The sequence below is a fragment of the Myotis myotis genome, unplaced genomic scaffold, assembly GCF_014108235.1.
Source record: "Myotis myotis isolate mMyoMyo1 unplaced genomic scaffold, mMyoMyo1.p scaffold_m19_p_11, whole genome shotgun sequence".
Taxonomy (NCBI): domain Eukaryota; kingdom Metazoa; phylum Chordata; class Mammalia; order Chiroptera; family Vespertilionidae; genus Myotis; species Myotis myotis.
The window spans coordinates 24,333,157-24,457,531 of NW_023416315.1; the positions used below are offsets into that span (position 1 = coordinate 24,333,157).

The 124,375-nt window shown below is 39.5% G+C and overlaps 1 protein-coding gene, 1 long non-coding RNA gene, 2 other non-coding genes and 1 pseudogene across 9 annotated transcripts; 1 reads left to right on the plus strand and 4 right to left on the minus strand.

Annotated features, from left to right (window-relative positions):
* Window positions 1-14,749: 14,749 nt before the first annotated feature.
* Window positions 14,750-15,294, minus strand: LOC118665690 (annotated as a pseudogene).
* Window positions 15,295-20,180: 4,886 nt separating this feature from the next.
* FAM126A (family with sequence similarity 126 member A) lies at window positions 20,181-80,324 on the plus strand. Of its 6 annotated transcripts, XM_036327919.1 has the most exons (12): window positions 20,184-20,392; window positions 36,440-36,518; window positions 45,183-45,284; window positions 50,510-50,689; window positions 51,843-51,923; window positions 52,635-52,750; window positions 53,133-53,228; window positions 59,458-59,574; window positions 61,141-61,228; window positions 61,737-61,896; window positions 74,575-74,870; window positions 75,671-75,808. In XM_036327919.1, exons 2-11 carry the CDS (start codon window positions 36,468-36,470, stop codon window positions 74,841-74,843), a joined length of 1,260 nt encoding a protein of 419 aa, XP_036183812.1. In that variant the 5' UTR covers window positions 20,184-20,392; window positions 36,440-36,467; the 3' UTR covers window positions 74,844-74,870; window positions 75,671-75,808. The 6 variants fall into 6 exon arrangements, with proteins under 6 accessions (XP_036183810.1, XP_036183811.1, XP_036183806.1 ...); XM_036327913.1 differs by lacking the exon at window positions 74,575-74,870 and having other exon boundaries at window positions 20,182-20,392; window positions 75,671-80,324; XM_036327914.1 differs by lacking the exons at window positions 20,184-20,392; window positions 74,575-74,870 and adding an exon at window positions 30,233-30,393 and having other exon boundaries at window positions 75,671-80,324.
* Window positions 80,325-103,760: 23,436 nt separating this feature from the next.
* LOC118666132 lies at window positions 103,761-109,257 on the minus strand. Its single transcript, XR_004970857.1, has 2 exons — window positions 108,853-109,257; window positions 103,761-108,735 (listed from the first exon to the last, which is right to left on the minus strand). It is a non-coding gene; the product is annotated as an uncharacterized LOC118666132 (long non-coding RNA).
* Window positions 105,173-105,279, minus strand: LOC118666739. The gene has a single exon (XR_004971066.1). It is a non-coding gene; the product is annotated as a U6 spliceosomal RNA (small nuclear RNA).
* Window positions 109,258-117,622: 8,365 nt separating the features above from the next.
* LOC118666698 lies at window positions 117,623-117,696 on the minus strand. The gene has a single exon (XR_004971041.1). It is a non-coding gene; the product is annotated as a small nucleolar RNA SNORD93 (small nucleolar RNA).
* Window positions 117,697-124,375: the final 6,679 nt, after the last annotated feature.

The following is a 124,375-nucleotide window of genomic DNA, read 5'->3' on the forward strand; positions in this document are numbered from 1 at the left end:
TGACATTGAAAGTCTAGATTAAGGGGCACTTTCAAAAGATATGTGAGAGTGAAGCTGATGAACTTGGGAATTAATTGAAAGTATATAGGGAGAGAAGAGGTTAGAGGGAAAAGAGAATTGAGTATGTATGTCAGAGTTCTGGTTTGAGTAAGTGAATGGTAAAGCCATTAATTGGCTAATTTATTATAGAAGAAAGAGCAAATTTTAAACACAATTGTCTAGTAATCCATTTTCACATAAAAGTACAAATTTAAGTTAGAGAAAAATGTCAATAAAAGAATTCTGGATCCTATTTTTCTCTTCCCCAAGTCAAGGACATTTCTTTGCTCCTTCTCATTCAAATACTGAAACGGAATGGAATCTGAGACCTTGAAAACCATGTCCAATTTATGCCTGAGCTATTTCACTAGTGATACAATGGTTACCTTAGAGATGAGATAAACAAAACTTGTTCCCTTTTGTGTTCCAAATAATTGTCTTGTTGCCTAGGAAGATAAGTTCTAACCTCAGGCTCTCTGGGATAGGGTACCACCTCTTCCTCTTTGGTAGTTCATTTCATTCCGCTTTGAGATTTATTTCCATTGAAATCTCCAAACATGTTATTCCAAGTTCCTTTGAAATGCCTACTTCTTCAATAAACAATATGTAATTATAACAATAGCTACTGAGTGTCTACCATGTATCAGGCTTTGCACTACATGCTTTGGTGATATTATTTCTTAAATCTTAATATACCTATAAGGTATATTAAGTTAGTCTCACCACTTTAAATATGAAGAAGAAGCTCTGTGAGTTTAAGAATCTTGCCCAGTTTCAACTGGTTGGTGAAAAGAATCAGTACCTGTACTCAGGTCTACCTGACTCCAAAGCCCTTGACATTTCCATTATGTCACACTGATTAGATCTATATACAGAAAAACAAAACTTTAAATAAAAAATTTAAACATAAACAAAAAAAGAGGGAATAATATAATGAAACTCCATGCTCCCTTCATCCAGCTTCTTCAATTATTAACTCAGCCAGTCTTTTTCATCTTTTTAAAAAATACATATTTTATTGATTTTTTACAGAGAGGAAGGGAGAGGGATAGAGAGTTAGAAACATCCATGAGAGAGAAACATCCATCAGCTGCCTCCTGCACACCCCTACTGGGGATGTGCCCGCAACCAAGGTACATGCCCTTGACCGGAATCAAACCTGGGACTCTTCAGTCCACAGGCCGACGCTCTAACCACTGAGCCAAACTGGTCAGGGCTTTCATTTTTTTTTTAAATTTAAATTTATTTTTATTGACTTCAGAGAGGAAGGCAGAGGGAGAGAGAGATAGAAACATCATTGATGAGAGAGAATCACCCCCCACTGGGGATGGCACCCACAACCCAGGCATGTGCCCTCACCAGGAATCGAACCGTGACTCAACCATCCTCTGATCAAAACTTCTTGCCCCAAGGACAAGGAAATGCAGTGGAAAGCTGGTGGGCTTTGGAGATAGACAAGTGTGGAGTGGAATTTCATCTCTACTACTTCGTGCCTTTAGCCAAGTTGGTTAACTTCTCTAAGCGTTGGTATTAGGTTAACCTTTGGGTTGTTGCAGTCACAGAACATTTGTGCACCCTCTAACTTTCAGGCAGCAGCTTCAGCCAAGCTCTCTTCTGTTTCGTGAATCAAAATGATTAGTCCAGGTCTAAAGCCCTGCAGGGAGGTTCACAAAGGCCAGTGGTAGAGACTCAGAGGTGGCCAGAGAGAGGACATGATGGCAACCAGCCTTTCTTTGTTTTGTTTTTAACATAGACTAAGACTCTTACGCTACCTGCCCACAACTACTTCCTCAAATTACCAAAGCAAAGAGGGTACACCCCTTTTGGGCTGCATACTGCTCATTCATGACTGTTGGTCACTTTTCTGGTCTCTTGGGACATTCCTGAGACCTAAATTCCACGCAGGGGGACAGCAGGGAGGGGAGAACAGGTATGGTTTGCGTCACTCCACTACCCAGTAGAAAAAGCCCTACTTAGAACTATTCAAACCAATAATTGGAGGAGAACAATCTTCTAAAAATCCACAGTTACTGGTATTTCATGGTGTGGTCCTGGGCAAGTAGAGGTTGATCCAGGACCTGCCTGCATGGAGCTGCTTATTGTATAATTTAGCAGATTGCTCTGGGCTCTTCTCTCACATTTGAGATTAGCCTTCTTCTGGCACATTCCCTAGTGTCTGAATGGGAGGTTTTTAAATGGTACTATAAACAAACAAACAAACAAACACATGGTGCTCTTGGAAGCCCTGAATTTCAATGATAATGGAAAAGGAATCGGAGAGCAGAAGGGGCCTGAGCTAATCCACTTCCATTCTGTAAGTTCTGCTGTGCTCAGGTTCATTTGTTGAGTCTGGGGGAAATACAATTTGGCAAAAGAACAGGGCTTTGCTGCTAAACACACACACACACACACACACACACACACACACACACACACACACACACACCCAAAACCAGTCTTGGATATTCTGCTCAAGGGGAAATTAAAGAGGGATAATGGAGAGAGGGAGCAGGCAGAGAGCAAGCAGCAAGGCTCTTGAACTTGTCTGTACTATGAGATTTTATTACCAGTAGTAGGTGTTCCCAGTGAAGTTAAGAAAGCATATGTGTGCATGTTCATGTGTGGTTGGTAGAACCTTTGGGATGAATGGCTCTTGACTCTGCTTGCACATTATGATCACCTGGGGAGCTTTAAAAAATACTTGTGTCTGGGTTTCACCTCATAGAGTTGCAAGATCCTTGGCCATTAACCCAGCTCTCTATATTGTAACATCAGAACAATTATGTATTATATAACTATACATATACTCGTATATGTAATAAATGTATATTATAAATAAAAACTTTATAGGAAAACTTGGCACAATTATGAAGTTGAAGTATTAAGAATGACTATCAATAATGACATTTTTGGCTGTTTCCCAATTTTATATTCTTTTCTGCTCGTGAAGACACAAGATATATGGCCATAGGCTTCCTTGGCATTGTGTTAGATAATGAGAGATGCAAAACAATCTTTTTTTCATTTTGTGTTTTTTATGTTAACCAGAGGGATAATAACATACATTTATCTTTATGATCTATTACTGCTTCCTGATTACAATAAAGAACATTTTAGAGAGTTAATCTCTGAATGAATTTCAAATGTCAAGTACTTGCTTCACAATATGACTATAAGGGGTATTGGTCATGGCCTTGGAAAATCACAAGGCTGTAAATGTCCACTCTGCTTGAATAATGTTGTAAGAAAGTATAAGCACTAAATAACTTCAGGAGCCATTTATTGTAAACTTACTTTAAAAGTCAATTATTCTTCAAGATGACAAAATTAAACAGCTCAAAGCAACTATAACATTAAAATTTAAAGCAAACATAAGAACTTCTTACTTTTTAAGTATTTGAAAGGTGTGTGTTTCCTAAATCGATTACCTTTTAACTTTTAAAAATGATGTGTTGATAGAGCCATAAAGCAATTGGCCTAAACAATCCTTTAAACCCCATGGAAGTGAGTCATGATATATTCACAGCTCACACTGTGGTCTCGGAGGGTAAAATTTGTCCCTGGTTGATGTAGCTGCTTCAAGGGAAGGTTCTTTCCTAGGGAGCCGTGGCCTTTGTTGCCATGAGCCTAATAACCTTCTCAAAGCTCTGCCTGTGGGTGCTGTTACCCCTTCGTGGCAAGGGAGGCTGTGAAAGGAAAGAGGGGAATCCTTACCCCACAGTGACTGTTCTATTTTGAGATTAACACAGGTTAAGAAGAATACTGCAATTTGGAAATGGTCTCCCAAATTCAAATGTAGACCTACACAGCCTACTTGAAAACACTCGGGGAAGAGATTGTTACGAGAGCTTGCATGAGGGGAGGGGAGGCTGATGGAAGCTCTAGGCCATCAGTGGTTCTCAACCTTCCTAATGCCGCGACCCTTTAATACAGTTCCTCATGTTGTGGTGACCCCCAATTTCATGGTTACAAATTGAACATAATTAAAGCATAGTGATTAATCACAAAAACAATATGTAATTATATATGTGTTTTCCGATGGTCTTAGGCGACCTCTGTGAAAGGGTCGTTCGACCCCCACGCAGCGGTTCTCAACCTGTGGGTTGCGACCATTGGAAAACACATATAGCATATCAGATATTTACATTATGATTCATAACAGTAACAAATTTACAGTTATGAAGTAGCAACAAAAATAATTTTATGGTTGGGGGTCACCACAACATGAGGAACTGTATTAAAGGGTCGAAGCATTAGGAAGGTTGAGAACCACTGCTCTAGGCTGTTCTTGTCCTGGACCAGCTTCTCTGTTTGGGTTCTTACGTTTAGAAAAGTTTCAGCCAAGAAGTCACAGGTAGTCTTTCCATCCCCTGTGCTGCTCAGTAAGGTCATTAAGGAATGGAAATATTTTGGGAAATAAATAACAAATAAACAAATAAACAAATAAATAAATGTTCTACAACCCCCTTCTCCTTATTTAGCAAATGACATTTCCCAACAGGCAGTAGGCAGGGAGGAAATGCACATTTATTGAATGCCAGTTATAGTTCAGGCACTGTGCTAAGCACTTTCATATGTATCATCTCCTTTAATCCTTACAAATACCAAACAAAAATATTATTTTATAGATAGACAATTTAAGTTTCAGAGAAGCTAGGTAATTTTCCTGAAGTCATAGATCATGAGAGTGGTGAAGCCAAGGTTCAAATTGCCGCCTGAATTCAATGTCCACATTCTTTTCCTTGTACCAAACTGTCTTTAAAAAAGCATGATTGCCCTGACTGGTTTGGCTCAGTGGATAGAGGTCGACCTGCGGACTGAAAGGTCCCAGGTTCGATCCCAGTCAAGGGCATGTACCTTGGTTGCGGGCACATCCCCAGTGGGAGGTGTGCAGGAGGCAGCTGATCAATGTTTCTCTCTCATCGATGTTTCCTTGTTTAAGCTACTTTAAATCAGAGCTTCTGTTACTTTGGCCACATGTAACTAACTACATAATGTCAAATGAGTGTCTTAAACTCAATAAAATGAAAATACATGTATTTTTAAAAAAATTTATTGACTTGAAAGAGAGAGAGAAATTTTTGTTGTTCCAGCCATCCATGCACTCATTGGTTGATTCCTGCATGTGCCCTGACCCGGGATCAAACCCAGAACTTTGGTGTTATCAGGACTATGCTCCAATCAACTGAGCCCCCGACCGGGGCAACATACCTGTATTTAAAATGAGTAACATTTAAATTTAATACCAGCTTTTTCTTTCCCAAATAATTGACAATGTTATCTTTCATTAATGAGATAGTACCTATATAAATAATAATCCATTTCTATGCTTTCAATCACTGAAAGTACTCAATAAAAGCACACACCTATTCTTAATGCTTTCACAATGTACTGTGAGCAGAAAAAACAATTTTCTTTCAAAAGATTCAATGTCATTAGTTAGGAGTTGTCAGTGAGAAACATATTCCATCCAGTACATTTCTAAATTAGGAAGCACTTGAAAGTTTTAGACAAGACAAATTCCTTCTAAAGAAGCAGATCCACGTCATCTTAATTGCCATTTGTCAGAGCCTCCATTCTGTTTTGTAAGTCAGGTAGGAGCATAAGTGAAATAAATTACTTTACCTCCTTCATGTTTCATATTGTTACCTAAATAACTGCAACTATGAGAAGGATATAAAAAATAAAAAAGCAAAAACTCTCAAACAATGTATTTGCTCTTTCTTCTTGCACCACAAAACTGAAAAAAAAAAAAAGCATATGTTTATCTAGTTCATTTCTTCCATGTACAAACATGCCATTCATTCTTTATGACTATAAGCGAGCACATATTTGTCCATGATTCTGATACATTTCCATGTAAGACTTCTCTCTGTGAAAGGCCATTTTATTGTGGTGTGAACATTAGTTTCTCTTTATGTTACCTGAGGACAGAACCTACTTAACCTTTTCAGTTATTTTGGAAGGAGCCAATAACAAGTTTTGAGTTTTTACCAAAAATTATAATAAGTAGTAATAATAACATCTATTACTAGTTAGTACTCTGTGTCAGACATTATGTTAAGGGCTTTACAGGGATTATCTCATTTTATCCAACCATTAACTCATTCAACAAACATTGTGGAACATAGCATTTGCCAGTCTGGTTCTACAGACCATTCTGAGCTAGAATGCTCCTCAGGGCGGGGAAGAGTAGCAGTCTAATTTGGGATCCCAGGGCAAGAGCCATATTGCTCAGGAGGTGGGCGATGGAGAAGATAGAAGTCACGCTCTCTCCGTTTTATTCCCTGAGTTTCTGCTCCCAATACGGTGTACTGTGTTTTTCAAAGTTTATTTCTTGATATTTCCACAAGAGAATGATAATAGGTAATTTTTAAATTTTCTGTGACTAGCCTGGCCAGTATGGCTCAGTGGTTGAGCATCGACCGATGGAACAGGAGGTCACAGTTTGATTCCTGGTCAGTGCACATGCCTGGGTTGTGGGCTCAATCCCCAATGGGGGGTGTGCAGGAGGCAGTGGATTGATGATTCTCTCTCATCATTGATGTTTCTCTCTCTCTCTCTCTCCCTATCCCTTTCTTTCTGAAATCAATTTAAAAATATTTTAAAAAAATGTTTCTATGACTAAAAATTTTGAGGGGTAACATGGGGATTCAACCATTAAGCAGAAGTCTTTTTGTTTGTTAATCTTTACCCGAGATATTTTTCCATTGATTTTTTTTTTTTTTTGAGTGAGTGGAAGAGAGAAACATTGATGCGAGAGAAACACAACGATTGTTGCCTCCTGCTCATACCCCAACCAGGGCCCAGGCTGGGGAGGAGCCTGCACCCATGGTACATGCTCTTGACTGGAATCAAACCTGGGACCCTTTGGTCCGCAGGCCGATGCTCTATCCACTGAGCCAAACCGGCTGCAGTGGTTGGCAAACTCAGTCAACAGAGCCAAATATCAACAGTACAATGATTGAAATTTCTTTAGAGAGCCAAATTTTTAAAACTTAAACTGTATAGGTAGGTACATTGTTATTAACTTAATTAGGGTACTCCTAAGGCTTAGGAAGAGCCACACTCAAGGGGCCAAAGAGCCGCATGTGGCTCGCGAGCCGCAGTTTGCCGACCACGGGTAGTGCAAACAGAATTCTCTACTACAGGAGTTCTCAGTGCCTTTAAGGTGCTTTTGGGCTCTCCAAGAAGGTGCTGCACTCTGCACTATGTATTTTCCAAACTTATTTTACCATAACCCCCCCCCCCATTTCTACCCCCACAGGAGGTACAGTGTTAGGGTTCTATGGCACACACCTCAGGAAAGGAAGCTATTTTTGCTTTTGAAAGCTTTTCCATTCCTCCCTCCACTTCACAGCTCCCTAGGGCTCTAAGAGCTCCAATTGTTATTCTCCACAGCTGCAAAGTCCCCGCCTCCCTGCCAATCTCCTGCATCAACAACCCATCTAGTTCTCAGACATCACAGACATTTCCAGTCACATCTGAGATAGCGACAATAGACATTAAGCTTCTCAAATCCCTGTATTTTTAGATGATATAGTGGCCTCGATCCATGATGACTGGGGGAGGAGTGAAGAAGAGGATATGGGGAGGAAGGTTTTGATCCGGAAGAAAAAAATATATAAATGTCAGTAAATAAATGAAGCTTGGTACAGCCAAGTTCTAAAAAACATTCAACTCCTGACTAACAACCAAAATGCATAAAATTAAAGTCATGGATCATGATATCTTGGATGCAAAAGTGAAAGGGAAACCTTGGAAACTGCCTGCTCAATCTGCTTATGTTTCAAAGTCAAGTCCAATAATTCTTATCAGAAAAGGTGTGGAGAGGGAGGGAATGGTCTTTGGAACGTGGATCCTGTAATTTGGCATTTATATTAGCCAAATAATTTAACCATCTCCAAACCTGGACTTCTTTCGTGTAAAGTGTGTGCCTGTATATTGTTGTGAGTTGCTGTTCTGATGAAGTCCAGTTAGAAAACAATAGTGTAAGTAATAATAAGAAAAAATAAAACTCTTAATTCTGTATGCCTTTTCCTCTTCCCATACATCCTCAGACCTCATCATCCTCTGCAAATGAGAAAAGGAGTAATAGCTAACATCAAGTGGGGAGGGGAGGATGAAGGTAGTTCTGTAATTCACAGCTTCCTTTTGAACAGAAGGTTTTTTTGTATGAGCCAGAATCCTGATAGGAAACTGAATTCTCCACTCCAAATCATTCCATGGAAGAGGCATTAATTAGTAAAGGGACTATTTACAGAGATGAGGGCATGGGTAAGGGAGCCAGCAAGGATGTTGAGGTACTAGCCACAGTGGGAAGCTATTACCATTGTAGGTCTGAGGAGGCAAGGAGAGCGAAGGGGTTAGCAGCTGGAGAAGGGTCCACTCCCTAGAGATTGGACTTGTAGATGCAGGACATCAAAGCAGGAAAGAAGTCTCTCTCTCTCTCTCTCTCTCTCTCTCTCTCTCTCTCTCTCTCTCTCTTTCTCCTCCCTCCCCTCAGTTCTCCTGAAGGTATTTCCCCCTGGCTCAAGCCAGACAGAACCAGAAATCCAGAAATCAAAGGAGCCCAGGGGATGCAATGTGAGTAGTGAGCCTCTCAGGGACCAGATGGACAATAACCAGTCTCTTTAGCCACACTCCTAACTTCTGGGGACAAACTCTGAGCAAAACCCCAATATGTCAACTAAGGGGACATTTTATTTTCAGAACAGAGTTCAATCCCCTCATTTCACAGATGACAAAGCTGAGCTCCACAGAGCTTGTTCAAAGTCACACATCTTACAAGATCAGAGTGAGGTTTCAGCTTAATCCCGACTTCTAGTTCCACAATGTGTCTTTGCCCCTGTCCCACTCTGCATCTTTTAGACCCTCTGGGTCTACCTCGATATTCAGTTTCTAGATCTTCTGTGTTTCCTAGAGAGGAAAAGGAGAGATGAAGATTTTCTCCCCAGGAGATGTATGCCAGCAACACTAGGCTATTTATCTGAATAAGGTGCAAATTGCACAGACATGAAAATGTGATTATATTAAGGCTCACCTGCATCTCTTTGGGCAATCTGGATGAATAAGAGAAAACTGGCTCACCAGGAGAGGTCAACTCCATCCTTCCAAACGCACCACAGGCAGTAAGTAACTAAGGTGGTCAAAATGCTGGGTCTATTATTAGCTTCAATGGTGGCTTTGGCCAACCTGGGAATGCAGGATACTTTAGGTTTTAATACTTTGGTGCCAGCCTTAGGGAGAATTGGAAAATGTTTGACTTTTGCCTTAAGTCATTTTATGCCCACTCCTCCTTCCAAGGTTCCTTCCTCCCCTTCATTCCTTATCACCAAGAGCTACTTCCGGAGCTAGCTGGTCTCCCCCCAACCGTCTTGAATGTGGCTCAGCATCTCAGACTGTCCTTGGCCCTTTGCTCTGTGGAGGTCTACCTGTCCTGTAGGGCTTCCCTTTCAGTGAGATTTCAGCAGAAGATCTGCTAAATAAAGGGGTGTTTATTAACTGCTTAAGGTTGTTACTTAGCATGTCATGTGCTACCCTTCCAAAGTACTCTCCTCATAGTCTCATTCCTGGCCACTGTCTCTACACTTACAGTATCTCAATCTGATAAATACAGCCTACGATGAGATATTCACATACTCCAGTCAACCTGTGATGAGGAGAGGGTCACCGAGCACCACTTCTTGGTTGAGATGCAGAAGAAGGTAATTTGCAGCCAGCTCTGGAAAACACTCTGTCCGATGGGATTTGAGGCTATGTTAAACCCTTCTTTGGCCCTCAGAGAGCATTACAGTATCAAAATTTGCCCACATTTTCAGAGAACCTCTTCTGTCTATGAGTTATTTAAAGAAAGGTCTTTCTAGGATATTTTTATTTCATAATACAATCAAACACCTCTCAATATTCACTTTTCCCTTTGTTTATAAAGACTAGTGTTATCGCCCGGCTGGTGTGGCTCAGTGGTTGAACGTTGACCTAGGAATCTGGAGGCCATGGTCAGGGTATATGCCTGGGTTGCTGGTTCAATCCCCAGTGGGGGTGTACAGGAGGCAGCCAATCAGTGATTCTCTCTCATCGTTGATGTTTCTATCTCTCTCTCCCTCTCCTTTACTCTCTGAAATCAATAAAAAAAATATTTTTTAAAAAAAGACTAGTGTTACCTGTATCAGGATTAATCACCATCGTATTTTATGGCTCTTAGGTTAAATTACTTAGTTATAGAAATTGTAAGTAACTATTTTCAAGCTGTAAAGTTTGAAAACCCAGCTGGTTTTTATTCTTTATACTTAAACCCTTTCCCTCTCTACTGCCCTCACCCTGTTGGCACATTCTTTTCTCAGAAATGTTCTCTACATTGTCAACAACAGTATACAGGAGCTAAACCAGCAGGGCTGATCAGAACTCACCTAGACCAGAAAAATCTTCAGGCCACGTACATGAAGGCAACTAACTCATGTAGTCTCAGGCTCACAATAGGGACTTAATAAATTACTAGAGGCCCGTTGCACGAAAATTCATGCAGTTGTGGGGTTCCTCAACCCGGCCTGTGACCCTTCGGGGGGTGTCCACCTGCCAGCTTAGGCCCGCCTGGGAGTGGGCCTAAATCACAGTTGGACATCCTTAGTGCTACTGAGGAGGCCGGAGAGGCTCCCGCCACCACCACTGTGCTCACAGCCGTCAGCAACCCTCAGCCTGGCTTGTGGCTGAGTAGAGCTCCCCCTGTGGGAGTGCACGGACCATCAGGGGGTAGGTAGCTCCTACATTGAGCATTTGCTCCCTGGTTGTCAGTGCAGGTGATAGTGACTGGTCATTCCCGGTTGTTCTGCTGTTAGGGTCAATTTGCATATTACCCTTTTATTATATAGGATTGTTGATCTTGCAACTTGTAGAAAAACAGGTCCTAGAGATCTGATGTATAGTACAGTGTGGTGATTACAGACAACAATATTGTATTATAATCATCAAACTTGCTAAGAGTTTAGATCTTAATTATTCCAACCACAAAAAAGAAATGATAATTATGTGACATGATAGAAGTGCCAACTATAGCTACAATGGTAATCATATTACAATATATAAAAGTATCAAGTCAAAATGGTGTGCAACTTAAATTTATTCGATGTTATATGTCAAATATATTTTAATTAGAAAATGATCATTGATTCTGAATTGAAATGTGGCTGAGAAGCGATTTGCAATGAAACAGACCCAAAGAAATGGTTTAAAGTTGCAGAGCATGAGTTCTGGGCTCACTCTCGATGGTGCTCACATGGGAACCAGTAGTGGAGCTTGGCTTCTTCCCACCTGTATAGCTGGTACACTTGTTGGCACTCTTATTCGTGATTAAAATCCTTTTCTTAGAAGCAGGTATAGACCCCTGCTAGTTCAAAACCCTTGCTAGTTCAAAGGTGCCTGTGCTGTGTGCAATAGCCGTGCCCTCTTCTAGACCTGACTGCTGCCCCATAAATGTGACCACGTCTTTGGATTTTAAAACATGAATTAAGTAATTATGTGTCACTGGATACTGTTGGTTTTTTTTGAATCAGTATTTAATGTCATTAATTCTTCTGATTGTCATTACTACTTCCTATCATAGCCATGACAATTTACCTCAAACTTATTGCTTTAACTAACACAAATTTATCTGTAGGTCAGAAGTCTGACATGGGTGTCACTGGGCTAAAATCCATATCTACTGACCACATTCCTCTCTGGAGGTGCTGGGGGAGAATCTGCTTCTTTACTTCTTCCAGCTTCCATAGGCTGTTGTGTTTCTTGTCTGGTGGTTCCCTTTCCCCATTTTCAAAGCCAGCAACAGCATGCTGAGTTCTTCTTATTCTGTATCGCTCTGACTTCCTCTCTTGCCTCCCTCCTCCACTTAAAAAAATAACTAAATTGCAGAGCATAGACAGGGTCTGCATTATTCTTCAGGGAAATGCAAATTAAATCCACAACCAGCTACATTACATACCCACCGGAATAGCTGGAATTTAAAAGACTCAAAATATAAATATTGACAAGGATATTGAGCAGCTGGAACTCTCATATTCCACTGCTGAGTGTGTAAGTGATAGAACTACTTTGGAAAATGATTTGACAGTATGATGCACATGCTAGCCCTAAACCCAGTAATTCCTCTCCTGGATATACTATACCACAAAAGTGCACATACATGTACATGACTGCTGCAAGCAGCATTGTTTGTAATAGTCCTCCACTGAAAACAACCCAAACATCCATCAACTGGAGCATTGCCAGATACGTTGTGACATATTCATATAGTAGAAAACCATGCAACCATGAAAAAGAATAAACTATAATTACAACAAGAAACATGGATAGACTCCACAAACATAACTTGGGGAGGAAAAGTCATACTCAAAAGTATGTATTCTGAATGATTCCACTTATGTGAAATTTAATAGTCATAGATCTATTAAAGCTGTAGGAGTCAAAATGGAGGTTATTTCTGGGAAAGAAGAAAGAAGTGATGATTAAGAGCAGGCCCAATGGGACTCCTGGATTGTTGTCAATTTTTTGTTTTCTTGGCCCGGGTCAATGATTGTAGTGCTCACCTGTAACAATCCCCTGAGGTAATTATATTTTTGTTTTCTCTTTGTTCTATATGTATACTTCAACTAAAAACAAAATTAGAATGTAGAGTGGCAGGGATGGTGCAAATCAACATAGCCTGCCCCTGCTTGACCCTTTTTAGCATATATTTCCTTCAAAAGTCCCCCTGATTTTTCTTAGCTCCTGTTAGTGCCCACGGTCTCCAGAGTGAGAGACCTCCCTAGATATTGTCAGGCTCAGACATCTACATTCCTTCCCCGCCCCCTCCCACACCCAATTTTTTTTCCCTTTGTTAGGGACATAATCATGTAATATCTGCCAACTTTTTGATGACTGATGTGACATTTTCTCTTCTTGGTGTAATTCAAATTTGGAAAAGAAATCCTCGACAGTGACTTTAGAGATTAGTATCATGGTTCAGGGCATAGAGGTGGAGGTTGTTTTGGAATGGCGCCCATTAAATGAAACAAGGTAGCTGGGCCTGGACATGCACCCCATGCCTGTGCGCAGGACCTGCCCCAGCGAAAGCAGAGACGTCTTGAGAAGGTGTTCCTTGGTTCTGCAGCATAATGCTGCACAGTGTCCTTACTGAACATTGCTGATGAGGTTGAATTCGCTCACTGAAACTTTTTATTGGCATAAATATCAGGGTGGGGTGATGATGACTAAGCACATGAGAACAAAATGTGAAAAATGGAAGTGTTATTCATACACTGGACTCTCTTAACCCAAGAATTACATACCAGAGTGAATGTGCTAGCAAAACTCTTTGGAGGTGTGGCTCTTCTTCCCAGACTCATCTACCCATTCCCATTACTTGTGCTTGTTAATATCTTTATAACAGATATTTTAAGGGAAAAATCTTCTTTCCCTTGTCTTTTAATAGTTGAGCCAATTTTGTTCATATTTGTGAGAAAGCTATGTAGATGGGTATGGAAAACCTAATGACTAACTGATACCCTCAAGTAATTGGAAATGAAAATACCCACATATATCTTCTAAAACATTTTATTAATCAATGTCTTCTAGAAGAATTGCTGATGAGTCTACTTCTGCAGCTTTTGTGAACTGTGTTTTTGAAAAATATTTTATGATCTGGGAAAAAGATGGGTACATGACATGGTCACAATTTTGCTAATTTTTTGTTGTTGTTAATTCTTACCTGAGGATATTTCCCCCATTGCTCTTCAGAGAGAGTGGAAAGGAGAGAAGGAAGGGAAGAGAGAGAGAATTATCTATGTGAGAGAGAGACATCAATTGGTTGCCTCCCGCAGGTACCCCAACCAGGGCCGGGGATCAAACCTGCAACCCAGGTACATGCCCTTGACTGGGAATCAAACCTGTGATCCTTCAGTGCATGGGTCAACATTTTAACTGCTGAACCATACTGGCCAGAGCAATGTCTGTGTTAGGACTCTATATAAGCAACACGTAAGCATGGAGAAATCATGGGTGAAGTTTCTTTTCTTTTTCATATGTTTTTAACTTACCAAATGGTCTACGATAAACAGGAGTTAGTTTTATAACAAAAAAAAGAGGTATACATTATTTTTTAAAATAGACTACAAACTGCATATCATTTATTGTTAATTTTGCCCAAATGACCCTCTTCCTTTTACTTTCTGTCAATTCATGGTACAAAATTCTGTAAAGTGCCCTCAGAAATCCTACAGAGAAGTTCTTGTTACTGCTGGAAGCAAAAAATCCTCACTAGTGAGTACTTAATACAGAAGCACAAACTTGTAAGTAGATTGTCTCTTCCAAATGGGGGCTCAGATAACAGAAAACACAGAAAAAATATAAAGATAACGGTAATAAACAGGGACACCACCACCTCCAAGTGGAACTGTGCTTTGTCATCGTTGGCTCCCAGAATAGTAATAATAATAGCTCAGCCCATGGAAGAACTTCTGAAATACAGGCTAAAGGAGAACATGAAAAGTTGGCAGTTTTTCCTTTGCTGTCTTGGTTTGGTTTATCACTCTTTTTCAGGTTTGCACACCCATCCCCAAGTCCATAGGCCAAGTGGAAACATTATCTCTCCCATTTCTGATCATTGGTATGCATCAGAAGCAAAGTATTTCAGTTGTATTCAGTGCCGCAATTCATTGTGTATCACCTTGAATATTTCCAATTTTTTTTTAGTTATAGTCAGGTCTTTATTTAAGAATCTCATCTGCCAACTTAGCATTTTCCACCAACACGGGGAGCAGAAACCTTCACAGGCTTCACAATCTTTTGCTTAGGTGCTGCCTTTGTGGGAGGAGCCTTAGCAGCAGCCAATTCTGTCTTTTTAGAATATGCTTGCTTAGCCTTTTTTGCTTCCTTGGCAGCTCTGATAGCTTGCTCTCACTGAGCTTTCCTAACTTCAGGCTTCTGGTTCCTCTTGGCCATTATATCAGCAAGAGATGCACCAGTGATGGCCCTCTGGAATTTGACTGCACGGCGGGTTCTTTTCTTTTGAATTTCTTCCAACTGTCCCTTTTTGTGCTTTCTTCTGGAGAGGACAGTCCAGTTTATCTGCCGAGGATTCCTCTTGGAAAGGAATGCCGACTCGCATTTTGCATTAAGAAACTGGAAAACCTTCCCGTCGGTCCTGGCATAGCGCCGCCCATGTCCGGGCTAGATCTTGTACTCACTGAAGCTGCACAGCTCGACCTTCATGGCTGTGGCCGCCGGAGAGCAGGAGATTTGGTCCAAAATTTTTTCCTATGTGTTAACTTCTCACCCAGAGAGAAGAGGCAGCAAACAGGTCACACACTTCCTTGGTTTCCAGCTTCTTTCGCTTGGTCTGTAATTCTGGAAGTCCACCTATTGGTTTATACAAGGTGAAAGGTACAGCAATTCACTTAGAATATCTTAGGTGATGCAGAGGGGAATCTTACAGAATTTCGGGAAGAGCTGCCATTGGATCTTACATTTGTTGAACACAAACACTGGTGCAGCTGTAGGAAATGAGCTGTCTCATTGTCCCCTGGACAGCAGGACTTCATCGATCCCCATCTTTGTGACAGTGACTCATTGTACTGTCTCTACTTCTCCTACTTTGTTACCAATGACTTCATCCTCCACTTTATATGTCTTTTCTCTGCCGAATGTCTTCAGTTTACTCATAACTTGCCCCTCTTAGGGCTTCTCAGGGCTTCTTCCTAGTTCCTTACTCCCACCAGGTGATTGACTTTTCTTTCCATTTCCACTTCATATTCTTGAAAGAGAATGGAGGTAGGTAGTCCCCATCATCCCTGTTTAGTTGGTGTTCACATCAGGTCGCCTTTTAGGCCTGGTTATCTGTTCTATGAAGGGCATTACCACGGGTGGGCAAACTTTTTGACTCGAGGGCCACAATGGGTTCTTAAACTGGACCGGAGGGCTGGAACAAAAGCATGGATGGAGTGTTTGTGTGAACTAACATAAATTCAAAGTAAACATCATTACATAAAAGGGTACGGTCTTTTTCTTTTTTAGTTTTATTCATTTCAAACGGGCCGGATTCGGCCCGCGGGCCGTAGTTTGCCCACGGCTGGACTAGACCATATAGGCTGCTGCCTCTGCTAGGGGGGATCTGGCTGGAGGGGCTCTCCAAGAAGGGAAATCTGGCACAGCAAGACAGAACGCCCTCTTAGTCACATTCTTTTATCTTGATTTTTAAAAAAGTATACTGACTATTAAAGTAATATATTTTTCATGTTTTGTCAAAATTCTCCAGACTCTTTCACTTAAAATAGTCATGTTACACAGAAACAAAGCATAGATTGGTAGTTGTCAAAGACTAGAGGTTGGGTGAAACAGGGAGGTTACAGTCAAAGGGTACACATTTCTAGTTATAAGATAAGTTCTGTGGATGTAATGTACAGCATGGTGATTATAATGAACAATACTGTATCATATACTCAAAAGGTAAGAGAGTAGATCTTAGATGTTCTCACCACACACACAACATACACAGAAAGAAAGAAGAATGGTAATTATATGAGGTGATGGATGTGGATGTGTTAACTAACCTTATGAGTTATTTCACTATATTCACACACACACACACACACATACATATATACACACACATATATAAATAAAATTATCACATTGTACACCCTAAACTTACACAATGTTATATGTCACTTATATATCTCAATAAAGCTGAAAAAAAAAATAGTCATGTTACCTAGCGATTTTCCAGCTGATTTTAATAGAAGTATGTTTGAGCTAAAATTTCCTTAAAGTTCCAGAAATTTAATATCATAGGGAAGATGTTTATGCTTTATAATGTTCAACGGACATTTTATTCTTTTTTGTTTGTTTATTTTTTACTTTCTTTTTTTTTAAAACTGACATTTTAATAAACATTTTGGCAAGAGGGTAAATGCATTTCAATATTTAATGTAGAATTGTGCCTATGGCTATCAGAGGCTAGCAACCATGGAAGGTCTGGAATATGCTGACTTTAATAAAGTAGGTTAAAAGCATTTATCTTTTAAAACAGAATGTTCTCAGGCATCTTTCTGGTGGTTTGTTGCTAAAATATTAATAGTTGTATATAACAGTTAACTGCAGACTGTTATTGTTGAAAATTATTTTTATATGCACAAATTGTGATAAAAAGGAGAGTGGATTACAAATGTAAATTCGTGTTTGGGTTTTACTCTAGAGGAAAGACAACTTAAAATGCCTTCTGTATCATCTTACCACTGCAAAACAGGAAGTGAAGTCAGGCAGTCAACTGCTTCCTGTCTTCTTGCAGAAAGGAACAGATATGTAAATATACTAGGCAGCCTTCAGTTCTCCCTCTACTCAATCCATCCTATGCACGGTCCCGAGTTGGCATTAGTAATGTTATGCTGCCATTTCTATGTTCTCAGCCCTGGGTATAGGTTAAAATCAACTGGGAAGCTTTTAAAATAAACCCTACATCCAAGCTCCACACCCCAATTTTCTGATTATTTGGTGTGTCTTGGTTTGGGCATTTATATTTTTAGAAGGCATCCTAAGTAATTCGAAGAAGCAGGCAGGAAGCCACTAGGCAAAAGGACAAAATCTGAACATTTGAATTTGCATTGAAAGCACTCTATTTTCTATCTCCAACCTAGCTTGCCAGGCTCTGGCCAGCCCAAATAGCCTTCCATGCCCTCTGTCTATTGCTTGCGCTTCTCCTTTTTGTTCCGTTTCTAGGCATTCCAAGAGGTTCTTCCTCACACATCCCCCCAGCCCCCGCCCCAGTTCAAATTCCTGTTCATTTCTCAAGACTCAGATCAGTATTACCTTCTTGTGAAGCTTTCCCTGACTGCTGGACTTGCTCCCTCTTCTGAACTCACACAGCGGTTATCGCCTAGGAAATCCTCTGAATAATTAATCAGTCATGTTCTGCTTTGTGTCATCTCTTTCATTGTTGTGCCGAATGATTAATCTTCGCTTAACTTTTCACCTGCTATCCAGCTATGTATACTGTAAGCTTCTAGCATTCCTTTGCATTCTGGTCAAGCTGAATGCCTTGTACTGTGCAGAAAGTCAATAAACATTTGCCTCTCCCTCCTATCCTTACTTCCGCAGGTGTGGTTCAGGCCTTCATCTCTCTTGGAGTTTTGCCCTAGTCCTAATGGGCCTTCCTGACACTGGAGACTCTGGCTCTTTAAATCGGGCCAACACATGGTGGCTCACATGGATAATGGCCAGTAAAGCCGATTGTGTGCGTGTGTGTGTATACTCCTCTGTTCACTCTTGCTCTCTCCCTGTTTCATGAGCTAACTGACGGTTTGGATTTCTTTTTCTTTTTGGCCCCTCACTCTCCTACTCCCTGTTCTGCCATGACTTGAGAGCAGAATTCAATTTCTCTGATTTTGATTACTTGTGTTCTTTAAGATGTCAGGGTATAACATACTCACTAGATCTTCCTGTCCCTATCCTTTGGGTAAACACTTGCCCTGGCTAGACTGTGGCCCAGCTGATCTAAATTATCACCCCAATCTTCCACCAATACCCTGGCCTGATCTGTCAAGATTCCCCTTAAAGAGAACAGATACTCTCTAAACTGGCTTTAGGCTTTTCATCCTTTAAAGGAAACCTGATTGTGTTGTCCACATGATTAAAAGATTCTGTTGGTCCCTCATTGCCATTGTAGAATGAAGTCTAAATCCGAGCTGTCCAATATGAGAGTTATTAGAATTCAAATAAAAATTGAGCTCTTCAGCTAAACCATATTTCAAGTATTTGATAATCACATGTGGATAATGGCTATCAAATATAGAACATTTCCATCTTTGCAGAAAGCTCTGTTGGACAATGCTCATCTAAATACCTTAGTGTAGCTCATGAGGCCTTTTACTATAATCTCAACCTTTTGCTCTAGCTTAATTTTTGGCTGCGACTCACTTTTCAGCCTACGCATTTTTCAATGTTCCCTAACCAACCAGTGCCCTTTCACAACTCCATGCCTCTGAACATGCAGTTTCTCTTCCTGAAATGCCCTTTGACTTTATTCCCTGGTAAACTCCTATCTTTTAAGATCCTATTCAAACATCACCTTCCTTGTGAAGTTCCCTTTCTTAAACACAATAATTTCTTCCTGTGTGTTCTCCTTGCTCTTTGAACCTAGCTCTGTTGCCCTTATCACTGCATTTTGTTATTATTTGCTAACAATCATGGCTATGCTCTTGGGAGATCCTGTCTGATTGTTCTATAGATCCGCCCAAACGATTACCTAAAATTGTTTGCTTAATGCCCTTTTGATATCAAGTAATATGTTTTCTTATTTGTGTGTGGCATATTTGGAAAGCTTACTTGTTGCTTTAGAAGTCTTTCCTCTTTCTAGTAAAAACCTAAAATGACTTCCTGTCTTCCAGGTTGAAGGTCCATTTTTCTTCTAATTAATTCTGATTGGATTTGAGAGGGATGTGGTAGGAGGAGTTGACAAGGTCAAAAAAAGAGGGAATGTATGTAGGAGCGGGCTCAGATGTGCTCAGGTGCGAATCGTTACACAAAATAATGTGTGTCTAGAAGAGTAGGCAAGTAGGAAGATGGAGGGGTGGGGGGTGGGGGGAGGAGTTCATGGAAAGAAAATTGGGAAATTGTATTTGACTTTTTCCAGGCTAAGTGGGAAAAGTTTTTATTACCATTTTATAAAAACGTACTTTTTTCTTTGGCTTAGAATTTAGTAAAATTTTGATAAATTCTTGTGTCTCCAATTACTGGGAAGTAAGTCCTTCTGATCAAGAAATTAAAATATCAGTCAGTTTCTCTTCTGTGGTTATGGTTAACGTCACTCCGAAAGGCTTGCTTTCTTCTGAGCGGGCCATAAATCCTAACGGCTCAGCGTCTAGAGACCTTCACGGATCACTCTTTGTCGCAAATCTGACAGTCAATCATCTCCACTTGGGCGCTCCGACCACGCCCACTGCGGAGACCACGCCCACCGAAGTAGCTCTCCCTCCCACCTCACGGCTCCGCCCCAGACCTAGCAGAGGAAGATCCTCATTGGTGGAGAAGTTGTTCTGGTCCCGCCCCCGGCGACGGCCATAGGCCGAACTGGAGTGGGGCGGTGGTGGTTGGTTGCCTGGGGACGGGTCCCTAGTCTTGCCCGTCAGAGTAGCTGGCGGCAGTGGCAGCTCTCGGAGCTGGGTTGTCAGTCAGTGAGCAGAGGGGGAAGATGGCTCGTCGGGACCCGTTTTGCTAGGAAGAAGGGGGGCAGGTGCTGCTACTGCCCGGGAAAAGGAAGAGCCGACGCCTTCGCTGTCGCTTCGAGCCAGACGAGTGAAGTTCTGGGAGTGGAGGTCTGGGAGCCGCTCTGGTGAGTCCGGTCGAACGACCCACGGCGGGCCCCCAAGGCGGCCGACGACCGATAACTTTTTTGTCAGGGAGGAGCCGGGCGAGGCGGCGGCGGGGAGGGGACGGGGACTTTGTCTCTTGGGCGGCGGCTTCGTTGGAGGTAACGGCTCCCGCGCGAGGCGTCGCGGGTGGGCGCAGGACCCTGCTGGGCGCGGGGGGCGTCGCGGGCCGCGAGCGGCGGGCCCGGGTGAGGGGCTGTGGTCGGCGGCTGCTCGCCCCGAAGTTGGGCTCCCCCTCCTGCTGCTGCCCGGGCGGCGGCAGCCTTGAGCGCGCGGACTCGAGCCTTTCTTCCCGGCGAGGAGCGGTCCAGACTGCGGGGGTGACCCGGGTGCCGCTGCCTCGGGCGGGGGGTGGGGGGTGGAGGGGGCCGGCCGCCCCTCTGCGGAGTCGACCTGGGCCGGGAGCCCCTCACCCCCCGCTCGCGGCTGATGCTCCGGCCTGACCTCTCCCATCCTTTCCTCCCAGTCCAGCGAGGCTACCGCTCTCGGTCCTGTCTAGCGGCCAACATGGTCCCGTCGACCACCCCATCCTCCCCCCCCTCCGGCCCCTCGTTCTTTGAAAGCGTTCGCTGGGGTCTGTGGTTCCCCCGCAGGACGTAGGGGTTCAGAAAGCAGCCACGACTCCTTCCTTGGTTATTACTGGGGAGATCTCTTCAGCCTTTGCCTCCTTTTTTCTTTGAGTTATGACTTCCCCGAGGCCGCTTTTAACATTCTCGAGGATCGCCTGGGTATTGTCTGAACATTGTTGCATGGAGAGACCGCAAGTTTGCACGCCTCGGCCGAGCTGGGTGTCCGCCCTTCAGTGTGCACATGTGTGCATTGTACACTCCGAGTGTAGACGTTTCCGAAAGGTTGAACGTTGCAACCCTAGCGGCGGCGGCGGCACAGAATCGGTGTCTGATACACACGCTGTCCCCCGCCCGGCAGCCCAGCCGCTCCGCTCCCGCTGCAGGTAGGGGAGTTGGTGCCGCTGGCCTGGCAGCTGCTACTTATCTCAGAGCCCCGACTGCAGGCAGCAGGGCCCACGCAGTCCTTTCGCAAATTATTTGTCCTTTGAGTCACACGTAGTTTTTGGAGCTGGTATGCCCACCTCTTTGGCTCATGTCACCCTTTACAGTTGGAGATTTTCAGCTTTTAAAATCTCATCTACATAAAGTCATAAGGATCTCTTTTCACTTTGAGTCAATGTTATATTCCTGGGAGGCTTGTTTTCCTTAAGAATATTGTCTTAACATCCAAACTCTACCCCCTCAAGCTCCCCCAACGTAGAAGCATTTTTTCCCCCCTTTAGGTTAATAACATTTTAAGGTTTGCAAGATCCGTATTAGTCCAAAGCACCACATTTTTAAAGTGCAGGGAAAGGCCAGAAAGAAAAAAGGAAAACCTTTGGTTATTCAGATAATTCACGTAAACAAAATAGTAAGGGAGAAAACCATCACATGGTTAGAAAACAAATTCTGGATTTGGCTTATTCTTTTTTGATTTACACTGATTATTACCAGAGAGGGATTATAAACCCTCTTAGGTATCAGCCTTAACGGTACCTGGGTATGGACATCCACATAAAGCATTGGCTAGATTAGTATGTTATTCCTACTTCCTTTCTTTGTTGTATTTATCTTTTCTGAAGTCTGCTGTTGGTTGCATTTTTTTAGAGTGGTGTCATTTTGACAGAGTTTAAAAATATCTTATGGTCAAGATATTTGACTGTTTTATTCAGGATCCTGTTGCCTGATATTTATTTTATAATGAATATTAAGAAATCTTTAAATAATGTTAGTATGAAGATCATGTTTAGAGTATCAGGTTTATATTTTGCAAATAATTGAAATTATGTCAAACAAATGTATTTTATACTGACCCAAGCTGTTAGGTACTAGGGATACAGAAATGAATGTCATAGCTATTGTCATCAAGGAATTTACTAATTTACAAGACAAGTAAGTAAAATAACAATCATACAACCATGTGGTAAGTGATATGCCTAGTGTAGTAAGGGAGCAGAGTAGGAGATGGCTAATGCTTGGTGTAGGTAGAGTCAGGAGCACACAGTAGAACAGTGGTTCTCAACCTTCCTAATGCCGCGACCCTTTAATACAGTTCCTCATGTTGTGGTGACCCCCAACCATAAAATTATTTTCATTGCTACTTCATAACTGTATTTTTGCTACTGTTATGAATCGTAATGTAAATATCTGTTACGCAGGATGTATTTTCATTGTTATAAATTGAACATAATTAAAGCATAGTGATTAATCACAAAAACAATATGTAATTATATATGTGTTTTCCGATGGTCTTAGGCGACCCCTGTGAAAGGGTTGTTCGACCCCCAAAGGGGTCGCGACCCACAGTTTGAGAACCTCTGCAGTAGAGTTTTGAAGTATAATATAATTTTGCCAAGTGCAGTGAATCACTTTCCAAGAGGAGAATATAGAAAGTGAGAAGGCAAGGAGGCATGAGAAACCATGATAGATTAGAGAGGTCATTCTCAATGACAAATCTAAAGTCAATAACATTGACATTGAATGCAGAGGTTAGGGAAGTAGTGGAAGATGACACTAGTGAGGGTGATAGAAGGCTGGACCAGGGCATTGTTTCTTGAATTTGACCAAGCTATGGAGCATTCAGGTGAAGATGTAGGTGTTTGGATCTATGGATGTGGAATTTGTAAAGGAAATCAGGATTAGAGGGAAAATTGGGGGTTAATTTGAAGCTGTATTGATTTAGTTATGTTGAAATAAGTCAGGGAAAGCCTTTAGCATGATAAAAGCAGCAGAGAACTGATTGATAAAGAGGAGACTTTGGTAGAAGAATAGTGTGAAAGAGAGAGAAAGGTGGAGTCAGAGAAAGGTGGGAGGGCCATCAGGAGAGATGCTAAGGGTGGAGAGATTTTCACATAGAGGAGGAATGGATGGACAGTTTTGAATGCTGTAAAGAAGTATCAAGTAAGGAGAGGACTCCAAGAACCAGTGTATTTGTCAGGAGTCCATAGGTGACTTTAACAAGTACAGTTTTAGCTGAGTGGTGATTCAGAAACCAGTCTTCAGAAAATTGAGAAAGAATGGGTGATGATGATAAAGTAAACATGCTTGAATGAGGCATTTCAAGAAAACTGAAAGAATGGAGAGAGGAGATAAATATCGATATAGAGCAGCGGATCTCAATCTTAGCTGCACATTTACAATCATCTGGAGAGTTTTTAAGAATTTCAGTTTCCAGGGGGAGCCCCCATATCAATTTGTGGGTGGGACCCAGACATCAGTATTTATTTCAACAGCTTTATTGAAGTATAATTAGCATTTAATAAGCTACACATTTGAAGTGTGTAGTTTATTTGACATATGTTTACACTCACAAAACCATCACCACAATCAAAATAATGAACAGATTTATCACCTCCAAAAGTTTTCTCTCCTCCCTTTCCTTTCATCCCTGTAAGCTATTGCTCTACTTTCTGTTACAATAGATTAGCTGCATAGGTATTTTAAAGTTCCCTGGGTAATCCCACTGTGCAGGCATGTTGAAACCACTACAAAGGGATTCAGGTTGAAGAAATGTTATGCTTGTTTCTTTACATTCTTAAGGAAAGCAAGAAATAAGATATTCAGGAAAGATTAGATAGATGTTTATTGGAACTAAGGCCCTGAGACAATAGAAGTGGTTGGAATTTAGTGCTTTGACCAATAAGAAAGGAAGATAATTCTGGAAACAACATCTCTAACAAAGATGTTAAAGATAGTATATTTATTTGTTATCAGCATCAAAGTTGTCATCATATAGTATCAGGATTGGTTTCCGAAGTACTAAAAAAAAATTAGCATGTTGATATTGTGAAAATGGATGCCCTTCAGAAAACCCCTTAAATGGAGCTTGAGACCCTGGCACCACCATGTAGTGTTTTGTCATTTTTTGGAGGGGAGCAGATGGAATTAACAGTTTGATTATTGCTTATTGTTGAGAGCCAGAGTCTTTTTGGCCCTCGCAGAGTTAGGCTGCATATTTGCACTGAGGAAAGAGAACATTTAACATTTGAAAATCTCCTGTTTACAACATCTTTGCTCAGAAGAAATCCTGCTTGCTTGCCGTTAGGATATATGCCTTTTAAATACATTGGGGGAGAAAATAATTTCTCTGTCTCTCAAATGAGACTGAGAAGAGTTGTGATTAGAAAGTGTCGAAGGCCCATGCTTTCTATACTGAGAAAGATAATACCTATATTCCCCCCATTCACTTTTTAGAAAAAAGTTTCTGGCTCACAATTTGAATGTAGGTAAAAGCTGAGTCCTATTGGTTTTGAGGTCCAGGGGTTGTTCCTTACTCTTGATTCTTACATTTGGCATGGGGCTAAAAGCAGAATGGCTAATATCTAAATATTTTTTTCACATTGTACTTGATCATAAAGGTGGAGTGAAAAACTTTTTATTGTTTTCTAGAGTTCTCAACATTTCTTTCACTGTGATTCAGGCTTGGCATCCCTGATTTTTGTGCAGCCTAAATAGAGTGGGAATATCAATGTTGCCCTGATTTTGGATACCATTGTAGGTATAGTCACAGCAGTATTGTAAACATTCTGTATTTTCTTAGTTACTAATGTAATACATAATAATTGTAGTAATATTGTAAAATTCAGGAAAGCATAAATTATAAGTAACATTTATAATGCCTCCATCCAGGGATAATCATTATTATCACTTTGGTCTTATTGGCCTTTTTAATAGGTATTTACTTTTTTTTTTAAGAAACCATATCATATATAGTTTCTTTTTTTGGTATGAGTTTTTTCTTGTCTTATTTTCACTTAATAGAATGAATGCTTACCCAAGTCAATAACATATTATTTGTTTATAACATATAACATTATTTTAAATGTGTGGATAATATTCAGCAAATGGATTTATCATCATTTATTTAACCACCATTTGTTGAAAATTTAAGCTTTTCTCAATAAATGTGAGTGAATAATGTAGCAGTTAGGTTCTTGACAGTTTAATCATTATATTTTTATTTCCTTAGGATAAATTCTGAAGTCAAAAGTTATGCATATTTAAATTATTTTAAATAGGTATTAATAGATTGCCTTCCAGAAAGGTTTAATTACTATTCACATTTATTGTTTTGAGAAAGCCAGCAACCTCTTCATATTCAGCACTAGCAATGAAAAACTGCCATTTAGTATGAAAAGTTGTATCTTATATCAATTTTATTTCTTTATTAGTGACACTAAATATTTGTATTTCTTTTGTGAATTATCCATTAGTGTCCTTTGTTTATTAAGATATTAGAGATTTAAAAAAATTTAGTTATGAGAGCTCTTTGTATGTGAAACTATTATACCTTTGTCAAATTACATTGCAAATAATTTCTCCAGTTTGTCATCTGCATCCTAATTTTGTTTTTGGTGTAGGTTTTTCTTTTTAAACAGATTTTTAAAATCCTCACCCAAGGATATGTTTTTATTGATTTTAGAGAGAGAGAGAGAGGAAGGGATAGGAAGAGAGAAACATCAACCTGTTGTCTTTTCCATGCACCCAACCTGGGATCAAACCCTAAACCTAGGTATGTGCCCTAACTGGGAATCAAACATGAGACCTTTTGGTGTACAGGATATTGCTCCAACCAACTGAACCACACCGGCCAGGGCTTTTTACACAGATTTTAAAACATTTTTAGTATAGTTAAATCTATCAAATTTTCTTTTGGTATCTGCTTAGGAAAGCCTTCTCGAATTTCCAGAGTATATAACTATTCACCTCTATTTCCTTATATTACTTTCATAGTTTTAAAAAACATTTACATCTTTTTAAAAAATATATATTTTATTGATTTCTTATAGAGAGGAAGGGAAAGAGAGAGGGATAGAGTATTTGAAACATTGATGAGAGGAACATTGATCAGCTGCCTCCTGCACATCCCCCACTGGGGATGGCCCGCAACCAAGGTACATGCCCTTGACCGGAATTGAACCTGGGACCCTTGAGTCCGCAGGCCGACACTCTATCCACTGAGCCAAACCGGTTAGGGCACATCTTTAGTCTATTTTGGATGTATTTTAATGTAGAGTGGCAAGTCCATCATTTTAATACTTTTTATTGAACAATTATCTTTCCTCAAAGGATTTATTTTTAATTTTATTTTTTTCTTTAGCTTCACAATTATTGTTTCTTAAACAATAATTCCCTTCCACTTAGCCCCCCACCTCACCCCCAACAGCTGTCAGCCTGCTCTCCGTATATATGCGTCTGTCACTATTTTGCTTGTTAGTTCATTTTGTTCATTAGATTCCACATATGAGTGAAATCATATGATACTTATCTTTCTCTGACTGGCTTATTTCACTTAGCATAATGTTCTCCAGGTCCATCCATGCTGTTGCAAAAGATAAGATTTCCTTCTTTTTTACAGACAAGCAGTATTCCATTGTGGAAATGTACCACAGCTTTTTTAATCTACTCATCTACTGATGGACACTTGGGCTGCTTCCAAATCTTGGCTATTGTAAATAATGCTGCAATGAACATGGGGGTGCATATATTTTTTCAAATTAGTGTTTTGGGTTATTTGAATAAATCCCTAGAAGTGGAATTACTGAGTCATAAGACAGTTCCATTTTTAATTTTTTGAGGAACTTCCATACTGTTTTCATAGTGGCTGCACCAATCTGCATTCTCACCAACAGTGTACAAGGATTCCCTTTTCTTCATATCCTTCCTCAGAGGTTTTAAATGTCATCTTTATTATATAACAAATTATGTTTATATATATCTATATGATTTTTTCTAGGCCTTTTATTCTTCTTCATTGGGATCTTTATTTTTTGATCCAGTAATTTCAAACAGTCCTAATTATTAGAACTTTTAATATATCTTATTATATGGTTGTGTGAATTCCTATTATCTTTTTCAAAAGATATTTGGCATTTTTCATATATTTATTTTTCCAGATTACCTTTAACTGAAAACATTTTATTAAGATTCTAAAAGAGCCCCATTGGAATTTCTAAATTAATATTTTGGAGGTAATTGTGGTATCTTTACAATATAATTATAATTTTTCCAAGTCATCTTTAATGACTCAGTGTTTTATAGTTTTCTTCATTTGATTCTGCCTGTCTTCAAAGTTAAATTTTGATATTTTAAAACTTATTTTTCTATTATGAATGTAATCTTTTTTCATTGTATTTCAAAGAGGATTACATCTTCTAGGTGTGGACATAGAAAAGTTGGTAATTTGTGTATACTGTTTTCTAAATGGTCATTTTATGAGCTTTTAATTCTAATAGTTTTTCATATTTTTGTAATAAGGCAGTTAGAGCATTGGACATGTTAGTTTTGTCTTCTTGCCAATATCTAATACTTATTCCTTTTTAAAAAAATTATAATTATCAGAACATCTATGATAATGTTAAATTATGGTAGTGAATAGTAAGCATCTTTAGTTTGTTTCTCATTTAAATAAGAATAATTTTAGGGTTTCAAAGTTGTGCATTATCTTTGACAATTTTTTTAGCATGTTGAGAAAATAGTTTTGCATTTTCTTTAAGTAGAAGATCTTGGAATGGGAATGAGATAATATTTGCATAATGCACTTTATTTTTTTAAAATATATTTTTATTGATTTCAGAGAGGAGAGAGAGAGAGAGAGAGAGAGAGAGAGAGAGAGAGAGAGAGAAAGAAAGAGAAAGATCAATGATGAGAGAGACTCATTGATTGTCTGCTTCCTGCACGTTCCCACTGGGGATCGAGCCTGCAACTTGGGCATGTGCGCTGACCGGGAATCAAACCGTGACCTCCTGGTTCATAGGTCAGTGTTCAACTTCTGAGCCACGCTGGTTGGGCAATATAATGCACTTTATATAATTCACATTTTAATTTATTGGTGTTAAAAAACAATTTGTATTTCTGAATTTCGTTTGTACCTTGTAAAGAATGTGATGTAAGATCAAGGAGTTTTGGAAACAGTACTTTCCTACTGTAGTTTAAATATTTGCTGTGTTGAGGCTTGTATCAGTGTAGCCTTGTAGTAGTAAATGTGAAGTGATATTTGTTTGGTGTGTATATCTTGAACAAAGTCTCTTAATTAGCTGATGAACATTAGCTGCTTTCTCATATAAATGCATAAAGATTCATTTAGTTCTTTGCACAAGACTTAATGAAAACATTGTATTTGAGTTCTTAAACTGTACTATGAAAATTATTTCAGGTTATAGAGTGATTTATAGACTTGAAAATTTAGAGAATAATGTAAGCCTTAAAAGTGCTACAATTGGGCAAGCAATATGAACTCTATTTTTATCTTTTTGAGCCCCTCTTTTTTTTGCCCCTTTCAATGTCAATAACATTTAATTAATTGAGTTAGGGTACTGGTTCTAATTAACATACATATACTACACTCCCCTCCTCTGCCCATGTGGAGCATAACAAGTTGCCCATTTGGCCTCTTTAAACTTGCTAGGCACATATACACCCTCATCCCCCCTAAATTTCAAGTTTCCTGCTCATTTGTTAACCCATAGATATTACAGTGGTGGACAGAGTGACAACATAGCCCCTAAAACGTAAACACTTTTGTAGTTTAGAAGAGGGAGAGACTTTTTGGGAAAATTATGAAACTTCAAGTGGGTCCTGATAGAGGAATGAATGACTTCATTCCAGACGTTGAATAGGGAAGAAGGTGAAAATACTTTAAAAATGAGTTGCGGGAAAGCATCCATTAAGTAGGGAAGGTAGAACTGTGCAAATCAACTAGACTACTAGAGAAGTACAGAAAATCAGAAGGATGGTTACATGGGTGATAGAATCAGAATACTGAAGTCAGTGATGTCTTCTTAGTAGAGTTTCAGAAAGGAAGACACTTGTGACAAGGTTAAAGAGAAAGAATGAGTATTGAGGAAGAACCAATAGATTTATTTATAAGACCATGGAGAATATATGATGAGAACCAATATATACTGTAAAGGGGGTAAGGAATACATTGGTGGTGAAATAATTGGAGGCAGTGACAGTAGATTAGATTACTAAATCAGAAAGTTAATCAGTGAAGCATAAATAAGGATGGCAGTAACTGGAGGGCATTAGAATCTAATAAAGCCTTCCTCTCATTCTCCCTCCATCCCTTTTCAGGAAGTGTAAGATCCTGAAATTTATTCTCAATTGTCAAATTGATAAATATTTTGTTAGTGATGATGAGAGCTATCATTATTTACGTCTATGGTGTGCCAGTGCTTTATTTGTATTATTTCTATTTTTTACCTTTTTTTTAAAGAGAGCATTTTTATTATTATCTTTAATATATTTTATTGATTTCAGAGAGGAAGGAAGAGGGAGAGAGAGATAGAAACATCAATGATGAGAGAGAATCATTGATAGTTTGCCTCCTGCACGCCCCCGACTAGCGATCGAGCAACCCGGGCATGTACCCTTGACCGGAATCAAACCCAGGACCCTATAGTCCGCAGGCCGATGTTTTATCCACTGAACCAAACCAGCTAGGGCTATTTTTTACTTTTTAAAAAACTTTATTGTTTAAAGTATTGCATATCCTCCTCCTTCCCTTCACTCTTTGACACTCTCCATCCTGCTGCTGCCCCCTCCTCAGGCCTTCCCCGACCAATGTTTATCCATATATGCATATAAGTTCTTTGTTTAATATTTGTATTGTTTTTAATACCTAAGACATTCCTGTAATGCAGATGTTGATAACTACTTTTCACAGTTGGGAGCATCCTTATTAACACTTCTGAGATCACTATAGTAAATACCAGTGATACACTTTTTCATCTCTTTTCTTTTTCTTCATTCCAGTCATTGAAAAAAATACGGAAACCAAGAATTTTCTGAAAGTCACACACTAACAGGTGCCAGAGCTGGGTCTAACTGTGAAATAAAGACTGATTCCAGTACCCTACCATGATTTTTCTATGACCCTATAATTTTCAACTTGGCTGCCAAAGAGAATCATCCATGTAATTAATTTTTCCCTACCAATTTATTTTGGAATGAAAATATTCTAGTTTTTAATTTGGAATGAAAATATTAGGGACAAAAAAAAAGAATAAAAGAGTATTGGATTATTGAATGGTGATTGAGAATGGGGACTCTGGAGTTAGACTGCTTGGGGTCTAACCCTAACTCAACCACTTACTAGTATGTGACCTTGGACAGGTTATTTGTTTAGGCTAGCAGCAGCTGCTCCTTCCTTCCTTCCTTCCTCCCTCCCTCCCTCCCTCCCTCCCTCCCTCCCTCCCTCCCTCCCTCCCTCCCTCCTTCTCTTCCTTCTCCTCTTCCTCTTCTTCCTCTTCCTTATCCTCTGCCTCTTCCTTCTCTTCCTCCTCTTCCTCCTGCTCCTCCTCTTCCTCCTCCGCCTGCTTCTTTTGTGAAGTAGAGATTATATTAATTCACCACTTGTGAAGACTGTGAGGATTAAATGGAAATTCCCATAAAGCACTTAGCATGGTGCCAGATACATAAGTGCTTGAGGAATATTAGTCATTATCATAATATTATCCATGGACATCCATCATTGCTATGTATGAGACATTTGACTCACACTAAGTGTTTTCCAGACTTTATTCCCAGTGATGCCAGATGTGTCTGAACAGTAAAGGATTCCATGGTCAAATGCTCTTGGGAAAATACTTCATTCTAAACACCTTTCTTGGAGACTTATAACACAGATTTAACATATAAAGGCCCTGAAAAGTCCTTTGATTAAGCTTAAAAGAAAGAAACTTCTTTAACTTTCTTGAATAGTTACATTTTCATGGGGAACGCCTTTTTTTTTTTTTTTTTATTGCTTTAGTACCACTGTTAATATCTTTCTGAATAGTTTTCTTATCAACTCAGGAAGCACTGCCTAAATTATTTAATGTATTTGCGTTTACCTCAGTTAGTGAATTAACACAGAGGTTTAGCCTTTTATTTTTCCTGATTATAATTTACAATAACAATATGATGTTTAGTTGGAAGGATCCAGGAGTTGGGGATTCTGATATTTCTGTAACTAGGAGAGTGATCTTATATTTTACCTCTGTATGTGCCTTGATTTCTTTCTTTTTTAAAATTTTTTTATTAATTTCAGAGAGGAAGGGAGAGGGAGAGAGAGAGAGAGAAACATCAATGATGAGAGAGAATCATTGATTGGCTGCCTATTGCACGCCTCCCAACTGGGGATCGAGCGCGCAACCCGGGCATGTGCCCTTGCCCGGAATCGAACCTGGGACCCTTCAGTGGGCAGGCTGACGCTCTATCCACTGAGCCAAACATGTAAGTTTAAAATGTTTGAAATGTAAAATATTTCATGACAATAAAATGACAAAATTCTTATATGAAAGATTAATTGGAGATTAATATTGAAGTAGAATAAAAAATTTAACTGTCAGAGCAGTTATTTATAATTAACTTGATTGTCTATCTTGAACATTCAAGATAATAGACAAGAATTACTAGAAGTCTGAATAACTAATTCACTAAGATTGGTAGAAATAATCAGAATACATAGGAAAAGGATTGCTTTCCTAAATACTTGTAATTAGCAATTATAATTACAAAGAACAAAACATAAAGTTTAAAAAAAAAGAGAAGAGCTCATTTATAATAGTAACATAAACTAGACCCTATCAGATAACAAAAGGCATTTGTAGAACAGACTGTTAATTGTTCACAACTATTTGTTTTTCACTTCTTTCTCAGGAGTAGAACCCAAATTTTTAGCTATGTGTCACTCTGTTAAAGATTGTTTTGCTTAGCCTCCTATAATGCTGTGTGGCCATTAATACTGAACTCTGGCCAATGAGCTATATATGGAAGTTATCAAGAGCTCAGGGAAGGAAGTCTCCTTAGGTGGAAGGCATTCTCTCTCCTCCTTATCCCTTTTTTCTTGAATGTGGGCAGAATGTGAGTAGGAGAGAGTCAGAGACCCCACATAGAGGAGAGGTTCAGGGACAGAAAGTTAAAATGAGGTATGTATATAGGGCATTTTGAGCTAACAGTGAGGTACTGCGTTGGGTCATTACAGGACAAGAAGAAGAGGAGATGCTCAATAATTAGTAGTTTGCTCTGCCAGGTAGATAGGTCAAGACACGTGGTCTCTGATTATCTCTTATTATGGGTAATACCCCTAACTAAAATTCTTCTAGTTGGTTAAAGGAGTTGAGGGGGACAGATGTTTCTTATGAGCCCACAGGGTCTTGGTTGTCTTTAGCTCAGAATAATCTGAATACCACAGAGACACATCTTGGGGTGACTTGTTCTGAACCCCAACAGTTCCCTCCTCTGAAGCTTCCTGAGAGAAGTATCATATTCCAGAAGTTGGGTCGATAGAGTTTGTTCCATATCTCATTAAACCAGTCTGTCTAAGTATAGGTCAGATCAGTTAAACAGTTATTCATTTCAGGAAGTGGTGATGCAGGTGGGCTCCCAAAATTAGTCCTATGGTGCAAGCAAATCAGGTATTTAATAAAAGGCATTTCTATGGCAATAAGAAAAATGAAAGTTAATGATTGGAGAAGACTATAATCCCAGTTTCTGAGTTCAGAATACAGGCAGTAGAGAAGATTTCTAGATGTCTAGCCATATCTAGATATTGAGCAAGGTGCCCCCCCCCCCCCACCACCACACACACACACACACACACACACACACACACACACACACACACACACGGCTTTCTTTTTTCCCCTTTGGTCTTAGGAATTGAGGATGATAAAGATAGGTGGGCTGTGAACTGCTTCTAGAGCTGCATTTCTGGTTTCACAATGTCCTTTGTAAGATAAGGACAATTGCTCTGGTTGACCTTCCTCCCAAGCCACTTCATCCCTAATTAGCTTTTTTTCCCTCTGGGTACATCGTTTTTGTGTTGTTTTATTTAGCATAGGGAGGATGTATTTTTTAAAATATGTTTTGTTTTTAATTTATTTCAGAGAGAAGAAGGGAGAAGAGAGAGAGAGAGGAACATGGATGAAAGAAAAACATTGATCACTGCCTCCTGTTTGCCCCACACTGGGGATAGCTCGAAACCTGGGCATGTGCCCTGACATGCAAACTCCTGGTATATGGGACGAAGCTCAACCAACTAAGCTAAACCTGTGGAGTGTGAGGGGTGGGGAGAGAGGATGATTTCTAAGAAATCCTATCACACTCTTTAATCTTCAGCTTCCAATTTTGCCAAATTTCTGATTAAAAAATAGTTATTAAATCTTTTCAAATAGCTTGTCAAATTTCAGCTGGAATAAATGGTAAATATTTCTGGCAGTATTAAACAATTGCATGGACTCAAGAGGCTGCAAAGGTCATTACCTTCCAGATCATTCCCTCTGATAGCCAAAAGAAAGAACTGACAGCCTTCATGTCCCAGGCAGGCAGGGGAATGTTTCCTGGTGAGAGACAATGTCTATTTCCACAATACAATCAGATAAAGGAGATGCAATTACTTTACATGAAGCCTGTGCAAAACATAACAACTTGCCTCTAATCTTTTATCTTAACTCCATCAACCATTAAATCTTAACTATAGCCTCCATTAGAACTTTATCAACAGGTTTTGGGTAGATGAATTGTTCCCTGCCAGACATCCTTTTCCATAAAACATTCAGATAAAGTTGACATAACTCTTTTTAACATAAAGCCTGTTTAAACCTTCCAGTTTTCATAATTGTATCAATCCTTACATTACTATATTCTTTTAACCTAATTGTAGCCTGAGTTAGGGTTTCACCAATGGGTTTTTGTTCCCATAGTTCATGGAATTCTCATGTCAAGGAGTCCTATAAATTTCTCTTTCTTTTACCTCTATCAGTATTAAAATATAGGTATCTCATTTTGTTTATTTGATTTGGAAGCCCTTGCTTTTAAATGATCTAATCTATTTGGAACATTCCTCATAATAATCATTGTAATTTTGGGTTATAATTTCCTTGAGAGCTGGCAGCAGTTTGGTAGGACTGTAGCATAAATGGAGTTTAGCCCACATTTCTGTCTGGCCATACGTTGGAGCTTCCAACCTCACAGTTACCAAGCTCAGTTCTTAGGACATCAAAATGTATAAATTGTCTTTTAATAAGATTTTGCCTTTTGTTTTTTTCTCTTCATAAGTGCAGAATGGTTATATTTCCAATATCCCATCTCCCTTCCTCCCTTCTCTCCTTTCCTCCCTCCCCCCTTTCTTTCTGTAAATATGTATATATTAATTTCAGAAAGCAGTAGAGAGGGAGAGAGAAATAGAAACATCAATGATGAGAGGGAATCATTGATTGGCTGTCTCCTGCACACCCCACACTATATCAAGCCCAAAAACTGGCATATGCCCTGACCAGGAATCAACCTTGACCTCTTGGTTCATAGGTCAATGCTCAGCCACTGAGCCATGCCTGCCGGTCTTGCTTTCTCTAATCTGCAAATGTCTGAAGGCAAATAGGAAGGTGTCTGAGTTTATTTTGATTTCTCTCCCTCCATCTTATTAAAGGAATCTTAATGACTAGCCAGTATAACAATATGAGAACTCTCTGAAAATGGTTTTCTTTCTTTTTCATTTAGAAAGTTTTCCAATTCAAAGGATTTGTCTATTGACGAGTAGGATCTTAATAGCTACTCAAACCAATATTCTGGATGCAAGAGACATCCCCAAAGGAGAGTGCAAAAAGATGCAACCCTCTCAAGTTAAAGTTGACTCCCAGAGTTAGAAACAGCCATTCCAAAATATGGGGAATCATGTTTTCTCCCTTTTGAATTGGGTGTTTAGATTTCCTAAGGTCAAATCCACATCCTACTTGGCTGCCTGCCATATGCATATATATTCTTCAACTAATGGAAAACAAGAATGAGGGGCCTTGTTTTATCATCTCTGGGAGGAAATGGATATACATAGAAAATTCCCTTGAGAGCTTAGTGTGGCTGGACAGAGAGCAGGAGGCACACAAGCAAGTGGAAGCCAGAGAGAAAGTATTCTCACTGGTCATAAGGCCAAGCTCTTCAGGACATATGACAAGACAAAAGGAGAGTCACCAGACACAGAGAGAAATACAGAATTAATAAAATCCATAAGTACTCATATCAAATAACCAAACATTGATAAGCCCAATGAAAATTAGTTTTACAAATATTTTCTTCTGCCCTATCCAGTTTGGCTGAGTGGATAGAATGTCGGCCTGCAGACTGAAGGGTCCCCTAATAGAATTAGGATTCAGTTTCTGGCAATTCTGTCTCAGTTTCTACTACTTGATAATGCTGATGAAAATTAAGAAGCCTAATACAGGTTTTGTACCTGAATTAGGAGGTTAGGAAATTTAGGTAGAGCTAAGATTTTTCCTCAAGAAACAGTTTCTAAGTCTACTCTCATATAGATGGGTGGGTGAAGATAACTACATTGTACTCTGACAAGTTTTGCTGGAGATAAATTTGTTTTTCATTTCCTAAGCTTCCTTTTTTTCTTTTTATACTTAAGTAATTCCAATCTTCTGAATAACTAGTGTTGAATACAGTGATTATCTTGGATATTACCACTTTTACTTTTGTTTTATTAATATTAAGCTTTAAGGGAACCAAGTGGCTTGCCTAGATAGACTGTTATTCTTGTAAATAACTGAAATATAAGCAAATTCAATTACTTTAATGCCTTCTATAAAGTCAATTTTGAATGCATGTCTTTTTGAAAATACACAGTTTTAAAATATTTTCTGCAATTTTCTTGCAGTGCATCATCTATTTGAAATTATTCACTTGAAACTAGGAAAAAATGTTCAGTATGTTTTGCAGCTGGCATTCATGAAAGCTGAAAGAAAATTGCAGAGCCAATATCATCATATTATGACACTTATACTTTTGTCAAAATTCTTGCATTTTAATGCTTGTTTGTGCACATTGGTTTTGAAATGAACCCAGTAATTTCTGTCTGAAATTGCTTTACTTTTACTAATAGGAAATAACTAAATTTTATAGGTTCATTTCTATCTATAATAATCTGACTATAAAGAAAATGTACTTAAAATTTTAACAATTTTCTATGTTAATTTTCAGATTGAAGATTTAGAACAGATGTGGAAAGATGTTCACTTCAGAGAAAGGGGTTGTGGAGGAATGGTTGTCAGAGTTTAAGGTAAAATTTATTTTAATATAATAATTATATACCAAAGAACTTTTGTCTGGGGTTTAAATTCTAGTGGCTTTTTTTTTTTTTTTTTTTTTTTTTTTTTTATGACTGAAAAGCTAAATATTTATGGAAGCAGAAGTATGTCCCAACAAATCTTGATAGGGAATTATTTACACATAGTAATCTTTTCTAGGAGATCAATTCCTTTTTTCTTAAAAGTGGTTCAAACAGTTTGTTTGTTTTTTTCCTTTGATGGCAACACTGCAGCGAATGGTTAGTGTCTGGATGTTGATGTCACTCTTCAACCACCATCAAACTCCCAACACGCTAAATGGGAGTGGGCATGATCAACAGTGAGGAAAAATGAGAGGATATTCACCCAATTTTCTACCAGTAGATCTTTCTCTAGTTGGCTAACTCAGTGACGATATAGGGGTGTATAACTTTTGGTTAGTTGATGAAAATAAAGCCTGTTTTCTTGTTTCATGACTTGTGTCTATGATAGCTAAAATTGTGTTGCTTTAACCAGTTAATTACCTTGTCCTTGTCTTCTGGGTCTCATTGTTACACATAATTATGTGAGTTTCATGATCATGAACAACAGGAATGAAAAGTTTGGGATGCAACTGTCACTTTTTTTGTTCAGCCCTACCACCCCAAGACCTTCAGGGACAAACATATAGTCTGACAAAGTCAGACTTCTTGGCTTGTTTCAGTGAGGGAGATTATATAACAGGTACCAGGCAGGCATTTCGCCAAAGGAAAAGATAAAATTGTTGTAGGATTTAGAGGAAGGGTGGAGTTCAGATGAAATTTAAATGAAGCTGTATTCTGACAGACTTAAAACAAAGCAAGGCTATGTGTAAATAGGGTCAATATCTGGTCTCAACTTTGAAATAGACCCAGGGTCCTGTTGTCTTGGAAACTACAAAGTTAACATTTATATGGAATGTTGTGTTCAAAACCCCCCCCTCTGAACCTTTGTACCTAAGTCGGAAATTGAGCCTGCTTCTCTGTGTCAAGGTGAAGTAGCTCCTCCAGGCAAAAGTGGGATGTTTCATTCTTACTGATTAATGTTTAAACAGCAATTTTTTTGATATTTCTGATTTTATACAATAAGATTTCTCAGTGAGTAACAACATAATAGTCACTCAAAAAAGGAGGTTGTTATGATACTTTTCGGCTACCGTGTGTCCTTGAGAGAAACAATATTTCCTATTAAATTGGCAGCTGGCCTTATCAGTCGTTGTTACCTCATCCTGATGAATGAATGGCTGAGCAGATTTTTATTTTTTCACCTTTCATAGTCAAGAATTGACTATCCTTCTGTGGAACCCCTAAGTAGTTATAAAATAAATTAGAATATTATAAAAGTGCACTGTATAAATTTTACATATTGTAATAGATTGACTAAATTTTATGTGCTTTTTTTGATGCATATGTTGTCTTTGTGAATTAAGTGTTCAAGGTGTTTTTAAGTTTTTTTTTCTGCTTCAAGAGGTTTCAATATGGTTCATTATATCATGATTTTTATTTTTTTTTGCGGTTTGATGGAAATTATCAAGTTTAACAATTGAGTACCACTTCTAGAGCATTCTTATGTTTAATGGTGAAGTCAAATTTGCAAAAGCAAATATAGCCAATTAGCCATTCTTTAATAGGGGAGTTATGGAAAGATATCATGTTGAAAGATGGAGTATAGGAGAAGAGTCAACTATTAAGGCATATAATTTAAAATAATGACTGAGTCCCTTCCCTTCACCTCTATTTGTTATTCCCCTTCCCTTCAGCCTTGACTATATAGATACCCTGGGAAGTGTAGCAGTGAGGAGGGTAAGAGGGCAGTATAGCAGTAGGGCAGTAATATGCCGAGTGTTTGAGGAAATGGGTTTTTTGGAGGGAGGGTTACAGAGATGGCATGTAGAAGAGTCAACCAGAGTGGTTACATTGGTAGGTTGGTTACTTTGAGCAAATAAGTAATATGGAGGATAATGGGAGTTTGATTTCTCTGTGTCTGAGAAAGAAATTAGAAACATGGAATGGGGAAAGGCAAGAAAGAACCCTAGGACCCTAAGGTGTTGTATTGAAATTAGGAGAATCAGTATGAATTCATGGATCTAAATATGTATATGATATATTTAGATATGTATATACATGCATATATGTATACATATATTTCCTAGTTTTTTTCACTAAAGAAGCAATGGCACCCCAGTAGCAATGAGTACACCAAGCACACAGGTCTTATTTTTTAATACCATGATCTAGGACATAAACTAAGTAATATTTTGTTAATATAACATATACAGGGTAAAAGTAGTTTTTACAGTTGTTTGTATGGAAAATAATACAATAATTAATAAATAATAATACAAGAATAAACTCTGTTCCACATACAACTTTATACTTTCTTTTGCCCGACCCTGTATTATGTGGGTAGTGATATTTTATTAGAATTTTTATAAATTTAACTCAGGGGAAGGAGAGGAGTGAAATCCTGGGCCCCATGAAATAAAAAGTAATTTAATTTAATTTCCCCTAATCCTGCAAGATTAAAATTACCCAATTTTCTGTCAATTTGGTATAACAAATGTTTTAAATTATTGCCTAGTCTGTATTATAGCCAGTTAAAGAGATATTTCCTATTCCTTGGTTAATTTGCTATGGATTCCTGAAAATTATTTGAATATTATTTTGAATTATGTTAATGTGTGTTTAATTCGGTTTTCTTTATGTTGGATAAAGAAATTAAGGTTATCAGGCAAAATCAGTAGTGTACTAGAGGTAGTAGAACGCAAAAAAGTGCTTTAGAACAAACCTCTTAAGTACTTTTAAAATTAGAGTATCTTGTCTTTGGAAATGATTTGTGATGTTAATTACATTTTTGTTTAAAATTTGGCAAAATTTGAAGACATGCTTCATACTAAAATATCGTTTGGCAGATGGTTTTTTAAAAATGTAAGGATTTGTGATATAGGTTGGGTGGAAGAGAATTAATGAAGATGGACAGATGGATGGAGAACCAATAAATAAAAAAACTCTGTTCAAAACATTACACATGAGATTAGATTTTTGAGTGATATATACTTATATAAATACTAGAGGCCTGTTGCACGAAGATTTGTGCAATAGGCCTTCCCTTCCCCTGGGTGCCGGCACTGGTTTTCCTCCGGCACCTGGGACCCAGGCCTTCGCTCCGGCGGAGCCGCCTTCAGTCTTCGCTCCGCCACTTTGTGCCTATGTATGCAAATTAACCACCATCTTTGTTGGTGGTTAATTTGCTTATCTCGCTGATTAGCCAATGGGAGGCGTAGTGAAGGTTCGGTCAATTACCATGTTTGTCTGTTATTAGATAGGAGGACTAGAGGCCCAGTGCACAAAATTTGTGCCTGGGTAGGGTCCCTAGCGGCTGCCGGCTGGGGCCTTCCTTCATTCCATGCCGCCCCCTGGTGGTCAGTGCACATCATAGCAAGTGATCAAACGCCTGGTCGGTCGAACTCCTGAGGGGACACTTTGCATATTAGGCTTTTATATTTATAGATAGATAAGTATATACTTTTAGAAAAGGCCTCTGCTGGGTTTTTTAATTTAAGAAATATTTTTATTGACTTCAGAGAGGAAGAGAGAGAAACATGAATGATGAGAGAGAATCATTGGCTGCCTCTTGCACACTCCACACTGGGGATCAAGCCCGCAACCCGGGCATGTGCCCTGACCAGGAATCAAATCATGACTTCCTGGTACATAGGTTGACACTCAACCACTGAGCCATGCCGGCTGGGGGTTAGTTGTTTAATTTAATAACCATGTGCTAATATGGCCAAAGTCATCATGATTGGTAAAGTGGTACAAAGTATATTGGTCTGAGAAGTCAGAAACACTTTGATCTAATTATAGTTCTTCTGCTGGGTGGTTTTATGATATTGGGCCAATCATATAACTTCTTTGAGTCTCACTATTCTCATCAGAAAATTTTAAGTCTGGGAAGTCTGTGAAGATGATTTTAGCACTTTCTACACTGTTCCATGGTCACAGTCTGAACTCCCAACTCCATAACCTCACTCAGCATTCTCTCAGATGTACAAAGACAACTCAGTTTGCTCTGTGTGATTTTTTTTCTGCTTTGGAAGAACCATTCAGTGTATACTCTGGCTTTGGGCTCTCCTTTTCAGTACACTTTATATACCAACAAAATAATTAGATTGGGACTTCATTACTTTAAGATTTCATGAATTTCAACCTCTAGCTTTTCAAAGTTTTACTTGTACCATATTATCTTTCAGATTGTATCATTTTTCTTGATGCTTTATATAGATTTATCTAGCAGATTTCCAGACTCCTATTTTTTTCAATTTTCTGGTAATCACTGAATCTCAGTGTAACTCAAAATCCAGTCTTATGTGTAACGTAAGAGTTGCTTTATTTATTGGTTCTCCACCCATCTGTCCATCTTCATTAATTCTCTTCCACCTAACCCATATCACATCCTTACATTTAAAAAAAAAAACCATCTCCCAAATGATTCTTTCTTATGAAGCATCTGTTTTCAAATTTTACCAAGACTAATTTTCCAACATAATTTCCAATAATTGCTTTTTTGTCTCCAGTTCTGCCTTCTGAAAAGTGTGAAAGCTTAACTGGTATTTAAGAAGGCCAGTACCGCCCTAGTTGGTTTGGCTCAGTGGATAGAGTGTTGGCCTGTGGACCCAAGGGTCCCGAGTTCGATTCCGGTCAAGGGCTCGTACCTTGGTTGCAAACTCCTCCTTGGCCTGGGCCCTGGTCAGGTGTGTGCAGGAGGCAACCAATCCATGTGTTTCTCTTACATCGATATTTCTCTCTGTCTTTCCCTCTCTCTAAAAATCAGTGGGGATGGAGCTGCCTGCAGATTGAAGGGTCCCGGGTTCGATTCCAGTCAAGGGCACATGCCCGGGTTGCGGGCTCCATCCCCAGTAGAAGGCGTGCAGGAGGCAGCCAATCAATGATTCTCTTTCATCATTGATATTTCTACCTCTCTCTCCCTCTCCCTTCCTCTCTGAAATCAATAAAAAAATATATAAAAAAAGAATTAAAAAACAGTTATTGGGGGGACAAAAAGAAGGCCAGTACCTTTGAACTGATATAGTGCAGAAAAATACAAAGATTTGCTGTAACATTATTTAAATCATTAGGGTCTTTTAGATCTTAAGTTTTTCAAAGCACTGTTCTTAAATACAGCAATTATATTTTCTCCCCTTGTATAAACAAAATTAACTTCTCCTATATTCACAAAATGAAATAATCATAGAATTGTGATAAAATGCAGTAGTTCATGGCATTAATTTTTAGGAGACCTGTCCTGTCATTTTTACCAGTAGTAGTTTGGTCCAGGGTATTTTCTAGAGCTTGGCTTTTCCAAAAAGAGCTGTTTTTGTTTGTTTTTTTTTTGTCTTTGGCTGTTTCGCAGAAAATATTTTACCTCATGAGGCTTAATTGGCACATAAACTAAAAATTATAGTTTACATTTTAAATGAATGATCCATTTTTAGTTTAAATAGTATATATAATATAATCTTTATTTTTCACTAATTTCTTATGATTTATATTTCAATTCCCTCAATTTAAAATTTTATAGCTAGACATACATATGTATGCATATATAAAATAATGTATTTTGCATATATAATTCAGGTTCATTTCCATCCAGGGGATTAGAAATATGCTATTTATTTGACTATTATTTCCTTTTATATAAATTCCTCCAATATTAGGTTACTCTTGATCAAATAAGGGAAATGAAATGTTGTCTGGAGATCTTTTGTTACATGCTTTTGAAATATTGAAGAATGCCTTAATCTCCTCTTTATGTAAACAGTTGCAGTAAAACTCCTCCCCTCCACCAACACCTGAGAATGGTGAAAGGTTCCCAGATAGTTCACATTTACTTAACACTCTGCTGAACAAAACTATTTTATTAAATTTTAAAACAATCTATTTACTTATATAACCTAAAGTGATATGTGACCTAATTATAAAGAACCTGCTGGTGTGTAAATAGTGACCGTATTCATTTTTTATTCAGTTCATCTATAATAAATTCCTTCAGCAAAAGTTTGAGTACCAGGCTTTGTGCTGAGTGCTATAGATAGAGAGGCAATAAGATAGTTCTTTTCCTCAAGGAGCTCACAGTAGAGTGAAAATGAATCAGATATCCTTATTATAAAAATTATGCTGTTTAATTTTCTATGTGTATTTATGCACACATACAGCTATGTACACTAACCATAACCCACTTTATTTATTTATTTGTTTGTTTATTTATTTTCAAATATATTGATTTCAGAGGGGAAGGGAGAAGGAGAGAGAGATAGAAACATCAACGATGAGAGAGAATCATTGATTGGCTGCCTCCTGCATGTCCCACACTGGGAATGGAGCCTGCAACCCGGGCATATGCCCTGACCCAGAATCAGGCCATGACCTCCTGGTTCATGGGTCAATGCTCAATCATTGAGCTACACCGGCTGGGCAACCATAACCCACTTTAAATCATGAAATACTAGGATATGGGACATGTAAAAAATAGTGTATCTTGGAATGACTGTTAGCAATATATTGAGACACTAGAGGCTCAGTGCACGGATTTGTGCACATTGAAAGGAAATTAGAAGAAATATTTTAATATCACTATTCGCCCTTTCTCTATAATAGAAGTTTCAGAGATGAAAGAAAATTAGTAAAATGTATAGGAAAATAATATATAAATTGAATAATAAACAATTACAACATGGTATAACAACAAAGACATGATATAAAAACAACAAAAACATGATATAAAAATAACAAAAACATGATATAAAAACATGGATAAAAACAATGACTGATAAATTGATTAAACTTATTCTTATTCTATTATCTCCCTGTATACCACATTAAGATTAAAAACACTTCCAGAGTGCTTGACTAATTTCTCTTGTGATGAAGTATTTCCAACTTTTATTTTAATGTTACACACTTTTTGAACTTGAGAGAAAGCAATGTATAATGACCATGTCTGAAAACAGGTTCAGGTAGAATATTCCTACTCTGTCTAGAGTTTGCCCTTGTGATTTATTAATAGTCGTCACAAATGCTGGCATCATGGGAAACTGTCTTTGAATTAATTTAAATGGGAGGCCAGTGTCAGACGGGGACAAATATCATGCATGCACGAGTCATTTATTTTTAAACTAGAGGCCCGATGCACGAAGATACACGCAAAATGGGCCTTTCTCCCCCTGGCTGCTGGTACCACTTTTGCTCTGGCCTGGAGCCACCTTTCTGCTTTCATTCTGGCCTGGAGCTGCCTTTCCGCCTTCCCACGCTGCCCAGAGGCCTGGAGCAGCTGGGGAGGGGCAGAACACCTGCGTCCTGCCCTGCCCCGGCTGCTCACACCTGAGTATGCAAAGTAACCCGCCATCTTTGTTGGGTTAATTTGCATACTCACTCCTGATTGGCTGGTGAGTATCACGAAGGTACAGTCATTTGCATCTTTCTCTTTTATTAGTGTAGATTGCCAGTGCGCGTCATATGTACCGGCCGGTTGGTTGGGCAGTCGGACCGACATGTGGTTGGTCACTTAGCCTTTTATATATATAGAAGAAGATGTGTGTCATATGTACTGTCCCGTCAGTTGGATGGTCGGATGGGTGGTTGGTTGGTCAGTCACTCACTTACCCTTTTATATATATAGATATATAGATTATCTCTACTGCTGGATTTTTGTTGATTGCTTGAAGGAAGTAATGACTTGGGAGACAGACATGTTGTTAAGGAAGGGGTATTTTCTAGGAGGATAGGTTTTTATCCTTTGTTATGAAGTGTTCTGTTTTTGCTTTTTAGGTTTTCCTACTACTTTTATCCCAAACCATTTGACTTACTCCTGGAGTTTTATCTTTTCTCATTCCTCTATGGTCATGGTGTGCTTTCTGAATGGGTGATGCTGGAAAGCTGTGATTAGTTGTCTATATTTTAAATGTCATTAGGAAAACTGGTTTGTTGGTAGTGTGGCTACCTTTTTTTGCAATTCTGAGAAGTCTAGAATTTCTCCCCAATTTTATGAAGGAGAACAGCCTTACCTAATTTAACAGTCACGATATGTAACCCAGGAGAGTTACTTTGATAATGATCTGTAGCTTTCAGGTTTGAAACATTCAATCCTTATACAACAGTGTTTATTAATACAATGTTTATTAAAAAGCAGGATCAATATGGCTAATGAGATTTTTAACTTATATAATGCTACAGAAAAATGTATCTCTGGCTTTACACATGGTTTGTAGTCTCATTTTTTACCATACACGGTGATTAAAGATGAAGTGTTGATGTTAATTTACGTCCCTGTTGATGATAAGAGGACTAAAGATATTTTTTGTTTTATTTTTGCAATTATTTTGTTGAGAAATAATTCACATAACTTTTTTTTTTGTCTTAAGGTGAAAATGCGATTTTTAGTATATTTATAATGCTGTGCAACTAACACTAGCATCTAATTCTAGGACATGTCCATTGCCCTAAAAAGAAGCTCTATGCCTGTTAGTCACTCTCAACTCTCCCCTCCCCCAATCTCTGAAAACAACTGGTCTACATTCTGTCTATGGATTTGCCTATTCTGGACATTTCATAAAAATAAAATGTATTTTTTATTTTGTTTAGACACTACCAGAAGCATCTTTACCAAATTATGCCACAAATTTGAAAGATAAGAGTTCTTTAGTTTCATCTCTTTATAAAGTTATCCAGGAGCCACAAAGTGAGGTAAGTACTCTTACACTTTGTTGTATTAGAACTATTGATTGTACTAGTACAGTTGATTGATTTTTAAATTTTTATTTTGAAATATAACATATATAAAAGAGTGAGAAACATATGTGTTTAAACAACTATAGTGTACATTATTGCCTTTGAGAAATGGGGTAGAAGGGGTAAGAGAAGAATACTTTATGTTCAAAAATGGCAGAGTAAAAAAACATTTATAATAAAATGAACTCCAGTGTACCCACCCCCAGGCCAAGAAATAAAGTTATTACCAAAATCCAAAAGCCATTTCTGAACATGTTCCTCCTTATCTCTCTCTCTATCTTGCTTGAGGTAGCCTAGAAAAGTCTGGGTCACTACATTCATCTACTCCTTTGGCAAATATTTGTGTTCACTATGAGCCAGCTGCAATGCTAGGCAATAGAAAATCAAAGATAAGTAGCATCTTTCAAAGATGAATAGCATTCCTCTCAAAAGAGGAAGGAGTAGAAAGTAAGTAAGCACATACTTCCAAGGCAATTCTTAACTGATGCTGGTGGGATATGCTTGAATTTGCTAGGTGTGCAAGATAAAAGACCATTCCAAGCCGTAGGGATAGTTTTCAGAGGCCTGAAAAAATGTAAGGCATTTAAGGAAAGGCAAGCACCGGCTGGTGTTTTTCCCAGTCCTTCTTTCTTTTCTCTTGCTTCCATCTCCTTTTCTTTCTTTCTTGGTAGCAAATTTAGTTCGAAAGTGATAAAATGATCTATATTCCAGATTCTGATGCTTATAAATCCCACCATTCATAGTAGAAATAGAAAAAGGTTAGAAATAGTGTAGACAATAAAAAGGCATGGCAGTTTGAAAAAAAGCAAATACATAGGCTAATGCAGTAGTTAAGAGAGGATAAGACTGGTAGGAACTGAAGCTGGAAAGAGATTGGGTTGTAGCCATTGTGGATCTTGAAATCTGTCATAAACAGTATAGACTTTTTTGCACTGAAGGGATGACTTGATTAGATTATTCCTTTAAGAAAGTGGCTATGTGGAGGATAGATTTGGAGAATGGAAAAATTGAAAACAAGAGAGTAGGAAGCTATGAAAATAGCCAAGGAGGGAGCTGTTGAGAACCTGAGCTGTGCCAGTTAGAATGGAAAGAGGGGGAATAGAGGGGAGGAATATGAGGCATGTGATTCTTTTGTACTTGATTTTGGTAGAAGACATGATAGGCTTTAATTACAGCCGTGGGCAAACTACGGCCCGCGGGCCGAATCCGGCCCGTTTGAAATGAATAAAACTATTGAAATAAAAACCGTACCCTTTTATGTAATGATGTTTACTTTGAATTTATATTAGTTCACACAAACACTCCATCCATGCTATTGTTCCGGCCCTCCGGTCCAATTTAAGAACCCATTGTGGCCCTCGAGTCAAAAAGTTTGCCCACCCCTGCATACCATGAATATTATTATTACTCAGTGCTAAAATAACTTATACTTTGGAGTTCAGTCCTATATAGACCTATGTGCCTTTGGGATGAAACTATCAAAACTAGAGTCTTTAGTTATTTGAGTAGTTCACCTCTTTTGGAGGGGATCTGGAATAACTCAGCTTCTGCTGAGTGTGCTATAAAGTGCATCATGAATTTTAAGTGCTGAAGGAAAGAATAGGGAGTATAGTGACAAAAATGTTCACTGGAATAACTGAATAGAATAATCATATTTTGCTTGCCCCTCCCTCCTCCCCAGAGCTTCTTAATTTGTATAGTATGTGTAAGTTGTTTCCTTGAAGAGTTTTAGTTTTTAATGTTTGGGTAAAAGCTGTTTTAAAGTTTTCCATATTTAATTGAGAATTATTTCACCAAGTAGAGTAAGTATAGCTATGTGCTTTATAATTTTTTAAGCAAGTTAAATCTTATTTATCATTTTGTGCTTAATATTTTTAAAAGACTTAAAAATTATTTTTCTGATGAACTGTGTTTTAACCAGGCTACTTTGGATAGAGTTTGTAAGGTAAATTTCTGATAGGCTAGTTTGGTTCATAGCATTTCTTTTATTCAAATTATCAGTGAAAACAGCTCTAATCGTTCATAGCACTATTTCTCAAACTGTGATGAAAGACCAGATTTTAAAAGTTTTCTAATATGCCACAGAATATGTATACCTAATGGTCATGGTGAACATGCAACTCACATCACATGTGAGGTCCCACACAGATTTGATAAACCCTAACTAATCTATACTCTGAATAAGTCTGCTGATCACCCACTTAGATGTTGGAGCAATATCAAGTTGCTATAAAAGTTTCTTCCTTTTAGTTTCTGTATTTATATTGTTGGGGACTGGTAACAGTTTGTTGATGGTTTTCAGTCCATGGACCACACATTTAGAAGCACTGATTTAGGAGGTTTTGCATATAATTTTGTTTTATGGTTTTTGCCTGATTAATGTGGTAAAGGTAGTGTGTAATCTGTATTCTTTTTTTAAAATTCTTTATTGTTGAAAGTATTACGTATGTCTCCTTTTCCCCCCATTGACCTCTCACCAGCTGTTCTCACCCCCCAGAATATTCCCTCATCCCCCTACAGTCTGTGACCATGGGTTATGCTTATATGCATGCATACAAGTCCTTTGGTTGCTCTCTTACCCTTCCTCCCCCCCCCCCTGCATTCCCTCTGAGGTTGGATGGTCTGGATCTATTTTTGTTCATCAATTTATGTTGTTCATTATATCCCACAAATGAATGTGATCATGTGATATTTATCTTTTTCCGACTGGCTTATTTCGCTTACCATAGTGCTGCCCAGGTGCATCCATGCTATTGCAAATGGTAAGAGTTCCTTCTTTTTTACAGCAGTGTAGTATTCCATTGTGTAGATGTACCAGTTTTTTCATCCACTCATCTGTTGATGGGCACTTAGGCTATTTCCAAATCTTAGCTATTGTAAACTGTGCTGCTGTGAACATAGGGGTGCATATATCCTTTCTGATTGGTGTTTATATTTCTTGGGATATATTTCTAGAAGTGAGATTACTGGGTCAAATGGGAGTTCCATTTTTAATTTTTTGAGGAAACTCTATACTGTTTTCCACAGTGGCTGCACCAGTCTACATTCCCACTAGCAGTGCACAAGGGTTCCTTTTTCTCCACATCCTTGCCAGCACTTGTCGTTTGTTGATAATAGCCATTCTGACAGGTGTGAGATGGTACCTCATTGTTGTTTTGATTTGCATCTCTCAGATGATTAGTGACTTTGAGCATGTTTTTATATGTCTCTTGGCCTTCTGTATGTCCTCTTTTAAAAAAGTGTCTATTTAGATCCTTTGTTCATTTTGTTTATTGGATTGTTTATCTTCCTTTTGTTAAGTTGTATGAGTTCCCTACAAATTTTGGAGATTAAAACCTTGTTGGATATAACATTGGCAAATATGTTCTCCCATGTTGTAATCCATATTCTTAAAGGACAACATAGCCCAGCTGACCTGGCTTAGTGGTTGAGCATCAACCTATGAATCAGGAGGTCACACATAGTTTTTTGATTCCTGGTCAGGGCACATGCCCAGGTTGGGAGCTCGATCTCCAGTAAGGGTCGTGCAGGAGGCAGCCAATCAATGATTCTCTCTCATCATTGGTGTTTCTATTTTTCTCTCCCTGTCCCTTCTTCTCTGAAATTAATCCTATATAATAAAAGCCTAATATGCTAAGTGTCCGGTCAACCAGTCGGCCGTTCAACCAATCAAAGCATAATATGCTAATGATATGCTAAGGCTGCTCAACCGCTCTCTATGATGTGCACTGACCACCGGGGGCAGACAGTCAGCTGGTCGACCAGTTGCTATGATGTGCATTGACCACCAGAGCACGGATGCTCTGACTGGTAGGTTAGCTTGCTGCTGGGGTCCGGCTGATCGGGACTGAGCGAAATGGGCTGGACATGCCCTGGAGCCCTCCCGCGTTCCCTCCCCGGCTGGCCAAACTCCTGTGTCTCTCCCCGCCCTGATCGTGCACTGGTGGGTCCTTCAGCCTGGCCTGCGCCCTGTCACAATCCAGGACCCCTTGGTGGATATCTGAGAGCTGGTTTTGGCCCAATCCCGCAGGCCAGGCCAAAGGACCCCACTGGTGCACAAATTTGTGCACTGAGCCTCTAGTACAGTGATGGCGAACCTATGACACGCATGTCAGAGGTGACACGCGAACTCATTTTTTGGTTGATTTTTCTTTGTTAAATGGCATTTAAATATATAAAATAAATATCAAAAATATAAGTCTTTGTTTTACTATGGTTGCAAATATCAAAAAATTTCTATATGTGACATGGCACTAGAGTTAAGTTAGGGTTTTTCAAAATGCTGACACACTGAGCTCAAAAGGTTTGCCATCACTGCTCTAGTATATATATAAACATCCATTATAAATTAGTTTCTGTTCATTATAATTATTGGTAGTAGAAAATCTGTTTAGTAACTTGACTTATATTTATAGCCTGATGGTGTGAAAAATGACTACTCTGAATCTCTTCAAATATTTGTTTATGACTCTGTGTGATCACTGAATATGCTTTATAATAATACTTACCTACAAGGGTCTCTTATCTTGACTTTCTGTTTTTAAAAATGTCTATTATACAGAGGTTGTGGTGGGAGAGGAAAGGTTATATAGATAATTTCCAAATCATGTTTAAAACAAAATGACCACAATGTTTAGATTATCCGGTGGCAATTAACCATGGTTTCAATAGGGATGTAGATCTAAGGGCTCTGTAATTATTCAGCTATTTCACACACCAGTCATTGACAAATGCTGCCTAATTCTAAACTCAGGAGATAACAGTAACTACGTAGGATTCCCACTTCAATTTCTCCAACCCTGTAGCCAATTATTTATATATTGGCATTTTTATTTTTAATTAGAAAGAAAGGGTATTAAAGATATTAAGGAGAAACTATTTACATCCTAGGTATTTTAAGAAATAAAAAAGATATGGTTTTATTAACAATGCTACCTTAGTTATAAAATATTTTAAAGTTTATGAAGTACTTCTATATACACTTGATTTGCTTTAGCCTTCCACTAGAGTTCAAAGTTTTACTAAATAGTTTAGCAATGAGTAGTTCCCCCCCCCCAAAAAAATGGGAAACACTTTTATATATTTCAGCAGTTACAATCGAGGAAAAACTTTTATATTTTATATATCAGTGTCTTTCAAATACAATCCAATCTTTGAATTAACATTTTGCCCTCTTCCAGTTGCTAGAACCTGTCTGTCACCAGCTCTTTGAATTCTATCGCAGTGGAGAGGAGCAGTTACTTCGATTTACACTGCAGTTTCTTCCAGAACTGATTTGGTGCTACCTTGCCGTCTCAGCCAGCAGAAATGTGCACAGCAGTGGATGCATTGAAGCTCTTCTTCTAGGGGTTTACAATTTGGTTTGTATTTAATGTGGTTAACAAAATGTTTTTTGGCAAAAGCAAATGCATAACATTTTCAGCAAAAGCAAATAGCAACTACTTTTCATGTTTGTAAAGCTAATATTTGTTTTTTTGTACAACAAATGATTCAGCTCATTCTTCCAAACATAACTTTATGAGGTTGAGGTCTATATGGGCATACATATAATATATATGTAAATAAATAAATATATACACACACACACACACACATATATGTATGTATGTATGCATATATATGTATATACATATATATGTGTGTGTGTGTGTGTGTGTGTATAAAAGGCTAATATGCAAAGTGACCCTGAGGGAGTTCGATCAGGAGTTCAATCGCTTGCTATGACGTACGCTGACCACCAGGCATAGGGACCCTACCTGTGCACGAATACTGTGCACCGGGCCTCTAGTTATGTAAATAACTCTTTTGGGATTGACTGAAGACTGAAAATAAGACCATTTCTTTTGTAGAGATGTCTGAAAATATCATTATTGAATTTAAAAGTTTTTAAACTTAAAACCCATTGTCTATAAATTGTTTGTGACCTTCACAAAAAGCTTAGGAGAAAAATTTAGTCTAACATCTACCACTAATAGTTCTGTAAAATTTGGACTGTCTCCAGAGTTTATAACATTGATTTAACATATAGTTTGAATTACTAGTAGTGTTTTTATATTAATTAGTATGACATTCTAGATACTTAAGGTTTCTACTTTTTAAAATGGAAAAAAAAGTAAGAACTTTTTTTTGACATATTTCATAACTGTGTCAATTGATTTAGAAAATGTAACTTTTTACATGAAAAAAATTAATGACTATTAAGACTATATTTATATGTTAGCCATCCTTAAAATTATGTTACTTATATATAATTTTTTTATGTTATTTATATTTTAAAAGGAGAAAGATTTATGCGATCTGAAGAGAAACCAGAGTATTATATTACTATATTTCAAAAGTGGAAGGTTAACTCCAAGTATTTCTGAATAATTTATGATGAATTATCATAATTTAAGATTTCAGTTGACTTTAAAATTCTTTTCAGGTCATACTTTAGAATAACAATTTAAATTTAACTTTTAAATTTATGTGCAAAACATAAATATTTTAATATACTTTCTTTTACTTTTGTAGGAAATAGTTGACAAACAGGGACATAGCAAAGTATTGAGTTTTACGATTCCATCTTTATCCAAGCCATCTGTATATCATGAAGTAAGTGACATTTTATCAAAGTATGCTTATTATTGCTAAGATTTGAAGTTGCTATAAATTGGGGTCTGGTTATTGAGACACAATTTTTGATCAATTTATTAGTACTGTAAGTATAAAACACTAAAGTATTTGCTGTTTTTAAATTTGAAATAAGAACTCAAAATCATTAAACTCTAAAATCTGATTCTTAAGAAATCTGAAGTATTCATTTTGAAATATTTTTCTCTTCTTCCAATGGATAAGACTAGTCTATTTTTTGGTAGCAATTATGTATTTTCATGGCAGAATTTTTGAATAACTATTATTTCTATTTGTAGTTTGGTTTTTAGTTATTCTTTTTTTTTTTTTTTTTTTAATATATTTTATTGATTTTTTACAGAGAGGAAGGGAGAGGGATAGAGAGTTAGAAACATCGATCAGCTGCCTCCTGCACACTCCCCACTGGGGATGTGCCCGCAACCAAGGCACATGCCCTTGACCGTAATCAAACCTGGGACCCTTGAGTCCGCAGGCTGACGCTCTATACACTGAGCCAAATCGGTTAGGGCAGTTGTTAGTTATTCTTTAAGCAGAAAATTTAGTAGACAGTCTGAATATTTTTAAGATATATGATTTCATGGCAATTATTCTTAGTGGTATATGTATTCTAAGTACCACATTTTTAACAGAAGGGTTTTTATTTCTTATTTATTCAAATGTCCTTTTTTTTAGCCTTCCAGCATTGGGTCCATGGCTCTGACTGAGAGTGCACTATCCCAGCATGGTTTGTCAAAAGTTGTATACAGTGGACCTCACCCCCAAAGGGAGATGCTGACAGCACAGAATAGGTATGCTGTAGAGACATAACCTACACTACTACCGCACTGATTAAAAACATTATTTCAGTAGGCTTAGAAATAATGTTTAATGGAGTTGTGTATAACAATTTTTTAAAAATAAAGTCATTGTACAAGAGAAAAAACATAGTCCTGATTTGCCACTTATACTTTGCTTTAGATGTCATTGGAAACATCAAATTTTAAGATAATTTTCATGTGACTGTTACTTGGGAAGTCTTCTTTTTTCTTTTTGGAGTTCTGTATTATTATTGTTGTGATTATTTTGTATAGGTTTATTCTGTAACATACTTCTCCCCAATGCCTGCTTAATTTAATTATGGTTGACTTAAAATTTTAAAGATTTGTAAATATTCTTTTGGTTTATCTTTAGGTTTGAAGTGTTGACATTCCTTTTGTTGTGTTACAATGCTGCCTTAACCTATATGCCCAGTGTTTCTCTTCAATCATTGTGTCAGATTTGTTCAAGGTAAATTAAAATTTAAATGTTTTTAATATTGAAATATATGAATCTAGGGTTGCTAGTTTGTTGTATATCTAAGTGATTTTTGTTTTATTTTATTATTTGTTTAAAACTTTTTTTATTGATTTGAGAGAGAAGGTAGGGGAGAGAGAGAAAGAGAAACATCAATGTGAGAAAGAAACATTGATCAGTTGCCTCTCAACCAGGGATCAAAGCTGCAACCTCGGTATGTGCCATGACGGAATTGAACATTGATCAGTTGCCTCCCACATGCGCCCCAACCAGGGATCAAACTGGCAACCTTGGTATGTGCCCTGACAGGGAATTGAACCCACCACATTTTGGTGTACAGATGACGCTCCAACCAACTGAGCCACACCAGTTAGGGGTATTTAAAATGTTAAATAAGATACCCTAGCTGGTTTGGCTCAGTAGATAGAGCATCAGCCTGCGGACCAAAGGGGCCAGGTTTGATTCTGGCCAAGGGAACATATCTCAGTTGCAGGCTTCTCCCTGGCCTGGGCCCTGGTTGGGGTATGTGTAGGAGGCAACCAATCGATGTGCCTCTCTCACATCAGAGTTTCTATTTGTCTTTCCCTCTCTCTTCCACTCTCTCTGAAAATCAATGGAAAAATATCCTTGGGTGAGGATTAAAAATGGGAAAAATAAGTTAATATGAAGTTCAGCCTAGCCAACACATGGAAAGTTATTATAGTCACAAAAAATACAACAAAGAAGCTAATGTTGAATAGCAATTCAATGGAATATTTCACCAGAAAAAAAATATATAATTAAAAGGATGGAGCTATTATAATCTTTCAGTGTTTGGCATGTGGTTGTTTCTGTTTTGTTTGCTTTAAGAAAATTATTTTTTTATTTCTGTTCTGCTCTAATTTGGTACCAAGAAATAAGTAAGAGATACAGTTTTTAAGCATTCCTTGTTTAAAAACAATTGAGCCACTAGGTTGGTTAAATAAATTATGGTAGTCCTTGGTATACTATGCAAACATTTTAAAATTGTGATTTAAAAAGGTATTTACTGATATATTGAATATGCTATGATTCTAGCATTGATTTAAAATATAATAGTTATTTCTGATTGGTAGAATTATGGTTTATTTTAATGTTTTCCTATATGATTTTCTGTCCTTTTCTAAATTTGCTGTGCTGTGATGAACATGTTACCTTTAAAAAACAAATAAACAACAAACCAAAACAAAAAGATATACAAAATGCCTTTGGTAATTCAAGTAAATAGAGATAATAGAGAATTAAGAAACTTGTAGAATAATTTAAATTTGGGGGACTTATTTAGAAAATGTAACTTTGAAAATTAATAAAAGGGAGGGTCATAGAGCAATACTTAGAAATCAAATCAAAATGAACCAAACAGAAAATCAGAAATTGATACTGAATAAGATATAAAACTGTACAGGACCAGAGGGAGAAGGTTGGTAATAAAGCAAGAGGCTTGTAAGAGAAGATAAGAGAATTGGAGAGTCAGATGATTCCTAAATTAGCATAATTATATTTCCTAGACGTTGAAAAATGATACCAATGTGCCATCTTTCCTACTTACTGAGTTTTTCTAATATGTTTCTTGTTTTAAATCCTTTAAAGTCACAGGTGCCCAGACTTCTGAATTTTACAAGATCTGTAAAATTTTTAACAAAGATGGAGTGGGTAGAATATCTACATAGTGTTGCCAACTTTTTATCTTGCCAAGTGATGTTATAAATGTCTACCGTCAACATTATTTTACAAAACTGAGACTATTTTAATATCAAAAAGCAGGGAGAGTGGAAGGGAAGGACAATAATTTATAAATTAAAAACGGGATGTTTAGCTTTCTTTGTTTCTCATTTCACTATGGTCTAGTAAAACTTTGTTATCGACTAAAATGAGAATAAGGAACAACACTTCAGAAAAACTAGTTTAAGGAGTGACTTGATGCAGCAACTTTCACCTTTAGACCTTAAAGCAGACTACAAAGCCCAGCTTCTACTCTGGAGCAGTGTCTTAGATAGTAGGGCTCAGGAATGCAGCTACTGATATAGATAAAGACATCTATACCATATATCCGAAACTTAGCATCTTCTAAAACAGTATGTCTTTTTTGTCCAAGTTCATTTAATGACACTACCATCCAGACTGCTATCCACACTAGTGTAGAAATAATCATATACTCCTATTCCATTTTACTTCTCAGATGTGACGCCACCCTTACTCATTTAGTTTGGCTCACTTTATCTCACTTGTGGGATATTTTGACACTCTCTTCTCCTGTTTCAGTGAACTCTTCCAATACAACCTATGTGATATAATTGAAAGACCAAGCTGATCATGTCACTTCCTTGCTTAAAACAAGACCTTTAGTTGCTTCTCATTGCCTACATGATAAAGCCTAGCAGGGTATAAGATACTCTGTGATCTGACCCCTATTTAGCTTTTCTGTTATTTTCTAGCGTCCTAGCATTCTATCCTACTAAAATTTCCCCAGTTTACTTGATGTCATGCTATTTCATCCTTTTTTCTTCAAGACTGTAGGTTGGTTAAATAAATTATGGTAGTCTTTGGGTGAGGATTAAAAAAAGAAAAAAAAAAGTTAAATAAGTTAATATGAGCCACTAGATTGGTTAAATAAATTATGGTAGACCAAAGGAATAGCTTTCTGGGAAACCTTCTCTGACTTTCTACTTCTTCCACTAGAGTTTTCCACTCTCTCCTTTTATTATTTATGTAACTTACTCATTGAAATATTTGTTTACTACACAGTCTCCATGGTTAAATTGTGACTCCCTGTGGGTGCTACAGCTTTCATCTATATCCCTAGTGTATGACACAATACAAACCTTGATAAGTATTGACTGAATGAATAAATAAATTGAAAAAATTCTCTTTCATATATTGCTTCTCTGTTATTTACTTCCACATATACCATAAAAGTATAAGGTATAAAAAGTAAGATGGTTCTAAGTTTGTTTTTTTAGATAATAAGAGTTAGAGGAGTCTATTTTAGTTTGGATGTAAGTTTTTGTAACAGCAAACAACATTTAAGTTGGTTTTATTTCATGTCCAGCTAAATTTTTTCAGTTTCTGTCTTAGTCATCTCAGGCTGCTGAAACAAAATACTATAGACTGAGTGGCATTTATAGACATTTATTTCTCACAGTTGTGGAGTCTGGCAGATTAAAGGTCAAGGTGCCAATAGATTTGGTTCCTGGCGAAGGCCATCTTGCTGGCTTGCAGGCTACTGCCTTCTCACTGTGCCTTCACATGGAAGAGACCTCTGGTCTTTCTTTCTCTTCTGCTAAGGGCACTAATCCTATGGTGGGTGCCTCACTTCCATAACTTTATCTAAACCTAGTTACTCCCAAGGGCCCTATCTCCAAATATTACCATATTGGGGGATTAGGGCTTCAACATGAATTTGAGGGGGACACAAACATTCAGTCCATAAGTATCGCTGCTCCCTTTTACCCATGGTTCTAAAGAATTTTAAGATCCTCTCAATATCAAATGAATGTATACTTGAATTAATGATACCCTCATGAGTATATTTTTGAAATGGTCTGTGGTATACTTGAGCATATTTAAGTAAAAGTTTAGATTCCTGGAGTGGAGGAAATATTAAGTTCCAGGTAGTAATTGCATTGGGGAAGGGAGTAAGTCATTACAATCTATTGATTGGTACTATATTAAGTAATGGTTGTATTATATCAACCACAGCACATTATGAGAAAACAGTTCTTTTCTGTTTTATTGAAAATAAAGCCCTAGCTGGTTTGGCTTAGTGGATAGAGCATCAGCCTGCGGACTGAAGGGTCCTGAGTTCAATTCCAATCAAGGGCACATGCCTAGGTTGCAAGCTTGATCTCTAGTAGGGGGCTTGCAGGAGGCAGCTGATCAATGATTCTCTCTCATCATTGATGTCTCTATCTTTCTCTCCCTCCCCCTTCCTCTCTAAAATCAATAAAAAAAAGAAAATGAAAACTTAATTTTTTTAAAAAAAAACAGTGCATGCTGATTATAGAAAATTTAGAAAATACATTCTATATAATAAAAGGCTAATATGTAAATAGACTGAACTGTAAAACGACTGGTCGCTAATGATGTGCACTGACCACCATGGGCAGACGCTCAATGCAGGAGCTGCCCCTGGTAGTCAGTGCGCTTCCACAGGGGGAGCACCGCTCAGCCAGAAGCTGGGCTCATGGTTGGCGGGCACAGTGGCAGTGGCGGGAGCCTCTCCTGTCCCCACAGCAGCACTAAGGATGTCCAATTGCCAGTTTAGGCCCGCCCAGTTGGACATCCCTTGAGGGCTCCAGGACTGTGAGAGGGATGTCTGACTGCCAGCTTAGGCCCAATCTCCTGGGGAGTGGGCCTAAGCCGGCAGATGGACATCCCCTGAGGGGTCCCAGACTGTGAGAGGGCACAGGCCAGGCTGAGGGACACCCCCTCCCCCCCAAGTGCATTAATTTTTGTGCACCGGGCCTCTACAATAAATCAAAAAGAAAGTACATTACCCTGGTTGGGTGGCTCAGTTGGTTGGAGTATCATACTATATACCAAAAAGGTTTTGGGTTTGATCCCTGGTTGCGGTGCAGCGGAGGCATCTGCTCTTTTTCTCTCACATTGATGTTTCTCTCTCTCTCAAAAAAAAAAAAAAAAAAATCAATTAAAAAAACTAACGCATCCTTGGGTGAGGATTTAAAAAAAAAAAAAAGGGAAGAAAGTACATCTATAATACCACAGCCCAGAGATAACTCTAAGACTTTGTATATGATCTTTTTATACAGATTAGGATACATGCATGGTTTTGTACAGTTTTTTCCTGTTATTTAAGTAGACTTTCAAAACATCAGGGCAACCTGCTTGGGTCCCCTCCTTGTAGCAGGGAGCTTTTCTGTAATAAAACTGCTTTCACTAAAAAAATACACACACGCCAAAAAAAACCACACGTCATGTTTAATTGTTTCATAGTATTGTCTGAATGATTTATTATTGGTCTGCTGTATTGGACTTTAGGTGGCTTCCTAGTCATTATAATAAGTACTCCTTAACTTTAGTACACCTTAAATATTCTTCACTATAATAAATACTATCGGGGGGAGGGGCAGCAGTTAATGGGGGGATGAGGACACATATATAATACCTTAGCCAATAAAGAAATTAAAGATTAAAAAAAAGTAAAGAACCAAAATAAATAAATAAATACTTCCTTTTATTCCTTTAACAATTTTTGGTAAAAATATATTGATCTTTCTCTAGGAATCTACCTTTGTTGTCATATTTAGGCATTCAAAGAATATGTAACTATTTGCTTATTTTATTTCTCTTATGGTTTGTAACATTAAAAATTTCAATCTATCTTTAGTTTATTAAGGTATGTACTATATGTTGTTTGAATGTCATTTTAGAGTATTTTTTTAAGCCTGCAGTTTGTGTCAAGAATTTTGTCAGCACCCAGATGGCGTGGCTCAGTGGTTGAGTGTCACCTATGAACCAGGAGGCCATGGTTTGATTCCTGGTCAGGCCACATGCCCGAGTTGTGGGCTCGATCCCCAGTGGGGGGCGTGTAGCAGGCAATCAATGATTCTCTCTCGTCATTGATGTTTCTGTCTCTCTCTCCTCCCTTCCTCCCTGATATCAATAAAAATATATTAAAATAAAAGAATTTTTTTATGATAAACTAAGAGCCCAGCGCGCGATTTGAAATTACGCGGCGCTGCCCACTCCCTCTCCGGCCCTTGAAGCAGCCACAGCCATTGCTGATCAGGCCCTCCCCCAGCACAGGCGTGGAGGCCCCTGCCACCCCGCCCCTGATGCGCAACCTCCTCCTGTCCAGTCCAACTGTTACAGTGTCCTGGTTAATTAGCATATTTCTCATATATATATATATATATATATATATATATATATATATATATATATAGTGCTGGGTCCATGTATTAGGTTTTACAGTGACTAAAAATTATTAATAATTGATCAAAATTAGTGAATCAACTCTGAGAATATGGTTCACTTACTACATATTAACACCCCTCTAGCTTTATGCATTTTCCCCCCAATCTAATTGGCTTAGGAAAATGTTACAGACCAATATTCTGTTTGGAAAGATTCTTTTGTTTAGAGAGGTGAGCATACCCAGGATACTGTTGGCTTGTAAATGTTAAAAAATAAATTACCTAAAATTTTACCAATTTTACAAATGTTTTTATTTTGGTCTTTCTAGAATCTGTGTTTGTGGATATCCCAGACAACATGTAAGAAAATACAAAGGTGTAAGTAGCAGGATACCAGTTTCTTCAGAATTCATGGTGCAGATGTTAACAGGGATTTATTTTGCTTTGTAAGTTTATTTCATATACAAAGTAAACATTTTATCTTTTTGGAAAATTATAGTTTGTTGTTTTATTGTTACTATATACTTATCTCAATAGATAAATAATTGGCCTACATTTGTGAAAGAATATCAGTCAAGATTTTGATAATAGTTGTATTTCAAATGTCTTTTAATGTTCTGAAGAATTTGCATCCAACTAAAACACTTCATTTTTTAAAATTTAAGAACAGAATGAAAATTAGCAACACCTAAATATATGCACAGTTCCTTTTTTCATTACTCTTTTTGCTGTAATTTTCAAATAGCTTTTTTCCCCCAATGAATATCTTTTTCCATTCTAGAGATTTTAACTCTTAAAAAACATTTTAAAGCCTCTTTGATCACAAATAATATATTATTAGTTTCTAGTATTGATGCTCAGCCTTAATGCCTTATATACTAGTATTTTTCTTTGAACCTTATCTTTTACTTGGTAATTCTCTTATTACACATATCTTACTATATTTTTTATTATATTCAGTTGGTACTTTAACTTTCCCTAGTAGAAGTAGATTATAAACCTCATGAATGAGGCAGAATTTATGATCTTTGGGCCAAATCTGGACTGCTGCCTGCTTTAAAAAAATTTTTTTGTGTGTGTGTGTTATCTATGGCTGCTTTTGTGCTATAGTGACAGAATTGAGTAGAGACTGTATGGGCCACAAGCCAAAAATATTCATTATCTAGTCCTTTAAGAAAAAGTTAACCCCTGTGTTAGACCTTTAATATTGTCCCATTATACTCACACACACTTGTTTCCTGATATATTGCTAATATTTGCAACATACATCACGTACACTTCTAAATGACTACCAAAATACAAAGAAGTAACTACATAGGATATTGCAAGCCACAGTAGTTGTAGATTCTCATTAAAAACCATGGGAGCCCTAGCCATGGTTTGACTCAGTGGATAAGAGCTTTGGACTGGGGACCGAAGTGTCCCAAGTTTGATTACGGTCAAGGGCATGTACCTTGATTGCAGGCTCCTCCCCGGTCCAGGCCCTGGTCAGGGTGCATGCAGGAGGCAACCAATCGATGTGTTTCTCTCACACTGATGTTTCTCTCTGTCTTCCCCTCTGCCTTCCACTCTCTCTGAAAATCAATGGAAAAAATATCCTCGGGTGAGGATTAAAAATATTTTTAAAAACCGTGGGAGTTAACAGAATAATTTAACCATAAAGTGTTCTGAACATTAGTCTAAGGTATATAATTTACTATGTTCTGACTTCCTTTGAAAGTGTAAAATGCTTTGAGGTTGCCTGGCTTATTTTTATATCTGTTTCATAAATGGAAATATCTTTAGAGAAGAAAAGTACATCTATAAAATATTCTTTTCTATTAATTGGCTTTCAGATACAATTGAAAGGAATTCAAAGATTTAAAAAATATGTATTTAAGGAGAGCATAATGCTAAGCAATGTACTTATTTGACCAGTTATTTTCCTCAGTAAAGATAGTTTCTCATTATATTTTGTTCAAGTATATAGAATTAATTTAAAATAATTATATTTTATTTATTTAATTTTATAGTTATAATGGAGAATGGGATCTAGCTGAAAAAGCATTGGATGATATTATTTACAGAGCCCAGTTAGAATTATATCCAGAGCCATTGCTGGTAAGTGCCTTATTTATTTATGCAATGTTTTAAATTTAAAAATTCTCAAACTATAAATTGAAGAGTAGCCATTCATATGTCATTAATACTCAGTGATTCATGCTTCTGTTATACTAGGAAAATTTTTTATTTGAAAAGGTACACATATAATAAAATTTGACCATTTCATTTGGCTAACTTCTTAGATACCTGATAAATAGTCTTTTTTAACTTACAAGAATATTCTCCTTAACATGCTAGAACTACACTTATTAGTTAGCATTAGGTATTTGGAAATATAATTTAATCTTTTGAAATTTCATCACTTACATATCATATTTAACTATAAGTTTTCTTCTGAGCTCTTACTCTTTATTCCAGAAGATTTATATATTTTCTTATAGGAAATACCTTGGCGAAAGTATTCTTTTTAAAAACGTGTTAAAATTTAACATCTTGTTTTATCTAAGGTGTAATAATACATTTTTATTTTTTAATACCAATCTTAAACTGTATGTTTCCTTCTTAGGTTGCTAATGCAATAAAAGCTTCGTTGCCTCATGGTGCCATGAAATCTAGTAAGGAGGGTACAAGGTGTATTCAAGTTGAAATCACACCAACTTCCTCTAGAATATCAAGAAATGCAGTAACCAGCATGTCAATAAGAGGTCATCGGTGGAAAAGACATGGTAAGAAATAAAAAACTCTTCACATTAGAGGATTGTTGAGTCTATCACATTTTTCTCTGTACTGTAACTCCTGGCTTTAGTAAACAGTATCATAGTGGCATGGAAGAAAGAGTTATTGGGTCACTTTTAATTTCTAATTTATTGTCCATGAGTGACAGGCAATAAGGAAAATAGAGCCCCTTATGTTACATTCATGAATGAAAATTTATTTAAATATTGTTATTGGTTTTAAAATTATATTTCCATAGAAAGAAAAGTAGAAAAATACATTTAAAAATTATTCATACATTTTTGAGTTTCTATTCACAATTACTTGCAAATATTTCTTAATGTTTCTGATTTCTCAACTTTCTAGCAGTTACACTTGCATATTGAAGTAGAACGACTAACATTTTCTTCTGGATTTCCTGTAAAGGATGCCATAGTATTGATGCAACTCTAGACATTTCTGTTTTCTGGAAGTTAATTTTCTTCAAAGATTGTCTGTTTAATATTCCTCCTTGACCGTTTCGTTTTATTATTTGAAAATTCTATTGGAAGTTCATTTTATTCACCATGGCCTTCTCAATGCTTTCTATTTCTCTTCTCTTATAATTAATTATTTCTTATTTAATTTCTTATCCTTTTTATAACTTCCCTTCTACCTAGAAGTTATTGTAGTGGCAAATATCTGTGTAAATATCAGTGTCACCTTTCTCAGAAGGTAATAATAGAGTGGGAAGCAAAAAGCACTTCTTTGCCCTAAGCAAACATTGATTAGGAGTAAAGCAAAATCAGTTCTCTATTTTCTTCTTCCTATAAATTGATGAAAATGTTAGCTCCTTTTGGTATATTTAGTTATATTTGTCTCAAGGCTCTCTCTAGAGAAATGCAAATGTGAGAAGAATGAGATTATTTATGGTGAAATAGAAAGTTGATGATGAGAAAAGTTGTCATTGTTCTTTCTCAGGGAAACTAGGAGATAGTATGTCAAATAAAGAATAATGATGAAAATTTCCAGCTTAATCAATGATCACTATGAATGTTTTTCTCTTTAAAAGTAGTGTGACAGTTCTTGAAGTCCTTTAGGAAGGCATTAAAACGATGGTAATGTTTGCCATTTGCAAGGCAAATCGTTACTATTTAAAACAAGCAGATACTTCCGTTTCTTCAGTGAAAATTATGTTACTGAATGGAACTAGATTATAGGTATAAAGTCCTTTAATTAGATATGGTAGTACCTTAGAGATCAGTGTTTTGTTTGGGCATAAATAGGTGAATACAGGCACAGAGGCAATGAACCAGATCATATGGGTCATTGTGGACATAATGGCTCCCAAAATACCACTTTAGGAAATGTAAGAATGAATTTTAATTCCTTTGTTTACTTTCCTTTCTTGCTATTTAAGTGGGCATATTGGGAATTAGGAAGAAAAATATGGGTCCTTCAGTTAAAAATGTAAAATATTTAAGCTCAATTGTATTTGTGTGTGTGTGTATGAGAGAAAGAGAAGGTGCGTGAATGTGTCCATGCATGCATTTAACAGAAAAAGATGTGCACCCTGCAATAAAATAGAAGGCATTTTTCCAGAAATAATTTTAAAGGAATAAATTACCAAAACAAGAGAAAAGAGTGTTTGAGGTATATTGTATCTATTAGGTACTTACATATTTTCCAGATTACATTTTGGCCTCCACTTGGGTAGTTGGCACTTAGGGCTACAGCTTCATTAAAATAACCTTCCTTATCATCTATTCCCTTATACTTATTCAACCTTCACAACTCTAACACTCCTGTTTATGGTAACAAAAAAGTCACAGATGAGGATTTAGTAAGAGAATGAACTATAAAAAGAAGTCAGGTGAATGGAGCAGATACAGAATATAGCTCTGTCTTGTTTTCCACTTCTGTAGTGTGAGTTCCCGTTTTCCAGTGGACTCTAAAGTATTCCTAGTCTAAGGTCCTTATTTATCTCTACAGGTAGGTTGCATTCTCCTGTTTTTTAGTGTAGCCTTGGCTTTCCTTTTTACGGCAATATTTTTCACTGTTACCTTGTTTTGCTGAATTAAAAACTTTTCTGTTTTCCATTTTTGTAGTCCTGATTCCTGCTTGAACACCTTATTATTCTGGGCTCTTTACCTGACACTGGCTTCTTATGGGGAAGATAAAATATCTTTGCTCTAGTTCTTACATATATAAATAATTCTCAAGTTATAAATGGATACTTAAATTTATGTATGTATAAATTATATTTATTATATTACATTCATATATAAATTACATATATGAATTACAATCAAATTTGATTTATTTTTACATTATTTTTTGCAGAAACAATGCTTTTCATCCCTTAATGTTTCTGAAGCAGAGTACTACAGACTGTAGCTTTAGTTTATGACTGTGTGAAAACACATTTAGAGTTTATTTGATGGAACTCTAATGCATTTCCTATTTCACTTATATCCATACTACTCCCTTACCACACCAAACCTCCCAGGAAGAGGGATATCTTCCCAGACTCTGAACTGTATCACACAGTAGGGACATGGAATATCCAACTGTAAGCCTACGAGATTAGGATTGGGGAAGAAGAAGGGAGGAGAATTATGAACTTTAAGGAAGACTCTTTTTCTTTTTCTCCTTGCCTCTTTCTTTGTTACTGCTGGGAAAGAAGAAAGCAGTTGGCTCCTTTAATCCCCTTTCCTTGAGTTTCTTCCCCCTTTTTAACCTGTTTTTCTTTTATTTATTTTTTTAATTGAGATATAATTGATATGTAAAATTATATTAGTTCCAGGTTCACAACACGATTCAATATTTGTATATATGCGAAATGGTCACCACAACATACCGAGTGAACATCCATTGCCGCACATAGTTACAAATGTTTTTTTCTTGTGATGAGAATTTTCAGATCTACTCTTGTAGCAACTTTCAAATATACAATACAGTTTTATTAATATAGCTGCCATGTTGTACATGTGCATTACATCCCTAGGACTTTCTTTATATATAGACTAGAGACCCAGTGCATGAAAATTCGTGCACTCAGGGGGTCCCTCAGCCTGGCCTGCACCCTCTCGCAGTCTGGGACCCCTTGGAGGATGTTTGTAAAACATCCCGCTCCCCGGAGGACTGGGCCTAAGCTGGCAGTCAGACATCCCTCTGGCAGCCCAGGAGCCTGCTTGGGGCTGAGCGGAGCTCCCCCTGTGGGAGCACACTGACCACCAGGGGGCAGCTCCTGCATTGAGCATCTGCCCCCTGGTGGTCAGTGTGCGTCATAGCGACTGGTCATTCTGCTGTTAGGGTCAATTTGCATATTACCCTTTAATTATATAGGATGGAGATATATATACCTATTGACCAGTGGACCACTTTCACCCATACCCCCCGGTGCTCCCCAACCACCAATCTGTTCACTGTATCTATGAATTTGGTTTTTTCTTTGTTTAGATTTCACATCTAAGTAAGATCATATGGGAGTTATCTTTCTGTGTCTGACACCTTATTTCACTTGGCATAATTCCCTCAAGGTGTATCTATGTTGTCATATAGGATTTCTTTCTTTTTTATGGCTGAATAATATGCCATTGTAAATGTTCCACTTTTTCTTTTTTAAAAAATGGAAAGGATCTGGTTTATTATTTCTTTTTATTATTGATACCTACCTGTTTGCATAAATGAGATATACAAGGTGAATCTCTCCTGTTTTCATGATAAGTGGGGATTAATCGAGAAAACAAGTATTAAAATGACAGTCTAAAAAATCCCGATTTAATGGTAACATAAATGTGAGATAAATGGAATACTGTACTTCAGGACTGTAGAAACTACATTTATTTTGTAAATATGATTTTATGACTTTATGAGAAAATCATTTAGTGGAAACAAAGTTGCTAATAGTTATAAAAGCATTTTGAAAAATGTAGAAATGATCATTTTAAACCCCTAAGTAGCAAACTTTAAAGAATTGGCGATTGGAATTTTACATCTGCAATTAGAAATGTATAAAGCTTATGTTTTTAACTTAAAAGTTGTCTATACTTATTAATAAAATTTAGGAAAACTAGCAGTTTTAAAAAAAGGTTTAAATATTTTAGTATAATTTTGAGAAGCCCCATTATTGTCAGATGCTAAAATGCTATTTGAGGAACAAATTTTCCTTTCCCAATATAGATGATAAAACATTTAGACCAAAAATAAGCATTTCCTTCTGGCCAAAGATAGCATTGCATGAATTTTAACTGGCATTCTTGATATGGAACTTTATACTCATGAAGGACAAAATAAAATATTAGGAAATATTAGATGACTAAAAGAAAAGGGACCTATTGACCAAAGAGCTAAATATCATAAATATCATGGTGGTACAATTTCCTCAAATGAACATTAGGTTTAAAGAGGAAAGAATTCTGGCTTAGCCAACTTTAGAAGAAAACAAAAAACTTTTAGGCTATGTCTAGGTAAAAGTAAAATAATTGTCTATACAGATAAGTAAAATATTTTATAGATATTGGTTTTAGGCAAACACACTCGTTTGTAAATTATTGATTTATATTTTTTACTAAAGAGATCATATGTAATTCTTGCCATCATTAATGAAGTTATTTATTGTTACTTATTATTGAGCACTACACCATCCTCCCAACCCCCCTTTTAGGAGCATTTGTTGCACACTGCACACAGAAGATGAAATAAGCTTTTATAGATAGTTTTACAATAGATGTTGCTTACCTGTTTTTGATCTGTCTGGTTATGAGGATCTTTAATCATCACGAAGAATTCACCTGGTCCAGCAGCATCCATGTTGCAATTCTTGAAGGGATTTTTTTTTTTTTTAAACTTGAGACTTAATAAAGATGACAAAAATTATTATTTTTTTTAAATTAAATATTGTTCAGATTATTATATTTGTTCCTCCCCCCCCCAACTCCCCTCCTCCCAGTTCCCGCCCCACCCTCCGCCCTCACTCCCCACCCACTGTCCTCATCCATAGGTGCACGATTTTTGTCCAGTCTCTTCCCGAATCTCCCACACCCCTTTCCCCTCCAAGAATAGTCAGTCCATTCCCTTTCTATGTCCCTGACTCTATTATAATCAACAGTTCATTCTGTTCATCAGATTATTTATTCACTTGATTCTTAGATTCACTTGTTGATAGATGCATATTTGTTGTTCATAATTTGTATCTTTACCTTTTTCTTCCTCTTCCTCTTCTTAAAGGATACCTTTCAGCATTTCATATAATCCTGGTTTGGTGGTGATGAACTCCTTTAGCTTTTCCTTATCTGTGAAGCTCTTTATCTGACCTTCAATTCTGAATGATAGCTTTGCTGGATAAAGTAATCTTGGTTGTAGGTTCTTGGTATTCATCAATTTGAATATTTCTTGCCACTCCCTTCTGGCCTGCAAAGTTTCTGTTGAGAAATCAGCTGACAGTCGTATGGGTATTCCCTTGTAGGTAACTGAGTTTCTTTCTCTTGCTGTTTTTAAGATTCTCTCTTTATCTTTTGCTCTTGGCATTTTAATTATGATGTGTCTTGGTGTGGTCCTCTTTGGATTCCTTTTGTTTGGGGTTCTCCGTGCTTCTTGGACCTGTAAGTCCATTTCTTTCACCAGGTGGGGGAAGTTTTCTGTCATTATTTCTTCAAATAGGTTTTCAATATCGTGCTCTCTCTCATCTTCTGGCACCCCTATAATTCTGATGTTGGTACGCTTGAAGCTGTCCCAGAGGCTCCTTACACTATCCTCGCATTTTTGGATTCTTTTTTCATTTTGCTTTTCCGGTTGGGTGTTTTTTGCTTCCTCGCATTTCAAATCATTGACTTGATTCTTGCGCTCCTCTGGTCTGCTGTCGGGAGTCTGTATGATATTCGTTATTTCAGTACGTGTATGCTTAATTTCTAGTTGGTTCCCCAATATAACATCGAGGGTCTCATTAGTTTTCTTGTAGATCTCATTAAGTTTATCGGCAGCTTCTAAACAGTTCTTGAGAGACCTTAAAAGTGTGGTTCTGAACTCTATATCTTCCATTGACAATTTTATCCTGTTTCTTTGTCTCCGCATTTTGTTATGCTTCCTTGGTGCACCCCCTAGTGGTCTTTGTGCGCAGTCTTATAGTTAAACCTTGATTGTTGTAGCTAATACCAGGGAGGGTTTGACCTCCAGGTCAAGTGGCTATGAGAATCAGTTGTGTCTGCAGTGAGAGAACTTCTGTCCTCTAGGGAGGTGCTAATCTGGCGTTTGCCTGAGGCTATCCGGCAAATGCCTCTGTGCAGGGCTTGGGCGGGGCGGGTTGCACAGGATCAACAGGGTGGGCCGGAGAGAGCAGTTATGGCAGCTCTCAGTCCTGTCCCCAGGGGCTCTGCCTCTCTGAGTCCCAACACCCGCTGCAAACCTCGGAGAGAAAGCTGCACTCGCTCTGACCGAAGCCAGACAGTCCCGCTTCTCCCGTTTGAGTCTGGGTCCCTAAAGACTCGCCCGGATCTGGAGCTCAGAGTCTGTGACTCCCTCCCGATTGAAAACGCCAACCGCGCCCTCCGCCGCCAGCCCGCTCCGCGCACTCCGCACCTCAGAATTTGACTTCAGCACTGCGCCTCCTCTGAGTGTCCGTATGCGTTTCTCTTTCCTCCTAGTTGTAGGACTTCCACTCAGCCAGCGTTCCTGTGGTTCTGGGTGATGTCCCTTCTGTTTTTTAGTTTCACTTTTGAAGTAGTTGTTCAAGGCAGCAAACTCCGGCGTTAACCTATGCCGCCATCTTGGTTCTCCGACAAAAATTATTGAGAGTGACTGAATCTACCTCAGGAAGGAGAATTGTATCATTTACTATATATGCAACAAAAACTAAAGATTTGACTCTTGCACTGGCCTATGTGACTCAGTTGGTTGGAACGTCGTCCCATACACCAAAAGGTTGCAGGTTTGATTCTGGTTCAGGGCATATACCCAGGTTGTGGGTTCTATCCCTGGTCGGGGCATGTGCGGGAGGCAATTGATAGATGTTTTTCTATCACATCAATGTCTCTCCCTCTCTCTCTCTCTCTCTCTCTCTCTCTCTCCCTCTCCCCCCCCCCCCCATCCCACTTCCTTCCTTTCTCTAAGATCAATAAAAAATAAAAAAATAAAAAAAAGACTTGACTCTTCTTTATTAAGGAAACTGGTATAGCTCCTAACCAATGTGTCTACAAACAAATCATTTAAATGGCATTTTTCTGTGTACCTCTCCTTTCGTATTTGGAAAGTCTACCTTTGGCTTCAAGAGCCAGATTTCTTAGTCTTTGTGTACTTGCTCATAGTGTAGTCCTTTCATTGCCAGGGCCTAATTCTGTGTTTCTATGGCAGATTCACTTTCCTTTAACATGCCTTGCAAATTATTGGCCCAGGCTGTGAATTGTTATGGTGTTGTTCTTTCTAACCTAAGACACACTTCATCCTCATTATTTTGTGTTACACAAATGTGACTTCTGCTGTTTAAAAAATGCCAATAAAGTATCCAAATAGTTTATCTGTGTACCTGTAGATGTCTGCCCTTTGTAATCTGAAAGATATCTAAGCTCTGTACTATGTCACAGGTTGCCCTAGTGATATGTCTTACCTACCACTGCTTTGACCTCATTTGTAGACTACTGTCACCCTTCCTTCTAACCCTTCAACATACTAAGCCATTTCTGCCTTAGGGGCATTTTATTAGCCATTTGGGATATTTGAGCTGAAATTTAAATGATGGAAAAGTGCCAGATTGCACAATTCCTTCATATTGTTTTGTATATCATCATTCAGATATCAACTCAAGTATCCCTTCCTCAAAGAGAGTTTCCCAGGTCACCCATCTAAAGTAGACTTTCTCACCTAGCACTCTGCTTACTCTCCCATTATTCTCATTTTCTTTATTGCTATGCTACTTCCATTATCTAAAATAGTCTTGTTTACTTAATTCCCACTCTACCGTGTAAACTCTGTGAAGGCAGTGTCTTTATCTGGTTGACCATTGTGTCCCCAGAGGCTAAAACAATGTTTGGCACATAGTAGGTGCTCAGTAAGTAGTAGTTGAATGCATGAATGAGTGAATGAATGATAAATTTGTAATATAGACTGAGCAATTTATTCCTTCTTTTCTCATTGTATTGAAAAACAGTATAACAACATGATAGTAAACTGGGTAGAAGGGTATTCACTTATAATTCCAGTATTTAAAGAGTTATACTTTTAATTTTTTTCATATGTGTATACATTTTTCATAATTGTGCTCTTTTAAAATTTAAAAATATTATTTTTAAAAAATTTGCTTTTGCTTAGTTAACAAAAAATTTCCCCAAGTCCTCCTAATAGCTCCAATTATTTTAATGGCTACATAATACCACATAGAGTTGATATTCCATCATTTACTTAACTATTCCCTTAATTTGTTAAATGATTTGTTTCTAATTTTTTGCTATTATAGATAACACTGCAATGAATAACTTAATGAATATAAATAGCATTTTATTCCATTGAATAAGATAAATTATAAACTTAAACTGATTGGACTAAGGGTTATGAAGTTGTTTAGATATTTTATGGCATTTTAAATATTTATATCCTATACATTATAAATAAATGTATATGAATTTCTTTGGGGTTTACTCTAAAATACTTTTAATAATTAATGTCAAAATTGTACGATGTAGACAGTTAAGTTGGGGATTAATTTTTTTAAGCTTCAGCTTATTTTATTGTTTTTGCTGATAAATTTTGTAAGTGCCTTTGGTTATAACCAAATTACTTTAGATTCATAAAGCAGTGTGAGTACAAAGCTGTGTGAATTCTGTGAAGAAATATATTGTTCCTTAATTTAAATGATTACTTTTAGTAAATAGGGCAGCCTTTAAAATATAAAAGCTAAAGTTGGGATAAAGAGTTTCATGAGTTATATAATGAAGTTGATATTTGCGATTATAACATTACACCGGGGAGAAATCACAGCTCTTCGTGATCAGTTTTAATAATGTTTGCAATTTGTTTCACCTTTTCCCCCCTCAAAGCCAGAAGAAATTTTGTAGGGAGAAATTATTTGAGTGCCTTTGAAATCCAATTTGGAAATGTCCACTAAAAGTATTCTTTAACTCTCCTCATTTCTGTATATGGAGAGAAGGTTACCTATTTATAGAGAGTATACAAATAAAATATTCTCTGAGAAGTTTCTCTTTGGACCTTTTTTGAACTTTTCGAATTATTTGAAGTCAAATGTAAGTATTGCTTTTATAGTTATAGAACAATCATGACACCTTTTGCATAGATTTTTAAGTTCTGGGCTTTTAAACAGATTCTGTTTTCATATGCATTTATATTCCCTTAAAACATATCTATAATTTTCTTAAAGAAAGGATTAACTGCCTCTTTTTAGGTATGTATGTTATCCTATGGATGACATAATAAATGAACTATAGATTTTTAAAAATCTTTTTTTTCCCCTCCAGGTTTTTTGTTTGTTTTGTTTTTGTTTAAAGATTTACATATAGTATTACATATGTCTCCTTTCTCCCATTGACCTCTCCCTGGCCATCACCACCTCCCACCCCCCCGGCACATGCCATCGCCCCCCTATTATCTGTGTATTTTACTAAACTTACATTTAGAGATGGCGACTTCACTTTTCCAAAGCAAAGAGCCTTTGCCTTTCTCTGTCAGCTAAAAAATTCTTACTAATATCAGCTATATATTATTTTTCCTTTTCCAAATTTAAGCAACACATTCCTAGCCTACTTTTCTCATGTCTTCTGCATGTTTTATTCTAATAATTTTACCTTATAACAGGAAATTTTTTCAGTCCATCAAACAAATATTTATTGGGCACCTACTATATGCAAACTACTTTCCCAGGTGCTGAGTATATACAGCACTGACCAGGCAAAAATCCTTGCCCTCATAGAACTTACATCTAGTAGACAAGATAAATAATTATAGGTTAGAGAGTGATAAAGGGCTAAGAAGTAGGGAGAAGGGTATATGAAATATGGGGAATATTGATGGGATGGTCAAACGAGGAGCATTCCAGGCTTAGGGAACAATGAGACCAGTAAGAAGGTGTGTGTAGGGAGAATGGGTCACAAAGCTTTGTAGAAGATCTTGGAAAAATAATGGAGAGCAATATCATGTAACAAATGTTTATTGGAATTGCGTAATTATCTTTTTCTGTAATTTTCCTGAGAATTATATTTCTGTTGTTTCTGGCTCTTAATAGTTTTCTGTTTTTCTTTTTATGAATTTCCTAAGCAGTTAAAATTTTTCCATTTTTACCAGATAATATGCATATATTAATTAAAGATTTGTGCTTGTGAAAAAATCATGTTTTATGTTTTCTACTTGCCACCTAATTTCATGTTTAAAAATTTTTAATATTATGCTTCTTGGGCTGCAGACCTTCACCACTATCACAGGAAATGCGATTAGCAATCCAGTTGCCTAGTGCTGCTTTATATTATTATCCTTGTCATTTTATAGCTTTGCTTGCAGAATTCTAAATTTTCACCACAGTTGCTTTCTATGAAATGACTAGGAATCTAACAAATAAGTTAAACTTAATTGAAGGATGTCAGAGAACATTTAACTTGATTTGATTTTAATGAATTGAAGAGTTAGAATTTTTAGTATTTGAGGTCAAAAGATTTTTCTATTTAGCTCCCCACCGAATAGTTTTGTGGCTCTTTCTGAACTTCAGTTTTCTTGTCTGCAAATGGGAGTTTGAAGTAAATTGCCTACTTCAGAGGCTCACTAGAACACATTGTTTTGAGAATATAATTGAATAATATTGTGTGAACACTCTCAAAAGATGATTTAGTGCCATTTGATGCAAATAGTAGTATTTTCTATTCTGTTAGGCCACCTATACTTATTTTTAAAAATTTTGTTGTGTTAATATGTATTGGCTTTGTTATGTCTGGATAATCTCCATAGTTTATGATTTTTTGGATTGATGGTCCCTTTAATATATCTGTGAAACTGCTTCTGCATTGTAAATAGATAAGTCTTGGTTGTCTCCCAACAGTGTCGTTGTGATTTTACTCTCAGTTGTAGGGGCCCCTGGCATTCACCTCACTAAGATTTTACTTGCCCTGACTTGAACACAGCTGTTAGTAATGGGGGATAGGCTTGGTTGGAACTTTCTCTTCTCATGAAACCTGTGTTGTAGGGACACCCAGAAGCTGCAGTGTGATACTACCTTACTAACATGCTTTGGTCTGTTCAGGAAATAAAAATTTCATTTAGAGAACCTTCAGTCAAATTTTTCTGAGGCACTAGGTAATGGGAAATTATACCAGCACACTGGCTAGCCAGCCCAGGGCAACATGAAGGTTTGAGGCACTCCAGAAGTGCATATTGTGCTGGGTATGGGCTACCCAGGGCATCTATAATAACTTTTAAGTTTTCAAAATGTGAAAGATCAGAATAGAACTGTGGTTTCCAAACTTTGCTGCACATTAGTTACCTGGGAGCTTTTAAAAATCCCAGTGCCCAGATCATAGCTTATACTAATTAAATAAGAATGTCTCATGTGAGAGCCAGACATCGGTAGTTCTTCAAGATGCCCAGCTGATACCAACGTGCCATAAAGGTCAGGATCCAAAGTTTAGGAATATGTGGCTCTGGCCTCCATTTTTTTTACTACCTGTTACTGTTTCACATGCTTTAGCACCATCAGTGGGAACATTATGATCTTATCATGAAAAGCATTTGAAAGTAATATGTAATGTCTCTCAAGAAGATTTGTGGTCTGCATTTTTTTTAAGAGTATAAAATGTTTTACATAGTTTTATGTTGTTTTGAACTTTAATTTTCATTACTGGCCCATGGTAGACATAGGCTACTTTTTTTCTATTTCTTAGAGGCATTTCCTTGACTACGTTAAGTAAAATCATGCCTTTGTGATTTAAGACAAAAAGAATAAAATGTCTACAAGTAAAAACTAGTTAGGAGGTTCATTTCTTTGTTTTGATTGCAATGGCCATTTTCAAGGATAAAGGACCAACACACAATTTGTTTTTCCAAATCCATTTTTACTTTTTTCCAGCTTAGTAATGAACTGTTAAAAGATGGCCTAAATTTGTGGAATGTTATATCACAGCTGCATTAATATTTACTAATATAAAAGATGATTGGTATGTGAGACAAAAACTATACCTATAGTGTTATTAACTATGATATCATAAGTGAATGAGCATGTTTCCAATATTGTGATTTATGAAGTCAGCTTTAATGTAATCTAATAAAAAGTAGAATTTTAAGTGTACAAAAAGGAATTCCTAAGTGGCTTGGTTTCTTTTGTTGACAAAAGCTAGAGTTTTGGCTGTATATCCTTGAATATTTGCCTAAGGCTTTATAAATAGGTTCAAGTGGTCACACTATTATCTTAAAACTATAGAAATCCCGTTTGATTTATAAAAAATTTCTGTTTCATAGTCCATGTCAAATATGTGTGTGAAAAAATGCAGAACATGTATTGATGCTTTGTGAGTTTCTTCATTGTCATTTAAAACAATATGAACTTATTGTCTCCAGTGCCATCAGTATTGTAAATTATGGAAATTTCTGCAGTGCAAATATTTGACTTGATTTGTAACATTCAGTTGTCCAGTTTTTGTTTTGGATCTTTTGTTTTTCTTGTTTTGCATTTTTATTTTGTTTTGTTTTCAGCCATCATTTTGTCTTATCATCTTCAATTCTAGAGCAACCTGACAACAATAATGATACTACTGAATTGGGCATCCTTGTCATTCCTGAGATTAGTGTCACAAATGTGGCCGGAGAGAGAACCGGGAATGGGGAAAAAGGCAGAACACTAGGAGAGATTGATGCTCAGCATATACAGGGTGTGCAGGAAACAGCCACAGATCCTAGAACTGAAAGCAAAGGCTTGCCAGAGATCAGGAGACAAAAATCTGTAAGAAAACTGATGGAGGATGGAATAAACTCACCTGGCAGAGTGCAGTTTTAGCACAGCACTTTATAGCTGCACTCCAAGGTATCTCATGGAAAAGGGCCACTGCTGCATGTTTTAAGCAACAGTTGTACAGTCACAACAATTTTGCATGTCATCTAATAATCAAAATGCATGAATTATGCACCATAATTTCTCAATGACTCTTAATGCTCTTTGGAATGGTTATACCTATATATTCTCTGAGTTAAATTGTTATGAAAACTGAGGCAGAAAATTGCTTCCAAAATAATTTTCTGCTTATGTTTTGAGATCTAAGTTATTCATTGTATTTTTGCCATCGTTGATATGAAGGTTAATATATATATATAAAGAATTTTAACAAGTTTGAGCTTGTGATACTTATAGTCTATATTTTTATCTTTATAAAATAACCTACAATATAGTATACAATCTTGAACTTTTTTTTGAAAATATTTTAATAAATTTTTTTTTAAAGTTCTTTGGTAAGAACTTTGATTTTTCTACTGCTTTGTTACTGTAGGAGAGCTTGCCCCTAGCTTTACTGTGTGGTATTTTTCCTAATTGTTTCTGATTCTTTGCATGAATAGTAAGAAAATTCTTTCTAAAAACACAGTGGGGTGTGGTTTATGGCATGCTCTTTGTTTTATATACTCTAAATTAGTGTTATTTAATTACAATGAACTATTTTTGGCGTTTTATAGAATGTTTTGATTTATTCTTTGATTTTAGTCTATAATCTTTTGCTTTACCTAATTATGCTAAAGTTTAATTATTTAAAGTAATTGATTTGGTATTAATCATGAAAAAAGAATTATTGAAAATACTTGATGTTAATTAATCTTTGTTATTTCTTTGTTTAGGAAATACAGAATTAACAGATCAAGAAGAACTGATGGATATATCTGAAGTTGACGAGGGATTTTATTCCAGGGCTGCATCTAGTACCAGCCAGTCAGGCTTATTAAACAATAGTCACAATTCTAGTAACAAGACAAGTGTAGGAAAGACTCAGAGACGGTCAGGAGGAAACAAAACTGGAGGAAAAGAAAAAGAAACCACAGGGGAGTCATGCAAAGATCACTTTGCTCGAAAACAAACTCAGAGAGCCCAAAGTGAGAATCTTGAGCTTCTCTCTTTGAAGAGACTTACGTTAACAACCAGCCAGTCCCTGCCTAAACCTAACAGCCATGGTTTGGCTAAGACTGCTGCGACTGTATTTAGTAAATCCTTTGAGCAAGTCAGTGGTGTCACAGTCCCACATAACCCATCAGCTGTTGTTGGCTGTGGGACAGGGACAGATGCCAACAGATTTTCTGCTTGTAGTCTCCAAGAAGAAAAGCTTATTTATGTTTCTGAAAGGACTGAACTTCCAATGAAGCACCAATCAGGTCAGCAGAGACCTCCTAGTATTAGCATTACGCTGTCCACAGATTAATTTGTAAGAGTTTTCTCATGTGACCAACGAGTCTGGAATTATGGCTTTGCTTCTTTATGAAAGTGCCAGGGTCTTTCATCCCTGCTCCTGACAGAGCCCTGATGTCTTAAGTTCTGAAGGCTTTATGAAGGGAATAATGTCTAGGTTGCAGTAAAGTTGAAATATGGTTTTGTTATTTCTTGGCTGTGTTTTTTTTTCTCCTGTTTGTTTCTGTTGCCCTAAGATTGTCACTGTGACAATACATTTTGGCAGGTGGTCTGATCAGATTGGTTACGTCTCATGTGAGGATGTGAGTTGTTTTTTCCCCCTAATAACTACTATTTTGGTAGATGTAAGTTTGGCCTTCAGAATAAAAGGAAACCTCCATGTATGGGAACTTTTTTTAAAGGATGGAACAGAGGTGCAACTCCGGGAATTCTACATCTGGCTGCTTGGAAGTCAGCAAGTCAGTTTGGAAAAACGAGCATGTGAAAAAACAAAAATGATGTGAAAAGTGCCTGATAAGAATGTTTGTAACCAGACCATCTTTAAGATTAGTAGAAGAATTTATATAAAGCACTAGAAAGTGCTTGGTGGCTTAGTACACAGACTATTATATGATTCCAGTGGATGGACAGAGGAATTTCTATTGTTATCTTTGGAACGTTTGTATGTCAAAAATCATGTTGCTAGCAGATGTATTGTTTTGAAGTGTTTGATCTGGGCTGAGCAGGTACAAATCCCTTTCAGTTTCTAAGATAGGCCATAAGGCTGACTTACCATGCTGCTTGACTTCGAAAATCCTAGTTAGTTTGGATTCCTATAATTCAAAGCATACATCATTGAAGGCGGCCTGGAAATTGTATAAATCTTGCAACACAGCTCTCAAGATGCCAGTGTCAGCCATATTGTTTGTCTGCAAATGAAGGAAATTAGGTAAATTTTTATCTGTAAAATATGAAAAAATTAAGATAGGATATTTATCTATTAACTAATTTAGGGTTATTTATGTTTGTATTCTTAAACTTAAAGTTATAAAATATGAATAAAATTACATGTGTTTTTTATTTTATGAACAGGCCTATTTTTAATGTTTTTGTTATAATAGAAAGAATAATCAATGTAGTTACCCCCAATGAAAAAACAATTATAAAAAATGCAATAGAATGGAAGTTAAGCAAACGTGTGTGTGGCTGTAGAGAGCTGTGTGACTTCTAAATGGACATAAAAGTTTGGTGTTTGCTAGTGATGGTCATTTCAGCTATGGTTGAGGGTGCCTATGAATCAAGAATAAGTAATAATTCAGAGTAAGAGAGAAAGCAAGGCTAAGGCTGAGAGTAAGCTGACTGGGAAAGAAGGCCTAGAGAGCTATCCGCTTGTTCTCTTTCACTGTTAGTACACAGTGGTCTCCTTATTCATGGTCCCTCGCTGTGGTCACACAGAGAAAATACTAGTCTTTTTCTTATACCTGCTTATGCAGAGCTCAAATATGTGAAAAATGTGTGTACTGAGTGCTAACACATTTATGATATAAATGCAGTTCTGACCATAACTGCTTTGGCTATTATTTTAAATCTAATTATTCAAAAGGCATGAACTCATTTTCATTTATTAACTCTGAATAGAATATGGTTTTTAGCATAATTTGATTGTTGTAATCTATTGGTATAACTTGTAGTTAAAAAAAAAAAAGTAAGGCAACCAGACAGTGGAAGTTGCTATAGTATTAATTTAATAGGAATCCTGTGTACAATTTAAAATGTCACTGTGAATTTCCTGCTGTCTTTTTGTAATTCTTTAACAAAGAATTTCCCCTAGGCATAGCTACTAACAGTATTAATAATCTTAAGAACTAATTTAAAAGATCAGCAGTTTAAGCAAGTTAAAATGTTAAGGAAATATTGCAGATGAAGTTTGTGGAGACATTAGTTGGCAAAATGAGAGATAAGATTTTAATGTTCAACTGTTATAATGAAAATTCATTTTGGTATTATTCTAGATCATTGCCACTCATGTGGTCTGAGGACTATAAGTATAGTAGCATTGACATCACCTGGCATCTTGTTAAAAATGCAGCATTTCAGGTCATCCCAGATCTACTGAATCATAATCTGCATTTTAGCGAGAGCCTCGAGTGATTTTTATATACGATAAAGTTTGAGAGGACAATATCAAGTGCAAACAAACCACTTATCTAACATTTAGAGGTCTCAGTGGTCTCACAACCCTAGATCAAATATGTTAGATACTAGCTCATTATAATCATTGTTTTAATGGTAAATTAATTGTTTAATAGTGTCAATGACAGGACTTTTAAAGTCCTCTCATTCTACATTTTAATGATTCTTATTTATTTTACAATAAAAATGTAACATTTTATATTTTTCTTACTAACCATAAATGGAATCAGAGCTGTAGATGTCTGTAATTTTAAGTGTCAGAGGAGTACCACACTTTTATACAATGCACAACAAATCTGCACGTGTACATTCTTTTGAAAACTCTGAAGTCTTACTCAGTGGGGTGGTCCTGAATTTTTGCTCCAAGTAATTTCCACCAGTTAGTTTTCTGGAGTATATATTAACAGTAAAATTCTTTTACAGTACCTTTGGTACTATTTTAAATAAGGATTATACACTAAAAATTTTTATAGCTATTATAAATATTGGATAATACTATGATAATGATTGTAATTATCCCTACTATTCTCTTCCCACTCATCTTTCCAAATTTGAAAGTTGGGTGGCTTTTGTAGGTCATTTTCTCACGAAGATGCTGATGTGACCATTTGGTCACATCATTCCTACATATCTAGAATAATATATATTTTTTAATCATGAGAAGAATTCTGCACAAGATTGGAGCCTTACACCCCATCGCTCAGAGGATCTGAGCAGAAATTGTAGCTCCATTCCACATTTTAAACCTCTCACTCTTCAAATACCCAAATACCTGTGGTCTTCTATTGAAACTGAGTTCCCAGCATTTGCCTTTTGGAATCTAAGTGGGGAGAGAAACAATGAAGACTTTCCCTGAGGACCCAGGGCAAGTGAGCACCTGGAGTCCTTTGTACACCACTAGTGAACTTTTTAAGGACCTCTGAAGACTTGCAGAGTAGAAATTCTCAGTCCTTAAGTGATGACAAAGTTCATTTTGAAAAAGCAATACTTTATTGCCCTTTCAATTGTGATGTAACTTCTTAGCAAACATTACTCATTTAAAAACAAAAAATTGAATTAAAGGAAAAATACTTTTTAAATGAAAATAGGTAAAAAGAATTTCAGTTTTAAGGGATTTTGCCTATTTTGGAAGAATAAAAGTGTTAAAATCTTTAAATTTAAATTATGGAAAAAATGTACCCTCAGGCAATTTTAAATAAATATTTAAAGAGGTTTGTTAAAATTTGAGTCTATAGGCACAATAAATGTATAGTTTATTACAGGGATGCACTTCAAGGAAATATGTATGTTAAATAATGTAACTGAAAAATATTTTCTTAAAAGTCTTAAAAAGTAGGAATAATTTGATGGACACTTAAACTAAGCATTGTAGATAGAAATTAATGTATAATAGTGTTTACCCAATCTTTGGATGGAAAAAAAACACACCTCTCTAATCCTTTAATTAGCATGAATTTATACTTTTAGATTTGTTGCTTAGTAAAATTTTACTCAATACTTTGAGTTATTCACATTTATGTTTAGTATTGTTATATTCTTCATCAGAGAACATAAATATGTTGTCTTCTATACTTTGTACCTTGTGCATATCTAAAGAGATTAGCAGTGAACATTTGGAAGATGTTTTTGTGGTTTTTTTATAGTAGAGTTCTAGAGTATCTACTTGTGTCTATGAAGTTTCTACTAGTAAATTCAAGATCCTGTTTCACACACAGTTATTTTCTCTTAAATGAAGTTTATTGTGTACCTCTTACCTTTACTTCTAATTATGTAGTGATACTAATATTTTCATACTAAGTATACCTGTTTCTAATTGTATTCCCAGAGTTTACATTCCTAAAGAATAAACTATGATTTTGGATATTTTTATGTGTTCTCGAACTTTTTAACACTATGGAAATAAACTGGAGTTTAGTTTTTTGAAGTTGTGTATATTTGTGTAAATGGTCTTCATATGCAATACTTTATACAGCAGTGTTGACTTTTATTAAAATAAAAATTGAAAAAATATTTTTTCCAGATAATTTCACTCATTAAAAAAATCGTCATAAAACTTAGTAAAAATCATGATGTGGAAGAAGAAAATAAAGGAGGAAGACTTAGATAAGCTGAGCCATTGAGAGAGCTTTTTGGAAGTAAGTCATAAGGCAATGGCATCTCATTTCTTGCTTTATGTTTTACATGGCTGAGGGTTGAGAAATGTGACATATCCATCAGTGTACCCATGTCCATCCAAAAGGTGAGTTTCATGGGTCACCTACCTTTGGCTGGTTATTTGTCATTTCAAAGGCACAAGCACATTTAGGTAATGCTTTGCCCTTTTATTTTGAATATGAATCTTTATCTCTTGAGCGCAGGTTATATGCCCAAAGTACCTAGCATAGGACTTGGTGCATGTTAGGTATTGAGACATTTAATGAAGGAATGAGTTAGGTTGGTGTTAGTTTTGGGAAAGAATCAAGGATATAGTATCCAATGTAGTACAGTAAAATTTTAGAATTTTATTTATTGGCTCTAGGAAATCTCTGTGGCATTACTTGAATTGCATTATAGTGTGCTTAGAAACAGGATCCTCTTCGAAACTTGAAATAAAAATCTTGATGAGTAGTTGATTACATATTTGGATAATTCCATTTAATCTAAGAAACTACATAATTTAGGAAATATTTGGAGGAGTATTCACAGAGAACCAGAACAACCAGAGCAGTGATTTTGTAAGCAGTATGTTAGCTTTGTGGAAAATACACCCTCCTGGTGACTTTATTAATCCCAATTAATTGTTGACTCATCTAATAGAATCTGTCTTTGGTAATACCAACATAATTATTTTATAATTATTAAGGAAGACTTATACAAATCTAGTCATTTGGTAATTTTCCTTGCAATTGTTATTGTGGTGTTTGTAATATTTGTAATTAAAATCTCATTTAACCTTCAAAAACAATAAAATGAGTATAATCTCCATTTACAAAAGAGGAAACTGAAGCTCTCAATAGAGCAAGCGACTTGCCAAGGTCACCTAGCTGCTGAATGGCAGAGCTAGGGCTTGAGCACGAGACTGATGACTCTCACTTTCCTTTTTTTAAATATATTTTATTGATTTTTTTACAGAGAGGAAGGGAGAGGGATAGAGAGTTAGAAACATCTATCAGCTGCCTCCTGCACACTCCCCACTGGGGAAGTGCCCGAAACCAAGGTACATGCCCCTGACCAGAATCGAACCTGGCACCCTTCAGTCCACAGCCAATGCTCTATCCCCTGAACCAAACCGGTCACGGCTCACTTTTCTTTTTTATCACTTGGCAAAACTAACAAATAGTATGTAATGGACATATATTTGGAAATCCACCCCATTTATCTTATAAGCAATAGACTTAAGTTTTAAGTTAAAAATAACAGTTTTCCAAAAATAAATTGTATATTTTATAGAATTTTAGATAATTTTGTTTCAGTGGTACGATGAATGCTGATTATTCTGATATTAAAAACATGGTAAAATGCAAATTAAGATTTTACTTATATTTTACCTCTTCAGTTAGATAAAGATGAAAAGGATTGATCCTGGCATTGACAGCATTAGTCTCAGACTGTTGGCAGCACTGTAAATCAGTACAACTAAATTGGTGAGCAATTCAGCAGGACCCAACAACTTTAAAGTGCACATACCATCTGATCTAGCAATTCTATTCTTCTATGGTTATTCCACTCTCTATATTTGACAGAAATGTTAGCACAAAATGTGTAACGGTATTCATTGCAGTATTGCTTGTAGTAGCAAAAAAACCAACCAAACAAAAAACACACAAAAAAACTAAATGATCATTAATAGGGGACTACATAACATATGGGACATGCATATAGTGGAATATAATGTAGCCATTAAAAACAATATAGATTTGTGATTATTCAAAAAGATTATGTAACAATATTTCCTGAAAAAAAGCATATCATCGAACAATATATTGAAAGAATATAACCCCATTTTCCTAAGAACTATGTGGAACATTTAATATGGGTATATATATATATATATATATATTTCTCTTAAGTGTGATCTAAAGACAACCTGAATTAAGGAAAAACTGGTGCTTTAAAAGTAGATTCCTGGGCCTTCTGCTAATCCCCCTGAATCAGAATCACTGAGTAAAGCATGGAAACCTGTATTTCTAACGAGTTCCTCGGTTGACTCTTATATAAATTTTATAGCTGAGTAGATGACAACAATGAATCTTCGTGTCTCTGGTGGTGGTGTTTAGTTACAAAGGATTTTACCTCCTTTTTAAATTATGTGGGTATACTTGACATATAAGGTTATATTAGTTCCAGGTGTACAACATAATGATTCAATGTATATATTGTGAAATGATCATAATAAGTCTACTTAATATTCATTATACAGAGATAAAAAGATTTTTTTTCTCTTGTGATGAGACTTTTAAGATAACGTATTTATTTTATAACTGGAAGTTTGTTCCTTCTAACCTTCTTACCCATTTTGCCCACTCCCACGCCTGCCTCTAACTTACATTACTTAGTATAATGTCCTCAGGGTCCACCCATGTTGCCACAAATGGCAAGATTTCCTTTTTTAAGGCTGAATATCCCATTTTAAGACTGAATAACAGCCCACACTTTATTCATTCATCCACTCATGGACACTTAGGTTGTTTTAAAAAGGACAAATTTTTGAAGAGATCTTGTATTCCAAATGTGGCCTCCCTACCATAAAGCCAATTAACATTGACTAACAGCAACATAGATCTGTTAGTGAAAGGTGAATTGGCCTGACAGAAAAATGATCTTCTGTATAGTACACACCAATTAAATGAGCAATCCTTTAAAACAACAAAAACAACAACACATCATTGTTGAAACTCTCCCACAGATCATCGGACAATCTGTTAATAAAGTAAAACTAAGCACTAAAACCAGTAAGAGAGTGCACCACTTTGATAACTTAGCTGTATCTTAGAACCTGGAAATTGGATATTTGTAGAGTTTTGGGATCTGTGCCCAAATGCTTTAAGGCACGTCTGTGAAAACGGGGAACTGACTGGCTTTGGCAACGTTAATGAAATGGTTTAGGACAGTGGTCGGCAAACTGCGGCTCACGAGCCACATGCGGCTCTTTGGCCCCTTGGGTGTGGCCATGAAGTTTCAATCACACTGTACCTGCGCTCCCGCACGTGGTATTTTGTGGAAGAGCCACACTCAAGGGGCCGCAGTTTGCCGACCACTGGTTTAGGATCGGTGGAAACCGCAAGCAAGGGTCTTCAAGAGTCTTGATAACCTGTTTGAGAAGCTGGCAGTTTGCTCAGGTAAGCAGATTATTGTCTTCATCCTATGGGAATTTCCTTATGCAAACAAAAAATTAGAGATGGTTTCTGTTTGTTTTGCTTACAATCTTATCTTTCCTGGGCAAAAATTTTCTGGAATAAGCAACTAAATCATGCTGATAGGTGGACTACAGTTTTATCTAAGCCATATCAACACTGATGGTTTCAGCTCTGTTTATCTCTCCCTTTTCAAAGATTATAGGTCAGTATTACAGATATAGCATATTGGTATGTCTTTTGTCACTTGGGCTTCTACTGATGATCTCAAAGATTTTTTCCTGAAGCTTCTTGACCCCTATAACACTTGGTTCACACTTGTTAAGTGCTCTAATATAATCCTAATCACATTGTACTGGGGTTATCTTTTCACATATTTGACTCCCTCACTGGACCCCTTACACTGTGGAAGTTTTAGTATGATACCTAACACATGATGGTGAATAAAGATCTGTTTTACTAGATAGACTACGAATCCAATCAGGGAAATGGGTGGCAGCATAGAAGATACTGTGTAGCTCCTCTTCCTTTCAACATTGGATAAACTTTTTCAAAACTCTGAAGTCATTGGAGAACTTTTAGGCAACTAGGACCCCCCGAGCCAAAATCCTAGAGAGAAGGCCTCCAGAAAAGAGTTAATAGCAGGCCTAAGACACTATCCTTAGAAAGCCTGCTTGCAAGCTTGACCTTGTAGTATCCCATAAATGTTGACATAATGTATTTGCATGTTGTGTTATTTTGTAATTTAGCTAAGCATTTGGAAAGCATATAGAAATATACGTCTATTTGGACACTTTTAAGTTCTGTCATATATAACTTTGTTGTGGTCCATGTGCACTGCATGTAGAATTTCTGCCTTAGTGCATCTCCCAGTCACATCATTGTTTTCCCAAATACGGTTACTTTTTGTGAAAAATTCATGATAACTTGAAAAGAATATATATTTTCTTCCTTACTGTTAAGTTTTTAATGGAGTTATTACTACATTGTTTATTTTATTCAACTTTTAAGAAAAAAATGTATCTATGTGTATGTTTTGCCATATTCTGATAATGGATTGTTAAGATTTTAAATTATATTTATAGTCCCATTTCTTTTTGCATTTCTGGCACTTTCTAGTTCATGTTTTTTGTTGCTGTATAGCTTGGGACATATAATTTCAGTATCGTTAGAGTTTCTCTTTTTAGTATATCTTATGCAATCAGATAGGGAGCTTGATTACTTCATAATGCTTTTGCTAAGAAATATACTCACGATCATGCTAGTTCCCTCTGTTTTTATTTGTTTTCCTTTTTTCTGCCTTCATCTGTGTTGCTTAAACATTGTTTTAGAATTCATAGCATTTAAAAAATTCCACTTCTTTCAAACCTATTTGTATCTTTTTGTTTCAAGTATGTCTTCTGTAGCCTTTTAACTGATGTGTTTAGAACATCAACCATATGTAATTATTGATTCAGTTGAATTTCGGTTTATCATTTTATCATCTCCTCATTTGTACCCTCTGTTTTTTGTTCTTCTGTTCCCAATGTTTTATTTAAAATTTTTTTTCTTAGTATTCCATTTTAATTTATCTGTTGGCATTTTAGCTATGCCTCTTTGTGTTATTTTTTTTTTAGTGGTTGCTCTAGGAATTAAAATTTACATCCCTAATCAGAGCCTATCTTTTTAACACAGTGAATTAAGAGCTATATTGGAAGCCTACCTAGCAAATGTCTATTGACATCTCATTGGCTAAAACTGGCTCTTAGCACCACCTTCATAGCAATCATTGTATACAGGTAGAGTGACTGGGTTTGACAAATTAAGATTTTTATTCTAGAAATGGAGGCAAAATTCAACTAATGCTGAGATAGATTTCTGATGCTGCCTGAATAATTTAGTGTTAGTAGCAAAGAAGGGGTGAATATAGGGTAAACAGTGTCTGCCAAAGTAATTAATCTTAATTAGTATACTTAGTTTGCTAAAATTTTTAACCTCAGTACATTTAAACACAATTATTTTTGTTATTAATAATTTATTTTACTAACTAAAGAAAGCCATCCCTTTCAAAGAATTACACAAAGTTTAGCTTTTAGTGTTTGTTGCTCCTCTACCTCCTATTCCTGTTCTGTCATTTATTTGGACTAGGAGTGCTCTTTAGAATAAAATTTGAAAGTTTGTGCAAAACTGGCCTGTGGTAGATAATTATGATCTGTTAGTGAATTAATGAATAATGAATGAATGCATCAAAGTGGCTATTTTCTGACTAAAAAAAATTTTTTTTATAAGAGATTAGTTTAATTTTATTCTAGCAGATCAGAATTTCTCCCAACAACACTATTTTGCCATAAAGGAGATACTCATAATTGAAACAAAAACAAGGCAAAACAGAAAAAGCTTAATCTGTTGCCCTTGGATTATTTCCTTTTCTATTTTAAAAAGAAGTTGTGTGTCATAAACAATTTTCCTTGTAATTTTGTTTTAAAAAGCCCAAATAGCATTTTGAGTGTCTTTTATTTAATATGTTTTAGTACAATATGAATATACTTGGGAAAATATGCTTAATTTGGGGAAAAATAATTGGCATTTGCAAAGTTTAATTAAATATAAAATGTTGGGCTTGCGGAAGCGAGGCCTGTGATTTTGAAAGCACACTTCCTACTTTCTTCTCTAATGGGAGCTTGCAGCTCTTTGTTAATGATGATTGAATTATAATTTCTCTAGGGCAGAGACTAGCTTTTCTATCTCATTAGCGACTTGTGTGTGCAGAGAGACAGGCGGTTTGGCCTTATATTTTAATAAATGCCCACTTGGGAATTATCTTAGTGAATTTCCCTAACCTTCCAAAGGTATTCAAGGAAAATTCTCCTGTTTTTAAAAAAACATTTATAAAATGTTTTTATTGATTTTGAGAGAGAGGAAGGGAGAGGGATAGAGAGACAGAAACATCGATGAGATAGGAACATCTATTGGCTGCCTCCTGCACGCCCCCTGCTGGGGATCGAGCCAGAAACATGGGCATGTGCCCTGACTGGGAATGGAACTGGCGACCTCTTGGTGCTTGGGTTGGCACTCAACCACTGAGCCACACCAGCCGGGCTCCCATTTTTATGGATAGGAAGCTGGATGAATGAAATATCTAAAGTCACATGACTTGTATTGTTAGAGTTGAGACTGAGACCTGATCCTCTATCCAATGCTCTTTCCTCTACACCAGCATCTCCAGGTCTCCCTGCCCCACTGCACAACTTCCCTGGAGGTGGGCCGTGTACACCTGCATGGAGGGAGACTCTCCTGCCACCTACCTGTTTCCCAGAGGGACAGCAGGAGCAGTTTGAGTTGGAAGCGATTGTGTGGGGCTGTCCCATTTAGTATCCCTGGACCTCACCCATTAAGCACCAGCACTGACCCCTGTCATTGTGACACTCAGAAATCCACCCCGCCCCCCATGACCAGATGCCCCCGGAAGGGCTGCTGAACCAGTTGCTCTCCACCGTGCTGCCTCTCTACTGTCATCCATGGCAGGGCTTACTACCACAATCAGCAAAAATAGTCTTGAGAAAACCTTTGGAACATCTGTGACCAAACACATATTGGATGTCGGACTGCTTTAGGAGTAATGAGTATTTGGAGTCCTTTGAGCAAGGGGAGTGCCAAAGCTCAGAAAAGGTGCTACCAGTTGGGGTAGAAGACTTGCCCCCAAACAGTCGATGATAGCAATAGTAATGGTCCCATTGAGTTATTGCTATGTATTGGGCACCATGGTAAGCCACTTACATGATCTCATTTAATTCTCACAACAGCACTAAGCAGTTGTTGTTAACATTATCCTCATGGTATAGATTAGTGAACTACCAGCATCCCTTGCCAGTCATTACTATAACTTCCTTTCTGCTTCCATGGTGACCCCCAGATAGTCCATTCTCCATAAATCAGCCTGAGCCAGCTTTATAACATGACATCTTATCACTTCTCTGCTAAAATTCCCCAACTACTTCCTGTCCCTGAATGGAATCTAAAGGCCCACAAGGCCCACAGGCACCCAGGCACTGGCCCCTCGGACCTTCCCGACCTCATCTCCTGCTCTGCCTCACACTGACCTCGCTCCAGCCGCGCTGGCTCCTGGCCATTCTCGGTGCAGGTGAGCTGTTCCCATCTGCAGTCACTGTTCTCCCCGCAGGTATGGCTCAGTCCCTTGCTTCCTTTAGTCTCTGACCCAGCCTCACACCCAGAGAGTCTGTTCCTGAGGCTCCATCTAAAACAGCCTCCCTTCACTCTTTCTGCCACCTGCTTTACCTTCCTCCCAGCCCTTAGGGTTACCTGATGGTATACCAAATGCCTCTTCATCCACCTGCTCATTGTTTCTCACTTCATAAGATTGGGAGCTTGGGAAGTGTGGGCTCTGTCTTGTTCACCCCCTAGAAAACTGCTTGGCATATAGTAGTAACTCAGTATCTGTTGAGTGCAAGTGGCTTAGAGAAGGTAAGTCATTTGCCCAACGTTCAGAGCTAACAAGGGGTGGGTTTGCACTCTGGACTCCCAGATGTCAGAGAAGACTCCTCTTTGGAAAAAAATCGATGACAGAGAAGCTTAGGGTGGGAGATGGGAACAGAACCAGGCCTTGCTTCGCTCTGCCAGGGAAGGCTCAGTGGACCTTTTTAAGATCCATACCCCCCTCTCCCCCCACAAAAGGTCCATGCAATAACCAAAGAGAATTGAACAAAAGGCAAAACTAAGGTGCAGACACTTTCAGAGACTTCATTAAGTCAGGAGTCTGCAGCTAAACTAGGATCAGAGCCCAGGTCTCCTCCTGAGCTTTTCGTTTTGCTAGGCAGCAGTCGCTTTAGCCTTGCTGCTTAATTGCCATATGAAAGGAATTCATGCAACTGTGAACTGTGCGCCCTTCAACCAGCTCTGCAGGGGTCAAACTGAACAAATTAATTCAGGGTTACTTCAGAAATAGCTCAACCAGAATTGCAGTCCACCCAATAACGTTCGCTTTGTTCCATTGCTTTAGAGTCCTATTCAGTTTATTAATTTCCCTCGTCCAGTTCTTGCCATGTGTTCCTTTATCCCTTGCTCCCTCTACACCATAACTCCCAGGGAGCCTGGCTAGCTGTATGTTGAATACTTAAAACTTATTTTTAAAAAGTAATTATACAATGTTTTTAAATGGCTTATCTTTTTGGCTAGGGGGAAACAAGGGAGCTCGACAGAATAGACCCTCGAGCGATATGGACTCAGTCTCTTGCTGGAATTTGCAAAGCCGATTTAAAAACGACCTTAATTTCTAGAAGATTGTTTTTAACATATAGAAATTCAAGAAGACAGCTTTTGAGAATGATGAGATTTTGAAGAACGTGGAATCATTTTCATTTCAAATACGATATTAGCCACAGAGCTCAGCTAGCTGGATATCACGGTGTGTACAATATAAGGAAACCACAATAATAAAAACGGCCTCTTTGCCCTGCTGAGGTTTGGTGCTATCTTTGCCCTACACCATTTCCTGCATGTGGTTGCTTAGAGAAATAGTACTGTACACAAGGGATCTAAGTGGTGGAAAATTAAATGATGATAACTAGCTAAGAAGCAATGAAAGGATGTCGATAGGTGAAATATGATGACTTGTAATGTGGAAGTGATGCTTTTAAAAATGTTCAGGGTTGTTTGGCTCCCTATCAGGGGCAGAATAAGGTTCATGCGAGGGGAAAAATGATAAGAATGCCTAACATCTCATAGAAGTTAGGAGAAAAGTGCAGCTCACCGGGAGAAAAGGGTAGGGTAGGGAAGGCTGGTCCCCTGAGGTGGGACACATCCCGAGGGATTCAGGGGTTTGGGCTCCCAGGGGGATGGCCCACCCAACGGGCTTTAGTGCTTGTTAGGTCTCCTTTTACTACTTACGTAGCTTTTACATTTCTGCCTGTATCTCTGCTGATGTTTTCTGCAAGATAACATTTGCACATAAATTCCTCAAGTAGAACTAAGTTTAACAGAACTTGGTGCAGAAAGGGATACAAATGAATGAAAGGGAAGAAGGAATGTTAGACCTTATTCAATTTTACATATTTATCTTTCCACCATTCTGTGTCCAGAATGCTCCTAAATACAGCGGAAGTGAATTATAATTCTAAAGAAATGACTTCATTAAACACAGTATGCACATGCATTTTTAACTCTAGCTAAAATGAAAGTTTTTGATAATTCAAATATTTTCACTTAAAAGGGAAATTGTCAAGAACAAGCCAGCTTATTCTTCAGCTTACATAATTGTTAATTGATAGCTTGTAGTCTGCCCTGTCTTGCTGAGTGTAGGCATGTGGCAATTTTATTCTCTGTTTGCAGCCCTCAAGTTTTGAGGATGAAAAGGGGCATTCGGGAAACTCACAGAATAATGAATTTCCATTATTAGCAGGCCAATGTGGGGAGGTATGAGCTGCTTCAGAGAAAACTTCAACTCCTTTCACCCAGTAGAGTTTGAATATACCATTAAAGACAAAGGTTTAACAGCGTTGTTGCCTCCAGGGACCCTCTTAGCATCACTCCTTGGAAAGGTACAGTGCAGGCCGCTCTTCCCAGGGCCGGAGATGAGGATGCACGCGTTTATCCCATCGTCGTCTTTGTGGGTCAGACCATTCACAAGGATCCTGGAAGGGACACTGAGGATGGTGAGCTGGGAGGGCTCTCCTACAGTGAGGAGCCCTGGAATCAGGATCCTTGGCATCCAGGGGCAGTGGGAGGGCACAGGAGGAAGTCATTGTAGGAAAAGGGGGCTGCAAACCAACCAGCGAACAAAACAACAAGCAATGGGACTGCCTTACAGTTCTGCTGAAGACCACTAGCCTGATCTCAGCAGGCGCTAAAGTTGTGATGAGTGTGGTGAGGCTGGAGGCTGGTGGCAGGCGATGGGGCCGATGGGGCCGAGAGATGTGCTTGGCCCCCGGTGGACTTGCGTTTAGCATTCTATAAAAGAAACCTAGGGTTAATTCCAGCGCCCGCTTGACTGTCACTGTTAATGCGAGCAGGCAAGGAGGCTAAGGGCTGGAGGCTAAGGGACTTCCTTATTGACTAGAGAGTCGGATGGGGCTGGGAGGTTCTGTGCTTGTAACTCGAACTGCACAGACAAGGCTGATCCTGGGAGTAAAGTGAGAAATAAGTTTGGGAGCCCCTAAACCTGAGAGCTCCGGGACTGTATCTGGGGAATAGTGGGAACATGGTTGGGGATGTGAAGAGGTCCAACAGAATGTGGGGCAAAGGAGTAGAACTTAGCTTCCCCGAGGGCTTAGCACCAGGGGGTGTAGGGCAGTCATGCTACAGACTCCCCAAGTCTTTACAACCCACTGTAGTTCAGAAGGTAAAGGGGAGAAGGTAGGTGGGACTTGCTGGGTCTCCTCCTCCCATCCATCACTGCGACCTTCACCTTTAACCTCCCTGCACACTCCAGATTTTATCACTGCTCATTGACACCGTGATAGGTCCCAGTTTTCTGTTGAAAGAATATTTCTTTTTGGTGTCAGTAACAATTTTAAAAATATATTTCAGAAATACTGGTAAGAGAAAGTGGTTATTGTCAGCCACCCCCCCCCCCCCCCCTACTGAATACAGCATGAGTGGTGGGGTTGAAGGGAAGCGTTTTAAAAAGGCGTGCTGACAACTCCACAGGCTCCACCTGGACACTCCTCCGCAGGTAGCGTGATGGATGGGGAGCAACAGGTCTCACCATCATGCGGACACACTTTGGGTGGAGAAAGGGCAATGGCTAAGTCAGTGGAAGTACACACACTAATGGCCTTGGTTCTTTAATATCCTCACCAGTAGACAGAGTGGTCATTCAGGAAGTGTTGAACAAATGATGAAATGAACCGCATTAGAGCACTCAGATCCCCCTCTTTTAGCTCTCACTTCCGCAACTCTGCTGTCTAACACCCTACCTCCATCCCCAATAAACAGCCCAGCGGCAGTTATTTTCAACTAACTTCTACCAGACAAATTTGTGTACCTGTGACTAATAAATAAAGCTTGACTTAAATAAAGTCCACTTCCTATTAAATACTATACACGCATTAAAAGAATGAGCCAGACTATAGGTCATGAACGGACCTGCCTTTGTGGGAAGCAGATACTTATTCACGGGAAGAGCCTCCTGAGGAGTCATCAGCTCCTGCCCACTCACGGCTTTCCCTGTTCCCATAGCTGAACACTGGTTACTGTAGCTGCATCGGAGCTTAGAAACCATGTAACCCAATTCTCTCATTAACTCGAGAGGGGAACTGGAGTTGAGTGCCTTCATGATTATCTCAAGATCTCACTTCTAATTAGAAGGGCTGGGACCAAAGCACACATCTGCAGACTCTCAAGCCAGCAACGTTTCCCCACAAAGCCACTGCTTCTGGACCCAACAGAGCATCAAGGGAGGGACTCTCGCCAGACCTATTAAAGCAATCCATTCAGTTAGTAGGAATAGATATACGTGGAAAAGAATGAATGAGGGAGAACTCGCCCTAACCGGTTTGGCTCAGTAGACAGAGGGTCAGCCTGCGGACTGAAGGGTCCCAGGTTCGATTCCGGTCAAGGGCATGTACCTTGGTTGCGGGCACATCCCCAGTAGGGAATGTGCAGGAGGCAACTGATCGATGTTTCTCTCTCATCGATGTTTCTAACACTCTATCCCTCTCCCTTCCTCTCTGTAAAAAATCAATAAAATATATTAGAAAAAAAAAAAAAGAAAGAAAGAATGAGTGAGGGAGAACTATCTACATATACGAACACGGAAACATCTCCAGACACTGTTGAACTAAAATGAACAGTGTATATTTCCTATGGACAAGGTCTGGAGGATGCATTGCACTCTGGTAGCAGTCCATACCTCCGGGGAGGGCTCTAGAATTGGCAAGAATGGTTGAGGGAAAGTTTGTCTTTATTTGTATTAATTTTTATGAGGATAATCTATTTATGCATTAATTATTTAAGAATTAATTTAAAAGGAGTAAAACTAATTTTTTTCCTTGTCCTCTGTGTCCCTCTGATGGCTTTGCTCATTTCTGTGGATCATGTTCAGAGGGACTCAGTTTGTTAGCTTAATCCCAGGGGAATGCCTACATTAATCCCAAAGCTTTCAGGGCAAGAGTCTGGCATGGAGGGAAAGGAGAGAGAGTGTGTGTGTGGGTGTAATTTTATCTTTCCCACATTTTGCTCACTGTCTTCTCCCTCATGATAATGGTTGTTTCAAACTTTTACCTCAAGCCAGGCCAAATCCTTGAATATAATAATGATAATAATAATGATGATGATAATAATAATGAAATATGCAAATACCGCTAACCATAAATGATAATAGCTATGCTCTTTTGAGCACTAACTCTACCCCTGACTCTCTTCTAAGCACCTTCCTGCATTATCATGGTTTAAACTTCATAACCACTCTGTGAGGTAAGTGCTGGGATTGTCCCCATTTTAGAAGTGAGAGACTGAGGCTGGAAGAAATCAGTGAGAACCTGACTGCCGCCACATGTCTGGTGAGTAGAGTGTGGACCTGAACCCAGGCAGTTTGAGTGAGCCTGGGCTTGGGCACAGATAGGGGGGAGCATTTCCTGTGCTTGGAGAAACACTGTCCACCAGTGTCTGTGGGAGGAGTGCATCCAGCCCACAACTGGTCTAAACTAGAACATGCATGCCTTGGAGAGACCTTCTGTGTGAGCTGGCTCCCCGTCGCGGCCTCCTTGTGGTACTCTGAGCCTGCTTGCTTACGGTTTCAGTTGCTGCTGGGCTACTCCGTCAAGTACAGAATTCTATCAGGCGATGCGCAGTGAGGGAAGAACCCATCTACCATCATGTTCAAGCCTTGCAACAGTTTCCCAATTACCAGTTCCTCCTGCTTAGAATAACAACAAGAAACCTCTTTTAAAAGAGAGATGGGCTGGCTTCCCAGAGACTAGTGACAAATGATTCCTTTTCTTTGAATATTTGTATCGGTCAGTTTTGTTCCTTACAGGTATGGAAAGATAAAGTGGTAAATTTTGAAGTCGTTCTTACAGTTGATGTAGAGAAAAAGTGCTTTTTAGGAAACTGATTGTCCTAAGCCAAATAAGAACATTTTCTTTCCTCCCCCACTTCTGTCCAAACATTGGGAATTATTTCATTATTTCTCTATTCATGACCAAAGCATCTGTGATATATCACAGAAGGTGTGTTTAAATATATGTACATATACTTATGTATATATGTATGCATTTGCTATGTATATACAGTATATTTATGTATCTATGTACATCTCTAATACAATGTAATCTGTGTGTGTGTGTATGTGTGTGACTGTGTGTGTGTGTGTGTACTGTTGGAGGAAGAACTGTAACGTTCTTTTCCCGTTCTCAAGTACCATTGAGTTTCTGCCTTGAGTGCTAAATTCGCTTTTTTGACTTCTGCTAAATCCTGGTTAGGGAAGCCACCTGCAGTTTCAAAGTTGTGTTAATATTTCCACATACTTTGTGAATATTTTCCTTTTGAAAAAAAAAACACACCTGCACCCTTTTCTCTCCACGTGGTGTCACATGTGTGTGCATCGAAGGTGGAGGACATGTCCTTGTCAATCTTTGAGCCCCAAGCTCAGGGCCCCCTGCTATTGCTCTATTTTCACACTTACACATACAGCCAACGGGCTCATGTCTTGCCTGCCTGCTCTGTGCCCAGCCCGGTGCCTGGGGCCTGAGATAAGTGGGAATACAGCCGATGTGAGCCCTGCCCTCCTGGGGTGACGTTGCACCCTCCCAGCCTGCAGGCTTCTGCCGGGCTCCCTGTTTCAGGACGGCAGCATCTCCAGGTGGATGAGGAGCTGTGACAAATGTGTGGTACCAAACACATTTCTGCAAACAAAGCCATCTATTTTAGGCTGAAGCATTTGCAGCTAAACTTACATGATGTATCTGGGATGTGTCGAGTGGAATGCTTTGAAGATGGCTTTCTGGCTTTCTTTGGTAGAACATTTACCAAGTGAAAACCTTGTTATCTTAGCTGTGTCACCAGGAACTGCAACAGGAAGTATCTACTAAGCACCAAAGCTGTCTCAAGATTCTGTGCCTGTTTGTAAGAAATGTTTTGGTCATCACTGAGCAGACCAGGGCCTCGAGGATTTTTCACTCAATGCGCTAAGGTTTTGTGACAGAAAAACACACACATACAGGTTGTGCTGGGCCACAGCTGCCACTAAATGTTATCCGTTATGTTTATGTCATGAACTAAAGGACTGGGAATGTCCTCAACCCCGCCCTCCTCCACTCAATAGGGAAAATACTGATTTCTGAAATTTCCATAGAGGATGAATCCTTTTGGGTAGGCTGCCTTGGTCCTGGAGAGGAGGCCAATCAACCTAAGAGGCCCAGCTCTGAACTTGTGCTTGGCCCTAACCTTCAGTAGGGAGTCATCTGCTCAGGGGCTGGGCAGCTTGGTTCCTGAGGCAGCGAGGATGAGCATCAGTGCTTCAAAGCCTGCAGGGAGGAAGAGGAGGATGCCGGGCAGCCCTGCCCTGGGCAGGCCTGGGAGCCAGGGCCCTACAGGGACACAGTGAGTATGAAGACAACCTGGGGACCTGTTGCCTCCTAACTCTGAAGAGGGCCAGCGCTTGTTTGCCTCGGTGATTTCTGACATATTGCAAAGCTCAAAATAAAACTCTCTTCTCTAAGAACCTTAGAAGTCTTTCGACACATGGCCTACGTTTTTGAGATGAATTTTTTTTTTTTTTTTAGGCCCAGAGAAGACCATTTTTTTTTTAAAAAAATCTTTATTGTTGCCGAAACCGGTTTGGCTCAGTGGATAGAGCGTCGGCCTGCGGACTGAGAGGTCCCAGGTTCGATTCCGGTCAAGGGCACGTACCTGGGTTGTGGGCACATCCCCAGTGGGAGATGTGCAGGAGGCAGCTGATCGATGTTTCTCTCTCATCGATGTTTCTAACTCTCTATCTCTCCCTTCCTCTCTGTAAAAGATCAATAAAATATATATTTAAAAAAAAAAATCTTTATTGTTGAAAGTATTATATATGTCCCCCTTTTTCCCCATTGACCCCTTCTGGCCTACTCCTGTCCCCCGCCCCTGCTCCCCACCCTCCACCCCAGGCTTTCACCACCCTATGGTCTGTGTTCATAGGTTCTGCATATATGCATTCAAGGTCTTTGCTTGATTCCTCCCACCCACCCACCCTGGGATGTTTTGGGCATCTCTCATCCTTGTCCAAGCTGAGACAAGAGAGGTGACGTGTCTGCTTCTCCCAGTGTGGCAACCTCCGGTCACCGGTGGCTGGTACCTCTCTCTCCAGCCCACGGGCAACATTGCACCTCCAGCACGTTTGCACAAAGCAGCCCATGGTGGCTGCACTGCTCTGTGATTCATCCATCCGCACGGCCCAAGTGCAGCGGGAGACCCAGCCCTCCCCGCTGTCGGCGTTCGGTAAGCACAATGTTCCAGTTTGAGACATTCCATAGCCACTAGCAGAAGTGAGCATCCGCTTCTCGGGGATATATGTTTGTGAAAGCATGCCGAAGCTTTTATTTATGATGGGCATGCGTTATACCAAGCGTAACACATCTGCCCTTTAGAACAATTAAAGTGGGAAAAGTAACACGTTAAAGAAGGACAAATGACTTACACCATTGTTCCTGGGTTGAACAGCAACACAGATAATTTTTTATTTTTATTTTTTTAATATATTTTATTGATTTTTTACAGAGAGGAATGGAGAGGAATAGAGAGTTAGAAACATCGATGAGAAACATCAATCAGCTGCCTCCTGCACATCCCCTACTGGGGATGTGCCCGAAACCAAGGTACATGCCCTTGACCGGAATCGAACCTGGGACCCTTCTGCCGCAGGCTGAGCTTTATCCACTGAGCCAAACCAGGTAGGGCAACACAGATAATTTAGTCAAAACATATCTTGAGCCAATTTTTGTGTGAAAAATGTGTGTCTCTGATTAGAGCTGGTGAATGTTTCCCCCCAAATAATGGGCTTTGAGCATTAATGCCAGGCCTCTGTCTGTCAACAGTAATTGCTAGGACTTCATTCAAATGCACTAAAGCCCTGATAATAGGCGACACAATTAACGTTCTGCAGTTGAAATAAATAAAATATTAATGTGTTTAGAGGAGTCCGATGGGAAGTAAGTTAAAACACCCTGCATCCCTCCAGTTTATGACCGTACTACAGTAGTGTAATTGCATTTTTTATTACTAGAAATATTTTTCTCCTAGCAGGTAGTAATGGTGGGAGAATTAAATGACACCGCAATTTTTGGAAATGAGAAAAAGCAGAGAGGAACTGCAAGCGCCCGGCGAATGAAGAGAGAGAAGGGTCCTTTAGGTGAGTCTCTGGCCAGACATTAAGCAGCTCTGCTTGGCGAGGGGCACATTGCTACTGCACCCACATCAGCAGCCTGGCATTGCACGGCTCCTCTGAGCTGCGTGGTTTTTATTAAATAAAACAGGAGGTTTTCAAAAAATCAAAGGCAATCAACAGTCGTCCTTTTACATAACAAGGTTTAACAAAAATTTCAATTAATGTCACTAATTTGAATGTCATAAAACAATGAGCTTTGTTTTTCTGTCTCTTTCTTCCGGAGTGTAGGTGCATCTTCATTTTTTCCCAGGTACATTTATAAAGAGTGTTGGCAATTTCAAATACATCGTTAGTGTTATCATGACCACAACTGTGGGTAAAAGGTGTCATCTTCTATTTTTTTTCTTTTCAGACTGTTACATGTAAATTGCGGAGTGGGATATATAGGGCCTTTTGGGGGGAAGGGATACAGTTAGGCCCCCAAACTAGAGAAGCTTTAGGCCACACGAAGTGTTCTCAGCCCTTTGCCTCCCCATCTAATTGAGAAGAGCATTCCTACACCAGGAGCTTGGTCCCCAGAAAGTTCCCTGGGGGGATTCTTTTTTTTTTTTGTTTCGTTTTGTTGTTGTTGTGTGATTTCTTTTATATGAAATGTCCAAAAAGGGCAAATCCTTAGAGGCAAAAAGTGGATTCATGGTTGCAGGGTCTGGAGGGAGGGAGATATGGGGAATGACTGTTAATGGGTTTCCTTTCCAAGTAATGAAAAGTTCTAAAATTAATTGTTCCCGGGGTCCAACCCCAGCAGGTCCAGGGGTCCCCAAAGGTGTGGACGGAGTTGGCGAAGAAGGAATGACACGGAGACAGAGTTCAGTTGATCAGCAGCCTAGCCAGGATCTCTAGCCAAGTTCTGGTCAGGATCTCCAGCGAAGTTCTGGTTAGGATCTCCAGCCAGGTTCTGTGTCCATGTTCTCTTGCTAGGTTCTCCAGCCAGGTTCTCCAGCCAGGTTCTGTCCAGGTTCTCCAGCCAGGTTCAGTCACCAGGTTCTAGTCAGGTTCTCTTGCCATGTTCTATCCAGGTTCTGTAACCAGGTTCTGTCTCTAGGTTCTTCAGCCAGGTTCTCTCGCTAGGTTCTGTCTCTAGGTTCTGTGGCCAGTTTCTGTCCAGGGTCTTTTGCCATGTTCTCTCCAGTGAAGTTCTTCTGTCTCTAAGTTCTGTGTAGGTTCTGTGTCTAGGTTCTGTGTGCCTGGGGGGATTCTTACAATGCTTTCTGAAATGTGTGGCTGAGGCTCCTTGGTGATTTGGTACAATCTTAACTCTGCAGCTCTATTCATATAATCTTCTGAGGGGCTGTCCTGGGCTCTGAAGCCATAATGGGCTGGAGAATGACATTTTGTTATTATAGGAAGAGGAAATGGTGTATACTTTTTTTCTTATTAAATGAAGAAGAAAAAGTGAAACAAAATCCCAAATCCCATTTGCACCATTTAAATGGAAGTTTTCTCCAACCACAAAAGGACATTTGGGAGATAATAGGGGAAACTGAATAAGGACTAGCTCTCAGATGTCAGAGAATGAGTAATATTTTTTAATATATTTTTTATTGATTTCAGAGAGGAAGGGAGAGGAAGATGAAAACATCAATGATGAGAAAAAAAACATTGGTTGGCTGCTTCCTGCACACCCCCTCTGGGGATCGAGCCTGAAACCCCAGCTCTGACTGGGAATCAAACGGTGACCTCCTGATTCATAGGTCAAATGACCACTGAGCCATACCAGCAGGGTGAAAGAGTGATATTTTTATGAGAGATAATGCCTTTATGATCATGGGGGAAAACATGCTTATTTTATGAGATATGTACTGAAGGGGTAAAGTATTATGATGTCTACAACTTATTTCCTACACAGATTGAAAATATACATATAGAAATATACACATAGAGCTAATGTGTTAAATAGTAGCAATAGGCAAATTCACATAGTGGGTATATGAGCAGTCATTGAACCAGGAACTGAAGGTCTGTCTTACCTTGGAAATGTTTCTGGCTGCAAGTAAAAGACAAGGGCTGAACTTTTAACATCCATTACTTACCAAACAAGAAGTCCAGAAGGTGTCAAGTCAGGGTTGGTTCAGCAACCCAGGGATGCCATCAAGACCCTGGCTAATTCTGCCCATCTGCCTTGTCCCCCTCAGCTAATTGGCCTCTGAAGCTGTCAATTCATGAGTGTGAGGCAGCTGCTCTGGCTCTGGGCATCTCGGCCACAGCCAGAGGCAAGGGGGTGGGTGGGCCACAGCCACGTGCTGTCCTCTCCCACTAGCCTCTTTTCTCAGAAAGCAGAATCTTTCCCAGAAGCCTCAGGAGACTTTTGCTTACACCTCAGTGGTTAGAACGGCCAGAGGCCAGTTCCAGCCACAGGAAGTCTGGGCAATGGCGTCAGATGTGATTCATCCCCTTGGGCTGTGGGTGCACTGACTCTGAACAAAACTGATGTTCTGTTAACCAGAAAAAGGCAAAATGGTAGCGACTTTCCATTGGCTAAACAGATGCCCTTTTTTCTCTGGAAGGGAATTGTTCTGTTTTTTGTTTGTTTGTTTTTAACTAGCCAGCAGAAATGATTTTAAATGAAGCTAAAACTCATCCCATACTATATTTATCATGAGGCTGTTTAACAGGAAGCTAAATGGTGGCCCAAAGGGACTAGGTTTCTTGTCTTCCTGCCCATGATCTCTTTAGCCCAGTGAAATAGAAACTTTTTACCCACCCATGAAAACTATCTTTTGTTTCACTTTCAAGTTTGGTAATACATGCTAATAAACAGTTTACTTTTAAAGATGGTTCTGGTTGTGCTGGACATTATGCGGCAGAACAGAATATATACCAGTATTCATCGTAGGATTAGCCACCGTTGATGGAGTATCCTCTCTATGCAAGGTGAGTGACATGTTCTCTCGTTGATGCAAGAAAAATGTGCCTGGCTGTCACAAATATCCCCAATTCAGTCTGAGTCATTGGTCTTAATAAAGAATGAGAATATGAAAAGCTTTCAGCAACTATTTTAATTTCTACGTTCTCCCCAACCTGTGTGAGGCCATATAGTTGGATATTCTCAATATCTGGGCTCTTTAAATGAAAGCTAATTATTGTTCATGGCAGGTAATAGCCATAACTAGAGTTTCCTCTAGTTATGTCCCCTTCCCTAACCTTTGATCCAAGAGTAGACTTTCCTTTAGAAAGATGCCGCACACTCATTGTAGTGAAATGAATTCCCAAACCAGTAATAGCCGCCTAAACATCACTGGGAGCCATAGTCACGTGTTCTTGGAAGGCACAGAACTGCATGGCCTGGTCTCAGAAGGTCTTTGAGTGTCCAGAAGTCCCTCCCCACTCCAATGGCCCATTTGCCCAATGCCTTAGCATTTGGTGTTTTGGCTGGCATTGTGCTCAAATATATCCTGGCTAGCTGCTCCATTTCTGAGTATCCTCTGGGATGTGACTGGTTATGACACTGATCACTACATGGAGGGTTAGCTGCAGGGCTGGCTTGGGACAGGCCCAAGAGCCCCCTGCTCTTCTGTGTCAAAAAGGACAACCAGGCTCCCTGACTCAAGTGTCTTATTGGGGCTGCACCTGTGGCCTATCTCCCTTCAATGACCCCTTGAAGCTGTCCTATTGCTGATAGAAACCAGGTGACTGTTCTGTCTCCAAAAATAGAGTTAACCCTTAGGATAAGTATTTTTTAAATAATTCCTCCAATGTTTTATATGAAACATTTCCTTTTGATTTAACTTTAATAAGGATACATTACTTTTTTTTTTCTTTTTCAAAAGGGTCAATGTCCTAGAGGAGGGGAAAGAGAGATGGTGAGGAGTTGGCTTTGCAGGGAGTGTGGACAGGCACCCATAAGAACAGGAAGGAAGGCCGAACATAGGTGTGGGCAGGTAGGCAGGTGCTGTGATGGGAACTCAAAATCCTCTCCCACTGCTTTCATATCTCTTTAGTGACACAGGAAACAAGGCCGTCAGCTCAGCACAACAGTGAGAAAGATTTCAGGAGAGAAGTCAGGATAATGGGAAAGTTATTATTATAAAAATTGCAGTCGGGGAAGCGGATGTAGCCTAAAAGGTAGTGAGTGACTTTGAAGTGAGATCAGCTGGGGATTTGGGGGCAGGAAGGGGGTAATATACCGCTGGCAAGACCCTCTGCCCTGGCTAGTCCAGATGGAAGATTGGGAAACATTCCAGGGAATTCCTGATGTGAGAGGCCAGCTCCCAATAAGTTCTTAATACCAACTGAGAGCCAGGGGTACTGGCCCAGATCAGGCTATGATGCCAGCCAGACACCCTGCTCTCCAGTGCAGTGCCTGCCACTGGACAAATTGTCCAGTACTAGGGTGTGATGCGGGCTGCAAACCCCTGATGCCTCAGGCATTGCTGAGATGGTAAAGGACGGGGTGCCCCTGGAGAGGGGTCACAGGGTTGGTGACCTCTATAGGTGTGAAAGACCCAAGACACTGGTCTTCCAGCTCTGGGGTAGGAGGCTGGGTAGTGCTCCTGGGTGAAGAGATGGTATGTCCAACTTTGATGTCTTTCTCTGTGTCTTATTCTGCCTTTTGGGTTCCTGAAAGCCTCTTAAACGGATTGTACTTTCTCTTGAGTTATCTGGTAAATTGCTTTTTATATATACTTCTGCTATTTAATAACATTTATCATTTGTATATATGTGTTTTAGGAGCAACTTTGATCTACCTCATGAGCCTAAGATTTTTGATTTGTGTAAGCTGTGCCTTGTCCATATGGGTAAGATGAATCAAAATGAAAGTGATGTATTTTGGATCGTTAGGAGAAGTGTAATAGACAATTAGAATGCCTCAAAATAACTGATGCAAAATGTGTGTGTATTTTTGTTAGAAGTGTTTTTGAATTACCAATTATAGCACAAATAGAAAAAAGTGCATAAAACAAATATGTATAAGAAACAATTGTAACAAACAATTCTAAGTGAATGCCATGCAACCACCACTCAAGTCAGAAGCTAGGATGTAGCCAGCACCCAGGAAGTCCGTCATGGACCCCTTTCTCCATCACACCCTTCCTCAGCAAAGACGAGGAGCCATGAGCCTCACTCTTAAGGCATCCACATCCTTGCTTTTCTTTACAGTGCTGCCAGTGGGGTAGCATCCCTGAATGATATAATTTAGTTTCACTGAGTCCAAGTTTGGTATGAGCTTTCTAGAAATGAAGTCCTAACTTCCATATTCTATCGTCTTGCTTCTTTTACTCAACATTGTGTTGGTAATTCCCCTGTTGTTGCAGCTCTGGTTTCATACTTTCTGTTGCTGTACAGTATTTCATTGTATAATATGCCACCATTGATTTTATTAGTTTTCCCAAAGAGCCAGATTTTGGCTTTATTAATCCTTTCTATTGCACCTTCATTTTTCTAGTTCATTTATTTCTGCTCTTACTGTTATTATTGCTTTTCTTCTGTTTCCTTTGGGTTTAATTTGCTGTTCCTTTTCTAACTTCTCCATATAGACACTCAGCTCCTACCTATATGGATTTGGACTTTCTTTTCTAAAATACATATTTAAGACTATAAATTTCTCTTTAAGCAGTACTTTAGCTGTATCTGACAAGTGTTGATATGCTTTGCTAAACACGTTTTATAATTTCCATTATGATTGACAGTTTGACCTCTGAATTGTTTAGAAATGTATTCCTTAATTTACAAACATATAAGGGATTTCTGAATTTTTTCTAATTGACTTCTAGCTTAATTGCCTTGAAGTCAGAGGTCAACATGAACCAAAACCATTATGGCTCAATATTTTGAAATTAAGATTTGCTCTGTGATCCATTATCTGGCCAATTTCTACAAATGTTTCCTGTGACTTAAAAGTATGTGTATTTTGAAGTTGTTTGCTACACTTTTTTAAAAAATGTGTAACATTTAGTTGGAACACACACACACACACACACACACACACACACACACATATATAATATGTAAAATATATATAAATACAGGCTGTCTCAAAAAATGTGTATACACTTTAACAGCTGATAGCTCAATTTTGAAAATGAAATGTAGTTTAATAAACACTGCTTGTATAATTATTTAAAGTGTATTTATACATTTTTTGGGATATCCTATATATAAATTTAATATATATTAATATTTTTTGCTTGTTCAATTACTAAGAGGGAGGTGCTACATTAGAATCTCCCCCAATGACTGTTCATTTCTTCTTTTAATTCTACACATTTTGAGTCATATATTTTCACTTATTAGGTATATACAAAGTAGGAATTTTTATATGTTTCTGATAAATTGAGCCTTTATCATTATGAAATGACCCTCTTTATTTCAAGGAATGCTTTTTTTTTTTGCCATTTGATACCAGTGACACAGATTCTTTCTGGTTAGTATTTTCATAGTTTATCATTCCTTCCTTTTACTTTCAACCTTTCTTATTCTTTTATTTTAATGTGTCTCTTAGGACCAAATATTAGTTGTATTTTTAAATCCAGCTTGTCAATATTTATACTTTAATAGGAACATTTAGTTCATTTATATGTAATGATAATTAATGAGATATTTAAGCTAAACCTACCATATTATTTTGTGTTTTCTATTTTCTGGCTCATCATATATATTTTTTCTTCCTTTTCCTCTTCCTTACCATCTTTTCTCTCAACGTGTTTTTCTGTGTTTTGTTGTGGGTTTTTTTTTTTAGACATATCTATAGGTAACTGATATTTCTTCAGTTATAATCTCTATTGAACTTATCAATGGAATTTTAAATTTTGACTTCTATTGCTTTATTTTTCAGTCCTAGAATTTTTATTTAATTCTCTTTTAAACTGCCTACATCACTTTGTATAATTTCCAATTCCCTGCTCAGATGGCCAGACTTGGCATTTGTTTCCTTAAATCTAGTAAGCACTATTGTTTTACAGGCCGTGACTGATCATCGAAATATCTGACACCTCACTAGGTCTGCTCTATTGTCTGTTATTTATTATAGATCTTACGCATGGTGCTTCGTTTCCTTGTATGACTGGTTATCTTTGTGTGGTGGGCATTGTATTTTCAAATCATTATAGGAGAACTTTGAAACCTAAGACTATTGTAATTTCCTTTAGAGGGGATCTCAACTGGCTTCTTCTACCAGATGCACGCATAGTGGGCACTGGCCATTGGGACCAGTTTAATCCAAGTTCAAAGCTTGAGATTTCCTGGCCCATCTAGCTGAGGGAAAGCTGGACTACAAGTCCAGGTGAGGGTGGCTCACCTGAAGTTTACCCTTACATACCAGGAGGGTGGACTTATATGGGATCTCAGCTTAAAGCGGACACTGCTCTATCTCTGCCCCCATTTTTGGTGGGCATGGACTTCTAGTGTCTGACTTTCTGAGGCCACCAAACTGCAGTTTAGTTTCATTGCTGTTTCTTCTGAATCGGCAGGTATCCCAGGTAACTTGGGCTGACTTCGTGGGGTTCTCGTGGTCTCACAAGTATTCATCTGACATTTTCTCACGGGCTTATTGGCTCTTTGATGCTTACAAGATTTTAAATATATTCTGTCCAGCTTATAAAAGTATAAGTACATTATATTATATTTAAAAATGTTACAGCTGCACTACATGAAAGTATAATTTTGGTGTTCTGGCTTTAAGTCCTGCCCATTACATGTCCTTTGGGTGAAATGCATCTTTCTGGTTTTTAACTTTGTTCCTCTTTTTTAGGTCAATGACTAACACATGCTTTGCTTCTGCCGCCTTGCAGGAAGACCGGACGTGGCACTTTGCCATGTCTGTGTCCCTGACAGAATCATATGGACACAGTGTTCTCCTCCCAGCATGGTTTGGCCTGGTGGTGGCTGGATCTTTACTAATATTTGGGGTCTTAATTGGTGATTGGATTGACAGGAAACCAAGAAATAGAGGTAATACTCTTACCTATGGCATATACAACAATGCGGTGAATTATGATCTCACTTGCTCTTTTGGTTTATTTAGTGAAATGAAATACAGATCTGAACATAAGAGCAACAGAGTACAGCTTTTAAAAACTGGAAATAGACTTATTCAGCTTCGTGTCACTCTCTGGTACTACATATTATTTTTATTTGTTTAAAATATGGAACACTTTATGAATTTGCGTGTCATCCTTGCACAGGGGCCATGCTAATCTTCTCTGTATTGTTCCAATGTTAGTGTATGTGCTGCTGAAGCGAGCACTCTGGTACTACATTTTAAATATTTTAATGTAGTGTGTAGGTTCTTTCCCATCACAGATTTTTAATATCAAATTCCTTATTTTAAAAGAATTCTGGTATTACCTATGTACAAGATACTCGTGTCATTTTTCTTAAAGGCAATTTCTAGGTGTCAGAGATATCTTTGTACCAAGTAATCTGTCTAGACTAGGGATTAACATCTGGAGACTTATTTGTTCAAATGCAGATCTCCTTTTAGCTCTTGGCTCTACTATCTTTGAAACCCTCCTTTCTCCAGTGAGAATGTAAAATTTCCCACGTTTTCCCTTCTCTTCTGATGACTAGTCAACCTGATTGTTCTCTGTCCACCGAGAAGGCTTGGAAAGGCATTCTCTGGAGCCACACTCTTCAGAAGGCTAACTGACTTAGACTCTGGAGTATTGGTTCTTAGGCCGTATTGAGAACTTCAATCACAGATCAACTCGAGAAGCGTGTGATATAGCAGTAGGAAATTTTAAGTCCTTTCACTTTTCTGGTATCCTGCTTTCCGTGTCGTCTTTCTCTCAAAGTCTGTTTTTGTTTACTTGCAAAGCCCAGTTTTTTCTCCTGTTTTCGTTGCAAAGACTTTGCCTCCAGTGAGCCCATGAGCCTGCACTGTGCCTCCTGCACAAGCCCGCAGTTGCTGATAGCAAGACCACGGTTGGCACAGCAATTTGGGCCAATGCAGTTACTCTGCATCAAACAATGAGGTGGCTGCAACCTGAATCTGAAAACCAAGAGTAAATAGTGTTTCCATCTGCAGTTGCTCATGCCTCGCTCTTCACTCTGAATGCCTCCGTAGCCGCTGGCTGTGTTGTGCTGATGCTGGTATTCTCCTACAGAGGGGAGATGACGCAGACCTGGCACGGCTGCTTCTGGTTCGCTGTGAGTGTCCCCACATCCCCCTTGCTCCACCAGAGTGGATGTCGGAGGTGAGGCCTGAGTGCCCGTCAGTGAGTCAGCTCTGCACAGCCTTGCTCACTGGTTTTGGATCTGGCTAGTCTTTGCCACTGTTCTCCTCACCCCTAATTTGTGAATCAGAGCCCAAATTCCACAGACATGAAGTCAATAGAACAGCAAAGTCTCTGTCTGCAAAGTGCAAATTAGCATCGGATCTGGTGCCGACGGGGTGGGAAGAAGAAAACGCTTAGAATCAACACAATAACGCTGGGCTCCAAACCTACATTGAACCTCTTTCTCTCAAAGGTTTTTGTGTTCGTTTAGCTCGCCCTCGGGCTGTCAGATAAGTAACTATATGTACCACATGGGCCGAGGAAGTACCCTGGCAGCTCTGGCAAACCGGGCCGGCAGTGCTGACCATCGCCATCCAGCGGGGCTGGATTGTGAGCCTCACAGCTGACAACAGAGGCCAGCTGGCTGGTGAGCTGTGCCGCCCTGGGCATCACGGGTCCTCGGGGCCAAGAAGTAGGCCTGGCTCAGGGAACACGGTTGATGAGCCAGCCAATCAGGTCTCTGAGAGAGGCAGCGAAGTAGCCTAGAAGAGAGGGCACTTGGAGTCCAACAGGCCTAGATTTGAATCCAGCTAAAACCAGCTATGGCTCGTACCAGCTGCGAGTCACTTAACTTGTCCAGACTTCACTTTTCTCATCTATACAGTGGGAGGAATAATGACCACTCCCTTCCCCCTTCCGCCAGCCCAGCTTGGGGTTGGTAAAGCCCCTGGCACTATATTTGCTCACAGGAAGCACTTAAGAAAGGGATGATATTGTTGTTATCAAAGGGATATATAAATGGTACTTTGAGGAACAAAGCCCCTCAAAATACATCAGAGAAGTTCCTTGGCCATTTTAGAGCTAGAAAAGCAGTGCACTAACAGCATTTTCAAATTCTGGCCAGTGATACGCTTCCACATCCCCCATCCCCAAATTCAACCCCAAATGTGACGGTTGATCTTCACTTATGTGACAGTGAGAGGCAGAATTTTTTTCAGTAATGGAGCTAAATGGAAGAATCTGGCATCTTCTTTCTTTTTCCTTCGTTTATGAAACTTGGATCTTCTTTCTTTTTCCTTCGTTTATGAAACTTGGATCTTTCACGCTGCAATGTGTTCAAATTGCCAACTTAAAGCTGGAGCTTGTGGTCTACCCTGCATTTGTGCAGTTGGTCCCCTCAGCTAGAAAGTGTTCGTGAGCGTTGAGAGCCAAGATAAAGGAAGCTATTGTGGGGGAGTCTATTAAAATATACTTCTTCCAAAGCCCCTTATAATCATGCTTTCTTTTAAATTGCACTTCTTTGGCTGTCGTGTGGCTTAAATAACACCATCCAAAATAAACAGCTCTGTGGTAAGAGCCGGGTGACGCGGCGTTGAAAGTGTCCTCGGTTTCTGGGGAAAAGAAAATCTTTCTAGTCTCTGATAATTCATCTTAAAGAAGTCTAAAATAAAGCACAGATTCCTGCTTGAGGTTCATTATAATTTTAAAAATGATCTTGTAAATATATTCTTCAATGATGGTAGAAGAGTTAAGAGCAAAAGCTTTGGAGTCAGACTGCCTGGGTTGAAATCTCAGCTTCTCCTTTTCCCGTCTCTGTGACCTTAAGCAAATAACTTCATCTCTTTGTGCCTCAATTTCCTAACCTGTAAAAGGGAGATACCATCAACTTCTGAGAGTTGTGAGGATTAAGTGGGACAAATATATGTAGGAGGCTTAGAACTCTGTGCCTGGCAGAGTAAGTATTCAGCCAATTCTGTCCTTTATCTCCATTCTGTCAACATGCTGGTCATAATAATGTCTATTGATATTATTGTCGTTGTTAAGACAGTACAGTGTGATAGGAAAGAGTGCTGAGACAGGAGTTGAAATAATTAGCTCCACAAAACCTAGTGTCTCCAATCCTCAGTTTACCCATTTTTAATTGTTCAGATTCCCACAACTGATCCTGAAGGCCTTTTCCAGGTTGAAAATCCTATGACTGACTAATCTATAGTTAGACTGAAAGGAGAACCTTTCTCGTTTCCACCATCGTTCACCCAGTACATGGGTCGCAAAGCCAGTAAGTGCACGGCATTTTTTCCCAGGAGGAAGGATGGCAACCCAATGGCTCGCAATGTTTCCTTCCTCTCACATACAGGGATGAATGAGGCAGTCTGGCAGCTGGACCAGATCATCAATATATTTGCTTCCCTGTCCGTGGGCCGGGTGTTGACATGGGCATCTCCTATGATCGGTGGTGGTTTCATTTTTGGATGGAACTTGGTTTCCCTTCTTGTAGAGTTCCTGTTTCTGTCCAGGGTTTACCAGCGAGTTCCCCAGCTGGCTGTAAAATCCCAGCAACAGGCTGGGGGGCCTTCCTAGAAAGGCAACAGGAGGCTGTGGACATTCAAGGTAATGCAAACTCAGAGACGGCTTTTGTTTTTTCTCTCCTTTATATCAGTGTTCTGTGTCTTCTTTCCAGTGCTTGTGTCTGAGCATAATCTCAACTGGAGAAAAAACACATTAAATTTTTTTTTGTAAAAAAAGGTGCATTGATGTATGTGTTACTACTGATGGTGGGTGCAGCCCCCCAGGGGCCCTCTCAGAGACTCTGTTGGGCATACCTCCGAATTCTCTCACCAGGCGCCAAGGAAACTGGGGTGTTTCTCCACCGAGTCTTGTCACTCATCAGTCGAAGGTTGTTCATAGGGACATTGACCTCTGTGCACATTCATCCTGCCCTTATGTCCCTGTGGCTGGAGAGAGGCCCTCTGGCAGAGACCCTGGTGCCCGGGAGAGGAAGCCATTGGTGCACACAGGACTTGTCCAATAAAGAAGCAGATGGGGGCGGGAATGAGCTGAGGGTGTTTGGGCAGGGCACTGACATAAAATTTATTTGGATTTTATTTTAGGTGAAATGGACCCTTGGGAAGCCACTGATGGATTCTTAAAAAAACCTAAAACTTTGGCCCTAGCTGGCTTGACTCAGTGGATAGAGCATTGGCCTGTGAACTAAAGGGTCCCAGGTTCGATTCTGGTCAAGGGCACATGCCTGGGTTGCAGGCTCAATCTCCAGTAGGGGGTGTGCTGGAGGCAGCCAATCAATGATTCTCTCATCATTGATGTATCTCTCTCTCTCTCTCTCTCTCTCTCCTCCATTCCTCTCTGAAATCAATTAAAAAAAAAAAAAAGAAATGGGTGGAGTGGGAAATGTGGTGATGGTGGAAGGAGTGGATCAAGAACCAAGGATGTCTTCCTCACTCATTCAGCAAGCATCCTGCGTACTGCCCCGGCATGCCTCACCACAGCTGCAGGCACCAGGCTTCAGCAAGCCCCTTCCCTCTGGGGGCTCGGAGCTTCACCTTCCCACCTCTGCGGCCACACTCGTGGGAGCATAGGGTTGGGTGATACGTTTCTGATTTCTCCATGGAGACCAGAGCCCCTTAGTCCACAGGAGCTTTGGAATATTGGGAAGGAAAATGTAAGTTTCGTAGGTCCAATTTAAGAGGTTATAAAATCATGGGTTAACCTGGGAACCTTATTTCTCTGATATAATACATACAGATGCATAAGAAATTTTAGAGAGTGGAAGGGAGAGGGAGGGAAACATTGATGTGACAGAGACACATTGGTTGGTTGCCTCCTGCACATGCAGGGAATATGAGCCTGCAACCAAGGTACATGCCCTTGACTGGAATCAAACCTGGGACCCTTCAGTATGAGGGCTGACACTCTATCCACTGAGACAAACTGGCTAGGGCAGAAACTGTGTTCTTAATCCCAAATAGCTGAGCTAGAAACCTGTACTTTCATATGGAGATTGCTTAACCTTAACATTATTTTTAAGTGGGTGGATCATCTTTATTGGGGTATTTGGCTTGCACTTCCAGCTGTTAATTGTATGAACAACTGAGAACAGATTAGCGATTTTAAGATTTATACAATTCGCATTATATTATGATACTCAAGTATTTAGTTCAAAAGAAAGAAAAATAAGTCCACCAGTGACTCTTGTCTCCCTGACACAAAGGAAATGATCATATTTGGAAAATGTGAGATTTCATCATCAATGCCGGCAATTGGGAAAAGCATTCAGTTAGTATGAGAGAAACTTTAGGCTTTTCTCTATTGCAATAGTGGGTTTTTTTTTGTTGTTGTTGTTGTTGGTTTGTTTTGCTGACCCTTGGAAAGGATCCAGAGGCACAGGACACTACGGACACTTAAGAGGGAGACAGCTCCGGACGTGGAGCCAGGCAATGCCTGCTGATGCTGGCGAGGTGCCTAAGCTCTCCGTGGGCTGGTTCCTTCTCAGGGATGGCATAGTAGTGATGGTGCCTACCTGTCAGGAAGGTCCTGGTGGTGCACTAAATAATTCCTGTGGGCAGTGTGGTCCCAGGGGCTACTTGTTAAACATGGATATTAACTCTCATCTTTAGTCATCATCATCATTCTTATGTTTTGGCTGCAGGTTCAGCGTTTTCATGAGCATTGCTGTGTAAGGGTGGAGTGTGGGGTGCGCAGGGAGACAGAGAGAACCACAGAGTTGAGTGAAACGGATGCTGAGTGGCTCCCCCACACTCAGTGCCAGCAAGGTGCCATTTACAATTTGAATTACAGATGACCTTGGGGTTGGTGGTGAGCTGCTGAAATCGCACGTGTTGAAAGCACCGGTGCCCAGGGCGCATCGTGCCCTGGTCCGTGTGGTTAGCACGCCAGGCCCGGTGGCCGTGACTCCTGTCCTCTCACCTGGACCAGTAGCCTGTGGCCTGCCTTGGTATCCACCAGGTATCCCTGAGCACAGGACTCATTCTAGACATTTGCTCAGTAAATACTGGTTTCCATTCTGATGGAAACTAAGTCACAGAACTTTGGCTACAAAACAGTTTGGCACATAGCCCATAAGTCGCTTTGCTTTCCAGAATCTAAGAGCTATCACTCTCTGTGCCCCTGATTTAGAAATAATTCTGTCACTGCATAATTAGCCCTCAGTTCTCTGAGCGCTTTGCATTGTTCTGCTGCAGCCAGTTCCCAATACTCCTAACGCTGGGAGCACTGCGTGCTCAGGACCAGGCATGGGGTTTACAGATGCGCTCGAGGTCAGAGTGCAGTGTGGCGCGAAGCCTTTGGCAGGCCAAGCCCCGAGAGACGTAGTGGACATGCCAGGGTGTCAGGACAGCCCAGAAGGAGGACAAGGGCATCCCTCTAGGACCAGGGGTGGGCAAACTTTTTGACTCGAGGGCCACAATGGGTTCTTAAACTGGACCGGAGGGCCGGAACAAAAGCATGGATGGAGTGTTTGTGTGAACTAATATAAATTCAAAGTAAACATCATTACATAAAAGGGTACGGTCTTTTTTTTTTTTTAGTTTTATTCATTTCAAACGGGCTGTAGTTTGCCCACAGATGCTCTAGGACAGCAAGCCTGTACAGTGCTGCAAAGGCAGACACTAGAGGACACAGCATATTTGCTCCCCATATTTCTTTCTTTCTTTCTCCTAATTTTATTGCTTTTCAGAGAGAGGAAGGGAGATAGAAACATCAATGATGAGGGAGAATCATTGATTGGCTACCTCCTGCATGCCCCCTACTAGGAATTGAGCCCACAACCTGGGCATGTGCCCTGGCTGGTAATTGAACCGTGACCTCCTGGTGCATAGGTCGATGCTCAACCACTGAGCCACACTGGCCGGGCTCCACATAATTCTTGAGTTCAGAGTTTAATCCAGGGATCAGAACAGAGAGTAGAAGAGGATTCTAAAGGACCAGAGCTAGACCATAGGAATTCAGGCCAGCCGGCTGGTAAACCACCCAGGCAGCAGCTGGGAGCCAGTGCCCATGGAGGCACCAGGATCCCAGGGAAGATGCCGTCATTTCAGGGCAACACTGTCATCAGCACAGTTGGCTACTGCCCTGGTTGATGTCTGTGTGGCAGATCCTGAGGCTGCCTCTGGAGTGTAGTCAAACTTAGCCTGTGTGTTGAAGTTGTGGGGTATATAGAGGAGGCCAATTCCTTATCTGCTAAACCAGGAGTGAAGAGGAAAACTCTGGAAATGGATTTGAAACTCAAGACTTCACTCTGTTTCCTAAACATGTTTGAAATGCACTGGAAACCATAAATAAATACATCCAAAATGAAGATTTTGTTACCTAGTGACGATGGTGGTAATGGTGATTCACAAAGATAATTATAATACCACAAATTAAGACAGTAACTACATGTGCAGATGGCCATGCTACACTCTTCACAATCTCCTATCATGTAATCCTCCAGTGAGACAGTGCTCTTAAATATTCCCATTTCGCAGATGAGGAAACTGAGCAACAGAAAAGTTCATTTAGACAATGCAGTGCAAAGGCCGGAATTCTCACTAAGTCTCCGCCACCTGTTCACATCTATTCTGTCCCCTCTGCTGCTGTCCTGCAGGTCTCTGGTCCTTTGACCTCTCTGTGACTCAGCTTCTTCAAGAGAACATTCCAGAAATGGAGCGAGGGGCTGAGAACGGCGTTTAGTGCTCCCTGAGCTCCCTCACGGGCCTCACCCATGTCATCCTCGTCATGTTGGCCTCGCGGCCACAGCAGCTTGGCAAGCTGGTCTTCACCTCCACACTGTGTAACCACAGGGCACTCGATGTAGTTTCTTTACGCAAGGAAGTGCGAGATTAAAAATGCCCAGGCTCAGCAGAGAGGAAAGATGCTTCAACCTGAGAGGCAGCAGCATCTCTGACTGCTCAGAGCTCTAGACACACGGGCCCTGTCTCAGTGTTTCCAGTGATTTCCCTGCACTGCTCCTGGGGCCTGGCCTGCCTTGTCCTCCTGCTCCATTGGAGAGCATTTGTGTCTCCGGTCACCTTTAGCCAACAGCATCGACTGTATTCAGTGCATGTTTGCAGTGATGGACACTAGCCAGGACTTGAACAGCGTCTGACTCACCGAGCGCCCATTAACTGAACTCAGATTCCAGCACACAACCTGAAGGGTTTAATTTTGCCAACATGATTCAATGTTTCCAGGTTTTTATTGTTCTTTGGGTTCTAAAATTAGAATCTTCTGGTCAATGTTAAAACCAGAGCGGTGGAACCTGGTCCCAGTTCCTTGGGCGTGGGTTCATGTTCTACAGCTGGTCTGTGAACGTGCCTCTGATGGGCCCAGTGCCCCGCAGGAGCATGGAAGCTACTTGTCGAAGGACAACCTTCGGGTGGTTTCTGGACTAGGGCCAGGACAGGGGTCTGGCAGTCCCTCAGTGGACCTGGCCAAGCTTTGCCTTAGCAGTCAAGCCAAGACCTCCAGTTTGACCAGCTATGATGAAGAAAAACACTAGTTTGTGAGGAGCTAATTCTGAGCTTCTGGCCACTTATAAACAGTCACCATGAAAACTAGCGTCTGAGGAGCCTGGAAGAAAATCCCTGTAGCTCTTCCCGTGAAGTCATGAGCTGCTATTCCGCAAATGCTGTGATACAGAAGTGAGGACACTGAGGCCTCAGTGCAGAGCACCTTTCTGCATGTGGGAAAGTCACATTTGGGGAGTGGAGGTGGAGGGTACCCCAAGACAACTGGCCCCGGGCAGTACAGATAAACTCCACTCGGGGGTCTTCTAGTCATGGTTGCACAGTCCCAGATTGTGCTAAATCCCTGTATCACAAAACATTGCAATCGGAACTTTTCAGTTTATGAATACAAAAGTAAGTTTTAGAAAGGCAACCCTTTATGAGTACAAAACAAAAATAAGCCTTTCAAACGCATCTCTGGCTGTTGATCTGTTCACACAATCCCAACATGGCTTTGCTCTCAAGAGCTGTTACTTATCCCAGATGCTGGCTTGACCATCAGCAGAGTAGGTCCAGCCTCAGGGCTCACTGACCAACTGACCTAAGTCTAGAGTCAAAAGCATGCCTCCACTATCTCTAGCTCCCCTTTCATTACCGGGACAATCTTCTCTGTTCTACTTCTCCCTTCAAGGTACTTGAGACCATGAAGGGGAAAAGGCATCTTCTCATTTGGGTGCTAAGGAGCCTGGAATGCAGATGGCCCTGCCCCTTCCTCCTCCTCCATTTAAAGCTTCAAGTGCTAAATGGCAAGTCTGCCCACTGGCTCTCTTCTCTGGCTCCCAGGAGGCTCAGAACGGAACTGGCAGAAGCCAAAAGCACGAGGTCAAATGGCTTGTTTTACACAATCCTGCTCTCTCCTTGCCCAGCTCTTTCTCCCTCTTCCAATTATTGTATTGTTTGCTATGTTTATGAGCCACCTCAAGATATCCTGGAAATATATTGGCTTTGTGTAAATAGCTATAATAGTCTCTTCAGTTTGTTCTAACGGTTGAGTCTTTCAGTTATTGACTCAGAAATTATTGACTAAGTGAAATCAGCTTCATCTTATATAGTGATGTGGTTAAGTTGCATCGTGCAATCTCCATTAAGTCAGGAACCCTCAATCACAGAACTTAACACACAGGGAAAACAGTATTTCCCGAATCATTTATTTTAAGGTTTTAGGAATCTCAAAGAACATACCTTTATTTGGAATAGTCACTTGAACTACAAAGATTTGCTTGCTTTTAAGAAACAAGAACTACTTGTTCTCAGGGCTTAGGAACATGTCAAGGCTATCAGAAACAGGGTATGCCCCTTCTTGAAATCAGATTAATGCAGTATGTGTACCTGAACTGGCATAGCAACAGTGCAACTGTGATACTGGGCAAGTCGCATCTGGGGGATTAGTGACTGGAGTTCACATTTAAAGCAAAACCACAGCCATTAGCATAACACTGTATTTCAATCCCATTTTCTTTATAATCTCTTCATGCCCAAGCATGTCCCTTGGAAGTAATAAATCCTCTTTGAAAACATTTCGTTCAAGTCAATTCCCTTCATTTCTCAGGGCCCTCGAGCACAAAGGAACGGCCTGGACCTGTAATAATCATGCTGGCATCTTCCCACTCCTGCTTTTGCTCTGCTGACATGCAGGCATGTGCTGTGCCAGAGGGCAAGCTGCCGGCGGAACACACGTGGGAATGGCTTCACTCCTCATCCCGATTTCTTTGGTGATGTAAGGCTACACAACCAGGGCACAGGACAACTGTTTCTGAGATGGAGCAGGGAATGTACCAAACCTGGAACCATAAGAGGACATCTGAAGGACATTGCTTGCTCCTACATGTAAGATGGCACAATGCAGCTGCTGGAAGCACCCTTAGTCCCGGGGGGCAGGTGGCAATGGCTCTGCAGGTTGTTACAGAAGACCAAAGAAATACCAAACTTCCTAGAGAAAGGGAGGGACCCTGTTTCTTCACTCCGGGAATAATTTCCAAATCAGAGTGAAGAAACACGCAGAGAGCCTGTCTATATATATCCCGCTGGGGTCTTTGTCTTGCAAATACGCTCCCTGCCCCCTGCCCTCTTCGTGGCCCTGCAGGAAGGCCCCCAGGTGTCAGGCCACATCTGATGGGTCTGCCCTGGCACCAGCATTAACAACCCTCCCCACCCCCTCAGGGCAGTGCACTGTTCAGTTCCATGGCCTCTGCATTTAGATAACAAGTTCTGCAAGACCAGTTTCTTCCTCAGAGCTACTTCCTGGAGCTATGCTATGGCTCACAACCAATGCATGGCCCATCCCTCCTTTAAGAGCATCTTTGAATATCCCAAGAGGAAAAGGGCGAGTTCAGACTGATTCTTCCAAGACTAAACCATGTGGCTTGCTTATCCATTAAGCTTTGAGATCAACCCAAGCCAGATTACTTAGCACCTCTGTTCATTTCCCTAATTCCTTGGCTAGCCAGGATTGGCCAAGAACATGCAACATTTTTTTCCGAAGGGAAAATTGCCAATGTGGAAAGCAAGACTACAAGGAACCCAAAGTAGCGCCAATAAAGTTACTTACGGGTAGAATAATTTTCACACTCCATTTTCTGCTACCATGTGGCCACTAGAACAGATTGTTAAGAGACTGAGGGAGAAGTGCCACATCACAGGTGAGATTTAAACTGCAACCATTAAGAGGAGAAAGTGTTGCCTGAAACATCCATAAACAGAAATTGTATATCCTTGATAACTGAGCCAACATATACCTCTCGGGCCTGTTCCTCAGGTATTTATTGTGTACATGAGTCACTATGTGATTCATACTCCAAAGTGATTTTGATGTTTTTACCACTTTTAACATCTCAGGAAGTCATTCAAGTGCTGACCCAGGACTATTTCCCCAGAGACTTCATCAGAAATGTCATTAAGATGCCAGAAAGGGTAAGTTTTTAGAGTCATGTTTATTGAAACAATTTACATTTAGTAAAACTCATCCTAGATTGGACCAGTGCATAATAACCACTGTAATCAAGATGTCAAACACCTCCTCAAATCGCCCATGCCCCTCCCCACCTCTAGGAATCCATCGATCAAAGGGGTCACATTTAATCATTAAAGTGTTCTATATACAGCATTTTAGAAAAATCTGTAAGCATATAAAACCAGGATTTTAAAAGAATACTTGGTAACAAATAATCTTTACAACAGTCAAAAGAATGGGATTTTAGCATAACTTTGTAAATTGAAGCACAGTGGACAAAACGGCCTTAAGATAAGTACAGAATACACAGTAGGGTTACTGTGTCAGGCAGGAGGCTGGGGCCGTGGAACGAAAGCTGAAATAATGGAATTGAATTCTATGGGAATTCTCTACGGGGCAGATATATGCTCTAACAGAAATCTGCCCCCACCACACCCCCCCCCCCCCCCCCCCCCGCAACTCACCCCAGCTGTTAGCGCAGTGGTTCTCAACCTTCTGGCCTTCTAAATACAGCTCATGTTGTGACCCAACCATAAAATTGTTTTCGTTGCTACTTCATAACTGTAATGTTGCTACTGTTATGAATCGTAATGTAAATATCTGATATGCAGGATGGTCTTAGGCGACCCCTGTGAAAGGGTCGTTCGACCGCCAAAGGGGTCACGACCCACAGGTTGAGAACCGCTTTGTTAGGGTAAAAGGGACAAAGAAAGCAAAAGCCTCTGTTTTGCATATATCAACCATCACCTGTTCACATACACCTTATCTACTTGAAAAGCTTCTTTCCGGCACAATTGTATCTCTCCAGCAGCACCAGCCCTGTAAGAAAAGTGCCACCGGAGGTAATTAGATTAGCAATTACTAGGTAAGATAAAACATCTTACAAAACTGTATAGATAATAGAACTCCCCACTCAGACACAGTCATGGTTTGACTTAAAAACCACATTTTAAAACTCAAAATCCTATGTTAATAATGCTAACAATTCATCTCTACATTTTTTCAATCTCAAAATAGTCACCATTGGAAAAACATTTTTAAAGATTAAATGTCCATCACTTAAGCGTCCTTTGTGAAGTGGGGAGGGATATGACAGCATTTAATAAATTCCTACCAGGTTGGCCTCAGGTAAATCCTTTAACCCATCAGAGCAGGGGCATATCCCATCAGATTAGAGTTCTCATCCTTGGCCAAGAATTCTACTCGACTATTTAATAAAAACTTAATCCAAACTCTCTCCATTTACCTGAAGTTTGTCAGCATCCTGAACTGTACTGAGCCTGGTAGGAAAGTAAGAAGAATAACGTTAAGAATATCATGTGGTAACTTTTTGTTTTGGCAAAGAATGTCTTTTATTGTGGCCATCTACTAGCAAACTGTGATGGAATAAAGAGCTACTGTTGAATAGAATCCCTATTTTTAAAAAGGCACAATCTCCAAATTTCCTGACATTTGGGAACCACCTGGATTTCCAGCCAGTAGTAAAATGAATAGTGCAACACATTCATGTACTCTGGAAATCCATTTAACAGAATGTAAGCAGCCACCACTTTTCCGGTTTTATTAGCATGGAATAATGATCAATTTTAGAAAAACTAAACATTACTGGCAGCAGTTATCTGCCTAGAAAACAACAACAATAACAAAAAAACCCAGAAGCACCCTAGCTGGTTTGGCTCAGCGGCTTGAGCGTGGGCCTGCACCGGAAGGGTTCCAGGTTCCATTCCGGTCAAGGGCACATGCCGGGTTGTGGGCTCAGATCCCAGGTGGTGTGCAGAAGGCAGCTGGATCAATGATTCTCATCACTGATTTTTCTCTCTCTCTCTCTCCCTTCTTCACTGAAATAAATAAAAATATATTTAAAACACACACACACACACACACAAAGCTTTAATGGATTTTAAAACCAAAGGAAGCCAGACAGTTGTTTGCCCAGGGCCAGAGCCCGAGCATTGAGAACAGGCGTCCTCCCTTGCTCAGCTTCCACAATCCTTAAATAGACACACGCTGCCTGGCTCTCAGTGCGTGTGTCTGTCTCAGATGGAATTGTTTAAACAGTTTGGCTCAACACCGAAGGCAACTGTACAGCAAAGCCGGGCCATGGCCTTTCCCTGTGTGGCGGTGCGACCCACCAGAGACTTAGGCACTGGGGCAGCAAGCGTCGTCCGTGTGCTTAGAACACAGCCTGCAACACACGATTTCCCTCTTTAGAAGCATGATAAAAATAGACGCCCTCCCCGGTTGCCGAATCAGTAAAAGGATCTTGCACAACCGAGGCCGACACGTACACCACACCAGCCTCGCATTTCGAAAGAAGATTGCTAAGTAGTATCTCCGAGGGCTACAAGGATTCCTTCGTTCGCTCACTCAACTCTAAATTGAGACTTCCTCATGCGGACACTAACTTTCTACAGCAATACGTACGGAGTAACGAACCCGTCTTGTGCCCACCGAGCCCCAAACTTGGTGCTTTCTGGAGACAAAGCTTTCCCCGGGGCAGCCGTGCGTGTTTATCTTGGTGGAGCCCGTGGTCCAGATGCTCCCGCAGGACTCACCCCTGGACCTTTGGAAAAGCCCATCCACCGTGGCAAGGGCAGGGCAATCGTGGCGGGAGAGAGTGGGCGAAATTACCCCCGTTTGTTGCCAATACCGTCATTACCCTGCTCCGCACGGAAGCGCAGCGCCTTCCAGACCCGGATGGCAGCCGCGTCCTAAACTGGCTACGCCGGGTCATCAGAGCCCTGGGCAGGACACCGCCCGGCCTCCGCGCCTCCGCCCGGATCAGGCTAATCCTCCAAATGCTAACGTTTCCATGAAAAGACGTTCTCAGCTCCCTGTGGTCCGATCCCTGAGGCGTCGGGGCCACAGGCACGAGAGGTGCCAGGTTCCCGGGCACCGGGGAAAAGGGGGACCCGAGGTGCCACGAGGATGCGTCCCGGGGAGGGAGCGTCCCCAGCACCGCGGTGGGGTCCCCACCCAAGTGGGCCTCTCAGAGAGGCTCCCCTGTGGGCTCCATCCGCGGAGCTGGCAGCGCCTCTCCCCAGGGGTCGCCGGGCTGGGGCCGAACCCCGATCTTGGCGGCACAGACGGGGCAGGCCCGGGACAACAAGGGCACCCCTAGGGTCACCGGGGAGACCCCCCCCCCCCCCCCGGCCACGTGGCCGCTACGGCGTCGAACCACACGGGAGCCACTTACCCAAGTCGCGCGCCGCGGCCGAAAGGGGAGGGCGCCAGAGAAACCAAGTTTAAAAGGGGCCTGGGCTGTCAGCGCCGGAGGCAGCCAACCAAAAAGTTGCCCCAGTGCCCCTCCCGGCCCAGCATCCGCCCCCACCCAGCACCCGCCCGGCTCCCGCCCCGCCCGCGGCCCCCGGAGGCCTCGCGCGCCCCCTGCCGGCGGCCTGGGGAACGCGGGGCGGGCGCCGGCCCAGTCCCCCAGCCCCGGCCCAGAGACTTGCGGCCACGGGCGAATCCACCCCTAACACCTCCCTGGGTGTGGTGTGCATGCACCTCCCTGCAGGTTCGAGAAGCTCCTGACGTTCACATAATGTTAGGTACCCGCCGCGCCCGATTACCCCAAGCCTGCCTTCCCCTAGGGTGGCCTGCAGGTCACAGAGGGACAGAGGGACAGAGGAGCCCTCCCCAGCCTCACTCTCACACGTCTTTTTATCTGCAACCTGCCCTTGGGATTTTAGGACTTGGGTTTAGGGCAACGGGTATTTATAGAGGGCTGGCTCTGCCTGGCATCGTGCAGGGCGCTGGGGTGTGAGGGTCAAAGAGACACTGCCCCTGCCCTTAAGGAACCTAAGGTGAGGTCCATCCGCGGACAGGAGCCCACATAGCCTGCCAGGGACGCGGCACAAAGCAAGCCCCCCCCCCCCCCCCCCCCCCCCCCCCGCTGAGGACTCAGTAAGGCTTCCCGCCGCCGCCGGAGAGGGTACCTAGCTGAGTCTAGCATTCCCAGGAGGAAGCTGACAGCACATCAAACATACGAGAGGGGGAAATCAGAGGCCTAAAGAGTTGAAGAGCCATAGAGTATAGGGATTTGACACATCATCCAGGGTTTTCTCTGCTGGAGTAGGGCCGGCCTTAAGCTCTTCTCCAATGGCAGAGTTGTCATGGTGTTGGAATATCAGCTCCATGAGGAGTCCTCCACGGAATCCCCAGAATTCAGCCTCATTAGTGCCTGGGTAAGTGGGAAATGACTCAGGGCAAGAGATTTGCCATTTATCCTCCATGTGCCTTTAGAGTTGGGTAGACACTATAAAGCTCTTCTAGGCTTACATGGTAGGTAGCAGTGGTGGGGTCTTACCCAGGCTGTAGCTTTCCTAGGTCACCCTGCGTGTGCCTTTATCCCTGCATTCCCAGTCCTTGGCCCAGGGTTTGGTGCCGTCAGTGGATTTCCCCTCTCAGTGTGTATTTGGCCGGCCTTTCTAGAGCAGGCAATCCCAGGGCATCAGGTGTTAGGTACCTCTCTGCTGACAGAGGGAAGCCACCCCTCCAGCCCCCCCGCCCCCAACTCCCCACCCACCCGTCTGACCCTGTTTCTCTGTAGAGGAACTTGTGTTGGACAATGCCTCTAGCCTCTGCCCACATGCTCCTCATTCCCTTCCAGAAGAGAAGACATTCCAATAAAATCCTGTGCTAACATGAATTTTGAGAGCATGCAGACTGGGGTAGGCTTGTTGGCTTCCCTCCCCTGCCTGTCCCCTGTTCCCAATGAAACAGGCCAAGATTCCGATCTTCTCTGATGGGAGGGGAGAAGAAGAGATCACCTGGAAGCCATTGAGGAGTCCCTCCCCTGTGCCCCTGCGTTTTTCCAATAGGCCAAACCAAGTGGGAGATTATTTCTCATTAACCCTACAGTAACACGATCCTGCATTTTGCTCACTCTAAATGCTTGCCCCCCACATGTTCTGGCAGGTGACATCCAATGGCTCATCTTTCTCAAAGAACAGCAAATCCATTAGAAAGATGTTAGCTGTGAGGATTCACGTTCTTTTTCTCCCCTCAGTGCCCGGGACTAGTTTAAGGAAATGGTGACTCAAGGTCTGGACTGAGAAGGGGGATAGAACAAACAGCTCTAACGACTCGGATCTTATCAGTAGGAAAGCTAACACTTTAATTTCCATTCTGTGTCTTATGCCTGAGTGGGTTCTGAGCATGGAAGGGGAAGAAAGCACATTATTTATGGCCCTCCCCAAACCCTGCAGTTGCCTGACCCTAGGACACCCTTGTTCTCTATGGACTAACATTAGACATATCTAGGACATTTACTTTTGCAAATTAATGGGGCCATTCATTTACTCTTGTCCTTGTGTTTAGTGCAAATTTATTGTGTTATTGTAGTGTAGAGTCAGAAGTGAAAGCAATGACTGACATTACTTATGATTTAAACGATCACTCCAGTTGGGTAACATTTTAATTAGTGTCATTGGGCTGTTTGCCACATGCAGGCCTCAGCTCAGCAGCCTGCCTTTTCCAAGCAGCTGTAGGCTTGTTTTCAAGCCAAGAGAGAATGTCTGCCCTCCCCGGCGCCTATTGGTTTTATCTGCCTAAATAAACGGTGATCAGTGCATGATCAGTAATTAGAGGCTGTGCAGCAAAGTCTCCTGGAAGCCCTGGAATACAGATGTGCTTGTTTCTGACCCCCACATGGGTACAAACACTCTTTTTTTTTTTTTTTAATACTCACCAGAGAATATTTTTTCATTGATTTTAGAGAGAGTGGAAGAGAGAGGAAAAGACAGAGGAAAATATCAATGTGAAAGAAACACATTGATTGGTTGCCTCCTGCACGAACTTGACCAGGGCCCAGGCTAGGGAGGAGCCTGCAACCAAGGTATGTGCCCTTGACTGGAATTGAGCCCGGGACCCTTCGGTCTGCAGGGCTGACGCTCTATCCACTGAGCCAAACTGGCTAGGGCCAAACAGACCATTTTTAAAATTCCCTCTCACGTTTATTTTTTTACAAACCAGAGCACTGTTGGTCACAATCCTTCCAAGGAATATATGAATAATGGTGTAAAGTAGAATTCTATTTAATTACACATTCAATATATTAAATATGCCACTTTTATTGATAAGAATGATCTGGTTTGTTGTAAAATAATTAAAATGGAAACATACTTTAATGTCACATCTTTCTGCAACTAACCTCTCATTTCGTTGTTTTTCTCTGTAGCAAAACTCTTCAAAAGCATTGTCTATGTTTGTCTCCAATTCCTCTCCTTTTTTTCCCCCGAATTGAATTATATTGGGCAGCCTTTGAAATGGTCCTCAGTGGCCCCATCTCCTGCTATGTATGCCCTTGGGTGATTCCCACCCCCTTGAGTGCTGCCTGGGCCTAGTGAATTTCGTTTACGGACTAGAGTCAGCAAAAGTGATGGGATGGCATATGAAAAGAAGCTCCACATCACATGTCACAAATTAAGACAACAATAATATACTGTTATACCTTATTAGAATGGCTAAATTCCAAAACACTAACATCATCAAATGCTGGTGAGGATGTAGAACAACAGGAACTTTTATTTCTTGCTGGTGGGAATGCAGAATGGTACAGGCATTTTGGAAGATAGCAGTTCTTTACAAAATTAAACAGACTCTTATCATACAATCCAGCAATCCTGGCCCTTGATATTCACCCAAAGAAGTTGAAAATTCATATGCATGCAAAAACCTACAAACAGATATTTATCATAGCTTTATTCACAATTGCCAAAAGCTTGCAAGCAACCAAAATGTCCTTCAATAGGTGAGTGGATGGATAAACTGTACATCCAGGTGATGGAATATTATTCTGTGCTAAAAAGAAATGCTCAATCGTTATTCACAGTGGCCAAGACATGGAGACAACCCGAGTGTCCTGTGATAAGAGGACTGGATAAAGAATTGTGGTACATATACACAATGGAATACTACTCAGCCATAAGAAAGGATGAAATAGCGCCATTTGCAACAACATGGATGGACCTTGAGAACACTATGCTAAGTGAGATAAGTCAGTCAGAAAAAGCTAAGAACCATATGATTTCACTTCTATGTGGGATATAAAACGGAAACTCGTGAACGCAAACAGCAGTGTGGTGGTTGCCAAAGGGAAGGGGGTGGGGGGAGAAAACGGTCCTAACATAAGGTGACAGGAGAAGATATGACTTGGGTGGCGGGTACACGGTGCAATATACAGATCTTGTAACATAGAAACCCACATGTTCATGTGGACCAATATCACCCCAATAAGTTGAATAATAATAATAAAAAAAAGAAATGCTCTATCAAGCCAAGAAAAGACATGGAGAGAGATTAAATAGACATTACTAAGTGAAAGAAAGCCAATCCCAAAAGTTTACCTACTGTGTGATTCCAACTATATGACATTTTGGAAGAGGCAAGCTTTTAGTTTAATCATATGTGTTGCTCCAGGACAATGGAAAGAGCTCTTTTATCTCTTACAGCTTGAGGAAAATATTCTCAAGTTGGCCAATTCTACAGTGTAATAGATACAGTCACTGGGGATATAATGCCTGTAGTCTATTTAGGAAGAATGTCACATCAATAAATATTGATAAATCAACCGGAGAGAGTGGAGGCACCGTGAGGAAGTGCTCCTCTTGCCCTGGACAGGGGCCAGGAGCAAAACAAGGGAGATTACATCTTGGAGGAGATGACTTAAGTGGACTTTAAAAAGGGGGTGCGTGGCCCTGACCTGTTTGGCTCAGTGGACAGAGCGTTGGCCTGCGGACTGAAGAGTCCGGGGTTCGATTCCGGTCAAGGGCATGTACCTTGGTTGCGGGCACATCCCCAGTGGGGGGTGTGCAGGAGGCAGCTGATCGATGTTTCTCTCTATCCCTTTCCCTTCCTCTCTGAAAAAAA

Coding starts and splice junctions, on each gene's coding strand:
- FAM126A (XM_036327913.1), top strand. CDS start 36,468: ATGTTCACTTCAGAGAAAGGGGTTGTGGAGGAATGGTTGTCAGAGTTT. Junction 53,229..59,457: donor TTGTGTCAGATTTGTTCAAG/GTAAATTAAAAT, acceptor TGGTCTTTCTAG/AATCTGTGTTTGTGGATATC. Junction 59,575..61,140: donor ACAGGGATTTATTTTGCTTT/GTAAGTTTATTT, acceptor TTAATTTTATAG/TTATAATGGAGAATGGGATC.